The sequence below is a fragment of the Callospermophilus lateralis genome, chromosome 3 (assembly GCF_048772815.1).
Source record: "Callospermophilus lateralis isolate mCalLat2 chromosome 3, mCalLat2.hap1, whole genome shotgun sequence".
NCBI classification, from domain to species: Eukaryota; Metazoa; Chordata; class Mammalia; order Rodentia; family Sciuridae; genus Callospermophilus; species Callospermophilus lateralis.
Window position 1 is genome coordinate 93,434,195 of NC_135307.1, and position 144,179 is coordinate 93,578,373.

At 39.0% G+C, this 144,179-nt stretch overlaps 1 protein-coding gene and 1 pseudogene across 13 annotated transcripts; both read left to right on the forward strand.

Moving 5' to 3' along the window:
* Window positions 1-33,565: 33,565 nt before the first annotated feature.
* On the forward strand, window positions 33,566-88,699 carry Sema6d (semaphorin 6D). 13 transcript variants are annotated; one of them, XM_076850751.2, is made up of 20 exons: window positions 34,047-34,794; window positions 74,158-74,321; window positions 74,709-74,820; window positions 75,379-75,439; window positions 75,556-75,618; window positions 75,720-75,821; window positions 76,054-76,144; window positions 76,587-76,706; window positions 77,406-77,494; window positions 78,228-78,445; window positions 78,567-78,698; window positions 79,028-79,183; window positions 79,276-79,449; window positions 80,279-80,419; window positions 80,515-80,592; window positions 81,018-81,118; window positions 81,486-81,542; window positions 83,056-83,223; window positions 84,989-85,648; window positions 86,028-86,140. In XM_076850751.2, the coding sequence occupies exons 2-20, from the start codon at window positions 74,213-74,215 to the stop codon at window positions 86,039-86,041; spliced, it is 2,646 nt and encodes an 881-aa protein (XP_076706866.2). In that variant the 5' UTR covers window positions 34,047-34,794; window positions 74,158-74,212; the 3' UTR covers window positions 86,042-86,140. The 13 variants fall into 13 exon arrangements, with proteins under 13 accessions (XP_076965283.1, XP_076706866.2, XP_076706853.2 ...); XM_077109168.1 differs by lacking the exon at window positions 34,047-34,794 and adding an exon at window positions 33,566-33,713 and having other exon boundaries at window positions 84,989-88,699; XM_076850738.2 differs by having other exon boundaries at window positions 84,989-88,699.
* Window positions 68,280-68,378, forward strand: LOC143396008 (U6 spliceosomal RNA; annotated as a pseudogene).
* Window positions 88,700-144,179: the final 55,480 nt, after the last annotated feature.

Consider the following 144,179-nt stretch of genomic DNA (forward strand, 5'->3'; position numbering starts at 1 on the left):
CCTTTGCCCTGCTGCTCCTCATGCTAAAATTAATGTAACCACAGAACCATTATCTGAATCTGGAAATTAACATTGATATGATACTATTCATTAATCTTCAGAGTACATTTCAATTTTACCACTGACCCCTGATGTACTTCTGTTCAGGATTGAGCCCAGGATCCACCTTGCATTAGGTTATCACCTCTTCTTAGACTCTGATCTGAGACTGCTCCTTATAGTCACCACACATAGAAGAATGCTGGCTAGTTACTTTTGGAAGATGCCTCAAGATTTGGGGTTGTCTATGACTCATAATTAAATTAGGTCATACATTTTTGTCCAGAATACCAAAGAAGCAATATTGAGCCCATATCAGATCATTGATATAAATATGTCTATTATTAGTAATGTTAATCTTCACTTGGGTAAAGGGGTAATCTTCTAGGTTTATCTATTGTACAGTTATTATTTCTCTTTTAAACATGAGTTTTAAAACTAATGTTCCAGGATGAGACTGAAACCCATCGTAGTAATCACTGTGCACTTCTGGGTATTTGAAAAGAAGGGAAGACAGGAAAGCAAAAATTAGGTCTTTCTCTTCTGTGTCTGTGTTTGCTAAAGATGGGAGGCAATGTAAATACTCCTTCCATCTCTGCCACTGCCAATGCTGCTTTAGACACAGGGGAACACAGTGGCTGAAGGGACAGTTGTTAATCTTTTGATAACATGGGAATAGCATGAGTAAGATCATCCTAGGTCAGTGGTCTTGGACAAGTCATTAACCTTCTCTTCTACAAAATAGCAATAATACTATCTATCTTGCAGGATTGACATGAATGTTAAGAGGTTATAAGATTTCCATGTAAGGTCAAACCTATATTAGGTACTTAATTTTAAAAGTATTAGCCATGTCTGATGGAAGATGAGATAGATGAACAGCAATCCATAGTTATGAAACTTTTGCTAGCCTGGTTCATTCATTCATTCATTCATTCATTCAAAAAAATTATGTAGTGAGTGCCAGGTGCTAGTTGTGTAGTACCCCGCCTTCAGAGAACCAATACTTTAAATGAAAGAAAAAAATCAATAAACAAATGAAAAATACAGAAAATGTAAAGTATTTATAAAATAAAAATAGGACAGAGAACGTATTTTTATGGAGTGATAGAAGAAACTGCACTTCAGAAGCAACATTTGCAATGAAACCACAAGGATGGCAAAGATTGCACTGTGTAAAGCGCCAGAGGAAAAGCAGTTGTAGCAGGAGAACAAATGCATAGACCCTAAAATGGGAAAGAGGCCAGGATGTCTAAGAAATGGAAGATGAGCGGGCTAGGGATGTGGCTCAAGCGGTAGCGCGCTCGCCTGGCATGCGTGCGGCCCGAGTTCGATCCTCAGCACCACATACAAAGATGTTGTGTCCGCCAAATACTAAAAAATAAATATTGGAATTCTCTCTCTCTCCCTCTTTCTCACTCTTTCTCACTCTCTCTCACTCTTAAAAAAAGAAAAGAAAAGAAATGGAAGATGAGCCAGACATGGTAGCACACCTGTAGTCTCTGCTGCTTAGGAGCCCAAGGCAGGAAATCACTTGAGCCTTTATGTCCAAATCAGTCTGGACAACATAGCAAGACCTCGTCTCTAAAACGAAACAACAAAAAAAGAAATGTAGATGGCCCAAGTGGCTGGAGCACAGGGAACAACTTAAGAGTCACTCGTACTCAATAGTCAAAACTATTCTGAAGGCTCATTTGCATTTATTTGCTGTTAGCTAATAACTCTCTAAACTTCTCAATTTTAGACATTTCTATAAGTCATTGAGGTGTGTACCCCATGTCAGCCCTTAACTTTAATTCTATTCAAAATTAAAAGTGTTGTTTATTCCACAGACTTATCCTTCTCCCCACTGTGAGCAGATCAGAATATTGAATGTGCACACATTTATGGTCTTCCCATATCTTCTATGCCAATGATGTTCTGTCAGCCTAGTAACAATCTCTCTAAGGTCCACTTGCTGATTACACAATTTTCTCCGCTTAAGAAAATCCCTAAGCATGCTGCAAACATGGTATTCCTTCATCACAGAGAGTTAAGCTGTGAAAACAAGGTTGTCTAGCACCTTAAATATTGTCGCGTTACATTAAAAACACATTATACCTGATTCTCCAATGCTCAGAGCAAAGCAGTTATATAAACCTGTTGGAGAATTTTTGCCAACTAAATTGGAAAGGATGTCCAGGTTTTCTTAGGGTCTAGTGACAGAAGTGATCCCTGGTGTCACTTGGATGGGCCTATTCCCCTGTGTGCCAATGACTATTTTGGGTTGTGTAGCAATGACCTGGAGGCTGCATTTTGGATTCAACTATATAGAAGCTCTACCTTACAAACCTTGCAGGAAAGGGTTGGAGTCTGAAATTGTATGCTGAAAAAAAACATGGTTAAAAAGATTGGTTTTCTATGATTAAGAAAAGCTTAAGTGGAAAATCTGCCTAAAAGAATAGAGGGTCTCCTCTCTTACCCCAGAGATTTTCAGCATACAATTTCAGACAGTGGAGCATCATCGGTAGGGATTGAGCTGCACTCCACCTTACCCTCCACCCTACAAACCATTTGTTGAAATCCTAACAAATGGGATCCTAACAGGACCTCAGATTGTGACCTTGTTTGGAATTAGGATCTTTACAGTGGTAAACAAGTTAAACTGAAGCTATTAGGGTGGTCTAAAATCCAGTATGATGGTTGTCCAGGTAAAAGAAGAAAATGATAACACAGAGACACACACATAGATGAGACAATATGAAGAGACAGAAAGAAAAGACCAGCTTCTACAAGCCAAAGCCAGAGACCCACAGCAGGTCTTTCCCTCACAATACTCAGAAGGAACCAACCCTGCACACACTTTGGTTTTGGACTCCTGACCTCTGGTAGGTACTAAGAGATAGTACATTGCTGTTGTTCAAGCCACCTACTTCATGCTACTTCATTATGCCTGCCCCAGCAAGCAAATGCAACTGTTTATAATTTGAGGTATAAGGAAAAATCAGCTGGCCAGACAATTGAAGGGAAAGGGTCTTCTGTTGGAATCCATCCCCTTCCTCCTTATCACTATGAACTCCCTAAAGGTTCGGAGGCAGTGATTCTCAGTCCTGCCTGCACGTTGTTAGGGTTGCCTGGAAAAGTTTCCAAAACAAATTTGAATACCTGGGCACCCACATCAACTTAGAATTTATGGGAGTAGAGCCCATGATCTGATTTTTTCTCAAAGCATTCCAAGTAATCCTAATGTGCAGATAAGTTTGGAATCCTGGTATTAGTTTAATGCAGTGCCTTAAATTGCACCCACCACTCCCTTCCCCAACCTAGCTGTATTAGAGTCACCTTTGACCTTGTTAGAAATGCAAATTCTTGGGCCCCACACCAGAACTACTGAATCAGAAGCTCTTGAAGTGGGATACAAGAATTAGTGGTTTTAAAAGTCCTGCAAATGATGTTGATGCATGCTCACATTTGATAAGCTTTGGCCTAATGCTCTGATGCTTATATATTGTAAGGACTAGAGAATATGAAAAGGCACAACCCCATGCCATACCCACACCCCCCAAAAAAAATCTGCACAAAAATTTGAATTTAATATCAGAGAATTCACTAGTGACCCTCTGTCTGGTCTTCACTTTTTAAGTACCCCACACTAAGAACTTGAAACAATAGACCCAAATAGACATTTAAGAGAAGATACACAAATGACAAACAGGTATATGAAAAAATACTTATTACTACTCATTGAGGAAATATAAATCAAAACCACAACAGTACATTACCTCAGAATGCCTGTTATCAAAAATACAAAAGATAACCCATGCTTGCTGGAGAGGATGTAAAAGAAAGGCAACCCTTGAAAACCATTGTTGGAAATGTAAACCACTACAGCTATTATGGAAGAAAATATGGAGGTTCCTCAAAAAATTAAAAATAGAATGACCATATGATCCAGCAATCCCACTACTGGGTATACATCCAAAGGAAATGAAATCATGTGTGGAGGAGGCATCTGCACTTCCAGGTTCACTGCAGCACTACTCATAACAGTAAAGAAACAGAAGCAACCTAGGGGCCCATCAGTGGATGAATGGATAAAGAGAATGTAATACATACATGGTAGAATACTATTCAGCCATAAAAGTTAATCAAATTCTGTCAACATGGATGGAACTGGAGAACATGATGTGAAATAAGCCAACCACAGAAACCAAGTACCACATAATTTCACTCATGTATGGAACATAAAAACATTAATCTAATAGATGTTCAGGTAAAATGGTGGTTACCAGAAGTTGGGGGTACAAGGGGAGAGGGAGGCATGAGGAAAGGTTGACCCACGGGCACTAGTTATGTGGAGATAGGAGTTAAGTTCTGGTGTGCTATTGCATAGTAGAGTAAATATAGATAGTAGTAATGTAGTGTATATTTCAAAAAGCTACACAAAAGAATTTTTAAGGTTTACACTATAAAGAAATGGTATTTCAGGAGAGAGTTATGTTTAATAGAATGTTACACAATATATACATGCACTGATATATTTCCTAATGTCCCCTAAATATGTGAAATTTTTACATTTTATATATCATTAAAATAATTTTTAATTTTATAAAAGAACTTAAAATTTTCCTCCCTCTACCTCTAACACACCAAAGCACTCTTTTCGAAAAGGGCTTCTTGCCCCTCATTAATGCACAATAAACTTTGTGACCCCTCATTGGCCCTTCTGCAGCTAACCCAAGGGCTGCTTGAGTGAAACCTGTGCTTCCTGCGTGTGGTCATCAATCTCCATGCTGCGGTTTATAGGCCTGTGGCTGAGCTGTGTGTTCACTCACCTGATACAAATGGTAATATTTTTCCTAGGCTCACATGAATACAAACAACCCAGCTGTGAAAAGATCAACGCATGTGTCTGTCGTGGCCAGTCAAGTGCAAGTTATTTTTTAGCAGGGTGCAGGAAGAATAGGGAAGCTTTTCTCAAATCAGAATCATTTTTATATGAAAGTGACAAAGATGAAAAGTCATGGCAGAGAAGATCTGTAATTAAAATTCATCTGTGTCCAATTAGAGTACGTGTTATCATTACTGAGATAGTAGTGATGTATGCCAGTACCAAGGAGAGAAGCCAGAGCCCCAGACATGATAGACTTTTGAGCAGGGCAATGCTCTAGGCAAAAATTAAAGTGAATATTGATAGAGATTATTTATTCATTGAATGACAGTCCTGTGCCTGGTATATGCCTCCAGGGCTTAAAGACCTAAGTGCCACAGACAGGCAGATTGCCTAACCACTAGGTGGTCAGTGCTTATTTGGTGGGCACACTTAATGAAGTTCCTCATCTGTGTCCAAATGTAAATCAAACTTCTGTGGACTCAAGCTGCTTTGTAATGCCAATGCCAAATTTGAATCCTACTTTTTCAAATGCATAAATGAAAAAGAAAAAAATGCTTTTGTTCACCTTTAAGAGGTTTGATAGAATAGTGATATCAATTCTGCTCCTTTCAATGAAGCTGTATTTCAGGCCCTGATAGATTTGGGGGGTAAACAGTGTTAGAGACAGTTTGGGCATCTTCATTCCCTTACATTGTGCCAAGAGAGGTCTTATCTAAAATAAGCTGGCAGAGATTTAATGTTCCTGCTTGAGCTTTTCTAATTTGAAGTATGGAAGCCCTGAAAACTTCTACCTAAGAAAGAAGGAGGTTTTGAGTTCATGCATGCATGTGCACACACACAGAAATCTGTTTTATTACGTGAAGTTCTTAATTCTTACCATCATCTGATACCTTCCCCTTTGACTCTAAAATCTTCCAAATGAAAAAGAAACATAATATTTGTTAATTTTTTATCTCACAAAATGTAAAATGCAAATCTCCAAAGCTAGTACAGGAAAGAAAAACAAAAAGTCACATGATTGAAAGTCCAAATTATGGTGTGAGAGTCAAATGCCTGGATGTGACAGCAAGTTGATTCATATTGGATTTTTGTATATTCTGGAGCATGTAATGAGTTATTGATCTGTGATAAACTAAACTGACACTTCTGTAACCAGTAAACCCTCAGTATATCCAGTAAACATGGGTTTCATTAATGTACTGTTATGAGCAGGTCCCAGATAGTTTTCCTACAAAGTTGCTAACAGCTGTTGCAAAAAAGAGCATACATACACATATTTACAACTATGGATGCTACTTATACTGTTTAATCCTCTCTTCCAGCCAGTGAGACATATGTTTTTCCTTAAAACGAAAGAAGTCTCTTCACTTACTTCTAATATGCTTCCTTCACTTATATTGATGTTGACTTACAGGGGTTATCTGAACTCCACTTTTTCCATCTGTTTGTCAAGAACTTAAAAACTTGTTTTTGATCCAATGTTTCCTTAGATGATCCAGACTTCAAGCCCCTGAGATTATATTATCTACCCCACATGTTGGTTGGAAGTTCTGCCATTCCTACCTATACACAGAAATTAGTGGGGTCTCACACTGACATTCTGAGGGACTCCTGATCAGTGGCTCTCTTGCTAAGTTCAACCAGGATTCAAGACTTCTGGGTTTTTTTCTCAGCCTTCATACAGTTCAGGCTCTGCTCTTAGAGGTAGCAACTCTAATCAGTTATTTCCAGGACTAAAGGCTAGGGTGGGTTGGGACGGTTTCTCTGTGGTGATATCTGTGCTTGGCAAATGTTCCTAGAGTCTCCCTTGCTGCCAAAGATGGAGAAAAAATGTGGGGCATGGTAGGACCTGACATCTCTACACAGGTCTTGGTAGCCAAGTGCTGTGAAGGGCCCCTTGCCAGCAGCCTTGTTCTGTGAAAATTATTATTTGCATTTTGTAGATAGGAAACTGAGGCTCCAAGAGTTTAGTTCTATAAGGGCATGGTGGTGCATGCCTGTAATCCCGGGTTCTCAAGAGGCTGAGACAGAAGGATCACAAGTTTCAGGCCAGCCTGAGCAACTTAGCAAGACCCTGTCTCAAAAAAAAAAAAAAAAAAAAACAAGAGCTCAGTTCTTCTAAGTCACATAGGTAGGTAGTGATAGAGCTGGCATCTGAAACTCTGCTCTGGGTGCTGGATACGCATGTCACAAACACAATACTGGTGATAATAGTACCTTTCTCATACACTTGTTATAAAGTATGCAATTGAGTATTTCAATCAATAGGAACTGAATACATGGAAATGATCACCATTGTCATCTTTGTCATCGTTACCTTCATTGTAACCATCATCAACACTTTGTGATTCCTGCACAGACCCATACCCTGTGATGTATGAAAGACCAGGATAGGTGTCAGTAAGTTTCTTTTTAATGGTGGAATAGGGGAAAGGATGTATTTACTGCTTTTCTCGCCATCTATCTAGGTAGGTACCAGTTTCAAAGAGCATATTAGGATGTGTCAGCTGTATTTTTCCTGCTCAGGAAGGGCAAGGGTCATGCCATCTGTGAATTTGTAGGAAGCAAGGACCTAGGGACCTGAAGATCTCTCCTCACTGCCAGAGCCTGGGAGCACAGGAGGGCTGGGTCTGTTCACAGAGATATCCCAACACGCATTCTGAGGTTTAGCAGCTGCTCAACTTTTCAGGAAAGTGAAATCTCTGCCTTGCAGTCCTCTCTGAACTCCCATGTGAGCTTCTCAGGACACCCAGAGGGCTCAAAATAATGGCAAATGCTCTAGTTTATGTGTGGCCTCTTCCACTCTCCCACTAACAAACATTGTGACATTTTTTTCCTGTACTGTTTTATTATTGGCTTTTTGAATTTTATGTTTTACCTTATTTTTATTCTAATTCAAATTATATTGAGATAATAATCCAACAAACTCTATTTGTTAGAATTCAACACATTGCTTGGTTTTCAATTGTCCTTTGTTGTCTGCTTCAAAGTCTTTCTTCCTGTATGGAGAAGCCCCAATGATTTGAAATTAATTTGAATCAATGTGATTCCATCACTGATGAAACCTGTCTAATCCTTCCATCTCCACCTACTTGCACTCTCCCCTTAGGCAAGTATCCTCATCAGTCCGTTTATGACTCAGCTCTCCTGAGGCACAGTAATATTTGGTGGAAAGTACTCTTGAGTGTCAAGAGATTTGATTTCTCTTCTCACCTAGTGCTTACCTAATTTACTAAGGCCAAAGGATCGATAACTTTTCAGTGTCTCAGTTTCCCCATCAATAAAATAGGAGAATTGGCTATAGATGATTATTGAGTCCATTCCATTTTAAGTCTGTTGTGTCAGAAGTCGCATGATCTTTAAAGTATGCTTGTAAGAAATGTGTTGTAGGGGACTGGGACTGGGGCTCAGTGGTAGCACACTTGCCTGGCATGTGTGAGGTACTGGGTTCAATTCTCAGCACTGTATATAAATAAATAAACTAAAAGTTTGTGGACAACTAAAAATTATTTGAATTATTTTTTATTTATATATGACAGCAGAATGCATTACAATTCTTATTACACATATAGAGCACAATTTTTTATATCTCTGGTTGTATACAAAGTATGTTCACACCAATTCGTGTCTTCATACATATATTTTGGATAATAATGTCCATCACATTCCACCATCATTTCTAACCCCATGCCCCCTCCCTTCCTTTCCCACCCCTCTGCCCTATCTAGAGTTTGTCTATTCCTCCAATGTTCCCACTCCCTACCTCACCATGAATCAGCTTCCTTATATCAGAGAAAACATTCTGCATTTGGTTTTTTGGGATTGGCTAACTTTACTTAGCATTATCTTCTTTAACTCCATCCATTTACCTGCAAATGCCATGATTTTATTTTCTTTTATTGCTGAGTAATATTCCATTGTGTATATATGCCACAGTTTTTTTTATCCATTCATCTATTGAAGGGCTTCCACAGTTTAGCTATTGTGAATTGTGCTGCTATAAACATTGATGTGGCTGTGTCCCTGTAGTATGCTGTTTTTAAGTTCTTTGGGTATAGACCAAGGAGAGGATACCTGGGTCAAATGGTGGTTCCATTCCCAATTTTTCAAGAAATCTCCATACTGCTTTTGGCTGCACCAATTTGCAGCCCCACTAGCAGTGTATGAGTGTACCTTTTCCCCCACATCCTCACCAATACTTATTTTAGTTTGTATTCATAACAGCTGCCATTCTGACTGGAGTGAGATGAAATCTTAGAGAAGTTTTGATTTGCATTTCTCTAATTGCTAACGGTGATGGACATCTTTTCATATATTTGTTGTTTGATATATCCTCTTCTGAGAAGTATCTGTTCAGGTCCTTGGCCCATTTATTGATTGGGTTATTTGGGGTTTTTTGGTGCTTAGCATTTTGAGTTCTTTATATACCCTAGTAATTAGTGTTCTATCTGATGTGTGAGGAGTAAAGATTTGCTACCGAGATGTAGGCTCTCTATTCACTTCACAGTCTGTTTCTTTTGCTGAGAAGAAACTTTTTAGTTTGTGTCCATCCCTATTAATGATTCTTGATTTTAATTTTTACACCAAAGGAATCTTACTAAGGAAGTTGGGGCCTAATCCCACATGATGAAGATTAGGGCCTACTTTTCTTCCATTAGACACAGGGTCTCTAGTTTTATTCCTAGGTCCTTGATCCATTTTGAGTTGAATTTTGTGCATGGTGAGAGATAGGGGTTTAATGTCATTTTATTGCATATAGATTTCCAGTTTTCCAAGCACTATTTGTTGAAGAGGCTATCTTTTCTCCAGTGCATGTTTTTGGCACCTTTGTCTAATATAAGATAATTGTAATTTTGTGGATTAGTCTCTGTGTCCTCTATTCTATACCATTGGTCTGCTTTGGTGCCAATACCATGCTGTTTTTGTTACTATTGCTCTGTAGTATAGTTTAAGGTCTGGTATAGTGATGCTACCTGCTTCACTCTTCCTGCTAAGGATTGCTTTAGCTATTCTGGGTCTCTTATTTTTCCAGATGAATTTCATGACTGCTTTTTCTATTCCTATGAGGAATGTCAATGGGATTTTGATTGGAATTACATTAAGTCTGTATAGTGCTTTTGGAAGTATGGTTATTATGATAATATTAATTCTGCCTATCCAAGAGCAACGTAGATGTTTCCGTCTTCAAAAGTCTTCTTTGACTTCTTTCTTTAGGTTTCTGTAATTTTCATTATATAGATCTTTCACCTCTTTCATTAAGTTGATTCCCAAGTATTTTATTTTTTTATTTTTTTTTTATTTATTGAGGCTATTGTAAATGGGGTAGTTTTCCTCATTTTCCTCTCAGAGGATTTATCACTGATATACAGAAATGCCTTTGATTTATGGGGATTGATTTTATATCTTGCTACTTTGCTGAATTCATCGACTTATTCTAGAAGTTTTCTGGTGGAACTTTTAGGGTCTTCTAGGTATAAAATCGTGTCATTAACAAATAGTGCCAATTTGAGTTCTTCTTTTCCTATGTGTATCCTTTAATTTCTTTCGTCTGTCTAATTGCTCTTGCCAGTGTTTCAAGAACTAACAACTAAAAAACATTTAAAAGAAAAGAAAGGTGTTGTAGGATTTATCATTCACTTTTTCATTTCTTCTCAAGATGACTATTTCTTATTTTTATTATTTGGGTTTAGTGAGATTCCTTGGGTTATATATTTTTTGCATAATCCATGGAATTTAGTATTTGAACAGTACTCACAGTGAAGTTGAGAAGGTCAGTAAACAGTGAAATGCAAGCCATTTTAGATGTTATATCACTATTGTTAAGTAACGGAGAGACGAGATGAGAAAATTAGAAAAAGATGGCTAGTATAAGCTAAGGTATTATTTAACAGGACAAAATGATCAAACTTTCCAATGGCAAGAACAAAATCTTATAAATGCTTTTTTCAGCTACTACAAAACCTCTAGCAATAAAAATAAAACTCTCTAAAGACTTCTTTAAGGCATGGCTACTAAAATCTTCCTACCAGGAAAACTTCTCAGGAGGGAAATGAAAAGTTTTTTGATATAGATGGGACCTAAAATTGTGGATCCACTAAATGAGAAACATTTATAAACTTGATTATTTCCTTCCTGTCTGGAAATTACCTGTTACTTTTTTCCTTCTCTCATTTTTTGTTTGGTCTAGCTAACACACATATATGAAACAAAAGTACAGGGTACACAGGCATCCAGTCCCTCTTGTCATATCAATGGTAGGCATAAATAATTTCCATCTTGCTACTCTTTCCCCATGAGGCCTGCTGCAACCACAGCATCTTTTCTCAATGCAGCGTCTTATGCAGTCACTATCTGAGTTGACACAATACACTACACTTACTTGCCTCCCATAAACTAAAGATGACCTATGTCCCTAGTTGGCATGCTTTTCTGAGCACTGCCGTAACTCTCTACCACCACCCCCAAGTAGTTGCTGTAACATTCTCTATTGTATTATTCAATAAGCTCAAATGCAATAGAGCTGTCAGAGCAGAGGCAAGGAAAAGGGAAGTAACTGACTACAAAAGATGGAGGAGATTTTTTTTAAAAAAGTGTTATCCACAAGTTGCTTTTTATCCTAATTATCAACACAGTTTATTGATACCTACTCTGTGTAAAGTCCAGTGAAGATGAGAAGAGCAAGCCAGTACCAATCTTTCAAAGACTTATTTCACTTATTTTATTGAACATTGTTTAATGAGCACCTGTATTTCACCTCTGAAACTAACCCCTTTATAATCATAGGAACTACATAAAAGAGCAGAAGAACTAACATTTGTTGTAAGCCTACCATGCACCAAGCACTGTGCTGTGTTTTGCTCATGCTACCTCACTGCAAACTTAACCAACCCTTGGAGGATTGATATCCTCATTTTATATATGAGGAAATTAAAACTTAACAAGTTAAAGGAACTTTTCCGAAGTCAAATAACTATTCATGGAGTGGAGTTGGGATATAAACCCATTCTTTGCCTATAGGCGGTGCTCTTTCCTCTGTGCCAAATTGCTTTTTAAAAATACTTTAGACATTTGGCAATCTGTTTAACCGATCCGCAAACTGAATCCTAGAAACATGAGCTACCAGCAATAAGCACAGGTTAGACATGAATGTTGTCCCTTCACATCAATGTCTACATGTTTACATTAAAACATCCACTTGCATTTAGTATCAATTCAGTAGCAAAGGAAAGGAAATGTTTTGGGAGAAATGAAAACAAAGGAAAAGCAAGAAAATTTAGTTCAATATCCCACTTTCCTCACTAATATTTAGAATATAGAAAGGATGTCCCTTTTCCCTCTTACTTTTTGACACATTCTAGGAGTTCTAGCTAATTCAAGATGACAAAAGAAAAAAAAACTGTCTTTGTTCAAAAATGTTATGATTATGCAGAAATCTGAAAAAAAAATAATGAAAAAACTCTAGAAATTATAAGCAAGGTTTCTGAATACAAGTTTAATAAACAAAAGTCCATCACTAAAAGCCAGCAATGACCAAATGGAATTTAAATTTCCAATTATTCTAGCACCCCCAAAATAAAATACTTAGATATAAATACACAATGTACATATAAGACCTATAGAAGAAACCATAGAAGTATAGTGAAAGGAGTCAAACAAGAAATAAGTAAATGAAGGGATATTCCATGTTCATGAATAAGAAGACTCAATATTGTCAAGCCATCAGTTCCTGCCAAATGAATCTACAGATTCAATGCAAATAAAATTGTGACAAGCTATCCTATGGATATTGACAGACTGATTCTAAAGTTTTTATGAAGAGGCAAAAGACTCAGGATAGACAACCCTTTATTAAAGAAGAAGAACAAAGTTGGAGGACTGACATCAAGACATACTACTCTAAGGCTACAGTCATCAAGACAATGTATTCTTGGCAAAGCAATAGACAGATAGATTAATGGAACAGAATGAAGAGCCCAAAAATAGACCATATAAATATAGTCAACTGATCTTTGAAAAAGGAGCAAGATAATACAATGGAAAAAGATACAAATGGTGTTGGAAGAACTGGATATCCACAAGCAAAATTAGAAAAATAAAAAAAGACATGAATCTAAATACAGATCTTACACCTTTGATAAAAATTAACTCAAAGTGAATCATGAACCTAAATATAAAATGCAAAATCATGAAACTCCTAGAATATAAAATAGGAAAAAAATATTCATGACCTTGGTTTTGCAATGATATTTTAGACTCAGCACCAAGGGTACCTTGCCAAAAATAAATAATTGATAAAATGGGCTTTATTAAAATTAAAAATTCCTACTCTGCAAAAGGCATTGCAAAAGAATGAAAACTCAAGTCACAGATAGGGAGAAAATATTTGCAAAAGATTTATCTGATAAAAAATTATTATTCCCAATATATTAAGGTCTCTTAAAATTCATTATATGTCATCACAGAAATGTGAATTAAAATTAGAAGGTACAACTACATATCTGTTGGAATGACCAAAATTCAGAACATTAATAACACCAAACGTTGGTGAGGATGTGGAGCAACTGGAGCTTTCATTCACTGCTGGCCGTATGGCAAAACTGAGAGCCACTTTGGAAATCATTTTGGTGATTTCTTATTAAACTAAACGTACTGTTACTATATAATCCAGCAGTCACACTCCTTTGTGTTTATCCAAAGGAGCTGAAAATTTATATCTATACAGCAACATGCATGTGATATGTTTACAGCTTTATTCATAATTGCCAAAACTTAGAAGCAACCAGGATGTTTTCCAGCAGATGAATGGATAAACTAGGATAAGTCCAGACAATGAAATATTATTCATTACCAGAATTAAATTAGCTATTAAGCCATGAAATGACATGAAGGAATCTCAAATGCATATTACTAAATGAAACAAGCCAGTTTGAAAAGGCTACATACTGTGTGATTCCAACTATACAACATTTTGTGAGAGCAAAAGCTATTGAGACAGTAAAAAAGATCAGTGCCATAACTTTCTTATGTTTATATATGAATACATGACCAGTGTAACACCACATCATGTACAACTGCAAAAATGGGAAATTATGTTCCATGTATATATGATATGTCAAAATACATTCTACTTTCATGTGTAACTAAAAAGAAGAAATTTTTAAAAATTTAAAAAGATTAGTGATTGTCACAGGTTAGCAGGGAGAATGAGAAGCACAAATAAGTGGAGTATTGAGGACTTTTTAAGACAGTGAAAATACAGATACATACCAACATGAATTTGTCAAAACCCATAGTGAACATTAATGTACATGAGTGCACAGTGGACATTAATGTAATGTATATGTGTGTTTAAAGAGGAAGATAGATGAAAAGATTTTGAATATAGTTTTATGTGCAAACAAATTTATTTAGATCAAAAATACTTTTACTTCCAATTTTTATAAACAACCTTAAAAAAATAGTCTATTGAAATAATCCTCCAAAAGAATTTCTAAATTCTAAACCAGATTGTTAATCAAGTGCTTAATGTTTACTCTAGTTAGCCCATTAACTTTAGATAGCTATAACTTATGGCATGGTAGAATTGTATTTTTATAGGCTATACATTCATTTCATGGTACTTCAGAGCCTTTTGTATAATCAATAAGAATATTTTCATACTTTTTATAGCACATGAAATATAATTTTGCTATTTAAAGTAAATATAAAGGTGCAAATTTGCTTATTTAAATTGACAACACAGTCTATAACTGTGATTTATGTCATAATATCAATAACATAACACATTTTTGTCAGATGTGCAACTTCCATGTATATCAATATTCCTGCAGAAAAAGATACCATGATGTAGCTACCTAATTTATCAAAATTTCTAGAAATTCCTACAGGAAAAAACGATGCCTATGAAAAATGATTCCTATCTTTCAACTTACATTTCCTTAAAGGAAAGTAGAAAAATCAATGCAGTAATCTAGATAATTCTAGCAAAAGAAAACACACAGAGAGACACAACTCCCCAAGCACTGGGGATGTAGCACAGTGGTAGAGCACTTGAGAGCACAGGGCCCTGGGTTCAGTCTTTATATGGAAAAACAAAAACAACCCCCTTCCCCCAAGCTGGGAATGGTGGCACATGACTGTAATCCCAGTGGTTTGGGAAGTGAAGCAGGAAGAATGTAAGTTCAAAGCCAGCCTCAGCAACTCAGCGAGTCAGGGTTGGCACTAGGGCTCAGTGGTTAAGTGCCCCTGGGTTCAATCCCTTACCTAAAAAACAAACAAACAAACAAGACCCACACACCTCCCTCGACTGCTGGTTCAAATCAATAACAGATTAAAATCATGTCTGGGTTCAGTGCTAAATAATGACCCACTTTCTTCTCTTTTCAGGGGAAGGGGAGATTGAAAGTTTATGTATATATGTACATCATATTAGAATATTCTGAAAATCTTTATAAGATTTTAGGTTTTCTTAATAAGGATTAAGTTTTTCCATTAATAGACTTAATTGTTACTCCATGAAAGAAGAAAATCTTCTCATAGTACATAGAGTGCACAGAAGGAAGAAATTTTAACATTTTGATTTATCCCCTTGCACACACACACACACACCTCATTTTTTTCTCAAAAATGAAAGCTTATAAAATAATGCCTTCTGTAGCTTATCTTTATCTCTTAGTATACAGTTAATTTCTTTTTATGCACAAATGTTAATATATACTATTATTTAAATAGTTTAAATATATAGCATCACTGTAACAATTATTGAGTTTTTTGCTGGCCATTTTATTAAATATAAATGATAATTCATTGTTTTAATTTGCATTTTGATTACTATTATAGTTGATATATTTTTACAGGTCAGTTGGTTGAATTACCTGTTATACAAAATTTGTCAAATTTATTTACTAAAATGTCTGTAATTTTTCTTATTGACATCCACTGTATATATTAAGAGAATTCATCATTTCACATGCAAGAGAAGGAACCTAGGCCTTTATCTCACATCACATAAAAATTTAATTCAAAATGGATCACAAACCCATATGTAAAAGCTGAAACTATAATATTCTTAGAATAGAAAATAGTAGTTAAGCTTCATGATGCTGGGTTAGGCAGTGACTTCTTAGATAGGCCATCAAAAGTGCAAACAACAAACTACAAACTAGATATATTGGACTTCAGATGAAAAGATTTGGTGCTTGAAAGACCACCATCAAGAAATGCAAAGAACAGACTCCATTTTACAATGGTGCTGACTGATACCCAAGTTGAGGATCAGAATTCCAATCCTGACTTACCCAGTTCCAGCCAATGTTGCTGGGCAGATCCACAAACTCCTCGAAAGTATAAAGTGAAAGATTTGTGAAAGTTGTGGGCACTCAGGGCAAATGGTGTTAGTGAGAGGTTTGGATTTAATTACAAAATAATAATAAAAAAACCAGCCCATTTATAGAACTTTAAATTTTAAAACTCTCTCTATATATACATATGTATATGCATATACATATATATAGTTTTTATTTGTGAATAATTTTTAAGATGTAATATAGTCACATGGTTCAAAAAATCAAGAATCTATAAGGAGAAACACACTGAGAGGTATGGCTCCCACATCCTGTCCCACCTTCCACCAGGTCCCTCTCCATCATCAATTGTCATTTTTTTGGTTCTTTGTGCATCTCTTAATGCATTTACAAATAAATATAAATACATATTCTTATTTTTCTTGCCCTTTCTTACACAAAATGTGCATAAGATCTATATTATACTATGCCTTACTTTTTTCTCTAAACAGTGCAGATTGGAGATCTTTCAAATAAGAAAAGAAAAGATTGAAAAAAAGAAAAGGAAAGGAAAAAAGGTAAAATGCAAAAAAAAAAAAAAACAAAAAAAAAACAAAAAAACCCCACAGAGAAAGTTCTCGGGAAAAAAATATATCTTATGAATCACTTGTATACATAATATATAAAGACCTCATGAGATTCAATAAAATTACAAAGAATCCATGTATAAAATACAATCTGAACAGACATTTCTTCAAAGAAGATATACAAAAGACCAATAAACTCATGAAAAGATGATCAACATGTTTGGTCACTAGGAAAATGCAAATCTCCACCACAATATGATACCACATATCATATCCAATAAGATGGCCATAATAAAAAAAGATAATGATAATAAGTGTTGGTGAGGGTGTGGAGTAATTAGGATCTTCATACATTTAACAGTTCTTTAAAAAGTTAAAAAATATAGGGCTATCACAGAAATTCCACTCACAGGTATGTAGCTAGAAAACATAAAAACCTATTCATTCAAATGCTTGTCTATAAATACTCAGACTAGCTTTATTTCTAATAACCAAAAATGGGAAACAATTCAAGGGTCTATCAACTGATGAATGAATAACAAAATATGATATGTCCATTCAAAGCAATGTTATTTAACCATAAAAAGACTGAAGTGGCTGGGGATATAGTTCAGTGGTGGAGTGCTTGGCTGGCATGCATAGGGCCATGGGTTTAATCGCCAGTACTGAAAATAAAAAAAGAAAAAAGAAAGAAAGAACTTATACAAGATACAACATGGATGGACCTTAACAATATTATGTTGTGTGGAAGGAGCCAGACAGAAAAGACAGCATATTATATGATGTTGTTTATATGAAATGTCTAGAATAGGCAACTCTATTAAGATAGAAAATAGATTAGAGGTTGCCAGGGGCAGGGGAAAGGAGGAATGAGAAGCAATTGCTAATGGATATGGTGTTTCTTTTGGGGAGAGGGTGATTAAAAAAAAAAAAAAAAAGTTTTGCAGTTAGACATGGTGATGGATGTCAACTCTATATATACCAAAATACATTGAACTGTATTTTAAAAGAGTTAAATGTTGGTTCAATGAGTTAATCTCAGTATAGCAGTTATGGTGAAAAAAATATTAGTTTTTGTTTTTATGTTGTAAATAGCTTCTAGTTGGTGATTTAACACTCATTTATTGTGGTTTTTAATTACATATAAATTTTTATAATTGATAGTAAAATATCAGGGTTTTTCTCTATGATTTTTATTTTGTTTCCTATGTAGGAAGTCCCTCTTTCCTCTAGGTTTGTGAAAATACTCATTTGCATTTTCTTATAATATCTTTTTAAAATTTAGATATTTGATTCATTAGAAACTTTTTTAGTGAGCAATGAAGTGTGAACTAGAATTTCAGCTTTTTTTCCTCAGACAGACAGTTGTCTCAACTTAGTCACTTAATAATTTATCCTTTTCCTGTTGGTTGAAGTGCTATCATAATTATATTTTAATTCACACATATACCTGTGTCTATCTGTGCATTTTTTTCTGTTCCACTCACTTGGATGCTTTCTCCTGAATTACCACAGCACATTTTTAATTGCTGTAGCTTGAAAATACATATAATTACATGGAATAGGAAAAAATTACTTTCTTTGTCCAGAACTTTTCCAACTAGTGCTACATTAAAATTCTAAATGTTATTCAAGGCAGTCTTTTATATTCCCACCAAAAAAAAAAAACTGGGAATTTAATTATAGTTACACTGAATTTAGAGATTAATTTGGAGATCATGAACATATTTATTACACTGAAACTTTATAAAAATAAAATCTCACTCTTCATTTAGTCAACTCTTGTTTTACATTTTTCTAAAGAATACTATAGTTTTTTCATATACATCCAGCATATTTTATGTTTATCCTCAGGTAATTTATGTTTAATTTACTTTCATGAATAGAATAGCTTTCCTATTACATGTTGCAAAAATATTTGTGTGTATAGTAGGCCTATAAGAAAGATAGTGAATTTTGCATTATTTTGTAAACTGCTAACATTGCTAAATCCTAATGCTGTTTCTTTCAAAAAATTGTATGTTTGCCTCTTCCTTCTAATACGTATGACCACACTTCACTTTCTTGTCTTAGTGTATTAGCTAAGATCATGATAAAGAATAGTAATCATTGATGACTAATACCCATGACTTATTTTTCTCCTTTAAAAGGAATTCTTACAGTATGCCATTTTAAAACTATGTTAAATTTTGATATGAGGAGTTTACCTGTTGGTCATGTTAAAGAATTATACTATTCTAGTTTTATTTTCATGGCTATAATCAAGATGTATTAAAAGTTTTAAAAAAAAATCTCTTGATGGTGAATACCTTGCTGGTCATCACTTCTGTGTTATGGCTTAAACTATCCATTCAATAAATATGTACTTAGGTACTACCCTGAGCTACCAGTAAGGTCCATGCTATCTACTCACTATTAAAGGCAGTTATTTTAACCCATTTTTATTTGAAGAAGCTATGGAATATAACACAACATTGAACCACAAAAACAATGGTACTCATTGGGAAAGAACAGAAGAAGGAACCCGTGAGGGGCTTGTCACATGGGAAGGAGAGGCGGCAGGTGTGGCACATATCATTTAACAGAGCTTCCCGGGGGATTAAATGGCCACTAGGTTGTACACTGGACTTTACTAATATCTAACTTTAATATAAAGTTTTACAGGTTTTTCCATATAAAACTTAGATAATGTTTTCTCAAACCTAATTTACTTTGCTCTTAACAATAACCATGTTAAGCAAGAACGCAGCACTAAAGGAGAGGAAACTGAAACTCAAAATTGCCAAGATCCTAAAGCTAAGTTATAAAAAATCAAAACCTGTGCTCTTTGCACTTACCTTAGTAAAACAATTAAATAACATCTGATTTAAAACTATTCATAATTTTTCTCTGAAAGATCAAAAATTCTTGTCCTCCTGGTTTTTTACGCAATCCTTTCCATTTTCTATTCATCCAGGACACTGACCTGTTAACCACCACAGCAGCCCTTCCCAACCACTACTTTCGCATCCTCTTAAGTGCAGGGTTACCTAAGACCAGTCTTGCAGGAGAGCCCAGTTCTGTCTCACACTGACTTGTGATCATCAAGGGGCAAGGGAGAAAGTGCTCAGTCAAGGGCCCAAGTCTGTGCAAAGTTTGGAAAATGTTGACTTTCTATCCATTTCTCAGGCCTTCAGCTTTTGCTGGGGAGTCGGAAACCTTGGCCAACTTTGAAGATAGCTGTCATCTGTAGCCTCGTAAACCAAGGGCAGCCTGCTCCTCTGGAGTGGGGGTTGCTTCCCTCCCAGAGTCCCTTTCCTTCACTAACACAGCACACGTAGGAGACCTTTTGAGTAAAGGATGTTATATTTTTCTGCCTGCCTCTTTGTAACTTAAGAAATACCAAAAGAAGGAAAGTGGTAGAACGAACTCAGGAGGCTGGATTGGCAATGCAGTCTCTTCTGAAAACCACCCCAGCTCTCAGTGCTAAAATGGAATCTTGAGATCTCTCCAGCATATTAAATATTCATCAAAAGCCAAACACTACTTTTTCAACATTTGACTAAATAATAAAAGTATAGATCTGTCCCATCTCTACTCTTGAATTGCTCGGCTATCCATAGCACTAAATTATAGGTCTAATGAAGTCAGTTTAAAACATGAGGAAAGACTCCTTTGTAGTTTATCCCTGCTTTTCATTTCCTCTTAATTTAGCCATAAACTAAACGGATTCATAAAATGTTTATAGAGGGTAATAAAGTGATGTTTTTAATACAAAGGTTGCTTATGTAATTAAGCATACATTCTGTGACATTCTGTGTAATTTGAAATGGTTTCTATGAAATGAACAAATACTTATCTCTATCTTATTTCTCCTTCCGTTAGTGACAAATTATAAAACAAAAAGAAAAAGAAAGAGTAAGTGTCTGCCAATGTGAGTACCTACAATTCAGAAATCGAAACTGCCGATGTGGCTAAAGACTTTATCTTTTTCTTGGAAATGTGCCATTAAAGTTAATTAGATTTATCATTTGCCTTCCGTTTCACTTTGTCTCTCTACTTCCCCTCCACTCCCCATCCTACAAAAAGGAGACACAATTGTTTTAAAATAAGTCTACATAACACAAATGGTCTACATAACACTAATCATAAGAAAAAAGAAGCAAGGCTCTGCACACTCCTGGGTGTATAGTCCCAGCTATTGGGAGGCTGAGGCAGGCAAGAGGACCATTTGAGCCCAGGATCCTGGGGTCAGCCTAGGTGGCAGAGCTGAGACCCTGTCTCAAAAGAAAAAAAAAAAAGGGAAGGAAGGATAGAAGGAGAAAAAGAATAATGAAGTGGGCATTCTTATGACCCTATGGCTATTTCATTATAAATTGTCTTAAAATGACCACTGCTTCAAAGCTCATCCTGATCATAAATAATACCCCAATTCTCATGATCCCCTCCTCCATTTTTTATCACCTAGCTGTCAAGATGTGATCCCTCATTCTGAATGAGCCACTCTCTTTTATATTTCCTGTTAACCTTACAAATCGAATAAAATGGCAGTGCTCATGTTGTCCAAGAGTATTGAGAGAAGAAGCCACTAAACTGTATTTTCCCAAGTTCATTGAGGTCTTAGAAGCAAATATTGATGATAAGAACCTAAGATCACCTAATTTTTCATGGATGATAATGGCTGCGTAAATTAATTGTGTACATATTTTTCCTTAACTGCACCACATTAGGAAAGGCCAAAGTTCCCTAAGCATTTCTAAAATAATGGTTTTGAACAATTTCACCAAAAGTTTCTTAGTATCCATCAGCCTTTTCTGTATAAATGTCAGGCTGAAAAGATATCACTGAACAGTTGTCTCAAAAAAAGATTTTAGATGAAATATGATGAGTTTCCAGGTCTGTTTTTCTTACAGGTATAAGCAGTGGTCAATGAATGGGAATAACTCCATAATTCTCCACTACATGATTTCTGTGCTGGAGGACAGTCGGAGGTGTGAGGGAGGAAAGGCCACTCACCTAGGCACGCATGCAACTCTAGGAGGCAGAATGGCTAGCCTGCATCACTAGATAAAAACTGGATTTCCTCTTACTTCCTCATCTATATTTGGCTCATTGAGATTTTGTTATTCCTCTGGAAAATAGAAATTTCCCTTGTCTATGGATGTAATCATAATAATAATTTCCATTTTCTGCTGGGCATCCCCTTATGGTCACCATGCCAGCACTTTAAACTCCAGTTACTCAGAAACAAACTCAATTATCCCCCTTCTGCAAATATGTTTCACCTCCTGTGTCACCATCTCTTATAATAACTTTTCTTAAATTCAATAGGACTGAGAAACTTGAAAGAATTTCCCACACTGCCCTACCTAATGACTCAGCTGTATCCCCTGGTATACATTCCTACTTTTCTGTGGGCTCCACCTCCCCTGAAATCATTGTCTGTCCTCACCTGTACACTAGCCCCCTTCCTTCTGAGACCTCTTTCTGTTCCAAGTTTTTCCTTCCTCTGGCTTTAGAGCTATTTCGCTCTCAAAAGCATTTTGATAATCCTTTCCTCAAAAATCTATGTTTCAAGAGCCTTATTATAATCTGTACCCTCAACAATATATCTTCTAAACACCCAAGAAAAACATTTAGACTTAGCACATGCCAATTAAGAAACTCCATACAGGGGCTGGGGATGTGGCTCAGTGGTAGAGCACTCGCCTCGCATGTGTGCGGCCCTGGGTTCGATCCTCAGCAGCACACAAAAATAAATAAATAAAATGAAGGTATTGTGTCCAACTACAACTAATAAAACAAATATTTTAAAAAAAATAAATAAACTCCAAACAATGATCCTATCCGATCTTTTCAGTCACATCTCTTATTACTTTCTTCCAAGAACACTAATCAGCCCCAAATATTCCATGGCCTTGCATCCTCCTTTGCCTTGGTTGGACCCTATAACCAGACTTTTGCAATAGTCTCCACCTTCAGCCACTTGTCTTTCAATGTGCTTCACCTAGCATATAGGGCCACCAGTCAGAATCTTTTAGGACCTTCACTCTTACTCTTAGCTCTTGTTCTATACATCTGCAGATTTTTTTCCCTCTACCTATGGAGTTGGTATTGATAGCATTCTGCCACGTGTGAAGCTAGTTCCTTGTACATCTGTCCCTCCACCTAGGTTGCTCACACTCTAATTATTCCATCATTCAAAAGACTCCAGGTTTCCTGTGCCAGCCACTATTCTAGACAGTAATCACACAAAGACCTAGTTCTGTCTTCTAAGAAGCTCAGTCCATGGAAGCGATAAAACATAAATAAAAGTATGTGGTGAAATACGTGTAATAAGGAAGTTCAAAGGGCAGAGAACAGCGAAACAGTGTGATAAGCTCCAGAATGAGATTCAGAAGAGCAGGCTCAAGGTCTGACCCTGCTATGTAACTGAGTTATAATAAGCAAATCCCCCAGTGGAAGTTTTCTCATTTGCAAAAGGAAGATCTTTACTACATAGTATTCTATACAGACCAAAGTAAAATAAAATAATTCCCTTCTCCCCACATGGTTTCCCCAGAGGTTGAGGTCTAAGAACTGTATCCTTGGGCCCTTTACCTTTTGGCTTCCAGTGAGGCTGAACCCTTAAAAGGCACCAACAGGAAGTCAGAGAGAGGCAAGAGGGTACATTGTGATATTTATTTTCTTAGTCCCTCCCTTCCCTGCACTTCACCTCAGGCCAACAGAGTCCCTTGGCTGAAGAACATGCCAGAGGGTCACTTTAGCTTGTCTCTTGTCTCCGGGTTCTGCTAACTGTTCCCTCCTCTGGCTCCTTGGACCGCGGGGGCAATTGACCCCTCATGGTCTTCTTGCACCCTACCCATTCCTCCACAAACAGTCCCTTTATTTGTTCCCCAAATTACCCAAGTCAAGCATGCCATCTGTTCCCTGCCAGAATTCTGAATGATAAAACTGCTTTTCAAATTTTAAGTTGCTGTCTAAATGCAAGGTATTTCTCATTTATCTCTGCATAGTGCTTTACACAAAGCAGATTGATGCTATTAATAACAAACGGTGAAACGAATGTATGCAAGGATGAACAAGTGAATGATCCTGCCCCCTCTAACTGTAGTGACAGTCTTATCTTGGGGATATATCTTTGTCACCTTGATTAGATTTTGTAATGTCCTGATTTGATTTGGGAGGTCCCCTGTTCCCTGGGAACTCACTGACTCTTAAGACTATCTGCAGAAATCTAGGCCTTTGTGTTTCGGGTGGTTTGAGTTGAAAGGGTTAGCTTTGTTTCCAGGTTATAAGAAGCCCACATCTTTCTTTTACAGCCTGTACCCTTACCTCATATCAAAAATGGATTCCTTTTTGTGCTTATTTATATCTTTGTTCTTCAACATAAAAGCTGGCAAATAAATCAAAAGCAAACTGTTTCCTTACTATGTGAACTAAGAGCATATTTAAGGAATCAGCAGTCAAGACCAGGCTAGTTTTTTCTGAAGCACAATAAATAAACATGGGGCAAATAAGTTCTTCCCCTGCCTGCTTCTATAGGAAGAAGACCAGCCAATGAACAAGCAAATAACCTAAACACAAATAAATCACAAAATGCAGGAGCTCAGAATTTACAAAGAGCTGAAATCATGACTGATTAGTTTTTATTATTTATTCATTTCCAGCAATTATAAACTATTCCTGTCTCCTGAATCCCCACCTATCTTAATAATATAGGAAATAAGGATTTTCCTTTTATTTTAATATGTCAGTTACTGAGGTTGATAGCTTATAAATGAGAAACTGACCCATGGAAATTGTCTTTAAAAAACATACTTTTGAGTAAACATATTTAATAGTATGCCTTGGTATTGCGTAGCTATTATTCATTAGCAAATAATTACATAACTGGAATTCTTAATTAAAATTTGTGATGAGAAATGAATTTGTTTATTTTGTAATTATGACCCAGAAATTCAGAGCATATTGCAGTAGTTTATGAGCATAATTCCAAAGATTTTAATGTAGGAAAAGAACTCATAAAGCCTTTAAACATAAACTCTTGGAGGAAACACACACACACACACACAATGTGTGCATGGATCCAGAAACAACAAGATTTGAAAAATCAACCATTGAATACAAACTTTAACATGGTAATATTCAAATTTAATGGTTGTGTGATACTGTTAAAAACCTCTGATCGATCCTCATGAACCTCTGGATTTTTCAGGAAAGCTCTCAGCCAAATACTTTCTTCTTTCAGCTTTGTAATTGAAACACAAAGTCAATGGCAAATTCTCTTAGGCTCCTTTTTTAGGCTTTCCTTAAAAATATAAGTTTGAGGTGATCTTTTCAACATACACCATAATTCAAGCTTCTAGAAGACAGCCACTGAAGAGCTCATCCTGGGTGGCAGTAAAAGGAAGCAGATGATGTTTAAATCTACCTCGGTTTCTGTGACCAACCTGCTGAGAAAGTTTGTCATAAAAATGTATAGGTGTGAATTGTTTGTACTTGCTAACTGGCAATTGATGATATGCTCCTATGCCAGAGGGACTTGGGGACAAGTAAAACTCGGATAGAACATTTTATAGTACCTAACAAAGGTTAGACAAACTCAAAGTCTCTCCTGAAACTTAGGACATACAAAAAACCATTGCAACTGCAACTAGTGGAGAGATTGCACCTGCTGTCATCTTGTTTGTGTCATGGCTGACTCAGTGGTACCATATCACTGTTATCATTGTGAGACCCAGATTTAAACATCTGTTAGCCAAATTTAGTTCCCATGTGCTGCTGGGCCTTGCTGAGACATCATAGTTCAGTAGGCATTTGGGACTTAAAAAAAAAACCTATTATTACAGCTGAATGCTCATAGTGTTTACTATTGATTTTTATCCCAGGATATCAACTTATTCCTGTCCCCCATATACATATCACCTTTTATTCCCTTGCCTATTAGCAATGTATGTTTTTTGATAATTCCAATATATCCAATGTTAATAAAGTGCCCCTGATAGGGAACATCTTATCTGAGAAGGCAAAAAGGAAAGAAAAACCTGTATGCTTTGAGTACATCACTTTGGAAAGACAGAAATTACCCAGAATTCTATTTTGTTTTGTCTTGTTTTTTAAACCAGTAGATGACTCTAAGTGGCTCCAAGCAATGAATCCACTCTTCCTGCATCTAGTGTTTAGAGGTTCTGTATATAGAATATGCAATGTTAAGATTTTGGGGAGAGGTATGATCATATGGTCCCAACATTAGTGGAAGCATTTGTAACTTACGTATCTAGATTTATTTCCATATAGATTTGCATGGGGTAAAACAGATCTAATTATAATTCATAAGTGACTCAGAGCAGTTTATGGCTAATAGGATGAATGCAATGTAAAGAAGTTTAAGCTATGCAGAGGTTCTGACACTAGATTTTATGTCACAAGCAAAAATTACCAAAGAATTAGAAACTGAATTTGAAGCTTATCTTTGAATATCTAATTGTACATCTTAAGTGGTATTATTTTTATGTTATCTAAGACATACAGGTTGAGTATCCCTAATCTGAAACTCTTAAATCAGAGATGCTTCCAGATCTGAAACTTAAAACTGGAAAGTTTAGAATTTCAGATTTTCAGATTAGGGATATTTAACTGGTATAGTCTCTGCAAATATTTCAAAATATGAAAACTCCAAAATTTGAAGTTTTTTGGTCCCAAGAAGTTCAGATAAGGGATACCTCAACCTGCATCATTTTTTAAAACTGTGATTTTTTTTTTTTTTTTTTTTTTTTTTTTTTTTTTTTTGCTTATGGCATGATATACTAGAAAGAAAATTAGGCTTAAGAGCCAACCACATCTGAATTAGAATCTAGGCTTCCCCACTTAACTAGGGACAGAAAACACTTTCAAGATAATGAACTTATTCAGGCCTGGGTTCTTTTGTTCATAAATGATGTCTGTCTCAAAGAACTGTGGTGAGAATTAAATGATGCTCTCGTGTCTAGCTGGTCCATAAGAAGTATCCAGCTAGTTCCTTCCCATTCATTGGTTTGAATTTTAATGTTAGCTGAAGTAACAATAATAATGAAATAATAATAATAATAATATAATAATAAAGATTATGTACAGTTTTTTAAAAATATTCGTTTCATTACAATAATTAAAATTGACTAAGGATTTAACATAAATTATCATATAACATTATAATATATTGGCAAGATGAGAAGAAGAGAGGGATGAAAAATCAGTTAAAATACTGTTTTACAATAATATGAATGAATAGATAATGCTAAGAATGATGAGGACAGACCAATGGCTGAATGTGTTATTTAGAAATATGGAATTATAGAAATAGCTAAAATGGTTGAAAGTGTAGGAATGGTATGAGGAAGGGTGGCAGGGAGCCAGGAAACTTTGTTGTTCTATTGTTTTGTTTTTTTTTTTAATTAAAATCTTTGTGGCACTACTTGCATTTTTTATAGATTTTTTTTTTTATTGTTGCATAATAATTGTACAGAAGAGTGGATTTTATTGTGGCATGTTCATAGGGGATATTTATTTTTTAAAACAAATTTTAAACAGTATTTTTTTAAGAGAGAGAGAGAGGGAGGTAGAGAGAGAGAGAATTTTAATATTTATTTTTTAGTTATCGGCAGGCACAACATCTTTGTTTGTATGTGGTGCTGAGGATCAAACCCGGGCCGCACGCATTCCAGGCGAGCGCGCTACCGCTTGAGCCACATCCCCAGCCCTAAACAGTATTTTTTTAAAAAATAGGGCCAGTGAAGCAGCTTAGTGGTAGAGCACTTGCTTAATATATATGCAGGAGACCCTGGAGTTCTGTCCCAGCACTGCAAAAATAAAGCAAGACAAAATATTTTAATTCTCAGTCACTTTGGATTAAATTCATTATCTTTCTCCTTTGTTAATACATTCTAACGTTCAATAGATATTATTTAGCTCCAATTCTTAAGGTCAGGGACTTGGCTATCATCAATTGATGGAGAAAAATCTGTCAGAAATTTAGATTCAGCCTCATTTTTGGTGGCATTCTTGAATCCTAAGTTTTCCCTTCCAAAGTACACAGAAGCACAATTAAACCAACTCTGAATTACCAGGAGCCTTCTTATCTGATCCTACCTCCAAAAGTTTATTTTGCTTCTGTTTTTTTCAAAAGATCTTTGTAAAATGGTGATAATATTCATATCTCTTCTCTCTTTTCAAAAGCTAATATTATTAAAAGCTATATGCTATTCATGTTTCTGTTCGAAATACCAAGATGTTTTTAAAAGCTTGATTCTTTTTATTTGGGCTTGAGCACTCACTGTCCACCCTGTGCTACCTGCAGAGTCATCAGCAAAATTAGATAAATTACTAATCTATCATTTCCATAAATGCATGGTTCACTCCCTTTCCTTAGAGTGAACAGCAAAATTTATTCATGCTAAGGCAGAGTAATCAAAATGACTTTAAAAAGCACATTTTTATCATTCCAAACATAAGCATAGTATGGTGGTACACTATCATAGTACATAATAATAGAAATGAATTATGTCAGTAAAATCTTGAGGTTCAAGATTTACCATGATAAATATTTTTCATTAAAGTGAAATATCTTGGCAGAGTCACTTTCATATGCAGACGGTTGACACAAGGAGGCCAGCTGTGTCTATGCAGATTCAAGATTCAGTCTATATTATTAATGATTTATCATGTCATGGGGAGCTCAGATTAGTTTTGAAAGCAATCCCTTGCCACAAAAGCACTTTCTATAATGTGCGAACGCCAGGAATGCTGTATGTGCATTCCAAATTAAAGTAATCACGGAAGCTGCAGCTACCTTTGAAATTTCAATACCTTCATCTTTTTATTTTGAAATATGAAATTTTACATCCTAAACTTTATGATTCATTAAAATTCATACAAAATGTTTTTTCTTATCTACTGGATAGTAAGTAGTGTGTATACCTGATTTAATAGACATATACCCATAGATGAGGGGGAAAAGGAGATGGTAGGGAACAAATATTTATTGCAAACCTATTGTGTACCATGTATGACTGCTCTAAGTCTCACATTTTAATGTGAGTTTGGATTAAAGTTTCTAAACCACTTCTGTGGAATTCCAAGACTACACTGCGTTCATAGCATCTGTAAAAACTTTCTAGTATTTATTCATTGCTTACTGTTTTCCAGGCATTTGCTAAACACTTAACATGTGTTATCACATTTATTTTTCATAAAATTCTTTCCAAGTATTATCATTATCCCTGTTTCACAAATGAGAAGAATGAAGCTCAGTGCGGCTCAATAAATTATCCCAAGTCATATGTATAGTGAGAGGAGGAACCTGCATTGGAATCCAGTCTACATAGACTCCAAAGAGTTTGCTATTAAATATTTCTATTAACAGTGACCTCTCTATTATCTATTATAACTAAGTAAGAGGTAGGATACAAATGGCTAGTTACTACCCATGAAACATTTGCCAAGTCACTTAAATTTCTCTAAGCCTCAGTTTCCTCAACTTTAAAATGATAATAATATTACTTACTTCATAGAATTATTGCAAGTTGGTAGTTATAAGCTGCTTAGAAAAGAACTTGTTACATATTAAGTATTAATGTTCTGTTTAACAATTGTAATAATTAAAGAGTTGTACTTTCTGGCAATTGATAAATGTTTATTGACAATTAGACACAAATATCTTTAATTTTCAGATAGCTTTTATGCTTAAAATTAGATTCTAAATTAAATTACTACTTATCACCAATGGGAGACATGTATAGACAATACTGAAGTATATTCACTAATCATACAGAGTCAAGCCTTTAAAGTTTTCTTTCTTATTGTGAAAAGAGCCAAATATTTCTGTTCATTCATTTATTCATTCACTCCATTTAACAAACATTCTCAAGTCAGGAGTGTGCTGAGCCCTGGGGTCACAATGAGTAAATCTTTGCTCTGAAGGAGCATCCATACTTTCTGGTTTAGTACATAATGGTATAAGAAAGTTGTAGATTTCAATATAAGACCTGATTAATAGGGTTTGTTTTGTTTTGTTTTGTTTTTTGAGTGCCCATCACTGTGCTAAGCACTGGGGTTGTCCATGTAGGGAAAATAAGAATCCTGCTGTTAAGAAGTATCCAACAAATAAAAAATTAAATTTTTTTTTTAAAATGATGAAGCTTAAAGAGCATCTAGGTTGGTTAAATAGTTTAGCTATTGTGACTTGAGTTGCTATAAACATTAATGTGGCTGTGTATTAATGTAGAATGCAGCATTAATGTAGAATGCTGATTTTAATTCATTTGCATATAAACCTGGGATCCCTGAGTCAAATGGTGATTCCATTCCAAGTTTTCTGAGGAATCTCCATATTGCTTTCCATAGTGGTTGCACCAATTTGCAGTTCTACCAGCAAGGTATGAGTGTATCTTTTGCCCTACAATAGCTACACTATGGAACTAACCTAGATGCCTTTAACAGATGAATGGATAAAGAAAATTTGGTACATATACACAATGGAATATTACATAGCCTTAAAAAATAATAAAATTATGGCATTTGCAGGTAAATGGATGGAGCTGGAGAATATCATGGTAAAATAAAATAAACCAAACCCCAAAAACCAAAGACCAAATGTTTTGTCTGTTAAGTAGATGCTAATCCATAATAGGGGTGGGGGTAGGGAAGAATGAAAGAACTTTGGGTTGTGCAGAGGGGACTGAGGGGAGGGGAGGGAATGGGAGGATGGAAAGGATGGTGGGATGAGGTGGACATTATTACCCTTTGTACATGTGTGATTACACTACCAGTGTGACCGCATGTGTGCAGCCAAAGGAGAAGTTGTGCTCCATTTGTGCACAATATGTCAAAATGCATTCTACTGTCATGGAGAACTAATTAGAACAAAATTTAAAAAAAAAAAAAAAAAGATGACACTTAAAAAAAAATCAAGTGAGATGACATCTCAAGCTGAAAATGGTCTTTTAGTTTGATAAATTACATATTTGTTAGAGGAGTACAGAAGAGGCAGTTAGACCCATACAATGGGTAAGTGGAATGAGGGAAATTTTGGAAACTAAACATTTTTGTTGTTGTTGTTAAGTCAAGAAAAACAAGGGGGGAAAAAAAAAAGGAGCTACATGACAATATGGGGAAAGTGCAGCACAGAAGAGAAGAGAAGAGAAATATCATGTCACAATGAGAGCTGCAAGTATTTGCCTAAAGCACAAGATGTGGAGAGAAGGGTGTTGGGCAGGAGAAGTAAACAGAATCAAGGGTTGAAAGACTCTAAAATGAACTGATAGGACCAAACACTAATAAACCACAATAGTAGTAGCTGAATAGTAGACTGAACCATTTCCCTGAATTTCTTTCTACTAAAGTTTTTTTTTTTTTTTTTTTTAAGTGCAATTTTCTTGACTATCAGATTCTCAGAACCAAGAGTTGCAGTGTTTTGGTCTTGAGCCAAAGGTAAAGGATACATTTTTTCCATGCCAGTGGATTGCCTGCTTCCCTACCTCTTTTCCTCCATCAGACCAAATACAAGGATTGACTCTGAGGTCCCAAGGATACTTAGACTGAAAACATGTAATCTGTTGAGGGCTACAGCCAAGTCGGGCTGGCACTTTTGCCAGAGGGAGTGGCCATCGAACCATTGATATGATGAAGGTTAAGTTAAGCTGTGTATTCAACTGTATATAGACCCCTGCTGTCCGACTCAGGGCGCCAGCTACTTTGGAGTTCTCGCAGGGATTCCTGGGGAGTTCGCGTTGGTGAAATAAAGTTTGTCCCTGCTTGAGTGGCTCATGATTTGTGCCCAGCCAGACTGAGACAGTAATCCATGGCTATGAAATGACCTATCCGCATATCCTTCTGCAATCTACAAGTTTTTTATTCCTAGATTTAAGGTTAAACTGTACTTTCTGGTGTTTTGCTCTGTAACTTTGACTGCTGAGGAATTTCAGCAAAGAATTCAGTAATCTAGAGAACAAACTTTTTCCCCTTGCTGCCACTGCAGGCAGAGGACAACTGGAAAGCTCTGTCTCCAGGTGAATGGTGATTTGATTCCTCATCAAGCCAATGATCACCCCCTTTCATCTTCATGCAATGCACAGTGTCCTCTGTCTGCAGTGGGGCTTGTGCCCTTGATGGAGAAAATACTGAATGACTGGATGCCAGGAAACAGGCAAGCTTTCTGGGTCAGAAGTTGGCTGGGGAAGGGCCCTGACTGCCAAGTAACTTGCAATGATGTCAGAGCCCAGCACAACCAGAAAACACCAGCCAGGCAAGCAACAAAAGACTTAACAACAGAAAAATCACAGAGCTGTGCTGCCAAAGCTGTTCTTTCCGCCCCCTACCCTTTTCTTGTAATAGGAAGAACAGCAGGAAGAGAGTTTATATTTTAAAAGACTTCTAGTTCCTCTCCCTTTCTTCTTTTTGGTTACAAAGTGTTAACTAGGGAGGAAACAGTTCTCCGGATGAGTCCTGCAGTAGTTTCTTGGGGTGTCTTTTTTTTTTTAGTTGCTTTTCAATGCTGTCAGTGGAAGTTTCAGAAAAAGGAGGAACAGGGCATTCTTCCTAAATGTAAAGTAACTTAACTTTGTGTTTGGGAGAAAGCAGGAAGCATTGAGAAAAGGAAAATCTTGTCTCTCTGCTCACCACCCCCCCTTCTTTCTTTTACAGTAATTAACCATGCTCAAAAGAAAATTAAAAGTTTAGAGGAAAATCTGTCTTTTGTTGTTGTTGTTGTTGTTAAACAGGGACATCATGGTTCATTCCTGCCATTTAAAGCCTCATAGTAATACATTATTCAACTAGAAATTAATAAACACAGCCTGTTCTTGGAAACATCGTTTGGATTAAAATCCTCTTGTTTTGGAATATATGACTTTTTCCCCCTTTTATTTGTGACAGTTTTAAATGATGTCACTTCAAGGACATTTTCATTTCTCCCACAACGTATTTTACACGAAACACTTGCCTGTAAAACCGGCTCATTAGCCTGCAAAATTATACTGTACTGAATGGCTTTCATTCAAAGTAGAAATGGGATTTTTAGTAGGCAATTTCTGTATTTTATAAAGATAAAGCAATGTTTGATTGCTTCTTCCCAGCTGTTTTGCTTAGTGGTTATAAAGAGAAATGGGAGGGGGGAGTAACTGGGGGGCGGGTTTGTAAGGATGTTGCTTAAAAGATAAATCTTAGAACTATGGCAGAACTTCAGGGAACAACTGCGCCCACAGCTCTACTGGGCTGCAATGATTTGTCCTCTGGATGTCTGGAGGAAAGCTCTCAAAGAAGTGAGGGAGCGTTAAAAAAAAAAAAAAAAAAAAAGGAAACAGGGAGGGAAGTGAAAAGGCTGTTCCTAGGGCTGCAGCAGCCACAGTGAGCTGGATGAGTGAGGCGCTGGGAGTTGCTGGAAGGAACAGCTCCTCAAAGGTGGGGAGAGAGAAGGCGCACAGCCTAGCGCCGAAGAGAAGGGACGCGGAGGCCACCGCGGGGTCAGCTGCGCCGCGGCGCCAGGGTGGGGGCCTCCAGGCGGCGCTGGCCGCGGTGTTCCTGCGAGGGCGAGGGTGAGCGCGCCGGGCCGCCCGCGCCTCCTGCTGTCCGCGCCCGGGGGTGGGACCCAAGCCGCGAGCTGCGGAGTGCGCGGAGGGAACCAGGCTCGGGCTCGCCTGATGGATTGACTTGGAGATGGATCGAATTACACCATTTGCCGTGCATCAGTTTGTTTTGCTCTTGCTCTGTCCCGCTGCTGCTGCTGCTGCTGCTGCTGCTGCTGCTGCTGCTGCTGCTGCTGCTGCTGCAAGGACTGGTAGCAGCGAGTTTCGTGATATATCGAGGAAGCCAAGACCTAAGGAGACAGAGGGATATCTATTTTTGAATACTGTCATTATTTTCTCTTTACCTTGATCGTGACAAGCTGCTTTTTTTTTTTTATCACCCTCCCTCCATGAGGTAAGACCGTCTTTTAAAAATGTTCTAATGCTCTGGCTGCATAATGGGGGTCGGACCCAGAACCTGAGAGCCTGAGTCGCACAGTGTGTGTGTGTGCCTGTGTTTGTGTGCTCAGTGTCGTTTGTGTGTGCAGTGTCACCGGGGAGTTGATTTCTTTTCTGAGAAGCTCTTTCTCCAGCCGTGCCAGGGTCGCGCAGAGAGGTTTGGCGGACCCGTCAAAACTGGCAAAGCTGGCTGCTTGTGGGGGAGGGGCGCGCAGACTTGGAGGCCCTCCTACACTGCACACACCCCTCCTCCGAAGGGGAAAGAAGCGGAGTGGGGGAGCAAGTAAAAGTTTCTAGCCAGGCACGGCCAGCGCTCCCCTTCGCATTGTCAGGGGGAGCGAGGGCTGCTTGGGTACTGGGCACGGCAGCTCCAGCCCCCGGAAGAGAGCCGAGCTAAGGTCTCAGGAGCCGGCCACAGCTCGGCCGCCCCATCCAGCCTGCCCGCCCTGGAACGGACGCTAGGACAACCAGGGATCTGACATCGCGGGGCCGACTGGGAGCAGGCGGCGGAGCCCCTGGCGCCTAAGGCTACCTGTCCGTGCGCTCTCCGGTGGGACGGTCGGGTGGAGAGAGCTTGCTGGCCGACAGCGGAGGCTCCGGCCAGAAGACCACCCCAACCCCGGGGGCCGATCACCAGCTCCTGCCCCGAGGGCGGCCACTTCCCACCCTCCCTGCCCCTCTACTGGCTGAGCGCGCTGCGGCCGGGCTCCGCCGCCCCGAGCTCCCTGCAGCCCACCCCGCTTCCCACCCGGCGCCCGGGTTTCTGCTCCCGGCCACTCTCCAGGCAACTTTCCGTGCTTTGTTCTTCGACTGGAAATGCTTTACGGAAGCGTCTTAGACAGGGTCTCCGCCAGGCGGCAAGAGCTCCGCGCTGAGATGTGTTACCTTCTCATCTCCCCATCAATTATGGATGGAAACAAATAAGGAAGAGTCAATTTTGCATGAGCCCCTTCTCCGGCGGCGAGAGGCGTCCTGCAGCCGGGAGGGAGCCGCCGCTCGCCTCTGCAGCCACTAGCGGGGGCATGGTGAAGAGGAAGGTAGGGAAACTTTTCTCTTCGTCTTGACGACAGTGATGTTTGTCCGTGGTCTGCAGAAATTGATACAGCAGCATGCCCTGAGTAATTTGGAAGGGATTAAAGCGTCCTTTTGTCGTGTATAACTCCTGGATTTAAATGAAAGGTCATGAAGGACTTGGAGATGTGAAGGAGAGCTGGGTTTGAATTTTTTCTGCTCAATCCGCCATCAGGACCATTGCGGTCAGGTGATTGTTTAAATCCCGAACTTGTAAAAAGCTAAATGTCATTGAGCTAGGGGCAATTGAAGTATAGTGTGAATTACAGCGCTAGAGGAACCTGGGGCAGTACACCCTGCTCAGAGGCGACCAGTCAGTAACTAACTGGTATTCCAGCCTCCCAAACCCTCTCCACTCTCGCAGAGGGGACAACAGATCATTATTATTATAGATGCCACATAGTAATTGGACCTTGTGTCCACCAGCACAGTGGCTCCTTTGCTTAAAAGAAAATTGTATTGTTTCCGGTTATTTGGGGAAAAAAAAAAAATGTGTAGGGCAATTCCCCCACCCCCAAACTTCTGGCTACTATGAATTCTAAGTCTGCAGTACAAAATTGTGTGTGTGTGTGTGTGTGCGTGTGTCTTCTTACAGTTGTACTTCCCTCTACTTGATATACTTGATATTTAGGATAACAAAGTGGATTTTTTTTCTTTCTAAATTTCAAGGCTGAAGTCCCATAGAAAGGTTTTAACATTTTTTAAAACTAATTTCTTCTGTGTCACCTCAGAATAAGAAAAATACTGTTTGAAGAAATTTTACAAGATTTCTTTCTTGTAGTATTGATAAATCTTACCTTGAACATCACAGGGGGAGGATTTTGCTTTCCTTTTGGTGGTTTAAAACAATAGGTTTGATGCTGGTTTATTCATCCTGTTAAAAACAAATCCCTTCACTGTCTTAGGTATCTAACTCAGGAAATTAAGTTGTGTGTAGTCATGTTTAATGTAGTGAGTGACAGGCATATTCTGTCAAGCTGGCAGATATTACACAAACATTTACTCTGGCTTAGATAAATAGAAATTGCCAGATAAGCTCTGAGATTCGGGTCTATACTGCCATGAACTTAAATATCTTAAGATAAATAAACTATAGCTCTGTGTTGTTTTTTTACAATTAGTGTCTGTGCTTTTGTTTAGGTCTCTAGAATATTCTTACAGAAAGACATATAAATAGATAATGCTAAGATTTCCAAAATGTGTGGTTTATCGGACCATTTTCTTCCATAGGAACTTTTAGTTAGTGTAAAAATCCACTACCCTTTCTTACTGGATCCTACAGAAAGTTGCTACCTGCCCTCATTTCTACTAGGGATGTGACATAGATAACCTTTTTTGAGGCACATTTCTGTTATGCAGGAGAGTGTGCCAGGAATATTGTGACTTCCCTATTACCAGACAGCTGGTTAACTTGAGTTTGATTTAGATTTGTGGGCATTCTGCCTTTTTTTTTTTTTTTTTTTTTTTTTTTGGTGCCCTCTAATAGCACCATCTGGTCTTGTCTCCCCTGGTTTGATGGATTTGAAAGATGGCTGTGACGTAAACCTGGTAGAGTAAGGGCAACTTAGAAATCCAAAGGACTTCAGTCTACTTGTTTGCTACACAGGAAGACTCTATCCAGTAACTGTAATTTGGGTAAGTGGGCTTTTGCCTCATGTGTGGTGGTTTCTATTGCTTGAAAAGCCATAAACAAGTAAACAGGAATCAGAGCTTTGATTCACAATGATACCCATAATTGTTAAGGACTTATTGAAATTGGATAAGTTCTTCACTTCTTGCTGCTCTATCTAATGAACCATGGTAATTAGCTTAGTCATTGTTCTTGCATGTGAGTTTCACTAAGATACAAAGAATGAAAAATGCATCTGAAAAAGGATCATTTTTCACTCTTCTGATGCATTTTATGCAGAGCTAAGAGCCTGGCTGAATGCCTAACCATTATTAGTGTAACCATAGGAGGTGAACTCTTTCCTTAGCATATTGCAGGATAAAATATTGTCTTTTATTTCAATTAATAGACCTTACGCCTGCGTGTTCTAAATTTATTTCTAGAGGAAACAGGAGGCAGTTAGGGTATGTCAGCCAGTTAGTGTTTATTGAGTACCTGTCCTTTGCAAGGAGTTATGTTAGCTAGTGATCCAACATCAGGTGGGCCGGTCATGTTTACCTATGTTCAACTTGAGCAAGTATAAAGAGAAATAAAGAATGGCAAGGGAGGTCTTCTGGCAAGAAATGTAAATATGCACCTTTCTTTTGAAGCATATTATTTTATCCTAGAGAGTTTAAATCAAGACTGTCCACACCAAATATTTACAGTGGTCAAATCTTTATCACTAATGAATGATAAAATGCATTGTGAGTATAACTCACATAGAGTTATACTCTCCTACTAGAGTGGGAGATGACACTTTCTGTGCCTTATGTGAATGGAGACTTAGCCTTAAGATCTGCCAAAGCCAGTATCTTAGGATGTGATTATTTTATGAACAGCTGCCAACTTCATTGGGGGAAAAAAAAAAGTGTGTTTTGATTTATTCCCATGCCACATTGGGACAATAAAAAACACATAACTATATTAAGCACACCCTAACACTTTTCAGTTGAGCTGGCTATTGTTGGGCTGAGTTATCCTTCTTAGACCTCCCTTCCTCCAGTGGCAGTGCAGCTAATCAATGTCACTGCTTCTAGTTCTCCCAACAGGAAAACTACTAAACCTTCTTACTTCGAAAAACAACCATAAAATAACCAAAGACGATGAAATCAGTGGTCTTCACAGATTACCACATGAGGTATACTTATTTCTCAAACTTTTCTTCTCTATTAAGGCTTTTGTTAAGTCACCCAGATTAGCATTTTAACAACCCTGAAGTGAACTTCCGCCATTCTCTCTACTTGGAAACAGTATGTAGATCATCCATCATTCTGTCCTTGGCTACAACAGGCTGCTGGCTCCATCACCATTTGGAGCTACACAGAATCCATCCGACTGTGAACAGCACAGCTGGCTACAGCAATTTTTTCTTCCACACCACTGGCAACATTGTCTGGCTGTGGTAACTAAAGTTAACACCCAGAACGGGACGTTTCCATTATTTTTCAACCTGTGCCAGACCCCTTATCCAGTTCTAGAAGCACACCTGCTGCAGTCCCTGCTGGCTTACAAGGATGGGTTCCACTTAAGAGGGAGCTTGCCCCAACTTAAGTGACCACAGCAAAGATTCTTTGGGCTTGGTAAGATTAAACCGCTAGAATTAGAGAATTAGAAGGAGTCATTCAGATCCTACTTATCTTACACCATCAGAATTCATTCATTTGTCTCTGTTTGAAAAGGTGAAGAAATGAATGAGGTAGGCTTTTGCCTGTGATCCCAAATGACTGAAGACAGAAAAGGACCTGTCTAGAGGGGTGAGCTGAGCATGCTATTCCTTCATCCCTTTTCACAGAGAACATCTGATATACCTAAAAATGGGTCTATGCCTAATAGAACCTGGTGCTTTCTACCGCATTTTTTTGTTTGTTTCATTTTCTTCTTTTTACTTAATGAGGTACCTGTTCGAGTAGCCATTGCTTGTTAAAGTCAAAATAACATGAATTAGGTCTGTGTATTTGCTAGGTGATATCACCAAGCCTTTCATTTGTTTGTTTAAACTTTTATAATTAGGAATATTATTCTTAGAGTTCCATGTGCCAAGAGGAGACTGTTTCATATTTTGGTGTGAGTTAGCTAGTATCTTCTCTTCTCTACTTGACACTGATGAATGAAATCCACCATGAAACAGCTGGGAGGGGAAGAGGAAGGAGGAAATGGAAAGGAAAACAGGAGCCAACATAATACACAGTACTGAATGTGAGTCTGCTTATTAAATTCTGAACACCACAATATGATCTTTATCTTTATTACATCATGTCACCCTCAAACAACTGCAGTAGGTAGGTGTGTTATCACTGCTTTATCAAGGAAGAAATTGAAGTACCAAAAGTTAAACCATTGTTCTAAGGTCACACATAGGGAGGTAGAGAACTCAGGATTTGAATTCAGATCTTCATGCTTCTCAGCCCGTGTTTTCATCACACATAACAGGGAATTGTGTCTGGGAACACAGAGCACCTGCAATTTTTTATCCTCCTGATATTTCTGAAAAATTCTTTCAGCATTTTTATTCCTGTTGACCAAATGATTATGACAGGTACTTCTTTTCAAGTGTCCCAGAACAGTGTCTTCTCCCACTTTTTTTCTCTGCTTTGGACTTTCCCGTTCAGGATTACAGTGGCATTAGAACAAATGGTAATATTCATCACTCTCCACCAAAAAATGATTCTGCGTCAGGGTGCGATTGACATTCATTTCCCTGATCTTGGCAGGTGAAGATCCATTACATATCTTTGTCCCGTTTCCCAGGAGTATTTATGGACCCCATCAGCAAAGATAGTAAGAGCTGCAGCTGTTCAAGCATTGGTAGCCCCAGGATGGAAAGTGTATTACTGAAGTTTGACTATATCATGTTGTACCATACATTCTCCTTAGTTATAACAGAGCAATGGTCCTTTGACCTGTATGATGTTGTCCCCAGTGCATTAGCATTTTGTTATTGATGTTGTCATTGTGTTTTTTTAATCCAGGACTCCTATGAGAGGAAAACAACAACAAATGCATATTACCACTACACATAATGCTGAAATTTAAGGTTTTCAACTTATATTTATGGGAAGGAAACATAGGTTTTTAAAGTTCAATCTGTTGGTACATGTATAATAAGGCCTCAGGCAAATCTGCAATTACTTAGCCTATTATTGGAGTCTGTACTTAAAAATAAAGTGAGGAGTTTCTACTCAGCTGAGGAACTGGCACATCAGAGCCAGAGCAGATGAAGCTCCTTGAGAAAATAACACTTGCATTCCCCAGGAGGAGGCTGTCAGCAAACCAGGGACTGGGACGCTCCCCATGTTTCCCACACCGCACTTGTTCCTAGAAGGGTCTTTGGAAGCATTTTGGTCTTGAGAGTTTTCTACATATATCATTAAGTTTCCAAATGTTCCCTGGGTCATTAGTAGGTCAAGTTAAGGTTTATTTTGCTTTTTTTTTAAGCTACAAAGAAGAAATAGAGGCATAAGAAAGGAAAAAAAAATGTTGCAGGTTTTGTTTTCATAATTTGTTGGCACAAATATTTGCTCATTCAATTGACTTCTACCAAGTGTCCACTCTGTACTAGTAGGTGCCAAGGGAAGAGGGTTCAAAGAAGGGCATGATGCAGTTCAGAGCTCAGGGACCTAACCTAGTGCCATAGGAAAGATGAAGTAAATAAAGTCAAAAACAAAATGAGGTATGTTTTTAGTGCCAGAGGAGATAAACACTGACCAGTGGAAACTGAGAAGAGTGAGAGGTTATTTCTGGGCAGGGTGGTCAGAGAAGGCTTTGTGAAGCCACTGACATTTGAGCTGGACCTTGAACTAGGTAGGATTTGGACAGGTGGACAGTGAGGGGTTTGGGGGGAGGGCATTCCAGGCATAGAGAACAGCTTAGGCAGATGCCCTGGGGTGGGGCAGGAGTCGGGGTCTAGAGCAGTTGTCCACATTTGAGTCCTTACCTACAACAGAGTTTCATTTCAGGTGTATACAGGCAGTTTGCCATGCAATTCCAAAAGATTTATTGAATGTCTTTGGGCTACTGTACTTAGCTATTCAGCAGATGGGCCCGCAACTGAAGACATCAGAATGAATGGGATCAATCCTGTGGCAATTCAGTAGATTGCTCTGTGATCAGAACTTAAAAAAAAAAAAAAAAAAAAAAAAAAAGAATACTCTGTCAGTTGCCAACTGGATCAGTAGTACACATAAACATTGCAAGGGAGAACATGATTTGCCTCAAATTACCCAGCAAGATGATTTTCCTCACAGAATTGTTTAGCAGAACCAGATTGGAAGGTTGTTGCTTCATCAGCTTTATCTTTATTTTTTTTTTTAACTTGAAAGGAGTCTAGATATGGACTCTGTAATATATGGGCATTTGGAGAGGGGAGAGAAGAGGATGTGGAGATAAAAAGTGGAAAAGACAGTAAAATCATATTGAAACCGTGATAGTAAATTAAGTTGGAGTCTAGGTGCTACTTGGACTGTTTTCTGGTCACTACTGCAAGTTAGCAAAGTAGATATGCTGCAAATATTTTAATAAACGTGATAATTGAGTAACTGTTTACTACATTGCAGATGCTGGCCATCATGACTGGTATATTGCAAGCAGTGGGTGGGGGCTCTGACAGTCTTTATTCACAGAGGATAAATGACTTGGAAAGTTATCAATGAATTCTTTTGGAAAACTGAGTAGGTCCCTGAGGATTCAGCATCCCTTTTGTGTTTCTGAGTTTTCAGCATAAACCTACCTGCCATCAGTAACCCACCATGTCACCTACGACTTTCGCTCTCACCCTTTATGCCAAAACTTCCACCCAGCTAGGCTGTTTGAGCATGTGGTTTCTAAGCCATCATTAGCTCCTTGGTTAACATAAATTATAAGCAACACACAGTTACGTTTAATAGTGAATAGAATAAGCTTCAAGGGAGGGAAGACCAGAAGTTCCATCATATAAGTATGCTTATTAGAACACATAATAAAGGAAAAATAAAGTGAAAACAGTTGCATTAGGGAATGATCAAACCAATTGCTTTGCCAAGAATTGCTCCAGTGTTTCAGTTTTCCATGGTATATGTAAGTCTTTGACAAGTTATAGTTACATGACGGGCCGTCTTGGAGAAGAGTCTTCAAGTCTGAATCATTGCTGCCAATTAAAGATCAATCAGAAATTATAACATAGGTCAATAGGGAAAAGGGATTAAGCGCAAACAAATTCAATATGAGAACTTTTCAGGAATATTCCAGTGACATAAAACAGAGAACCTGTTTAGTCTAATAATTGTATTGGCTCCTACCCAGTTGCTTGTTGAAGTGAAGGGCAAGCTGCCTCCGCCTGCTCAGAGCACAGTTGCCTCCAGACAGGATCTAAAATAAACTGGGCTGGCTAGCTAGACTAATAATAACAGCTAGCACTTACTGTGTGCTCACCGAGAGCCATGGCACTGTGCCTGGCACTTTAAATATGTTATCTAATTTAATCCTCATGCCACCCCTGAGAATGTAAGACTAATAGCTGAGCGCTAACACAATCTGGGTACTTTACTATGTGCCTGATACTCTTATATGTAAATATGTTAAAACTTTGGATCAGTGTTCCTTGAGATGGATACTGTTATTAAAAATATACTTATTTTTAAATGGAAAGAAACTGAGACATGGGAGAGTAATTTTCCCAGGGTCAAACAGCTAGTGAACAGTGGAACCAGAGGCCTGGGATCCATGAGAGGCAGTGTAATATGGTAGTTCATAACATGAACTCAACCAGACTTTTGGGGTTGTGTGTCCTAGCTTATGTGACTAATAAGTTGCATGATCTTGGACAAAATACTTAACCTCTCTGAGCCTCTGTTTCACCTTCACAAAAGGTGAACACTGATGGTAGTACCCACCTCCAAGGGTTGCTGTGAGACATAAACAAATTAATATTTGAAGAGCACTTATAATAGTGTTTGGCGTATAGTGAGTGCTATAAATATATCAGTGTCTTTTAAATAAAAATAAATTCAGTCTGGCTCCAGAGCCTATGCTTTTAGATCTTCTCCTGTGCTGTCTGTCCACATGTGTTTTTATCATTTCTCTTGAACTGACATAGACCTTGAAGCCAGTTCAACAACAGTTACCCTCTACTCTAACCCACAACTCTGGCCACAGACCAGCCAGAATGGAGAGGGGAATGCGGCAGCAGGTGCCCCATGGCCTGGATTTACCTTAGACCTTGATGGTAGTTGACGATCCTTAATCCAGATGTCAGATCTGTCAGCATCATGTTGTCAGGAATCTGGTGTCCACTGTTGATTGCGTCAAAGGACAAATGTAGATAACTGGTATGTGTTCCATGCTGGTGGCCCCTGGGCTGATGAAACTTGAACAGTGCCATGAAAATTCAGGCACTCTCAAACCGTTCCTATCATCACCCTCGTCTCCCATGTCTCTCTGTGGACTTTGCACTTCAAAATGCCTCAGATCACACAGCAGTGAAATGCAGAGTTGCAGAACCCTGGCACCCGGGGTCGGTCTGTCTCGGTGTGGAGTGGAGCCCAGGAGCCTGCCTTCTTAACAGACACCCCAGACAACTCAGGCCGACCCCTTCACCACACTTTGGGAGAAGGTGTCCCAGTGCAGCCAGAGCGTCTCAAGCATCAATGTGACTGCACATCACCTGGCATCTTGTTAAAACACAGATTCCCATCCAAGCACAGTGTGATTCATCAAGACTACCTGTAGCGGGCCACGAGGTAAATCTGAGACCTCTTGCCTAAAGCACAAGGAGAATGTGTATGAGCCAAAGACATCTCAGCAAGCTCCCAAAAGAGTGAAAAAGAAGTAAAATCTGATCACAACGAAAGAGGTTTTGTTTCGTTTTTTTTCCTTACTAGTTTGCAAAAGAGCTTCATAGTGAGCTGAAATTATGAAAGAAAAAGGGCACTCACTTATTTCTGCTGACTGACCTATATCATTTCATAAATGGAGTCCTGGTCTAGTATTTATATCACCAGTTTTTGATTTAATGATAAACTGAGATAAGGGTAATCAAACTTCATGCTTCAGGGCATAAGGTGATTGCCTGCTGCGGTCAGGATGGGATTTTTTCCCTTGTGCCTTGCACAATTGACTCGATGCATTAGAAAGTGTATCTGGCTACGTATGGAAGAGAGGGGGCTGGAGGCCCTGGCAGAAAACTCCACTGGCTGAGATCGTATGTGAAATGGTCTGTTTTGCAGTGAACAACCCCATCATCGTTTGGCTTTATCGTTTTTGTTTCATATTAAGATTCTATGCACCATGTATATATATTTCTGTAAGCCACATGATGAGGCTGGAAGCCTGTTTAATTTGGAAGAAGATGCCCTGTGCTCCAGCCATGGCCAACAGACTGGCCTTTTAGTGGCCTGGGGGAGGCACCTCCCCTTGGACACCCAGTTTCCTCATCCACTGATGTCCTGCTGTCCCACACAATTAGACAAGCATCAGATAAAGCAGCATGGATGGAAATGCTGGGTGAAAACCAGATAAGTGCTCCTCAAATATAAGGTATTATTCTAATGCAATGAAATATTCTTCATGGAAATCACTGTTTACTATAATTGATGATATACAAATTTATATGTGGTAATAGCATATGCATCATGACCAAACACTTCTTGAGTTTTTAATCTGTGCCAAGCACTGAAGTGTTTTGTTTACATTCTCTCTTCAATGCTCATATCAGTCTTTGGGAACACATTTTTTTTTTTTTTTTTAATTTCAATTTTGTAGAAGACGACACACAAGCTCAAAGAACGTCAGTTTCCAATTGCTGTTGTAACAGATTACTACAAATTTAATGGCCTAAACCAATACAGATTTATTATTTTATAGTTCTGGAGGTTGGGAGTGTAACCTGGGCTTCACTGGACTAAAATCAAGGTGTCAGTTCCAGGAAGAATCTCTGTTCTTGGTTTTCCAGCTTCTTGAGGCTATCTTCATTCCTTCACTTGGGACCTCTTCCTCTGATTTCAAAGCCAGAAATCTCATGACTCCAGCTTCTGCTTCCATAACTGTGTCTTCTTTGAATCTTCTGTCTCCCTCTCTCTTTAAGGACTCTTGTGATTACATTGGGCCCACTCAGATAACCCAGACTTATCTCCCTCTTTTAAGATCCTTAACAATCTCATATGCAAAGTCCCTCTTGCCATGTAAACTAGCATATTCCCAGTCTCTGTGATTGGGACATGGCCATCTCTGATATACAAATTTATATGTGGCAATAGCATATGCCTAAACATGGGTGTGTATCCAGCCAGGAGCATACAATGGCAGAGTCAGATTTCATGCCCAAGTCTGACTTCAAAGCCCATGATCTCAACCACTCACCATAAACCTCCTCAATTTAATCAGTGAAGGAAATAATTAAGTCATAGCACATAAGTGATGAGAGAGCTCTGTTGCTTTCAGAATAATCAATTAGGGGCTTTTTAAATATAATCATCATAGTAACAATATAAACATTAACTTTATTGATCTTTACATCCTACTTTGTACTAAGCATTCTACAGTCATTCATGATTTCTAAGGGTGGATATTATTTACCTGATTGACAGAATGTAAAGGGATCCCTAAATCCATTCATCTGTCCCTGGGTAACTGTGTGAGCAAGCATTTTGAAGGCTGGGGAATTATTTTAGAGGTCTGGGGTCTGTAGGAAAGTGTTTTAGTGGAGCTCCCAGTTCAGCAAAGAATGATTAAAGAAACATGACAGAATCACTCTGTTGATTGCTGGTTTTGGCATCATCTCTTATCCCATTGGATGGGGTTCCTCAGGTGAGACTATTGCACCCCATCATGCATGGCTGAAACCATCTCCAGCCTGTGAGGCCTGATGTCCTGAGAGGTCAACCATTAAATTAGGAGCCTGTGTTCTGCTAGATTTCCAAAGAATAGAAGAAAGTTATCAGAAATCTCCCTCTTTATTTCTCTCCCCCCGACACCCTCTCCCTCTCTTTCTCTCCTTCTCTTTTCTCTACCACACACTTAGCTAATATATGAGGTTTAATAAAATTTTGAAGTGTAAAATGTATAACCATCACTGAAAAGGCTGTCGGAGCTATCTGAAAAAGGAATGAGTGCAGAACTGGGAGTCTGAAACCCAGCCTCACTCAGTTGTGAGCCAGCCAGATGTTTGAGGAGGAGACCTTGGCCCTCTGGCCTTTGTTTTCTCCTTAGAACAAAGTGAGCTGGGGATGGGCAGCAGAGAGTACAGATAATTGCCAAGGCTCTAGTAATAGGATTCTTTAATGCTTTATTTATCTACATGCTTTAACTACCTATAAGTAGGATCAAATATAATGATGATTTTAAAAACCATGAACCCATTTCATGAATGTGGATGTAGCTATCTGTATAAAGAGACAGACACATGGATAGTCCAACTTTTCAAATTTATTATTGCCATTTACATTTTACAACACTTTGCCCTTTTCTTTCGGGATCACTTAAACTTCATTGCGGCTAATACAGTTTTTAGACTCAATTTTGAGAAATACATAGATAATATTTTCAGTTAGCAGCAATTGCACCTCATTCGGCTCTCAGGTTCATACTTTACCATTGCACAATTTCTCTGTAATTTTTGGTTATGTCCCTGAAGAGCCATCCCCCAATGAACAGGTAGAACCAGTGGGGCAGATGGGGTTCAAAATGCAAAGCTAAACCTGACTGATTGGTGTGGCTGTTTGCAGCTTGTGTTGCAGAAATTTGCAGGATTGCATTCAAGGTCAGGGAGAAAAATAATGCCTTTATTGATTAGCAAAGTCTTATATGAAAAAGGAGGTGTGTGGTAGGCCAACAAAATGAATTTTCCATCCTTGAGTGAATATTGTAGTCCCTCCTTATCTACAGGGGATACATTTCAGAACCCCCAGTGGATGCCTGTAACCTCAAATGGTACTGTATCTTGCATGTTTTGTTTTTATTTCTGCATACATACCTATGATAATGTTTAATTTACAAATTAGATACAGTAAGAAATTAACAATAATAATAAAACAGAACCATTATAACAGTCATGAAAGTTATGTGAACGTGGTCTCTCTTAAAATATCTTCTTGTACTTTTACTGTTTCACTTCAACATAGCACTTTATTGCTTCTCTTTGGCATACTTGAATTACCAACACCACTATCGTTGTGTTTTGGGATCCTTGGACACAAGCACTGTGATACTGCAACTGTCTCTTTGATAACTGGGACAGCTACTAAGTGAGTAGATGTCATTTGAAGTCTCAGCTAGCTGAAAGAACAGAACTTGAGTTATGGCTCATGAGAAGAAAGATAAGTAACTCCCATGCAGAAGGAAAAATTGTAAGGATTACTTTACCTAGTTCTCGCCACTTGATTTATTTTGTTGTGTAATCCTCAATTATTCCCACTACCTTTAGCAATTTATCAAAAACATAATAAATGATTATGCTACTAGATTTCACCTCCCCTATATATTGGCATACATAAGTATATTCATATATAAAATTATAATACTACCACATACACATATGCACGAATGCGTGTGTGCACATACCCATATAGAGGTTGTATATGATAGCCTTCAAAGTTAGATTTAGATTGAAATCCTAAAATCTCTTCTTTACATGAGAGTAATTGAGTATATCAATTGTTTCTCCGAGTCTTAATTTGCTTTTCTGTAAAATGGAGAAAATATTCTTAAAGACTTGTCAAATTAATTAGAGATAATGCATGGAAATTGGCCTTCACTCTAAGGTATTCAGTCATATTGGGGTTTCCATTATTAGAATGTTTTGTACTACAAAGAACAGAAAGCCCAATTCAAATTTGTCTAAATAATTAAGACCTTATTAAGTCAAATTATAAGAAGTCTAAGATGTAGTGGCTTTAAGGTTGATTAGTTGTTTGGCTAAACAAGGCGTCTGAGACGCAGGTGCTTTCTATGGGCTTCTCTGCCCTTCTCTGCCTATCGGCCTTCTCCTGAAATAGCTCTTTTCAGTTCCCGATAAGACTGGTACATTTCAACAGATCAAAAGGCCAGCTCTTCCCAGAAAACCTTTCCCAGTGACAGACTTCTCGTTCTCCTAGGATAGAATTGCTCAAGCCAGAAGTCTAAAGCAATCTTGGGCAGCGGGGCAGGCACCAGAGTTGACCTAGATATGGGGAGAATTGCTTTCCCGTGGATACAGGAGCAAAGTCAGTACTTTGTTACAAAGCATTTCTGTCTGCACATTGTTACATTTTGCATATTATGTACACACATTGTGCACTACCTTAATACATTTGTAAGAGTACCCAAACTATAAAAGTTTGATATTTTGCCCTGTTTTTTTCTGCCATTATTTTAAAAATTTGCACACCTGGAAGAGAATTTGCATATAATTAAGCAAATAAAAAATAGAAACAATATGACATTGGAGGAAAACGCTACCAACAAGTGGACAGAATATAGAAAATGAGATTGCTTCCACCAAGCTTCCTTTTTCCACCCCCATGGCTTGTTTTAAAGGAGAAATAAGATACTCCTGCCAGATTAACACTTGGAAACATCACAGTAAATATAAGCCATAATTATGAAGGCGCTTTTATCTCTTGAGAGGTAGAGACAGAAACACTAACTCGATTCTCTTGAACTCTGTAAGACATTTCATGATTATAAATTCACATTTTCTGTGGTTCCTACTTCAAAAAAAAACCCAATAACCCTTGAAGCTCCGAAGTTAAAGTTTCATGTGTTTCGGTTACATATGATAAATCCTGTATCTCCTGAGGAAAGTTACCACTTTTTAATTTTTCTTGTCACCTCATAGCATATATGCAGGATACCTGAGTTGAAATCCTATCCTGGCTGTGTCTTCCTTCTGTTCTGCACTGTTGAACCTCTTTTCCTAATGCAGCAACACAATAAATCAGTCCTAAGGCACCATAAAACATGAGGGAGGAGCCCCTCCTGTACGGCTCTTTGTACAGCTGATCTGCCTTTTCATGAAGCTATAAAAATTAACTGCCTAGATTTTCCATATCTGAAATTTCTGCTTTTAGTATTTTATAAGTTGTGTTTTTGTTCACAAAGTGAAACTTCACTCTGGCTTTATCAAGAAAGTCTTGCTCCTTAAAGGAAAACAATAGCCTTTGCTCCACTGTTGTTTGCATACTTGACCTCCTCCGTTATTTGCTTTCCCCACTGTTATGGGTCTGAACGGTCCTGAGTTCACATTCTGATTCTGCCACTCAGTGTCTTGGAGCCTTGTTCTACTCACTGGGAAATTGGGATAACGTTTCTGCTTCATAGGGAGGTCTTAAGGTCTTTGGGAAGAATATACACAAAGCCCTGAGCATAGAATCTGACATAATAAAATTCAGTAAATTGTAGTGGTTTTGTTATTACTATTACTATTGTTTTCAAATCAAGGATGTTTGACAATATATGAAATATTCATATATGAATCTAGATTTTGTACATGGATTGGTTTTAAAAAACATTCAGGTGGCTACTTTAAAATGCATAAACAGTCAGAAAATAGCCAAAAACAATTCCAGTAAGAACTCTGCATTTCTTAAGCACACCAGAGCTCAACAGCACTACCACATGCCCAGTTGCCCTTCCCTTCTTAGACATGGTTCAGGCAGTGTATTTGTGATGGCACTTGGAAGGTTATTATGCTATGAATGTTTTCAAATTATTTGTGTGACATTTAAATGGACAAGAACTCAAGATGGTTTAATGTATACCTCAACCTGCTTCTAAATCATAATAGTAATTTTCTAAGTACTTCTAGGCCTTTTACTCCTGCACTTATTCATTCATTCACTTGTCTGTGCACCAGATAGTCTGCATACAGGATCAGTTTCATGGATATGTGACCTATGAGTGGTACTTAACCTTGTGCTAAAAATTTTTTGCTGCCACCATCTTGAAATTCTTATTACTCTTTGATCAAAGATTCATTTTGCATTAGGTCCTGCCAATCACATGGCTTGTCTAAATGGCTTCTTTTCACCAAACCATTTTTGTTTAGTATTGTTTGCAGTAGGCAGCCATGAGTTGGAAAAAGTCATCAGCTCTGAGTCTGAGTTCCTACTGTGTCACATAATTTCCTGGGGCCTTAGTTTCCTTAGTTGTGAACTAAGACAGAATTGACATGATCCCCAGGGTCTTAGCTGATTATCTTCACATCTCTGAAGAGCTCAGATGTGATCACCATGTTTTCTGAAATAGAAATTAGGACATGGAGATTACAGGACCAAAAGAAAAAAATATTAAAATTAGCACTCTTGAGAAAGTTGAGCTATATAGTCACGACCTTTGACTTCTAGCCTGGGCCTACATGCTATTTGGTTGTTTTACAACATAAAATCAAATTGATTGAGCATTGGCATTATTCTGCTCATTTCATTTGGATCTGTCCTTTCCTCTCTATAGATTTTATGCTAATTTCCCAGAGGAGAACTAACTCATTCCTGTACTTTTGCCACACTTTTAAAAAAGAAAAGAAAAGAAAAATCTATATTCCAGACCTTAAAACTCAAGTATACAAATATACAAATGTTGGCATACCTGAGAATTTTCTGATTTTCAGCCCAAGAACTTTTGTGTATTGCAAAGCAGTGATAAAAACATTTAGTCAGGTCTTTGGCATGGGCACTAACCAAGCAAAACAGATCCCACAGTGTGGTTGCACATGAACATCAGCTCTGGGTATATTCTCTGTAGTGTTAAACCTCAGTGTTAACTTTTGGAAAAGATACTGTTATGGCCATCATGGCCCAAATTCATAAAGATCCAGTCTCCAAGTTTCAAGAAAGAACTACCACCACTGAGTCTTAAATATTACTCAGTGTGGAAACAGAGATCTTGCTGGGTCAAGTTAATCTGGCCAAACACTGCTATAAATTCTGCATTAAAACTTCTAGCTGTTTAATGGCAGGCACATACATCAAGTACACTCGTTTTCCCATCGAGTTGAGGTCACTGGAAAATTGCAACAATAAGACATTTCAAAGAAAACAACAACTACTAAATTCACTGAGATTCAGCAGTCATTTTCAGATAAACCTTCAGTTCTGCCTAAAATCCCCTTTTACTTGAGCAGATTTGAGATCACAAGAGAATTCAGTGCTCACAGTGTCTAATCACCCACCTAAGCATTTGCATCATTAAACTCTGCTTCACAAGGATTCAGTCCTGTTGCAGCAGAGTAGAGGTAGGGGGGAGGGGTGGTTCTATCATGTTAAAAGCCACAAACAACTTCGTGTAAGTCACAGTATCAGAAGCCAATTAAGATCAAAGCCACCACTCTTAGTACTACGAATTTCATCACTTAAATATTAAGCAATTTTTACTTTGACACTGATCAAGAGGTGTTAATGTAGATTCTTTTAAACAACTCAAATAATTTAGGCTGAGAAAGAAAAAAGGAATGATAATCTTTTCTACTTTCAAGGGCTGTAGATTGGATCTTCTAAAAGTTATCCAGTTTGTGGGGTTTATTTATTTATTTATTTATTCATTTATTTATTTACCTTACTTCATTCCATTTGACTGGAGAACATTTTTGACTTCTGGTTGTTTCTGTGGTGTTACAGTAGGAGGCTTAGCTTAGAAGCCTTGGAACCAAATGGGGTTTACATTTCAGCTCCCAAGATATTCCACAGCCCCTAATCACAGGATGTGATTGCTGTGTTTACATTTATATTAGCACTAAAGGGGCTGATTTGCAAAGGACCTCAGATAGTTGAAGTCCAACTTATTGCTCTAACTAAAGGCAGAATTATAGAATTACCCTTATCTACTATAGTATTTATTTTGTGACTACAAAAAATAGTTTGGTGTGACAAAACTCTGAAAGAGATTCAGTATTCCAGCAGTCATTTATCTTCACAGCAAAGTGTAAACAGTTCAGCTGTACAAATTAGCTTATGAAAACATGCATTTAATGTTTTGTTACACATTCAGATAGAAGTTTTTTTAATGCTTAGATTGTCACTTATCTGGGTCACAGTGATATAGGGTGATGGTCCCAGTGAACAGCAAGAAGACTGGCAGAGAAAAACAGCCTTTCTTCCTGCTACCATACTCCTAAGACTTTCCAGGGAGGTTTGGGACTTGATTGTGAAGGTTTTATTCTCGATTTTCTTGTGCATTGCTTCAGAGTAGAGAAAGGAGATCTTAATGCCAATATTTGAACAACTGGGATACAAATGTTTTTGGCTTTCAATGTCCAAGTATACAATGGCAGTCAGTTTTCCATTTGCTTTTTTGCTGGTGTGGATTGGACCACTGTCTAAGCCAGGTTTTCTTTCTCCTATGTGACAGTAATTCTTAATTTTTAATGCAAAAGACCATCCTGGTATTACTGGCACTGAGAGAACAGCAGTGGTTTTTGAATTGGCATGAATCTTTGTGAAAATCGGATTAAAGTTCACTTTAAAAATAGAAACTGTTGTTGCTGCTTTTATTTTAGCACTTTATATTTGGAAGCTGAGGAAGGAAAAAGTAGGAGGTAGAAAAGGGAAATGAGCAAAGCCAAAATTGCAATATGCTAATTTAAATGAATTATCCAAATTGCCTGCCTTCCCTCTTACTACACATCCATAGTATAAATGTGACACAGACAATGAAAGAGGACTTGTTCTCGAGGAAGTTATCATCAAAAATAAGTTACATGTTTCAAGAAAATACCCTACAGGGTCCAAGTATTAAATCTTGGTTTATTCAACAGCCAGCCAATAACTGTCCTTGCCAGGAAGTGCTCAGCTTATTTAGGTAGAAGGTGACTGGACTTGTTTTATTTATTTATCAGGGGAGCATCTCTTCTTCTATTTTGAAATGTTCAAAAAAATTACAAAGTATTATTTTTAAAGAGGAACAAAGCCCTAAAATAACTTCTTCTATTTTTATCTATTTCTTACATATCTTTGTTATTATAAGTTTGTGATCAGAAAACATAGAATTTTATATTCTGATATTTCATGATATTTAATGTTTATATTGCATTAAAAACTGAGGGTTGTTGGTCTTCAATATTATTTCCATGGTTGCATAGTATTTCATGAGGCTGGTATAATATACCTTTATTTTAACTACCCTTTTTGTTTGAAAATTTAAGTTGTCTCCAGTTTTGTTTTGTTTTCACTCACATAAATAAGCACATACCTATAATGTTTCTTTTTTTTTTTCTTCCTACTTTATATTGTTTAGGATAAATTATCAGAAATAAAATTTAGCCAAACATTGGTAGTGTTGTCACGGGAGAAGAGGTGCCTTCACAGTAGGGTCTGAGGAACTCCTGGAGAGAAGGGGGAACTCTCCTTACAACCAGCTGGGTTCTTGACCTACATGAGGGAAAAGAATTTCAGCACACACCAGTCAGAGGCATAGACAGAGGTTTATTTAGGAAAGTAGATACATATTCAAGGGAGAATGAGGGCAATCTCAAGGAGAGATACCTTTAGGGATTAAGCAATCAATACACATTCAAGGAGTTTGTGGGCCATCTTGAGAGTGAGAGACAGTGTTTGGGGGTCCCCAGCTCATCTTTTAAAGGAAACTTGGTGAAGAGTGGGGCTTGGAAAGATATAGGAATGATATGAGTCTGGTGACCCCAAGACAGTTTCTGGTAGGTCTGGTCAGTCTCAGTATCCTCTGATCTTTGTAATAATTATTATAATTTAGAAAGTCCCCCAAATTATAGGTTCCTCATATCTATTTTCTCTCTCTTTGTCTAATCTATTTATTGGGGAAAGGGAGGTATAGTAATAGTGTACTGGTAGATTTACAGATTTCCCAGGAATTTGGGAATGACAGGCCTGGGGAAAAAACTGGCTTGGGAGTAACAGGCCTGGACAAGTATAAGGACCTTTCAAAATAAAATCTTTTTTTCTGTGACCTTCCTTTATGTCTCCTTTCTATCTATGTCTTATTTCTTCTATTCTGCCTCAATGTTAACATGCATGTGTGTGCATTACGCATTGCCAAATCATTTTTTTAAATGGTTGTGCTGATTTACATTGCCATGTGCAATATATTGATTTCATCCCAATTTCACTAGTATCTATCCTTTAAAAAAAAAAGAGAGAGACTTATTTCACCAGTGTAAAATTTTACTTCCTTTAATTAATTTGCATTTCTATGATTGCTAACAAGAACTTTGATTTTTTAAGAGACTGAGACAAGACATTTTAGGGCCAAGTTTTGTACTGCTTGACACAGAGAAGGGCAATTTGAAGACTGTTGCTGGGGAATTGTCATAACATCTGCACTCTAAGTAGAGGTTCCCTGTGTCTCTGCAGAATATCTAGCTCTGACAGCTTATTTCAATCTTTAGTTCAACTGAAATAAAAGGATAGAGCAAAGGAAGTAGTATTTCATAATAGAGATAATGCTTGAGAGGATCCAGGAGAGAAGTCTCCTCCTGAACATGGAGTATGTCACCATTCCAAAACCCAAAGTTAAAACTACCACAATTATTTATTTAGCTCATGCATCTACAATTCAGGCAGAGCTTAGCAGAGCCTCATCTGTGTTCCAAGTAGTATCAACCAGAGTGACTCAAGTGAAGCTGGAAGATCTGATTCTAAGCTGGCTCACTCACAGGGCCATCGGTGCTTCGTGTCAGCTCAAGCAGAGTGAAGGCTGAGAGCAATGGTCCTAGTTCATTCATGTGGGCCTCTTCATGAAGGCTGCTCTATAAGCAGTTTGGGCTTCCTTATGCTATGGTGGCTGAGTTCCAGCAACAGATGTCAGGAGAAAAAAAAAGCGGAAGCTGCTCATGTATTAAGTCCTGGACCCAGAACTGGCACAACATATTCTTTTACTTAAACAGTTGTAGCCCGGATTCATAGGGAAGGTTCAGACACCAACTTCTAAATGAAAACAATATAAAAACACTTGGAGATCACCTTTCTAAACTACCACCCAGCATTTCTAGCCCTTTGAGAAGCTGAACAACTAGGTACTTAGAACATTAGGGCCTGGGAGGCATTGATCAATAGCCTCCATTCCTTTCCAGAGAGTTCCCCAGGCAGGTTCTCCTTATACCTGATTCGTCTTTTCCACAGCAAGGAGTTCAGTATAGCATCTCTTAAACTGAATTATGCATTGTGGAGAATCTAGAAGAATTCCATTTACCCCCAACCCTCCCAAAGAAACCAGGTCTTGGAACTTTTAAACATCTCTGTCATTGATCTTTTCTGTTAAGATAGATTTAGGAGGTGGGCCTGAGTGTGTGCAGCATCTCAAGAAGAATAATGGCATTAAGTATATTTGGTGCATTTACACTGGCAAAACACGTAAGTCCTAATGCACTGACAGCCATATTTATGAGAATCCCGCTTGAATGATGAGTAGGTGATTTAGGTGTTTCTGTTACTGGTGCCAGGAAAAGGGAAATTATTTTTGAACTGAAGTCTCTTGATCCTGCCTTCCAGTGATTATTCCAAGAGAGAATTTGGAAACTAGAAGAAAACACTGAAATCATCAGAGGTGGTCTTCAGTAAAATTTAGAAATAAAGCAAGAGACCCCACAAAGAAGAAGTATATTGATACTAACAAGACCACAGGTGATGGCCACAGTGATTGCTATCCCTTCTACTTATTTATACTGTTTTAAAGGTTTTCTGTGTATTAAGTCTGTAAACCTACATAAAAACTGTATAAGATAAGTCAAATTATTTTCCACTTTATCCGCTATTTCTGAGTATGGAAGGTGAAGTTGTTTTTCCAAGGTCGCACAGCTAATAGGAGGTGGAGCCAACATATTTTTAAAGTGAAGCTCATTTCCTTACTGGGTTTTGTAGAGATGTTTATGCTTACAGTTGGTGAGAACATGGGCTATTATCCATAGACTGTCATTTTTGAGGATTTCATGCATTTACACTTCTTTTTAAGCCATTCCATGGGGGTGGAGTGGAAATGAGAACTTTGCCCTTTGCTGTGTTTTTATTGGTTGTTGAAAATAGTAAGTTTAAAACGTACACAAGCCTTTCAGTGGTGGAGATGTATTTCTCATGTGCTTCCCTCCCTACATCTACTCTGCCAGACCAGCTAAACACCGAAGGGAGACTTTCTTTACCTTTGAAAGACCTGGGGAGAGAGGGAGCCCATAGCGCCTTTGACCCTCCAGTTGTCTCCAGGCAATAGCCCCTGAACAAGGAGGTACCCAGTGCACTGTGGTTCCTGCCACACCGCTGCACTCTCTTCCCTAGAAACCACTTAAAGCTCTGATGTTGGGTCAGTGAGAGAAAAAGCCTTTAGCCACTGCTGGCCCCTAACTTTATAGGTGCAGGTAAGAGGAAGAGGTGGAGACCAACTCCCAAAATTTAGAAAAACAAGATCTTGGCTTGCTTCTTGCATGAATCTTCACTTATTATTTTTTCATAGAAACTTCTATTTTCTTATTTTTCTGATACTTTTAACTGCTACATTATTAGACCAGAGGAAAGAATTTGAGGGAAATAGTGCCATTCATATCTTAAAATAACAGTAATAAAATTGAGCTAAAGAATAAGACAGTATTATCTTAATAATTGCAAATGCTTCTTTCTCTTTTCCTTTTCTTCTGCATTAACTTTTTCTGGTGCAGTGATTAAGACCTCAGACACTGGAGTCAAATTGACTTAAACCCTGCCATTTAGTTTTCTGATGAAAAGCATATTACCTCTGCAGATCTTCATCTGCAAATTTAGAAAAGTACCCACTTTCTAATGGGACTGAGCAAAATGCAGAGTACTTTTTTAGCCTTTAGCCTTGGCTTCTTGTGGTCTTTATTGTGTCTATTTCTTCTGACTCCAGCATCTGCCTCTTACACACAACTCCAGGTATGTCACATGCAAACAAATGAGAATGTTATCAGACAAATTCTCTCTTTGAGGAGAGGCACAGGCAGAGGAAATACTTCATATATTGGTCAGTGCACTTGATCTCCCTAATAAGTGGTAGGCCCTGCCTTCTAGGAACTCTCAATCCCATCTGAAAGTCAGACAAGTACATGGACAGTGTTGCCATCTTGGCAAATTCCACTGTAGAAATGGATGGAGTGTTGTGAAAAGGAGACCAGGAAACTGAGGGGAAGGATGAGAAAGGTGTCAAACTGGTGACAGGTCCTAGTGGATAACAGGGAAATCACCAGTTACAGTAGCTACTGAAGACTTTCCAAGTCCAAATAACAGCAGGAATAAAAGTCAGGAAGCCCCAACAGGGCTGGTGACTTATAGAGGAGCTGTCCCTGGAAATAGGAATGTTACTATTGAGGAAAAGCGATGTCAGTCTACTAGGCTGATGCAAACTGCGACTAAATAAAGCACTGATAATAATACTACTTCTTCACACCCAGATAACACCTTTACAATTTATGAAGTATTTTTACTCACATTATCTCACTCGTTCCCTAAAAAAAAAAAAAACATGTTGAGGTAGTCAGCAGAGTTGCTCCTTTATCCTACCTCAGAGGTGGTGAGACAGGAGGGGGCTGGGGGCTACATGCCTGGGATCCTCCCTCCTCACAGAAGGAAGCCTGTTTCTGCCTCTCCCTTGGGCAGCTTGGATGCCGTGGAAGGACAAAGTGAGCAGAGAAGATGTCACAGATGCCCTCGAGGGAGGGAGAGCTCAGGGCCTAGGAACTGGGCTTAGAACCTCTCACCAGAGCACTGGGTACTGGGAGTACTGGGTACAGAGTACTGGGCTGAAGTTGCCTTTCAGTTCCTTTGCCTCTTGTTGAGTTCACATTCATCCAAAGGCTCTCTGGGACCCTCTGCATGATGATAGGAAAGAGGCAGCTCTGCTTCCACCCAGCTGCAAGTGATAACAACCATTAAAGAAGCAGCACAGGGCCTCCTGGCTTTGTTCCTGCAGGAGCTGCACCTTGCCCCTGTGACCATTTTGCGAAAGACTGCACATCCTCTGCCTCCCCTAGTTTTATAAATCCTTTCTCTTTATCTGAAAGCTGTAAGTCTATTGTAAGGATAAGAGGGGAAAACCAAAGCCAACCACACTTGTCCCTCCAAGGGTAATTAGACCAATTTCTCTCAATGCTTTCCCAATCTTTCAGCGCGTTTGCATGTCTATGACAGCCATCTTGCCTACAAGTCCCTACCCCAGGATATTCCTATGATGAGGATAGAGTTTGGAGCCCCAGAAACAGGTCATTGGTCATTGTAGAGAATGCGCCAGTCTTATCATTGTAGTATTGCCAGTCCTACATGTCCATCCTAGCAATTGCAAAATCGGTAGCAGCCCAAATCTTCCTAGGGTCAGATCTGCAGCTGTAAAGAAGAAAGCATCCAACACATACACAGCATGAAGTGTTGGTGTGTTAATGTGTCAATGTGCTGGTGTGTGTCTATGTTAAGAAACAAAAGTTGTGGGTAGGTAACCTATCAATAATAGTTCACTGTCAATGACAAAAATGCTCTTTAGAGATTTTTCAGCTTTTTCTTTTCTTGATAAGGTATTAGGGTTACTCAAAAATTAATTCAATAAACTGTTAAACCCCCTGTGATGAGCAATTAGGAATTTATTTATGGACATAAAAGAGACAGCCCCTGAATTTAAGGAACTCACAGTAGGGTCGGTGGGAGAGGGAGAAATGGAGAAAATAAGGAAGTGTCATCATATTGTATGGTTTACTATGATAAAAGTGAGACCAGATATTAGTAGTTTTTTAGAAAGAAAAGTGGGAGAATCCTGGTGGGAAGTGATTTCTCATTAGGAAATGAGCCATGGAAAGGGAAAGGAAAGGACAAGAATGTTTCAGGTGACAAGAGCAGAATGTGCAAGGGCAGAGAGGTAGGAGAAGCTGAGATTGATGTTGGAATTCGGTGACTCCTTCCACATCCAGAACATAGGATGTTAAGAGAGTGGGCCTGTCCCATCATTGGAAGACTGAATGTTATTGTGGAACCTCGTTCTTATTTTTGTCTACACAGATCCATTTGAGACTCTCTGAGATTAGCCATTGAGGTGATATAAAGAGCAGTGGACTTGGAGACAAGTGATCAAGAAGCCTCTTATTTGCTGTGTGACCTTGCCTGTAAAGGGGAGATTCATTCATTCATTTATTCAGCAAACACTCACCAGGTAGATATGGGGTGCCAGACACTATGGTGGGTTATGAAGATAAAACAGAGAACAGGACAAACATGACTTCTGTCTTCGTGGAGCTGACGTGGAGTTCAGTGGTGATAACTCCTGCCCTAAACCTTTAAGGGCAGCTTGAAGGATGAAAAACTAGATAAGACAGACATGTACACTTTGAAAAGCATAAGCTTCTATAAAAGTGAGCAGCTCATTCCCTTGTCCCTAATCTAGACTGAATATTCCTGGGAGCTGGGTCCCCTGACCCCTACCCTCATACACAGAAGGCGTTTATGAAATACTTCCATCGGCTACAAAGTACAGTTGGTGACCCTGAGGGGACTTAGAAAGCCAAAGCAAAGTCCTGAGTGCTTGAAAACTGAGCTTCCCACACACTATACAATTTAAAGAAGAAAGCGCTTCCTTGTAGGAAGTTGCAACAGAGCCTGCAGCTCTTCACCTCTGGGTTCAGAAAAGGTAGAAGTGACACCAAAGGCCATGTTTCCCAAGTCCACATTGTTAGAGGAGGAAAAATGCACCTCTGCATTCCATCTGGGACTCCATCAGGGTGCCGAGTCCCCATTCCTAACTGCCAGCAGAGACCGGTTTGCACTACAGAACTCATTTCTGGTTTGTCCTCACAGATCAGAGACAGCAATTGCAGAGGTCTCCTGTCTCAGGGTTTCCGAGGGAGCATATGCGCTCTGTATCCTAGGCAACGCTGATACTGTACAAGAAATTTAGAAATGTGAATTGGGAATCATTTTTACTTGAGGTTAAAAGCCTTCATCAACTCAGATACAAGACTCAGAATCATAAAAATCTCACAACTTTGTGGCAGCTCTAGCAATTGCCTACATCCTGGCCCAGCCTCTGATTATAGAGATGAGGAAACAGAAGCTGAAGAAGGTAAATTGGCTTTCCCATGGTCCCTCAGTCGCTTAAAGGCTGAGTTGAGAGTAGAATCCAGACTCCCCCAACTCCCTATTTTCTCTAGGTGTCTTTGTTTTCTAGGGTAATATTAATATCCCCTAAGGTGACTCATAAGGGAAGCCAGAATAAATGTAGATAAGGGCAATATAAATTTCAAAGAATAATTATCTCCACACACCCTTCCTCAAGGTTGTGACGTTGGCCTTGAACAGACTTCCTGATAGTCTCCCTGCCTAACAACATTGATGGTACTTACCATGTGCCAGGAACTTGGATAAGAGTTTTAAAAAACTCATTTAGTTGGCACAGCAACTCTGTAAGGTAGCAGCTCCTACCAGCCCAGTTTATAGGGTAACAGAGGTACAGAGTGGCTGACTATCTTGTCCAAGGTCAGATAGTTGGTTATATAGCAAAGCTGGGACTCCTACCCGGGCAGAAGGCTCCAGAGCCCTTCATCCTGTACTCCACTGCTCAACCCTCCAGTCAGCCTCCACCCCTGACAGTAGGAAGAGCAGAGCTGTGCTCACATCCTCCTCCTCTTGACTTGACTTAGTAAAAACTAGCAACTGAGATTGTGAAGACTTGTGCAGATTTACACAAACTCCCATCTTGACTCTGTGAGTCCAAAGTTGTCAAATGTTCCTAGTCTCTCAGATTCAGAGCCCAAAGTGCTACAGATGAGTCCAACTGGGCCCTCCCAGAAATTTGCTGGCCATAGCATTCAATTGATCTTCATTTTTGGTCACAACTTCATTTTTAGTCCAGAACTATCAGGCTGAACCTAACTGATTAGGGACTTCATTTCCCTCAATAGGACAGAATACCCTTTTTTTAAAAAAATAATATTTTGCAATAATTTTAAACTTGCAGGAAGTTGCAACAGAATTACAAGAGTCCTGTGTCCCTTTGACCCAGAAGGTACATTTTTAAAGACAAGTCAGAACTGACTCATGGAATGCTGATAAAGGCGATGTTTTCAGTCCCTCTAAATAATTCGTAGTCCTTCTTGATATCTGCCAGAGACAAGCAACTGTTACTATATTATCAAATACCGAGGGCATATACAAAGGCCATACTTCTGACAACTGAAAAATTAAAAGACTTGGATCAGGAATTCTTGGCTTTTCAAATTAAAAGAAGAATTTTTGTTTTGTTTGTTTGTTTTTCCTGTGGATTGTTAGAGTTTTGTCCCTTCTATAAACCTTTCGACGGCTGTTCTCAAGCATGACATCACCTGGGAACCTCTAATAGGTATTTGTAGAATACGGAGCAGGAAGACATGAGCTCCTTAAAACAGAGCAGATTCCTGCTGTTGTTGTTGGCAGTGGCCATAAACATAGATCATTGGACTCTCTGGTGACAACCTGGTTGTGCACTGGCTTTACCATCCTTGGATCCTAAGTCCCTTAATTTATTTGCTTTTCCTCTCCCCTTTTCAGACAGAGACAGTACAGAAGCCCCTCCCCAGTCCTTGCCTAAGTATTGTGTTCCTATTCTTTGCAAACCTGAAAGGGCACCATGGACCACAATGAAAGCTATGGCTTGAGAGCTGTTGCTTCAGACAAGTCCACAGAATCAGAACAAACATGCTCTACTTCTCTACTTCTGTCATCCCGGCCTAGAGGGCAGAACCAGGCATAGACCCAGGCCCCATTATCCTGAACAGAATGTCACAGGCAGGCCATATGGCAGCCCTCGCAGGTCATCTGGTGGAATAAGCCAGTGTTCCAAAGATGGGCTGAGTCCTTGGCACCCCAGCCATCCCTTGGAGCCCTGGGCCCTTCCTCTGTCTACAAAAGCTCCTTTTCCTGGAGGCCAAGGGGAGCAGTCCAACCTGGCTGGAACTGTGTGTAGAAGCGATAACAAAGGAAAAGGCTGTGGATTTCTCTTCCCACTAGGTAGCCTTGAAAACCCTTTGGTCCTCCCTGAAAAGAGGAGATGCCATTGTTCATTTCTGCCCCACTCTCCTGCCGAGTATCCTTTTTTTTTTTTTTTTTTTTTTTGTCACTGAAGGTTCGGGTTCTTTACATCTTCACAAAGCTAGGCCCCATCTTGATCTTCTTAAGGAGCTGATTTGTTTAGTCATCTTCCTGCTTAGATATGGAACTTGTTCTCTCATTGACTTCTTGGGTTATTTTCACCTTAAATGAAGATTTTTTTTTTTTTTTTTTTAGGACAATTTAGCCTCAAAAATGCTGTCTGATTTGTTAGGGCCAACGGGCAAAAACTGGGAGGCAAGTTGTCACTGGAATTCTGCTTCTTAGAGCAGTGGTTCTGATCAGAGGTCAAATTCTGGAATCCCTGTTCAGGTTTGCTTAGAATTTGGCAAAGACAGGTTGGATCTTGTTTTCTTTCCCTTCCTGCCCAGTTTGTTTAAAGTTCAATTTCTTTTTGAATTATTAATATGTGACCAGAAACATTACTGATTCAGATATTGGTATGCTTTGCTTTTAGAAAACCCAGACTTACAGTGAAAACCTTCCCTAATTGCTACTTCAATTTTCAGAAAACTTCCTTAAGTTGTCAGCCTTCTCATGCACATAAAATATAATTAAAATCAACTTGACCCAAATTTTAGAAAGACAATTGACTTCTTTTTTTTTTTTTTTTTTTTTTGGTGCTAGGGATTGAACTCAGGCCCTGTGCATGTGAGGCAAACATTCTACCAACTGAGCTATATACCCAGCCCAAGTCATTGATTTTTAAAAGCAAGGTGTTACTCATGAACACAACAGGCTTCCGTACTTCTTCCCTGCCCTTTACTCCCTTCAATGGTATCTATTGCTGCCCATCTTTCTTGGTAAGAATCTACTTCTAAGAAAAGATCTTATAAATGTATTCATGCTAATTTCAGCCATACTTTTTTACAGGGGAAAAAAAATGCCATCCACCAAAGGAAAGAATTTCCCATTGTGGAATTTCAGTCATAAGCCAGCCATAGACAGGCTGATTTCCATTATGTTTGTTTGCTGGTAATGGGGTGTCAAGTAGGCTTCTTGTCTGCTACTCCCATGCACACTGCTCTCTACTCTCAGGAACACTTTTGCTTTCCTCCCCTTTGTTCTGGAAAAGGTGCAGAGTAACAGAAATTTCAATGGCAGGAGTGAGGAGAGCATGTAATAGAAATAACTTAGCTCTTTGTCCTATGTTGCATGTGCCTCCTGAACCAAAGAGCAATTTGCCAGTGATGGAGAGGTATAAAAAAAGGCATCTGTTGCCATTTGTGGAGAGCCTCTTGGTTTTGCAGCACCTGAAACTCAGAGCCTAGCAGTTCATACAGACTGTGTGCCAAAGTTGTTGGAGGACAGTAGACTCACCACTAGGTGTTTGGGGTCATAGCGGGAAGATGCCTGGGCTGATGTGAAACTCCTGAGTTCTATTGCATATTTATGTACTTATTTTCTCTCACACATATTTATTTTTCCCTCTGGTACAATTATCCATCCTGAGTGGGGCTCTGTGGCAGGTAGAGAAGACCCTGGGGTGAGGGGAGAAATGGAAAAGGGAAGAAGATCAAGGAAGTTCTGAGTTGATTAGTAGATAATTTGGGGGAAGGACAGGGAGAATAATGTGTGCGGAAGACACTGTTTTGAGATCTAGGTGGGGAGGGATCGTGGGTGAAAAGGAGAAGCTGCCAAAAATCAGATTGTAGAGACCTTGTAAATCTTGGAAATGAATTCGGACTCTACATATAGGCCTTTGGGAACCATTAACATGCTTTTAGACAGGAAAGTAATGTGATGCTATTTGTGTTTTGGAACGATTCTGTTGTCTTTGAGGAGAATGAACTACAAGTCTAGGAGAGCAGAAATCTGTTAAGAGTGTATTCTAGAACAATGAAGAACAACATCAATAGTATGCGCTGACAGGTTCTAAAGAGAGGATGATAAGAGATGCAGCAATCAAGGTTGACCTCCAAGTTTAAGACTCAAGTGATATGAAAACTATCAATAGTAACAATTGTAATCATTGGATTCTTATTGGATAGAAGGGATTTGCCTTTATAGTTATGTAGAGCATCTCACTGAATCATCATAGTGATATTCTGAGAGGGGAATACTGGGGATTAAACCCAAGGGCACTTTTACCACTGAGCTAACACAGGGGAAAAAAAGGTCAGAGTCTTGCTGAGTTGCTGAGGCTGGCCTTGAACTTTCAATCCTCCTGTCTCAGCCTCCCAGGTCACTGGGATTACCAATGGGCACCACCACATGCAACCATCATAATATTAATGCTATTAATATCCTCATTTTAGACAGGAAAACTTCAGACTTTGAGGAGTTAAGTAACATGCCCAAGATCACGTGGCTAATAAGTGATAGTGCCTAAATCCAAACTCTTGAGTTCCAAGCCTGTGCTCTTCAGGGAAATTAGAATGGTCAAGTTTAAATTGCATCTAGCAGAAAGTTAGATAGCTAGGCTTTGGAGCTGAGGAACACGGTCTGGGCTGGGCATGTGAATTTGAGATTCAGAGAATGGACGGTAGTGAAGAAGTCAGGTGTAATGGGAGTGAATCTCCAGGGACCCAGGCTGGAACCATGAAAAAATCACATCTCAGGGGTGAACGTATTGGATGATTTGGGGAAGGTTGCTGAAAAGAAGTAGCTAGAGAGGTAGAGAAATAGGGAAGTCGGTGATGGAGTCTCAAGATCAGTGGAGTGACCAACATGACTTAATGCTTCAGGGAGACGAAAGAAGATTTCTAATGAGGATCGCCTTGGATTTGGCAGCTGAGTGGTTGATAGGCAGGAGCTAAGTTAGGATGAAATAAGTTAGAAATACACTGAAGAGTGAGAAAATGGAAACAATGGGCTCAGACTTCCTTTCAAAGAAGCCTGGCTAGGAGGTGGAGAAGGGGAGATGGCAGTAGGCAGCCTCAAGGACGGGGAAACGCTGTTTGTGATGAGAGCCACTTGGATGTTTGTACACTGAGGAAAAAGAACGGTGGCCTCACATCAGGGTAATCTGAGTATGGTAGGTCAGCTTTTTGCTGTAGTGACAAAATACCTGAGAAGATCAGCTTAAAGGAAGAAGGATCTATTAAAGTTTAAGAGGTCCAGGGCATGATCACCTGGACCCATTGCTCTGGACCTTTGGCAAAACATAACATCATGGTGGGGAGCGTGTGTTGGAGTAGCGGTGCCCATCTCATGGTGGCTGGGAAGGAAAGAGAGAGAAGAACATGGGCCTGGTGACAAGAATAGATCCCCAAGGGCCTACTTCCTCCAATTTTAAGCCCCACCTTCTAAGTTCCCACCACTTCCCAATAGTGCCACCAGCTGGGGACCAAGCCTTCAACACGTGAGCCTTTGGGGGACATTCAAATCCAAACTATAGTAGTAAGGGGATGTAGGAACATTTCCTCCAGGCCTCAGGAGATCATAGAGTTTTGGAGAAAAATAAAAAATGTTCCCAATGCTTTTAACTTATCTCTCATCTTTATTTATTTATCACATGAATGAACTCAGGCCAGAGAGGTGAAGGGACTTGTCTGTGGTCACACAGCAAACCTGTGATCCCAGATCTCTGGGTTTCTGGTCTCTGACCAATTCTGCTGCCTGTGTCTGTGGGAGAAGAAGGGTCCCTGCTTTGTTCCTTATGGTACTGAGTCTGCAGTCCTCCACAGTGGCTGGTCCCTGCTCCTGGAGAAGGCATGTCCTCACAGATTCTGCTGTGTCAGGAGAGCTGCAGCTGTGAGGAAGGTGAGTCAGAGATCTGCTTTGTCACACTTCCTCAACATGCCAGGGGGCAAGGTTTTAGATGGTTGATGATGGAGTGTCATTAATACAACAGTGCTGGCGGCTTCTAACCCAAGCTCTCAGAGGGAGGAGGGGTCTCTGTCAAGGACCTTTCAGCCATCTCTTCCTGGCCTGGGAAGGGAAGATGGATATGCGACCTGGTTCCCAAGTCTTTGTGCTGGAGACACCGGGTGAGGTCCCAGGAGAGATTCCTTCAGTGCAAGAGCTGATGCCCCTCCAGGACACCCCATCAGCCAAAAGTCCCTTGGTGAACTCAGATGCAAGTTGCTACCCACACTGTTCAGAAGGGCTCAGAGGACCCTGCCCCAACTCTACTTAGGGGTCTTCAGAATCTGAATGTATCTACTCCCCTCATCTCACCACACATGGAAGGTGAAAGAAGGCCTTAATTTCAATGTACACCGCCTTCTTGTACTCCAAAGGTTATGCTGTAAGCCTAGTGTTCAGACCATTCTAAATAAACACTGATATCAATCACCGATTAAAATCCAAAAGTCCTACATAGAACATACTGCTTGGAATCCAGACAAGTGAATGAATGCCGTATAAACCTAGCCCTCTTTTTTGTAACTGACCTTCAGTTAACAACCCTCTGTTAATTGATAGGCTCTAAAGCATATCAATTAACCTGCTTCTCTTTGCTGTCTTGCAATCTTCCCGAGCCCTTGGCTCCTTTTTCCTTTTGTCATGTGAGGATGCCAAGCAGTATAATTCCTATAATTCCAAGACCATCATTCTCATCAACTCCAGTGTGGACAGTGCCCCTAGAATTGTACAGACTCTGGGGTATCTGTGCTCCTATGCTGCAACTGAAGGTCCACACCTACCCTCCCTTTAGTGCCCAACATTCTCAACATAGAATGCTGGTTAAGAGTGGGACTCATGATGCCCGTTCTCTTGGGGTTTGCTGCTCTGTCTTGTTTGTTTAATAGTTCTATTTAAAACTAAGTTAGACAGGAGTCCAAAATGCCAATCTAATCCTGAGAGATTCCACAAAACTGTGCAGGGCAGGATATAGGACTCATTCTTTTGTTTATCCTTTTACCCCTAGTTCTTATATAGTTGTCTCAAGCATTGACAATTATGAGACATATTTGTCCCCAGGAACTGAGAAGAAATTCCCAGGGTTCTGAAAACAGGAGTACTGCTAGGCAGAATGGTGTATCTCTGTAATCCCTGTGGGTTGGTAAGGCTGAGGCAGGAGGATCACAATTCAAAGCCAGCCTCAGCAATTTAGTGAGGCCCTGAGCAACTTAGACCCTGTCACAAAATTTAAAAAAAAAAAAAAAAAAGGAGGTCTGGGATGTAGCTCAGTGGTTAAGGGCCCCTGGGTTCAATCCCTGGAAGCAAAAAAAAAAAAAAAAAAATCCAGGAGGACTAATGGGGCCAAGGAATTCAAGGAGGTCTATCCACAGGGCAAGCAGGAGCCAGGTATGCTGGTAATCAGTGGTATGAAATATTCTAGAACCAAAAATGGAGTCAGAGTGGTAGAAGCACAAGTAAAGAGAAACAGAGGCTCCAGATGGGACTGGCAAGGGAGGCAGGGCTCAAACCATGAAAAGCCTTAAAGGCCACATTCAAAATATGGGGCTTTGGGCTGGGGATGTGGCTCAAGCGGTAGCACGCTTGCCTGGTATGCGTGCTGCCCAGGTTCAATCCTCAGCACCACATACAAACAAAGATATTGTGTCCACCGAAAACTAAAAAAAAAATCTCTCTCTCTCTCTCTCTCTCTCTCTCTCTCTCTCTCTCTCTCTCTCTCTCTCTTTTTTAAAATATATATATATATATGGCTTTATACTGGGAACAATATAAAGCTGTTAGAGGCCTCTGAGATTATGTGACCAGGTTTCCCACAACCGGTTTACCTCATGAAAATTTAATTGTTGTATCTAGAACAATGTTGTATCTAGAAAATGAATGAGAGACAAACAAGGTGCAGACAGACTGGAGAGTAAATGGTCAGGCGAATGTGGGCTAAGGGGTAGCGAGGAAAGGGAATGTTTAAAAACCTGCGAACCATCAACTGTGTGTAAAGCTACTCAACAAGCAAATGAAATAGAACTGGAAAATATCCAGTGCACTTGGGCACCTGGAGGTCATCAGTGTCTTTCAGAGAGGCATTGTTAAGAGAGGAGCCAGCATTCAGGAAGTGGAAGAAAGAGTGAGAGGTGAGGAAGTGAGGCCAGTGAGAATAGCCTTCAATGTCTGCGAGTGGAAGAAAAAAGGGAGACAGGAGGATCTGGGGTCATAGGAGCTTTATCCCCCCCTCTTTTTTTTTTTTTTTTTTTTTTTTTTGACACGAGAGAGGCATGCATGAATACTAATGAACAGTATTCAATCAATTAGAGAGAAATATAAGTAACGTCTTTCTATTCCAGAAAAGAATGAAGAAGTTGGGTTTAAAGAACATACAAACAGTTGATGTACTTTGTAACAGGAAGAAAGGGAAACTAAGGAATTTCTTGTCTTCTGACTTTTATTATCTATGTGCAGTGACTATGGGGCAGAAGAGAAGATTGTGTGGAGAGAAAGCAACCCTGTAATCCCAGCTACTTGGGAGGCTGAGGCAGGAGGATTAGCAAATTCAGGAACATCCTCATCAACTTAGTGAGACCCTGTCTCAAAAATAAAAAGGGCTGGGAGTATAGCCCAGTGGTAGAGTGCTTGCCTGGCATAGGCAAGGCCCTGAGTTTAATCTCCAGTACCTGCCCCCGAAAAAAGTGTGAGCAGAAAGCAAGTATATTCCTGGGCAGATGTGGCTGCAAAGTACAGGACTTCTCTGGAGTTTTATGGTGCTATTTGTAATTCCTGATCAAGGATTCTGTTACATTACTACCCAATTTTCTCACAGTGTGGTTGTCTTCACCAGCGCTCAGTGCTCTGGAGGAGATGCAGACGTGAATGGCTGTGTTCATCCAAGGCAAGGACTTTATAAGAAAATCTGACAGGCAGACAGAGGATGAGGGAGTCTGGAGCATAAGCAAGTATTGTGGAAATGTGTGAGCACTGACTGTTATATCTAAGATAAATGAAGAGGGGTGTCAAGGTTGGAGAAGAAGAGCAATGCACATATACTAAAATTGGGGTGACACAGAGAAGACTAGCATGGCCTGTGTGCAAGGATGACATACGGATTCATGAAGCATTCCATATTTTTGAGAGCAGACGTCCTCATCCAGATGTGTCAGTATCTGACCCCCATCACTGCATTCCTGTTTTGCTACCCTTTATACCACATTCATCCAACCATTTACTCTATGGCCTGTCTGCACCTTGTTTGTCTCCCATTCATTTTCTGAGTACAAGAAGAATTAAATTTTCAGGAGGTAAACTTGATCATGTAATCCCCAAGCAAGCAAGCTGGAACGTCAGCAGATTAGTATCAGAGCATGCAATACTCGACCTTATGATTCTTAAGGTGGCCTTCCGGGGTGGAACCATGCACTGGGACTTACAAAATCTTTGGAAAGCTGGAGAAAGTATGAAAAGTTACCAGATAAAAGAGAGAGGAGGGGCAGAACCTTGAGTAAGCAGAGACTTTTTGTAAGATCACAGAGGCCCAAGGTTCAAAAGAGTCATTGGGAAACCAGAGGGAATCAACTCCATTTCCAGACCCTGAGGTAAGTGGAATACGGAGCTAAGCAGCTCCTCTTTGAGAAGTGGCATCTCCAAAAGAGAGCTTGGAGAAAGCTTTAAAATCACCCTGTTATCTCTGGGTTCTCTGGGCTAGGGATAAAGTAGATCTCATTTCCTTTGCACTAATATAACTTTTAAAGGGCCAGAGACTACATGCCAGTTAGTGGGGATTATTAATTTCAATGTGGCAACATAAGAAGTTGCATTAATCTCCCATATAAATTTTCCTGCCTAAAGAACTCCTTTTCAGTTCAGACCTTCTAGCAACAAATCTTTAAGTTTTTATTTGTCTAAAGCACCCTTATTTTTGTTTTTTTTTCCTTTTAAAAATTTTTACTGGTTATAAAATTCTAGGCTATAAATTTATTTTCTTTTGGCACTTTAAAAATCTTATTCTATATTCTACTGCTTTCCGTTGTTTCTATTGATAAGTCAGCTGTCAGGATTATTCTTGCTTTTCTGAAGGTAATGTATCTTTTAACTTTTTAAAAATTTATCACTGTTTTCACCATTTTGATGATTATGATGTTTCTTTTTTTTCTTTTCCTTTTTTTTTTTTTTTTTTGGTATGGGGTATTAAACTCAGAGGAGGTTATCTACTGAGCCTCATCCCCCATCCTTTTTATTTTTTATTTTGAAACAGGGTCTTGCTAAATTGCTTACAGTCTTACTAAGTTGCTGAGGCTGGCCTTGAATTTGTGGTACTCCAGACTCAGCCTCCAGAGTCACTGAGATTATAGGCGTGTACCACCACACCTGGCTGATTACGATATTTCTAAGTGATTTTCTTGGTATTTAGAAGTTCTTGGCTTGTGGACCTTTGTCAATTTTTTAAAAAGAAAGCGGCTGTTAATCTTGTCAAATATTGCTCCTATTTATTTCTGTCTCTTCACTCTCAGCAACTCCAGTGTTAAATAGTTGCACAAGATTATGCGTATCTCTTATTTTGTGATTTGTTTTTTCTAGGCTTTTGGTTTTGTGTGATATTTCTATCAACCAACTTTCCAGTTTATTAATCTTCTCTTCAGCTAAACACATCTATTAGGAAGTTTTCATTATTGTTGTTTTTAGTCATAGAGTTTCCATTTGGTTCTTCTTAGTGGATTCCAATTCTCTGGTGAAATTCTACATCTCATTATATTTATTCTTTGATAAAATAAGTACAGTTATTTTTTAAACATATGTCTGATAACTGTAATATCTGAGTTATCTTTGGGCCTACTTCTGTTGTTTTATTTTATTTTTCTCTTAGTATTGGAATGAATATTGAACATTGCATGTTTAAAAAAAAAAAAAAAAGCTATTCTCTGGATGATGTTATCTATCTCTAGAAAAATTTCACCTTATCTTTTCAGGCAAGCCATAGATTGAGAGATTATACACTCCCAACTTGGAATTTAAATTGTTGGAGATTGGGGTGGAATTCTTATAAAGCTTAGTCCTCACTGCCTCCCTTCTTGTTTTTCTTGTAGAACAGCTTTTCAGAGAACCCTTGGATGTTTGCTTGTAGTTTTTTCCTAAGCTCAAGACTCCAAAAATATGATGCTCATTTTTAGCTACACTCACATTTGTATAGACCTTAAGGATGAGTAAATCCCCCAGAGTAAAATCAAGTGCTGAGTGTGGTTCCTTGCACCTCTCTTCTCTGGAGAATCATGCCACTCAAACACAAGATGTCTTGGCTGCTCAGAATTCCTTTTAAGAGCTTTCCTCATTGTATTTGGGATTCAACATTAGGAATTTGTGGGAGAATGTAATGCCAAAAAAAATTGACAAAACATGCTTACTTGGGTACCTTGCTCTCTGACTAAAAACAATAACCTATCTTCAATATCAGTTTACACAGGAGAAGAGTAATTCCCTCCTTGTATTAGTGGGCATCTAGATTTAAGAAGAAGTACCTTATCCTCTAGGAAAACCTCTGTCATTGTTACAAGGACATACATAAATTTTCAAATAGCTATACAAGATAAACAAATGAAAATTGCTTTTTAAAATTCTTTCTGTCCAATGAGATGTTAACAATAATAGTCATAACGTTTACTGAATTTTACTAGAAATTTACTTCAAACCAAGTTCTGTGTTAGATGCTTTATATAGATTATCTCATTTAACCCTAAGAAGATCTGATGAGGTAGTAAAGATAATTACTCTCATTTTGAGGAAACTGAGTCCTAGAGTAAGTCAACTTAAATAAGGTTGAGAGCCAGGAAGTAAATGGTATAAATAGGTTTGAACTCAGGCTTTTGTAATCTCAAGGACCATGTTCTTGTCTAATAATTTGTCTTGCCTCTGGGCTTGTCCTCATTCAACATAACTAGTTTTCTGATTTTACTGAGCCCTGAAATCCTGGGGTTCTTCCTTAAATAGTGAGAACTAAGTAGTCTGAAGGATTCACTTACATAAAATTCTCCTTCTTGGGACATTCTTCTCATATATTTCCAGATTCTTCCTGTTCTCACCTAGCCTTATTTGAATATATGTAGAACATTAAATATTTCCGTTTATAACTTCTACAGCAAATCTGTAAGTATTTTTTAAATAAAGCTTTATGTAGGGACAGGAAGCAGTTAGTGGCACAGCTTTATTTTTGGAGGGTTAGGTTGGTAAGAGGTGGGGTGTGGGGAGAAAGTGCTTTCTGCAATGTCAGATGAATGAGTTACAGGAAATGATAGTTCAGCAGGCAGCTCTGTGCTTGCCAGTGAGTCAGCAGGGAGTCCATCTCAGCTTCAGTCCTGGGTCACAGCTGAGAGACCTGCTCTCTGCGACTTGCCTACTTGATAGGAGCCATTCACTCACCTGTCATGGAGGAGGAATATTCACAGAACTATTTTGTTGTTTTCATGCAGATATTTCCACATTTCCTTAGGAATCGTGGTGGTTGTTTTTTTCCTGAGACCCAGTAGAAGGATCCAGTGACTTTCCACCTAGAGGGCGAAGTTTGGAATGGGTGCCATAGCAGAATCCACTTCTGAGGGCAGCATTTTTTCATTTTATTTTATGCTTCAACTCTCTAGAGCCTTTGTAAGTGGTAAAATACTTTGGAAAAGCAAGACGGGGAAATGCTGCTTCTGGAGACGTAGGAGATAGAAAAAAAAGCCATCTTGTCATAACAATTGAAAACATATGCATATGGCAAAAAAAAAAAAAAAAAACACGAGAACCAGCTGGGTGCAGTGGCGCTTGCCTGTAATCTCAGCTACTCAGGAGGCTGAGACTGGAGGATCCCAAGTTTGAGGCCAGTCTTGGAAGCTGAGCATGATCCCATCTCAAAATAAAAAAATAAAATAAAAGGCTGTGGTTATAGTTCAGTAGTAGAGTGCGCCTAAGTTCAATCCCCCATACTACCCACCCCAATAAAAGAACCAAATTAGCCTAGCTATTGAGTTTGGACTATAGAATAGTGGTATCTTTTTTTTTTTTTTTTTTAACTTCATCTTCTAGGCATGATAAATAGGCACAAGTTGTAAAGAATTTGTAGAATAACTATTCATTTGTGGGGGTGGGAAGTGACAGCAGATCACCTTAATATTTAAGATATCTTTTTCCCAAATCTTGTTCAGACTCTTAACATCAGCCTGGTTATATGTAGGTATAACTTTGCTCAGAATCTGCTTTGTAGCCAGATGACTTCAAAAGCCATGCTTTTTGTCAGCCTTTTTTGTGAGGCATTTTAAAAATACTAATTTGTTGCTGGATTAACCATCTATTAAGAAAAATTTTACTAGACTAGTATTCTCTCCTTGCAAAACTAGATTTATAATATTCACATATACTTGATTTTTATTTTAATCACAGAAATATTGCACAGCATTTATGTGCACACACCTGTATATTTGATATTAAATAGGTAAAACAGGCAGTACTTGGTTGAGTGATTGGATTACACAGAATTTGAAGTGGTTCTTTGTACTCACCTTAAAACTTCCTAGGTATATAGGACTGAGGATAAAGCTAAATGTTTTATGCTCAATATAGTAGCCGGAAGTGACAATTTTGGTTCCAGAAGAGAGAGTATTGTTGCAAAATAGATCATTTACAGTTTCATAGAAATGCCCTTCCCATGGGCTCATAGGGTCCTAATTTATTTTTTAATAAGTAATAAGTTGACAACATTTAAAGATCTTTTAAATTTTTACTGCAATTATTGTACAATTTAATGTTCTGCTTTTATAGCTATATTGAAGTATTGATATACAGTAAACTATATATATTTAATGTACAATTTAACCACCTGTGAAACAATACTTCAATAAAGATGATGAATATATCCATGCCCCTCCTTCTGCCAAAGTCCTTTTGTGATGCTATGTTTTTGAAGTAAAAAATCCAGTCATTTATCTTCTCCACCTACCCTGGAGAAAAAAAAAAAACCTAGACAGGGACCCAGCTGATCCGAGTCCTGTCCTGATTAGCTCCATGCAATTCACTGAGTCCCTTTATTTTCCCTTAGTTTTCTCATCTGAAAAACGAGGGGGTTGTACTTGATGGTCCCTAAGGCCCCTTATAGCTCTCAAGTCCAATAAAGCTAAGAGGACAGGCATACTTAGGGTATTGGTTTGTGTCCAAATGGTTTTATGTAAAAATGTAGATGTCCCTAGTGGCCGGGTGTCAGCTGTGCTGCTTCATCCCTCCCCGCTTTGCTTGATTGGTTGTCATGAAATCACTTCATTTCTTTCCCTTTCACCCTGACTCAAGGTCACTCATGGCATCGTGTCCATGTTAGTCTTAAGCTTCAGCAGCTACTCTACTCAAGAATGTAGGCAAAGGCTTGGTGATGCTGGGAACTCAGCAACACCTTAAGCCGAATGCCAGTGAGGGATGACAGTGTCTCAGCTCTCTGGATATTTCTGAGGCAGCTTGGGCATTTTAGACAACCTGTGTTGGATCTATTTCACGACTGGGGGAAGGGGTGCAGATTGGAATTTAATTAAAAGACTGATCCCAACTATGGCCGTCTCCTTGCCAGGTTAGGAGCCAGCATTTCTGTTTGGGTGTCTAGTGATTTCTGCTGTGATGATATACATAGTTACCTCAAAACTTCTGGTCAGTTTGCCTAAAGTAGCAATATGCTCACCAGACGCTGTAACCAAATCTGGCACACTGCCATCTTTTGCCTGTGTTTTTGGAAATACCTGATCCACCACCACCAGCATCCCGGATGGAAGGGGTACCTTGGAAGGAGTTGAGGGTGAAAATAGATCTAATTACAAATGAGAAAGCAGTTTCATGAGAGTGTAGCCATCTTTCCAAATTTTTTGGAAATTTTTCCCAATTTTTTACCTGCTTCTGTTTTCCAGGTAGCTAAGTGGGATTTCTGAGGAGGGGGCTGCCCTGACTTCCTTGTGGCCCACCATGAGGTTCTTCCTGCTTTGTGTCTACATGCTGCTCCTAATGATTCCTCAGTTGAGGGCCGTCAGCTTTCCTGAAGACGATGAGCCCCTCAATAGTGTCGACTATCACTGTAAGTCATCCACAGCAGCTCCTTTTCTGGAAAGGATTTTTTTTTTTTTTTAATTTTCCAAGTATATCTATTTTCAGAGAGAGTTTCATGTCTTTACAATGTTTTGCATATTAATTTATCTATAATCATTTCCTAGTGTTTGGAGACAATGGGGCAGTTTGGGGTACTTTTCTGCAGCAATCCATGTATATAGGTTGTTTATTTTCAGTAAAAAGAAAAAAGCCATTTGCTGACATTCATCGTCTTTTATTCATTTATATTCAAGACCTTAAGAGAGGAATTTAGTTAAAACCCTTCTACAACTAGTATATACAGCTAATCAATGCTGTATATTGATTCTTCAGCTCCATAATCCTGACTGATGATTTAGCCCATTTTTACTTGCAGATTCAAGGCAATATCCGGTTTTTAGAGGACGCCCTTCAGGCAATGAATCGCAGCACAGGCTGGACTTTCAGCTGATGTTGAAAATTCGAGACACACTTTATATTGCTGGCAGGTAATTTTCCTCTCGTTGGTTTATTAGATTAAAATTCTTTTCTCTTGTGGTGCTTGCATTAATGTGTCTAGTTCATGAAAAACTAATATGTGATTGTGATCAAGAATTGCAAGTAGCCAAAAATATTCACCGAGAAGAGTCAGTGTTGTATACCAGGAACAAAATACAGAGCTAAAGCCTTCGGCAGTGCTATTTTATTATTGCCATCAAGAAATCACTCACCATTCTTTTTTCCTAAAGCAGCAGGGGAAAAAAATCTCTCTTTATTCTTTTTTAACTTAGAATTATTCAAGCAAATATTAGAAATATGTCTATGCTAATATCAAGTAGCAGATTGACCCATGCCTAGAGAGAAGAGCTTTCTTAGCTCCTTGACTATGATGATATATAAAAGCATCTCACTAATGAAAAAGTACTCTTTGTTGACTTTGTTTGAGATATCGAAAATCCAGCTGATCTCCAAAACATAATAAAGGCAGATCTGTAAAAATAAAATAAGAAGCAGCTTAACATTTTTATACATTCACATGATATGACTTATTGCCTTGTTTCCAACAGGGATCAAGTTTATACAGTAAACTTAAATGAAATCCCCAAAACAGAAGTAATACCAAGCAAGGTGAGCAACTATGGCAAATTTATTTTCTTTCTCTCAGAATTTGAATAATGCCCCCCCTTCCTTGCCAAAAATGATCTGTTAAAAATTGAACTTTTGATTTTGCTTGATTAATACAGAAACTGACATGGAGGTCAAGACAACAGGACAGAGAAAACTGTGCTATGAAAGGCAAACATAAAGTGAGTTAACAGGGCCTGCCCCACTCAGTCTTTTTGTGGGCTTTGTGATACCACAATGTCAGCATGTGAAATATCTAATATTAATTATTATCTTTTCTTAGGATGAATGCCACAACTTTATCAAAGTATTTGTTCCAAGAAATGATGAGATGGTTTTTGTTTGTGGTACCAACGCATTCAATCCTATGTGTAGATACTATAGGGTAAGTATATTTTATATGGTGTGCTTCTTTTGATCACTGTTTTTTCCCTCACTGGTATGCTGTTAGAGTTGGATCCTTTCCGCTATAACTCAGTAATTTGTTTTATCGCTAATGCTAGAAAAGAATAAAAACAGAATTCTTCAAATAGAATTTCAATGCAAATAAAGCAATATTGCCTTCAAACAGGTACATTGAACAGATGTGACACCAGCTATTTATTTTGCTTTTGTAGTTGAATACCTTAGAGTACGATGGAGAAGAAATTAGTGGCCTGGCACGATGCCCATTTGATGCCAGACAAACCAATGTTGCCCTCTTTGCTGGTAAGAACCTTTAGTGTAATGAATATAGATGATCCATGGTGCAGAGGGTGCAAAAGAATTTAAAGGAAGAAAAAATGCTCATAGACACCTTGACACCAGCATTTCAAAGGCTGAAATCTATGAACAAAATTTTTAAAAAGAGGAAATTAAAAGCAAGGATATTGTGGTGCACAGGTATTCTGAACACGCGGCTCTGTTGTCAACTAAGCCAGTGACCCTGAATAAGTTGCTTAGCTTTTGATATTTAGATCCCTAATCTATAAAATTAAGTAATGCCCTGGGCCAAATAGTTAGAGGTTGATTGTGAGCATCAGGTGCAGGTTTGTCGTGTAGATAACGGTAACACAGGTGAAAGACCACAGAGGGTACAGCACGCTCTAGGTAGGCTGACACACTGCAGGATAATTATGGTTATTTTACCAAATTATAACTTCGGTTTCAGATGGGAAGCTGTATTCTGCCACAGTGGCTGACTTCTTGGCCAGTGATGCTGTAATTTATCGAAGCATGGGCGATGGATCTGCCCTTCGCACAATAAAATATGATTCCAAATGGATAAAAGGTACCTTTGAAGAGCAGTGGCGTGGGGTCACCGAGAATAGTGGGATAACTCATGTGGGAAGAGTAGCCAAGGCCATCAGGAAGCTCAGTGCATGACTTTATATTGCTCATCTGGAATAAGGACACCTGCTTTGGTGAATGAGAGCCTCTGTGAGGACTGAGGAGACTAGTAGGCATGTCAGGAGGGTTAGTTCATCCAGGCCTTTATCCAAAGATGACCTCAAAGCAAAACAAAATGAGACCCATCTTCTTTTCATGTACTGATTTGTCTAACTCTAAATGCACATGATACTATGTGCTCACTCCTTTTTACCTGTCTTGGAAAGTTAATTGATTAGTCTTTATCTGTAGTCGTTTTGTTCTTTAGATTTTAGAAGTTGAGTTTTTTGGTTTTTTTTTTTTTTTATTCTCAGTGTAAGAGATTTTTTTTTTTTTTCCCTAGTTAAATAGGTTAATGAATAAATCTGTTGAAACAAAGACCTTTGCTGAGGTTCAGTTCCCTGCAGGCCTTTTTACAGTCCATTAGCTGACTTTGAAGACGGTGGGTTCCCTGAAGCTTGAACGCATCCATATTGGGACTCCTCTAAATCATGGCCTTGAATGTAACTATGCAACATCTGTCAGTCATACCTAGCAGTCGGGGTCATATGCTAATTAAATTATCCTTTAGGAACCAGTTCGTTTTCCATTTTTCTTTCAGAGCCACACTTTCTTCATGCCATAGAATACGGAAACTATGTCTATTTCTTCTTTCGAGAAATTGCTGTAGAACATAATAATTTAGGCAAGGCAAGTATATGTACTTGATTTGTATTGTGGACCTATACTGCATGGAATTGAGACCACTTTGGTAATTATGGATGCTCTCTTAGCATGTTTCCCAGCACTCAGTTCAATGCATGTAAGGCCAAGTTCAGAGCCGGGTTGCTTATGGTGAGAATAATTGCTAGAAAACACCTGAACAATGGCCAGAGTGGGAACAGCAGTCTTGGGCCTTGAGACGTTTTCATTTCTTTTCTGTCACCATAGACAATGTTCTACAGGTACCCTTGAGCTATGGAGGCTCCTTTTACTCTCTTGAAATCCATTCACTGTGGAGACTTTTTTTTCAGTGTCAAAAGGCAGTATAGAAAGTAGAGGCTCCTGTTCAATTTAAAGTGTTTCAGTAAAAAAAAAAAAAACAACACATGTGATCTCAAAGCATTGCAGTCCCTTCTATGCCACATTTCATTAACAGTATGAGAAGCAAAGTTAGAAAAGAGTAAGAATGATTTTCATTCAGCAGGCAGACAGATAGCTCAGGTCTGGGGAGCAATTTTGGCAGAATAAGAAATTGGTCCTCTTTACTTGCAGGTAAATCTAGTTTACATTCTTACCATACAGACCCCTAGAGAGAAGGCTGCTAGATTCTTTTGAACCAGATATCTTTAGCATTTTCTGCCCCTCCCTGAAATAGCAGCATTTTGTCTCCATTCCTCTTCCTTGTTCCTAACCCCCTTGCTTCGCTTTTGTCCCTGGGCAGGCTGTCTATTCCCGTGTGGCCCGCATATGTAAAAACGACATGGGTGGCTCCCAGCGGGTACTGGAGAAACACTGGACATCATTTCTGAAGGCACGGCTTAACTGTTCTGTCCCTGGAGATTCGTTTTTCTACTTTGATGTTCTGCAGTCTATTACAGACATAATACAAATCAATGGCATCCCCACTGTGGTAGGGGTGTTTACCACTCAGCTCAACAGGTAAGAACAGATCCCTGGCACTTCAAACGATATTCTGAGCTTGCTTGTCAGAACCAAGCATGGGCCCGTTGTCACCAGCCTCTTCTTGATGGCTTTCTTTCTTTCTCTCTCTCTCTTTTAGCATTCCTGGTTCTGCAGTCTGTGCATTTAGCATGGATGACATTGAAAAAGTATTCAAAGGTCGGTTCAAAGAACAGAAAACACCAGATTCTGTTTGGACAGCAGTCCCTGAAGATAAAGTTCCAAAACCAAGGTAAAGAAAAGCGTTGAAAAGGATTTTTTGTCTTGAACAAAACCCTGTAGACATTGGTAGCCTCATCCATCCATCCTCAGAGAACAGCTAGGCCAACCTCCCATACCAGGAAGGGGTCCTATGCAATTCTCTGACAAAGTCAGTAAACATGACCCTGTAACCTGCCACCCCAAGAATGTGAATGTGAAGAACCATTGAATTCAGGGTAATAGATTGCTTCTCTGGTTTTGCTGACTCTCTTTGCTTTCTTGACCTCTTCTTTCAAAATGTGCACTTACTCTATGTAGTTGGGGTGGGGTGGTGATAAATGAATACTGTTTTCCTTTCAGGCCTGGCTGTTGTGCAAAACATGGCCTTGCCGAAGCTTACAAAACCTCCATCGATTTCCCGGATGAAACCTTGTCCTTCATCAAATCCCACCCCCTGATGGACTCTGCTGTTCCACCTATTGCTGACGAGCCCTGGTTCACAAAGACACGGGTCAGGTGAGATTGCATGGGCAACAGGGACCCATTGGCATATTGCCTGTTCTCTTGCTGTTGGCATCCAGCTCTGACTTCCACACCTTCTCTGACAGGTACAGATTGACAGCCATTGCCGTGGACCATTCTGCGGGGCCCCACCAGAACTACACAGTCATCTTTGTTGGCTCTGAAGCCGGTGTGGTACTTAAAGTTTTGGCAAAGACCAATCCTTTCTCTTTGAATGACAGCGTATTACTGGAAGAGATTGAAGCTTACAACCATGCAAAGTACGTATATTTTACGAGAACGCTCTTCAGCACTATCCAAAAATTTCCTGAATATTTCAGCTAGTCATTTCCTTTCAGCTCTCTGAATTAGTGGTGGTTTGGCATATTAGTGATTTTTTTTTTTCCCTCACTGAAATAAGTACTGGACTTCTTTAGTTTTTTGTTGTTGTAGTTGTTGTTTGTTTGTTTGTTTTTTGTTCCTTAGCTCACTAGGGCAAGGAAGATGAATAGTTGATAAGTTTAAAAATAATTCAGCCCTGTTTTTCACCTGTGGAAAATGAGAACATTTTAGCAGTACCCCTCTTACCTTGTAGATATATTTCAGGATGCTACATGTGGCAGACAGTTGGTTGCAAGCACACACATGCACAGAATATATTTATAGTTTTGTATTTTCTTCCAACCAGTAAAATATAAGAGATTATTTGGAAAATTAAAACAAACGTAACATGAAGCAAAGGAGACTTAGGAGAGATCCAGAAACATGTTGCATGGAAGGATTTAAATTCATGAATCATTATCCTTTGAATTCCTTAGGGTCCAACATGTCCTTCACGTATGCAATTCCCTTTGACCATCCTAACAGGAAAGCAATCTTTATAAACCCATGTCCAGCCTGAAACTTAACCATCCATGCAAAGACATAGCAGATGAATCACATAAATTATTAATTCCCAAACTGTGTCCTTGCCTGGTTTGTTACCAAGACTATTCCTTAGGATTTCCCCAGTTCTCTGGAATTGCAAAACCAAACCACGCCTGCCTTGTATAGTTTGTGTAGTTTTTGATTGACTAAACCTATGACTTCAACATGTATCCCATAAAATAGATGCAATGCTGAGAACGAAGAAGACAAAAAGGTCATCTCATTACAGCTGGATAAAGACCACCACGCATTGTATGTGGCATTCTCCAGCTGCGTTATCCGCATCCCCCTGAGCCGCTGCGAGCGGTATGGATCATGTAAAAAGTAAGATCATGTTTCTTTAGGTACACAGGGGTTTAAAGTCTCAAAACTTTGGATGATGAGAAAATTCACGCCACATTCTGTTTGGTTTCATACAGGTCTTGCATTGCATCCCGTGACCCGTACTGTGGCTGGTTAAGCCAGGGAGCCTGTGGGAGAGTGACCCCAGGGATGCTGTAAGTACACTCTGCCATATTAACTATGAACTGTCTCCTCCAGGTCTCTAAAGCTGGAAATCTTAAAAAACTTAACTGTTACACTACTTTTCTCTTTTCTTTTGCTCTCTTGTTTGTTTGTTCGTTGTTGTTGTTATTGTTTTGCTCTTTCTTTCTTTTTTTTTTTTTTTTTTTTGATATCGGGGAAAGATAAAAGAAAACCTGAAATGTAAGAGGGTTGGGAAATTGTAGACATAGTAATATTTATGGAAAAGGGAAGCAGAAAAAAATACACTTCTATTCTGTTACACGTTCTCCTAAAATTTTAACAGAAATAGCCATTTTAGCAAGCTATGTTGAAATGTGGATTGGTTGTCTCTGCCCGTTCTTACTAATCAGTCTGTGTTCTTGGTTCTGCTCTGGATGTCACTTGTGTTCCTATGAAGGCCGCTAACTGAAGACTTCTTTGCTTTCCATAACCACAGCGTTGGAGGATATGAACAAGACACAGAATATGGCAACACGGCCCATCTAGGGGATTGCCATGGTAAGACGGACTCTTCCAATCCTTCCTGCCTCTTCTTTTGACATTTGCACGTGAACATTATTTTACAATCAGCCTTTTAATGACTTGGGACACATACCACCTAGCATTTAACTTGAACTTCGCAAAAGCTGAGCCGTTTGGTCATGGGGATACATTAGAAAAGAATCTTACTTTTTTTTTTTTTAATTTTTATTTTTCTTCACCATTTACAATTTTGTAGAAGGTCTAGAGAAGAGTAGTCTAACCAGTAGGTTAATCTTTTAGTTTGTAGTCTTTTCTTTTGACTTTTTTAGTTAATTGGAATTCATAAATTTTTGCTTTCTTTTGGTTACTTTTTACTGATTACTTGTTCCTTTAATTCTTTTAGAAATTTTGCCTACTTCAACTACACCAGATTACAAAATATTTGGCGGTCCAACATCTGGTTAGTTTTTTTTCATTTTTTTGAATTAACAACCTTTTCTTTCCTTCAGTTCAGCATTTTCAGCCCCTTCTCCCCTCCTTTTGCGCAGTTTGGCAGCCCTTCATTTTTCTGCTTTGACTCATAATCCCACTGACGGCACCAGAAGACTGTTTCTCACTCAGCACTTCCCCCTGTGTAGCATGTTAACAGTCATCATTGACAAGGCACACCCCTTAAGAAAAGTCAAGTGGGTTGACATGAACTGCATTCCAGCTGCACGCACGCCCACCCCAGCTTCCTTCTTTCTCACCTTTGCATCATGAATGTTCCCTGTGGCCATCTGTGTTGAATGGATGGCAGGATCTCATAATTTTCCCCTTCTCACCTTCCCTAAGACCTAGTAAACAAATACACATTTCCCTCCAAAAAAAATGTGTATTTATGAGTTTTAAAGACCTTTTTTGAATGTTTTGTGGGAATCCTGGGATCTCTGAATGTCATGGAGTCAGTGCTGTGAAAAAGGCTTCTGCTGGGTTTTGATGTACTACGATGTCCATGGGCTCTCCACATGCTCTGTCTATATCTGTTGAAGAGCCTCAGTTTGTGACTAGGGCACCATTCCTAGTTGGGGTCTCAGTTTTAGCCTGAAAGCTTTGGCCTACATTTGGAGGAAATCTACTGGGTAGAAATCAGTAACAGGCCTGCTGAAAGGTTAAGTTATTCTCAGTTCTATTGCTTCTTCTGGGACACACTGTGATTTCATTTCTCAGGAGGGAGAAAAGGATAACAGATCTTATGTATCAGAACACCCTTATTCTGTTTGTAGATACCATTTATTTTTGCGTGAGTTGATGCTAACTCTTAGGAAGAAATCCCCCAGGCATTTTGGAGAACGTGGTACCTTACTGTGGACAGGAGGCCCTCAGTGCAGTTGAGAAGTCTACAGATAGACAGGAGGCCAGTGAAAAAGCAGAACAATCTCTCAGGCAGGGCTGGTTTATCAGGTCCAAAATCAAGTGTTTACTCGGACTTAACCATTTATTTTATGGTGAAATTACATTGTAGCTTCCCCAGCAAAGGAAATAAAGTTTCCAACCATCTAGGAAAGTACTGTTTAAAATACACACACACACACACACACACACACACACATACACACAGAGAGAGAGAGAGAGAGAGAGAGAGAGAGGGAGGAAATGATGTTGTCACACAAGAGAATGAGAAAATGGCAAATAATCTGCACTGGGATTTCTATTAGCTTTTCCATAGGCAGCATTAATACCACACAGACTTCAGTAGAATGGCTTAATGTCTTTTGAAATCTGCTTAAAGTGTCTTTATTGTTAAATTTGAGATTCTATTCGTCCCCTTGAAAGAAAGGGATTTGGTGTGGTTTCCTCAGGTGTGTTTGTACAAAATCTTAGAACAAGCTTTCTCATTACATTAACTTAAAGTTTACTTAAAAATGCAACAGACCAATCAGAAAAGCCTTCTGATATTACCCATGTTAATGAACATCTGTTTGCCACCACAGACATGGAGGTATCTTCATCTTCTGTTATCACAGTGGCAAGTATCCCAGAAATTACACCCAAAGTGATTGATACCTGGAGACCTAAACTGACGAGCTCCCGGAAATTTGTAGTTCAAGATGACCCAAACACTTCTGATTTTACTGATCCTTTATCGGGTATCCCAAAGGGTAAGGCCGCATCAGGGAACTCATCTCTAACTGTGCAGAAACCTGATTCCAAACATCTCCAAGGAGGGTGCTCTTCTGAGGTGGATCCAAGTGGAGCTGCTCTTACTGCCCCTCCAGTTCCACTGGCCACAGGGACTCGGGCATTCTGTGGTTATATCTGAGTGCATTTGTGCAGAGATGAAAGGGGCAGAAAGCTGTTGAAGACATGGCTCGTGAAACAGCCACTCAGACAATCTAATCTGTGTTGATTTCTGTCTGGGGAAGCTGAGAGGCTGTTGAATATCAGAAAATTTCGAGGGTTGCCCTTGCAACATCAAAAAACAAAACTCACTAATTGCAAATATCCTCATATCAGATGTTTTGTCTAGGAGTCTTTCCCAGCCTCTCATTTAGTTTCAATCCAAAGTGCAATATTAAAAGGATATGTGAGGTGACAAGTTGCTTGAATGCCACAAGCAATAAAGCATAACAGAGCACTTGTCCGTAACTATCACTTTCAGTCCATAACAGCAACAGTTATAAAATAGCTGCCTATTGCCTTTGCTTATTAGATATATTACTCCAGAAAAAAAAAAATCTATTCCTTAGTGCTTACTAAACCATGGTATCAGGTTTCCAATCAGTTTTTATGCACTGTTTTGTCGATTATGATTTACTTCTGTTGATTTTGGTTTTATATATTTTCATTGTAAACAATTTTATAATCATTCTTCTCTCTGCTTTGTTTTCTTTACTAATATCATTTCTTTTTGCTTTTCTTTCTTAGTCTCTCACTATGCCACTGAATTCCATAACCCTGAACATAACCCCGAACAACTAATGTTCAAAGGCCTTAATACTAACCTAATACAACACAATCTTCAAAATTCCTCTTACTTACTTATTCTGGGACAACTGTGTGTATAGCGTGTAACAGACTTGGATACCTCTTAAACTAACATTTCTTTGATTGACTGTTAGATGTCTGTGGTTGCATTACAAATTACAATAATTAAAAACTATTTCAATCTTCTCCTTCTAGGTCTAATTTAAATATTTCTCAATTACCTCCAAATAATTTAATGATATTACTTAACTAATGCATAATATATTTCCTTACACTGTCTGGATTTCTTACAGAGCAGGTTATTCAAGAGTGCTTCACCCAACACAGAATGAAAAAAAAAAAAAAAAAGCAAACATAAAAGTATATTTAGCTATATGTAGCTAACAATGACCAAGTAGATGCTTTAAGTTTGTGATCAATTTATGTGTTTTTATCCAGTTAATTTAGCATAATTGTATAACCATAATTATTTTAACATAATATATCTTCATGCTAACTCATACATTTCCCTAATCACAGCAGCTGCCTTTAATCCTGACTTATGAATTAGGAGAAAATCATGAGACAAAATATTTTATGGGATTAAAATTAGCTGTTTAGAAAAATACATAACTTGTAACTCTATTTTTAAGGCAGAAATTGTTAACATTTCTAACAACTATTTAAGAAGAGGGATTGGAGGGGGAAAGAACAGAAAAATATAGATTAATGGGAGATTAGAGTTATTCTGGTATCTGCAGCAATCATATGTGGTTCTGGGGCTCCTATTGTGATTAAAGAAAAATATATAACATATGTGGAATTTTGGAGTCTAACTGACCCTCCAAGCTAAGCACATGGACAGTGTCAAAGGTAGTGTTATCTCAGTGGAAGCCATTTGCTGTTTAATGTTGTTGTTAAAAGCACTTCATTCAAACCTGTCCTGTGTGTCTGTTGCAGGTGTGCGATGGGAAGTCCAATCTGGAGAGTCCAACCAGATGGTCCATATGAACGTCCTCATCACCTGTGTCTTTGCTGCTTTTGTTTTGGGGGCGTTCATTGCAGGGGTAGCAGTATACTGCTATCGTGATATGTTTGTCCGGAAGAACAGAAAGATCCATAAAGATGCAGAATCCGCCCAGTCATGCACAGATTCCAGTGGAAGTTTTGCAAAACTGAATGGTCTCTTTGACAGCCCCGTCAAGGAATACCAACAGAATATTGATTCTCCTAAACTCTATAGTAACCTGCTGACCAGTCGAAAAGAGCTGCCACCCAGTGGAGATACAAAATCCATGGTGATGGACCATCGAGGCCAACCTCCAGAGCTGGCCGCTCTCCCCACACCAGAGTCTACTCCTGTGCTTCACCAGAAGACCCTGCAGGCCATGAAGGGTCATTCAGACAAGGCCCACGGCCATGCAGCTTCAAGGAAAGAAACCCCCCAGTTTTTTCCTTCTAGTCCTCCACCCCACTCCCCACTAAGTCATGGGCATATCCCCAGTGCCATTGTTCTTCCCAATGCTACCCATGACTACAATACATCTTTCTCAAACTCCAATGCTCATAAAGCTGAAAAGAAGCTTCAAAGTATTGATCACCCTCTTACAAAGTCATCAGGTAAGAGAGATCACCGGCGTTCTGTGGATTCCAGAAATACCCTCAATGATCTCCTGAAACATCTGAATGACCCAAACAGTAACCCCAAAGCCATCATGGGAGACATCCAAATGGCCCACCAGACACTAATGCTGGATCCCGTGGGACCTATGTCTGAGGTCCCACCCAAGGTCCCCAACCGGGAGGCGTCACTCTATTCACCTCCTTCAACACTCCCCAGGAATAGTCCAACCAAGCGAGTGGACGTCCCCACCACTCCTGGGGTCCCAATGACTTCTCTGGAAAGACAAAGGGGTTATCACAAAAATTCTTCCCAGAGGCACTCTATATCTGCTATGCCTAAAAACTTAAACTCACCAAATGGTGTTTTGTTATCTAGACAGCCTACCATGAACCGTGGAGGATACATGCCCACCCCCACGGGGGCGAAGGTGGACTACATTCAGGGGACACCCGTGAGTGTTCATCTGCAGCCTTCCCTTTCCAGACAGAGCAGCTACACCAGTAATGGTACCCTTCCCAGGACGGGACTAAAGAGGACACCGTCCTTAAAACCTGATGTGCCACCAAAGCCTTCCTTTGTTCCTCAAACCACATCTGTCAGACCACTGAATAAATACACTTACTAGGCATCGAGTGTGCTATTCCTGTGTGGCTTTATCCTGTCCGTGTTGTTGAGAGGATGATGTTGTAAGGGTACCTTAGGACAAGAGACTTGCTTGTATTTTAAAAGAACCAAGTGGCCAAAGAGACTGTCACTTTGGCAACATCAGAACTTGCCACATGTAGCGGCGGCAGCGAGGCTTCTGTGTATTGGCCTGAAAAACAAAAGAAGGTGCTGGTCATTCCATTTCTTTTATTGGAAGCTAAAGTGATGTGTAGCTCCCAAGGGCTACCTTACCAGTATCAAGAGCTGATACAGTACTCAGAAGAATCCGTGAACAAATACTTGAAAATGGGTTCAATTTAGACTGCCCTTGTGTGTGGTCTTCCCATTAAATGTGAACATTTTAATATGTATGCATTCACCTTGCCTCTTGCACAAATGTCAAAAAAAAAAAAAATGATGGTAATGTCTCAAAGAAACAAACTCGTAGGTTACCAAGCAGTTTGCTAAAAATTCAGTCTTTGACCCAAACTGTAGCATTTTTTTCATGTGTGGCATTTTTTTTTTCATGCCACCAACAAACTGTGTTGCAAGTATGTGTGTGCATGTGTGTATGTGTGTGTGTGTGAGAGAGAGAGAGAGAGAGAGAGAGAAAGTTCTGCACCCACTAGGATGTGTTTAGGTGCCCATTGTGTCTTTTTGTGCTATGGAGTTGTTTACATTGAGCATGACTGAACGAGACACCAACTTCTTCCTACAGCCCATTGGGTTCAGCTTTGAGAAAGGAACACAATCGAGGCCCCTTTGGCTGTCAAAATGATGAACTTAATTTATGTGGTACCCAATGCCAGAATGTAAGAGTTCCAAGTAATTTTGTGCTGCTATTCATTAAAACTTCTATTCCAGTCTTGCCACCTTAAGAAGCTAGAGATATTATGAGGTGTCTTTGATTTATCCACCAGTATTCGGTAGTAAAATTTGCCCGTCCACTGTGAATCAAAGCCTGAGTCACGCTATTTAACCTCGGACACACCATGAAGAGTTTATTTTGATTGTGTTTGGTTGTTTCCCATATATTAATTTTTTCCTCCTTGACCTCCTCCCACCCCCAAGGCAAAAGAAAAATACAAAAATAAAAGACAAAAGAAAGGCATATGAGGACATTGTAATTGGCTTAGCAGGAAGGGTCATATGACCCACCCGTGGTGCAATCATGTTGTCTATGTTGTGTTATGTGAGAATTTTCTCCTAAGTCATGCAGGTAATGACAATATACTGTAAATACCACATGTGAGTTTACCTGAATCTGTGCATTTTGTGCCTTATTCATGAGAATGATAGAAGTACTAAAATATGTCAAGTGTTTTCAATATAGCACATCATTTACTGAGTGCCAGTTGTAAATGTTTTCCAACCAGCACCTGAAAAGACTTTTCAAAAACCATAAAAGCAACCTAGAACAATTAATTGTTAAACAATCCATCTGAATAGCAGCATTACCTCCTTTGCCATGATAAACATTCCACTCCTGCTTTCCTAAGGATGAGACGGTGATAATGTGAAGTCAAATGAGGTTTCCCAGGGAATGTGACACCTGCGGAAACCATCTAGAGTCATTTGTGCATAGTTTGGCAGAAACCACTTACAGTTGATGATGTGCAACCCCAATGACTATTTCAGTTAATATGCTGCACACCACCCAATTGTTTATTGAACCTAATCTAGAAAGGAACGCGGCAGAGGAAGGCTCCTGACCTAGTCAGACAAATAAGTTCAACTGATTTCGTGTGATCATGCTGATGTTACTTGGGGGAGGATGGGATGCAGACGACCAGATCATTTTTATACAGAATGTAGAATACTGATGCAGTTATTCTTTTCCTTTGAGAACATTGTTTTTATAAAGAACATGATTTCCTGTGATCTCTGGAAGCTCAAAAGCTAAAATGTCTGTTCTTGAAACACTTCTGCTTTGCAACTAAAAATATTACAGATTAATAATAAATTAAACCAACCAATGATAAACACTACTCAGTCCACCAACAACAAACGTGTTTGAATTTACCTTACCAATATTAATCCCAGCGTGGTAACTCTGTGTGACCCCAGATAACATTTTGTAACATTGTGCTGCCTTGTAGTTTGTAATGTGAGTTCTATCAGTATTTATGTTGGAATTTCTAACATTGAATCTAGTCTCTATCCTGTTAATTTAATTTTTAAATGCTTTATCCATTTGTGCAAAGGTAAACACAGATTGTATCTTTTTTAATGGTACGGCATAAAAAAAAAGTAACCCTAAAGTGAAGTGGCTCTATACTGTTTTATAGAGTACTTTAACATGTATAGATATCTTGTAAACTTGTATTGTGGATGTGTAAATAATATGTACTTTGGGTTTTTAACACCGCATGTAAAGTCAAAATAAAATATACAAATCATCATATCCTGCCTCTTGATATTGAAGAGGTTTATAATGTATCATATTTTCTAAGTCAGTGGACAGCAGTGAGAGTTTCTTTTAAAATCTACCAAAATATTCCTATCTGGAGTGTTTGCTCCCTGGTCACAGTTGCACTACTGTGCTCTCCTTGGAAGGCTGATATTGAAGGCCAACACCTCTGAAAAATGAGAGAGAGGGAGAGAATTCAGAGAACCAGATGAAATATGGCACAGCATCAGTCATCAAATGCTGTAGGCACACACTCAAGTGGCTCACAATGCTCATATATCTGGTTCAACAGACATTTTTAAAATTCATGATTTGTATCCCTATGTGAAATTATAAAAGTAATTTTAGTTCAAAGTTATAACTAACAAATTGGGCTTTGGGGTGTATGGAATTTCTCCATTTCATTGTTGTAGTTGAGTAGAATATATTAGAAGATACATTCCCTAAATATTGACATGGAAGGTAAAAATATGAATCCGTGATTCCTCCCTCAGCAGGTGACGGCTGGTGGCTGCTACTGCCCTTGTGGGATGTTGAGGGTGGGAACCATTTCTGAGAGGTGATAGGATGGTTGCAGCGATACCTGTCTTCTTGGTTCTTCTATCTGCTTCTTCTGGCCAAAACCCAGCTATACCTCTAGGACCATGTTTTCCCAAGGAGCCCAGCAGCTTTTTGCAAAAAAGGAAACATTGCCATATTCCTGTCTTGGGTCTTGCTCTCTCTTTCTCCCAGAGCCATCTAATTAGCAGTGTTGCATTTTGGGGTCACTGCAGTGGCACAAGGTCCTTTTTCATTGCTGTGGTGGAATGCCAACCAGAGACAGATGATGATGAGTTTGCAAGAATCCTTTTGTGAGAGAAATAGATTGGTGGAAGGCCTGTTTGCTGCTTTTCATAGCTACAAGCTCTACAGCAGGGTGTTCAGCCAGGCAGTGTGGGGGCCATAGCATCCAAAGCCCACCCATGACCTGAAGGAAGTCTCTGACTTGAGCCCACTGTGGTGCTGGAGACAGAGGGCGGAAGTGCCCCACCATGTGCAAAATTAATTTGTAACTCTAAAGAGTTTGGATGAATGGATGAAAGAAGAGAGAATTCAAGGGAATGTATCTTCAACCTGTTTCTTTCTGGTCTTTTTTAGCAATGTGTTATCTTCCTTTACATTGCCCATTTCTATTAAAATGATATTTATTATTACCTACAGCTATTATACCAGTTTTTCTGGGTTCAGTTTATTTCTTCCTTCTAAGAAGAACATCTTTCCTCTTTTTTATAAAAGTTCTTAGTCTTTTTTAAAAATTCTTTGATGGTTTAATAAAGGCTACGGACTGAAAGATGACTTTCATTTTTTCTTTATAGGAAATTTACAGTCCCCTAAAACCACATCTCTGAATCCTCATGATAAATGCTCAGAGAAGTAGGATGAGAGAACTTGGAGCTTTTCATGGGAAACACATGACAAAACTGGACAGTAAAGGCACAAATAAAATGAATTAACCAGAACAGGACTTTCATGCTCTGGTTCCAGAAATCCCATTAGCTGGGTATATAGGTTCCTCTAGGAAGTGGCACCTTTGAAGCCAGGTGGAGCACATGAAGTGCTGATAAGGCTAAGAAGAAAAGTTGTCTCTCATGCCACACTGTGACATCATGGCCTAGATGCTGGCCTGGCACCAGGAGGTCTCACCCTTCTGACATCTGAGAGAGGCCAACTTTCTCTCGTCTTCTCCCCACTCCTCGCCCTTATCCTTGTCAGACTAGGGAAAAGAACAAGGATCCAAAACAGCCCTCTGGAGATGTGGCTCATTGGCAGAGCACTTGCCTGGCATGCATGGTTCCATCCTGGGCACTGCATAAAAATAGAAATATAAAATAATGAATAAGACAGCACCCTCAGTTCTGGTCTGGGAAGCTGGGGTCTAATTCTGACTCCACTCATCAAGTGACTAAGGCACTCCTTCTCTTGGAATTTGAATTCACTCATTTTTGAAAAAAGATGGTTCGACATCCATTTCTCTGACAGTTCTATGGTCTCTGTCAATTCTGTAATTCTATTACTTATTTTATGAATGCTATGTTTAAATATTGCTCATTCAGTTGCTCAGTTTGTAGGCTATTTATGGACGTGTGAGGCCTGTTCCCTGTTAGATGTGCGATATATGTGAGATTAGCAATAAAGTAAGGCATGATAAACAATGCACTGTAAGCTATTTAGCTTGGATCTATATCTGATGTTTACTCTTTTTGCATATATAACATGTTAAACACTTAAATCCCTGCCAGTGTTGCATTCTTTATCAAATAGATGTGATACCATAAACAGAGAGGAATGGACTTATAATAAAATCAATCTAATTCTTGGGGGATGTAAGAAAAAGGATGAAGGGGGAGGTGAGCGATGTCGTGAACATTCAGACCGTGAATCAACTAGAATTCACATTTAAAGGAAAACAGCATATTTCTAGCCCTTGTCTTTTGATATAATTCTTTTTAAAATTAGGTATTGATCACAGACTGATAAATCTCTAGAACATTCACTTGAGTGTATCTTAGACTCTTATACTGGGTTTCGGTGAAGGAAAGTATAAAAACATAGCATGCTTTATATATGCACTACTACTTATGAGTGCTCTTCATTTTATGAGATGGTCCTGATCAGTGCTGCTTCGAGCCAGGTAGAGAAGGGATGAGGGAGAAGTTTTGTCAGGATCCAATAGCCCTGTCCATTGGAACTCTTTGTACTGATGGGAATGTCCTGTATCTGTTCCATACAATATGGTAGCCCAGCATATGGCTACTGAGCACCTCAAGTATGGCTAGCACCTATGAGGCACTTACTATATTAAATGGCACCTGTGTAGAGAGCAACCACTGCAACTGGCACAACAGTTATGGGATATTTAAATCTGATCAAAAAAATGAAACACACCTTGTATATGTTTATGTATCTACCCTTGGACCTCACAAAGATCTGGCCTTGCATTTTATCACCCAGTCAATCACAGTCAAGTTTGTGGTGTGTTTCCTTACTTAGAAACTAAATATGCACATTCATTGGCCCCCAAGAGAGCATCAGCATTTGGCTTGTTTTCTTTTCCTGAAAAGAAACCAAGAAAACCCAGAATTTCTTGGTTTCTCTTAGGTTTTCCCAGTGCTCTTGAGTTAATCCCCAATAAGCATTTTTTTTTTCTAAAGGGATGCAATTTATCAGGTAAAGAAATTAAGGTCAATGGTTCTGAAACAACTATGCATATACTATAAAAATAAATGACAACCAGTTCACAAACCGGGCCTAATTCACATATTCTCACACTCATGTCTGGTGTGCCAACTCCCTGAAAGGGATGAGAAAGGAGTATCTGTGTTCAACCAGAAAAAATGACCTCTCTCCAATACTTCATGCATAATGAGGAAGAATAAAGAAGGTAAAATAACTGTAGAATTCACAGGTATGTGTGAAAACTCCAGCGAAAAATGAAATCCTGAGTAAAATCAGGGACAAGCTGAGCCATTCTACTATACATTTCAGAACAATTATTTGAAAAAAAGAATCCATGCTTTGAGTTAGCACCGCTATCTAGGCTGAAAGCAACCAAAGAGGATGAATTCAGAGATGTTACAGGAACTAACTTGATGTGTCCAAATTGTACCATCTAAGTTTCTGGGCATCCTGCCAGATTGACATCTGTGGACTGTCAGAGAATCTCTGGAGAGAATTCACTTATTTCTTATTTTGGAATTTTTTCATATTGAGCTGGGGTTGCATATTGGGATTTAAACATGGTTGTAATCTTTCCACTGCTCCCTAGATAGAGGGAGGCATAGGAGTCACACTTGATCTTCAGGAAAATGTTTTCTGATCATTTAAGGCTGGCTAGCTTTCTGTGAGGCAGAAGCATGCACACAGAAAAGACCTGTTAAAGAAACAAATTTGATGTCAGGCTTTGAATCTTATCCTCACTCAGTTGGCAGGGCCTGGCCAGACATTTGTACCCCTTAGTGCTAATAAGCATGTATTGAAGAAGCATACACCCTTTCCTGGCATTTGCAATTCAGGTTCCCAAAATAAAAGGATTGTAGCACTCTTTAACCATTTCAAAGGAGCATCCCACTGGCTTTGGGGACAGCTTCAGAAAGTACAAAAAGGAAAGGTAAGCCTTGAAATACATGAATTTGAAAATCTTGAGTGGTAGTGAACATTCAGTAAATTAGTTCAATGATGTCTGGGACTGAGAGACAGAGCTATCCACTGGTTCAACAATCTGAATTTTTGTTGTTCAGTAGGTACCTGGGTGATTCATAAAGACCCAAACAAGATTCCCTATGACTTGACAATAGCCTCTTCAGGCTATGGATAATCTCATCAGATTCCCAGGATTTAGAAACTATTTTTTTCCACTACATATGGAACCCACCTCTGCCAAGTTGGAAATGATTGAACTCATGATATTTGCTAATTTACTTAAGCTATATCATAAGTGAATGGAAATGGCCAAATACTAAAACAGGAATGTGGCAGAATTCAAATGATTTATGTGTGTGTATATACATGTACACAAGTGTAAAAGACTGGAAAGAAACATACAAAGATAATAAAAACTGGTTATTCTCATTAAAACTGACATATCAGTTTGAAATAGGCTCATTCAAGCATATTTCTGAAAACTATTTATAAGTTTTTACTCTGTTTGAATTTAGAACGAAAAAGAGAAATCCTGGAAACAGCCCCTGACTTTTTGTTGTTGTTGTTGTTATTAACTGGGTCTCAAGAAAAGACGGTCCCTGTTCACCGCTAAAAAGAAACTCCTGAATGGTTTGATTTAGCCACAAGGGAGATGCCAATGACTATGATCAACCTTAACATCCTTTGGTTTCTAAAGTGTCTAGACAAAGTTTTTCTTTCTCAGTAAAAGAAGTTGGAACTCTAAAATAGGAAAATTGTGAAGCTACCATAAGGCAGAAAAGACATTTTGTCGGGAAAACCCAGGAGTATGGTGGTAGCTGGGCTGGGTGTGAGCAAAAGGCTGGGAGTCCAGAGGAAAGGCAGGATAAGAAGCTGCTGGCCTCTTCTTCTATCTGTTCCAGAGGACAATGACTCAGAAAGCTGGACAGCCTCTTTTTTTCCTTTGTCTTCTCTCTTTCACATTCAAGAACACAGAAAGAAAGGCAGAGGATGAATAAAAGAACAGGCAGCTTTGAGGACAATGAGATGATTTTGGTAATGACAACTTGCAAAAATACAAAATAATTAGGAAAGTCAAATCCTTTCCTGTGTGACAGCACCCAGTTGAGGATGTCAGGGAACCACACCCCTTTACAAAATTCCCTGCCACTCCTCCCACACTTTTAAAACATTGAATTTTCTCGATTTAACAAGTCCTCCCTTGGAAGAAGTGACTGTGCTCCTCCTGCTATTAAGGGAATCTATAATGTACTTTACGTGAATAAGGAGATTTTCATCTGAACCAGTATAGCTGGTCAAAGTGGAATTGGCATTTCAAGGCCTAGCTACATGTCCTGTTCTTTGTTGGTGCTTCTGCAGTTCCATTGTACCTTGTAACTGTCAATTACCAAGGCGATTCAATAGGACGATCTTGCTCCCTGAAAGTGAGCCTATGATATAAAAGGGATAAACACACTACACAGAACAGAGGGTGTACCTCAATAGTAGTGCAGCTCCAAATGCTCAAGTCCCTGGATTCCGTCCCCAGCAACACATACACACACACACACACTCAAAGCCACTATAGAGAAATTACCTCCCATTGTTAAAAAAGTGTTCATCATCACATATCTGGATGTATGTCTTTTGGTTTTAGATTGGTCTCATAGCACCAGGGAATAACAGATCTCTCTGGAGGAAGAGTACTTTTGTCAACTTTACATATGAAATCTCCCCTGTTGAATAACATTAATATCTCAATCTCCAGTACCTAAAATGGGTAGCTTGGCGCACTGAAAACACATTGATTATGCCCAGCATAGTGGTGGTGCACACCTGTAAACCCAGTGATTCCAGAGGCTGAGGCCTCGGAGGCTCATACGTTCAAAGCCAGCCTCAGCAATTTAATGGGAACCTCAGCAACTTAGCAAGACGGTCTCTAAAAAAAATAAAATAAAAAATGGAAAGGGCTGGGGATGTGGCTCAGTGGTAAAGTACCACTGGGTTAAATCCCCAGTAACAGGAGAAAAAAATAAACAATGAAAACATGTAGGTTACAACTTTGTGAACCCCTGCTGCTCTGGGCCCTACACACATTTGGTGAGCATCCAGCAGCCCCTGGTCTAGCATAGTTGCTGCCCTATGCCTGTTGGGATAGTGACTATCAGCCACAATTATTATTATTATTATTATTATTATTATTATTATTATTATTTTGCATTCCTTTTTGAATGGTCTTATGGCTTATGATCTTATTTTTTGCATCTTTTCTTCTCTCCCTTATTCAGACATCTGTATATTTAGGGAACTATTTAGAAGAAATACAAGACTCTGATTAACCACATTTGACAGAAATCTATAGGGTCATCCCTGTAGAAATGTATCTAACAACTATTGGGTTTTGTTCACATCTGATTAAAATATAAGAGTAAATGTCGTAGTTCCTAAAAACAAACAACAGCATAACACAGCACAATAAGCATCCTTGGTAGAATAGTTGAATTTTAGAGTTTTGTGGAAAAACAACTCCCTTTGCTGTTGAATAAATCTTGAAAAAGGAGAGGAGTGTTCAAAGGATAAATTCCTCTCCATTCTGCAACTCCAAACAGTCCACTATTTGGGGGGCAAAAGTCATGGGGAAACATGGGATGTTTAGAAATGCAGAACATCATTCCAAGGACCTGTGGTTCTCTCAGGGGACAGAGGGCAGCTTTGAGAAGCTTAGGAAGGACAAAATTAACTACAGGCTTGCACTGGAAAAGTAGAAGGGAATGAAGGGTCTTAAAAACTAAACAGAAACATCAAGAGGCCCAGAAAATTTCTCTACATGCAAGCAATTAAATGAAAGACAGAAAAGTATTTAGAGAACATTTTGTTTCATAATTCTGATACCCTGGTGTCCCCAACAACAAAGTATTAAGTAGACCAGGAAGTTCTGTACTTACTTTTAATTTGATTCTTTGATAAATGTGTAAGGAATTAGAAAAGGATGTTGAATGATAATGAAAACAGAGAGAAGTTGGGCAGCCATGGGTAACACTTAAAGATTTATAAGTGAGCCAGGCATGGTGGCACATGCCTGTAATCCTAGTGGCTCAGGAGGCTGAGGCAGGGGATCACAAGTTCAAAGCCAGCCTCAGCAACTCAGTGAGACCCTGTCTCCAAATAAAATATAAGAAAAGAGTTGGGAATATAACTGAATAATTAAGTTCATAACCCACTTGAATCAAAGTGTGAAATATGATATATCAAGAACTATGTAATGTTTTGAACAGCCAACAGTAAAAAATAAAAAAAAAAAAAGAAATGTGCAACACCCATGTTCCTAACAGCAAAAAAAAAAAAAAAAAAAAAAAGAATCCCCAAGTTCAATCCCAGTACCAAAAAAAAAAAAAAAAAAAAAAAAAAAAAAAAATATATATATATATAAGCAAGGTAACTGGATGTTTGTATGTACTTGAATTTCAAAAATTTAGTGCAGAATCCTATTTTGGTAAATAAATAGTGGTATACCCCATCACATAAGTGTATACATATTTTATGAGTTAAATAAATATTGAGAAAGTTATTGAAGGATAAACACCAGGTGTTAACATATGTTACTTGGTAAGATATAGTAAGCCAAAAACTATAGTAACAATAATGACAGAATGTGAGAGGGAGAATGACCATAGTAAAGAGCAGATAGGTTATAGTTAATTCAGGTGTGAATTTACATGGGGAGAAACAAATACATGGAAGATCAACATTGTAGGTAGTCTACCCAGTCATCATCTGTCCTAACTTGTTCTAACTACCAGTCACCACCATCTAACTTCTAACTTGTTCAAAGAGATTGCCTCCTTCCCGAGGCTGAGGCAGGAGGATCACAAGTTCAAAGCCAGCCACAGGAAAAGCAAGGTGCTAAGCAACTCAGGAAGACCCTGTCTCTAAATAAAATACAAAATAGGGCTGGGAACGTGGCTCAGTGGGCAAGTGCCCCTGAGTTTAATCCCAAGTAGTCAAAAAAAAAAAAAAAATTGCCTCCTACTGCAGAGGCTGAAAATGCAAAGTACTTCCTCTTCTGATTTCTCACAAGGTAAAGACGTGGAACTATGACCCAATTCTAGCTAGTAGACTCTGAGCAAAAGACTGAGAGCTTGGGGGAAGTTTTTCTGCCCTAATAAAAAGGTAATACTTAGGAGAAACTCCTTAGTATGAAATGTAGCAAGAGACATATGGTGCATGGATCTGCAGCCACCATCTTGGTACCATGAAAGCAGACTAGAAGGAAGGCACACATGATCCTGACAGCAGAGCAAAGAGATGCAAAGCCCTCAAGACTTTGATGAATATACAGTGTTGCTGAACTATCCAACATTGCAGACTCACATGCCTAGATTTCTTATCAAGAGGAAGATCATTATTTTTCTGTCCCTTTGTTGGTCAGATACTTTTTCTTCCAGATGAGAGCCCCCAAAACTAATGGTCTCCAACATGGTCAAAGTGGTCTCAAGAGTTGATGGGTTATGGAAACAGATGGCATGGAAATCCACCCACATCTATATCTCTGTTCACATATAATTTGCTTTATATTAATGATTTTCAGTCTTGACTACATATTGGAATCACCTGGGAGGTTTTTGGGTTTTTTTGTTTGTTTTTTGTTTTTAATATAAATGTCTGGGCTACATCTCAGAACCATTAAATCAGCATCTCTGAGGTGGGTCCAGGCATTGGTATTTTAAAGTGTTCTCCACAATATTCTCATGAGCTGTCAGGGTTGGAATCCTTTACTTTCCTATATATTTTAAAAACCCGTGTACATATTGGTCAACTGTTGCTATAAAATTATCTTGTTTTAGTGTTGTATTCTCATATAACACATTAGTATAAACTTCCACACTCATTTATCAGCTCACACTTCTGAAGATCCATAATAATGGGCAAGCTGACTAAGTTGTCTGTTAGTGAAGAAGAGATATCTCCTGAAGAGGGTTGGAAGGAGTTCCCAGAGGCTGGGTGGGGGGACTCAACTCAGAACCAATGGGGACCCTTGGCATATACGACAGAATAGAATTTCAGCATGTGTCAGTAAAGGTACAGAGATTTATTTAGAAAAGCAAGTACTACACATTCAGGGAGAATGGGGGCTATCGCAACAGGGAAAGATGAGTGTTGGGAGTTCCTGGCTGCTCTCTTAAAGAAAACTTGGTAAGGGATGGGCATGGGACGGTATGGGGGGATGACATCAGGTGATCACAAGGTTGTGTCTGATCATTCTGAGGACCCTTAGGATATGGCCTCCTTTATCTGATTAATAGATGAAGCTGGAAGGTTTCCTGTAATATAAATTTCTTAAAATATATCTTTCTTTGCTTAACCTATTTATTGATGGACAAATTTGCAGTGTACCATGTGATTGTCATAGCGAGTGAATTCACAGTTAACTTTAAGATTCATAGATTTCCCAGAAATTTTGGAGTGACAGGCCTGTAAAAGTATAAGGAATCTCACATTAAAATGATATTTCCTGTCCTTTCTATATGCCTTCTTCTTCCCCTCCTCTTCCTCCTTCTCCTCCTCCTTCTTTTTCTTCTTCATTTCTTCTATTCTACATCATCTTCTGGGTCTCTCACAGTTATAATGATAATGTAATATGGACTATGCTCTGATCTTGAAGCTCTGGGCAAGAATCTGCTTCCAACCTTTTAGGCCATTGGTGGAATTTACAGTCTTGTGGTAGTAGGACTGAGGTCCCAGTTCTGTGGCTGTCAGCCGAGTCTGCTCTTTTTTAAAAATATTTTTTATTGAATTTTTTAAAATAAATGTCAGCAGAATGCATTACAATTCTTATTACACATATAGAGAACGATTTTTTATATCTCCGGTTGTATATAAAGTATGTTCACACCAATTCATGTCATCATACATGTACTTTGGATAATGATGTACATCACATTCCACCATCCTAGCTGACCCCCTGCCCCCTCTCTTCCCCATCTACCCCTCTGCCCTGTCTAGAGTCCGTCTGTTCCTCCCATGCTCCCCCACCTTACCCCACCATGAGTCAGTCACCTTATATCAGAGAAAACATTTGGCATTTGTTTTTTGGGGATTGGCTAACTTCACTTCACATTATCTTCTCTAACTCCATCCATTTATCTGCAAATACCATAATTTTATACTCTTTTAATATTGAGTAATATTCCATTGTTTATATATGCCACATTTTAAAAATATTTTTTTAGATGTTGAGGGACCTTTATTTTATTCATTTATTTATATGTGGAGCTGAGAATTGAACCCAGGACTTCTCACATACTAAGCAAGTGCTCTACACTGAGCCACAACTCCAGCCCTTTTAATCCATTCATCTACTGAAGATCATCTAGGTTGGTTCCACAGTTTAGCTATTATAAATTGTGATGCTATTAACATTGATGTGGCTGTGTCCCCACAGAATGCTGTTTTTAGGTCCTTTGGGTATAGACCGAGGAGGAGGATAGCTGGGTCAAATGGTGGTTCCATTCCCAATTTTTCAAGGAATCTTCATACTGCTTTCCATATTGGCTGCACAATTTGCAGTCCCACCAGCAGTGTATAAGTGTACCTTTTACCCTACATCCTCGCCAACACTTATTTCTGTTTGTTTTCACAATAGCTGCTATTCTGACTGGAGTGAGATGATATCTTAGAGTAGTTTTGATTTGCTTCTTTCTAATTGCTAGAGATGATGAACATTTCTTCATATATTTGTTGATTGATTGTATATCCTCTTCTGAGAATTGTCTGTTCAGGTCTTTGGCCCATTTATTGATTGGGTTATTTGTTTTTTGGTGTTTAGCTTTTTGAGTTCTTTATATACCCTAGAGATTAGTGCTCTATCTGATGTTTGAGGAGTAAAAATTTGCTCCCAAAATGTAGGCTCTCTATTCTCCTCACACATTGTTTCTTTTGCTGAGAAGAAACTTTTTAGTTTTAATCCATCACATTTATTGATTCTTGGTTTGAATTCTTGTGCTATAAGAATCTTATTAAGGAAGGTGGGGCCTAATCCCACATGATGAAGATTAGGGCCTACTTTTTCTTCTATTAGATGCAGGGTCTCTGGTTTAATTCCTTAAGTCCTTAATCAACTTTCAGTTGAGTTTTTTTTCATGGTGAGAGATAAGGGTTTAATTTCATTTTGTTGCATATGGATTTCCAGTTTTCCCAGCACCATTTGTTGAAGAGGCTATCTATTCTCCAATGCATGTTTTTGGCACCTTTGTCTAATATAAAATAATTGTAATTTTATGGATTAGTCTCTGTGTCCTCTATTCTGTACCATTCGTCCACCAGTCTGTTTTGGTGCCAATACCATGCTGTGTTTGTTACTTTTGCTCTGTAGTATAGTTTAAGGTCTGGTATACCTACTTCACTCTTCCTGCTAAGGATTTCTTTAGCTATTCTGGATCTCTTATTTTTCCAGATGAATTTCATGACTGCTTTTTCTATTTCTATGAGGAATGTCAATGGGATTTTGATCAGAATTGAATTAAATCTGTATAGTGCTTTTGGTAGTATGGTCATTTTGATAATATTAATTCTGCCTATCCAAGAGCAAGGTAGATCTTTCACATCTTTTAAGGTCTTCTTTGATTTCTTTCTTTAGGGTTCTGTAGTTTTCATTGTATAGATCTTTCACCTCTTTCATTAAGTTGATTCCCAAGTACTTTATTTTTATTTTTATTTTTTGAAGCTATTGTAAATGGAGTAGTTTTCCTCATTTCCTTCTCAGAGGATTTGTCACTGATATACAGAAATGCCTTTGATTTATGGGTGTTGATTTTATATCCTGCTACTTTGCTGAATTCATTTAATAGTTCTAGAAGTTTTCTGGTGGAGCTTTTTGGGTCTTCTAGGTATAGAATCATATCCTCAGCAAATAGTGCTAATTGAAGTTCTTCTTTTCCTATACATATCCCTTTAATTTCTTTCATCTGTTTAATTGCTCTGGCCACTGTTTCAAGAACTATGTGAAATAGAAATGGTGAAAGATGACATCCTTGTCTTGTTCTAGTTTTTAGAGGAAATGCCTTCAATTTTTTTTCATTTAGAATGATGTTGGCCTGGGACTTACAGTAGATAGCCTTTACGATGTTGAGATATGTTTCCGTTATCCCTAGTTTTTCTAGTGTTTTGAACACAAAGGGGTGTTATATTTTGTCAAATGCTTTTTCTGCATCTCAAAAAAAATTTCATCATCTCAAAAAAAGTTTGAGATGATCATATGATTCTTATCTTTGAATCTATTGATGTGATGAATTACATTTATTGATTTCTGCATGTTGAACCAAACTTGCATCCCTGGGACGAATCCCACTTGATTGTGGTACATGAACTTTTAGATATGTTTTTGTATTCAATTTGCCAGAATTTTATTGAGAATTTTTGCATCTGTGTTCATTAGAAACATCAGTCTGAAGTTTTCTTTCTTTGATGTGACTTTGCCTGGTTTTGGAATCAGGGTGATATTGGCCTCATAGAATGAGTTTGGAAGTACTGCCTCTTTTTCTATTACCTGAAATAAATTGAAGAGTATTGGTATTAGTTCTTATTTAAAGATCTTGTAGAACTTGGCTGTGTATCCATCTGGTCCTGGGCTTTCTTGGTTGGTAGGCTTCTGATGGTGTCTAGTGTTTCAACACTTGATATTGGTCTGTGTAAATTGTGTATATCATCCTGATTCAATCTGGGCAAATTGTATGACTTAAGAAATTTGAGAAAATAAAAAATAAAAATTACTCCAACACCTGGAAACTAAAAAATATGCTAGTTAATGAGAAATGGGTTGAAGAAGACATCAAGGAGGAGATTAGAAAAATTTATTCATTTATTTATATGTGGTACTGAGACTTAAACCCATAAATTTGTCGATGCCTTTAATATCTTCTATTTTATTAGAGTATAATAAATTTGAATTTTCTCTCTTTTTCTCTTTGTTAGTGTACCTAAGAGTCTATCAATTTTAGTTATTTTTTCAAAGAACCAACTTTTTGTTTTGTCATTTTTCTCAATTGTTTCTATTTCCTTGATTTTAGCACTAATTTTAATTCTTTCTTGCCTTCTACTGCTTTTGGTGTTGACTTGTTCTTCTTTTTCTAGGGCTTTAAGATGTGTAATGTTAGGTCATTTATTTGGTGACTTTTTTTTTTCTTTTAAGGAATAAACTCTATGCAGTGAACTTTCCTCTTAGTACTCCTTTCATAGTCTCCCAGAGATTTCTATATGTTGTGTCTATGTTCTCATTTACCTCTAGGAATTTTTTAATCTCCTTCTTGATGTCTTCTTCAACCCATTGCTCATTCAGTAGCATATTTTTCTAGTTTCCAGTTGTTGGAGTAATTGTTATGTTTTAGTTTCTCATTGATTTTCAATTTCATTCCATTATGATCTGACAAAATGCATGGTAATATCTCTGCTTTTTTGTATTTGTTAAGAGTTGCTTTGTAGCATATTATATGGTCTATTTGCTGTGAAGAAAGTGTACCCTCTTTATACAGGTTGAAATATTCTATATATGTCAGTTAAGTCAAAGTTATTAATTGTATTATTGAGATCTATAGTTTCTTTATTCAACTTTTGTTTGGAATATCTATCCAGTGGTGAGACAGGTATGTTAAAGTCACTCAAGATTATTGTGTTGTGGGAAAATTGACTCTTGAACTTGAGAAGAATTTGTTCAATGAACATAGCTGCTTCATTGTTTGGGGCAATATATTTATGATTGTATGTCTTGTTGGTGTATGGTTCCCTTGAGCAGTATTTAATGTCCATCTTTATCCCTTTTGATTAACTTTGTCTTGAAGTCTACTTTATTTGATATAAGAAGAGAAACCCCTGCTTGCTTCTACAGTCCATGTGAGTGGTATGATTTTCCCCAACCCTTCACCTTAAGTTTGTGTATGTCTTTTCCTATCAGATAAGTCTCCTGGAGGCAGCATTTCGGATCTTTTTTTTAAAAATCCAATCTGCTAGTCTATGTCTTTTGATTGGTGAGTTTAAGCCATTAATATTTAGGGTTATTATTGAGACATGGTTTGTATTACCAGCCATATTTGTTTATTTTTATTATTTAACTTGACTTGATTTTCTTCTTTGATTGGTTTTTCCTTTAGGGTACTACCTCCCTCTGCTAATTTTTATTGTTGTTTGTTTCCTCTTCATGGAATATTTTTCCAAGGATGTATTGTAGTGTTGGTTTTCTAGCTATAAATTCTTTTAACTTTTGTTTATCATGGAAGGTTTTTATTTCATCATCAAATCTAAAGCTTAATTTTGCTGGATACAAGATTCTTGGTTAGCACCCATTTTCTTTCAGAGCTTGATATATATTGTTCCAGGATCTTCTAGCTTTCAGGGTCTGTGTTAAAAAATCTGCTGTTAACCTAATTGGTTTTCCCCTATATGCAGTCTGATACTTTTCTCTGGTGGCTTTTAAAATTCTCTCCTTATTCTGTATGTTGGGCATTTCTATTATAATGTGGCTTGTTGTGGATCTGTTGTGATTTTGTATATTTGGCATCCTGTAGGCTTCTTGGATTTGGATTTCCAATTCGTTCTTCATGTTTGGAAATTTTTCTATTATTATTTCATTGAATAGACTGTTCATTCCTTTGGTTTGGACCTCTATGCCTCTATCCCAAGAAACCCTATCGTGGTTTCTTAACATTATCATTGTATGATCTACGTTTTTTTTAAGATTGTATTCATTATGTCTTATCTTCCAAGTGGTCTACTTTGCTGGTGATGCTTTCATTTGAACTATTAATTTGGTTTGTTGTTTCTTTCACTTCAAGGATTTCTGTTTGGGTTTTTTTTAGAACCTCTATCTCCATGTTGAGGTGATCTTTTGCTTCCTGTATTTGTTTATGTAGCTCCTTGTTGAAGAGATTTTTTTACTGCCTGGATTTGCTCTCATATCTTCCTTGAGTTCACAGAACATTTTAACCATGAACATCCTGAACTTCATCTCTCTCATTTCTTCTGCTGTAGCTTCCAATGATTCTAATAATGTGGTATCTTAATTTGTTTGGGGGCACTTTCTTCCCTTGTCTTTTCATGTTGTTCATGTGTCTTCCTTTCCAGCTCTGTGAGTCTGGGGTGTTATTGTTTTTACCCTATAGGTTTGTAGTGCTTTTTTAGGGTTCCAAGACCTCTCCTTTGTTGGGAAGGACAATGTTAACAAATTCCAATATCAACAATATACCACCTAAGAACAATTTTGTTATTAAGATGTTTACAGTTTAGTCAATGTACAGAAATATTGGATTAAATTATTGTCTATAATATAATCAGTAGTTTTGTAAAAGTGTTTATAGTTTCTGACAGTGGACCATGAACTTGGAGTAGGGTTTAGGACTATATACTGAGAAGGTAGGATGTGAGGATATAGAGTTAATATATCTTAGGAAGTATGAATGAGAAATCTAATGAAGAAGGTTAGTAGCAAGAGAATAGACAGGAAGTAATTCAGGGTAGACAAGTACATAGGAAGATAGTATAGTACAGACAACAAACACACATATGTATTTAGAAAAATACAGGATGTTAAAATAGTAAAATTAGAAAGGGGAAAGGAAGGGACACATCGTCCCAATTGGAAGAGGGGCGGAGCAAAGCCGCTGCCCGCTCCTGCAAGAAGGGCAGACCTGCGACCCACCGGCGGAGCAGGCCCAGCGGTTCGCAGGCGTGATAGACACATCACCCCAATTGGAGGTGGGGCGGAGCAGAGCCGCCGCCAGCGCCTGCAAGGTGGGCAGACCTGGGACCTACAGGCGGAGCAGGCCTAGTGGCCTGCTGGCGTGGTAGACACATCGCCCCAATTGGAGGAGGAGTACAGCCGCCGCCCGCCCCTGCAAGGGAGACTTTGCAACTATACAAGAGCAATATAAATATATAGGGGGAAAATTCAATAACACAACAGTTTCACCACGCACAAAGAAACACGAGCAGTATGAAAAGACAAGGAAAGAAAGGACCACAAGCAATGCAGGTCAACTCAACTTTAGAAGAGGTAATAGCTGCAGCAGATGGAATGTCAGATAAAGAATTCAGGATTTACATGCTTCAGATGATCTGGAGTCTTAAGGAAGACATTAGACAGCAAAATCAGACAATGAAAGATCACTTCGACAATGAATTACATAAACAAATCCAAGAAGCAAAAGATCAACTATATAGGGAGATAGAGGTTATAAAAAACAAACAAACAGAAATTATAGAAATATAGGAAGCAATTAACCAACTTAAAAACTCAAATGAGAATACTACTTCTATCTTAGAAGATAGAACATCATACAATGAAGACAAAGTATTTCAACTTGAAAAGAACATAGACAGCTCAGCGAGACTGTTAAGAAACCATGAGCAGAACATCCAAGAAATTTGGGATGACATAAAGAGACCAAACTTAAGAGTCATTGGGATACAGGAAGGTATAGAGGTCCAAACCAAAGGAATGAGCATTCTGTTCAATGAAATAATATGAGAAAACTTCCCAGACTTGAAGAATGAGACAGAATCCCAAATCCTAGAAGCCTACATGACGCCAAATGTGCAAAATCATAAGAGACCCACACCTAGACACATTATAATGAAGATGCCCAACATACAGAATAAGGAGAGTATTCTAAAAGCTTCAAGAGAAAGGAAGAAGATTACATTTAGGGGTAAACCTATCAGGATAACAGCTGATCTTTCAACACAGACTCTGAAAGCTAGAAGATCCTGGAACAACATATTTCAAATGCTGAAAGAAAATGGGTTCCAACCAAGAATTGTGTATCCAGCGAAATTAAGCTTCAGGATGGAAGATAAAATCAAAACCTTTCACAATAAACAAAAGTTAAAAGAATTTGCAGCTAGAAAACCATCTCTTCAAAACATCCTCGGCAAAACATTACAGGAAGAGGAAATGGAAAATAACAATGAAAACCAACAGTGGGAGGTAGTACAGTAAAGGGTAAAAATAATCAAAGAGGAAAAGCAAACCATGTTAAGTAACATAAATAAACAAATATGGCTGGAATAACAATCCATATCTCAATAATAACCCTAAATGTTAATGGCTTAAACTCACCAATTAAGAGACACAGGCTAGTAGAATGGATCAAAAAAAAAAAAAAAAAAAAAAAAAAAAAAAAAGGTCCAACAATATGCTACCTACAGGAGACACATTTGATAGAAAAAGACATACATAGACTAAATGTGAAAGGTTGGGAAAAATCATATCACTCATATGGACTTCGGAAACAAGCAGGAGTGTCCATACTCATATCAAATAAAATAGATTTCAAGCCAAAGTTAATCAAAAGGGATAAAGAGGGACACTACATACTGCTCAAGGGAACCATACACCAACAAGACATAACAATCATAAATATATATGCTCCAAACAATGGTGCAGCTATGTTCATCAAACAAACTCTTCACAAGTTCAAGAGTCTAATAGACCACCATACAATAATTATGGGAGACTTCAGCACACCTCTCTCACCACTGGACAGATCTTCTAAATAAAAGTTGAATAAAGAAACTATAGAACTCAATAATACAATTAATAACCTAGACTTAATTGACATATATAGAATATACCACCCAACATCAAGCAGTTACACTTTTTTCTCAGAAGCACATGGATCCTTCTCAAAAATAGATCATATATTATGTCACAGGGCAACTCTTAGACATTATAAAGGAGAAGAGATAATACCATGCATCTTATCTGATCATAATGGAATGAAACTGGAAATCAATGATAAAAGAAGGAAGGAAAAATCATGCATCACTTGGAGAATGAACAATAGGTTACTGAATGATCAATGGGTTACAGAAGAACATCGAGGAGGAAATTAAAAAATTCTTAGAGATAAATGAAAACACAGACACAGCATATCAGAATCTATGGGACACAATGAAAGCAGTTTTAAGAGGGAAATTCATTGCCTGGAGTTCATTCCTTAAAAAAAGAAAAAAACAATAAATAAATGATCTCAACTTCATCTCAAAATCCTAGAAAAAGAAGAGCAAAACAACAGCAAAAGAAGTAGAAGGTGCCGCAGTCTCTGGCTGGGCACAAATCACGAGTCTCCACACAGCTTGTAGATTCAAACAGCAATTCTTTATTCCCGAACTCACACCAGCTGTCTACAAACACGCTCTGGGGGAATCCACGTTCTCTGCCCAAATCCACTTCTCCCTAATCCACTCTCTGCCCAAATCCTCTCCACATGGGCTTCTGTCTCCCAAAATATACTGTCTGACCCTAAGCACTCAAGAGGAACTCAGCAGCAGGATACGCCCTATTCTAAAGGGGGAACACCCTAATCTCCTATTATGCTAAACCGCCCTATTCTAAAGGGGGAACACCCTAAACACGGATCCTGCCCTGGTCCTTGAGCAAGGTCACCTTTCAGAAGTCCTTCCACTAGACAGCATGGGAGTAAGCTGGCAAGGAATTTGTCATACCTACTTGGCTGATGGCTCCCAGCAAGAAGGCAAGAAATAATTAAAATCAGAGCTGAAATTAATGAAATTGAAACAAAAGAAACAATTGAAAAAATTGACAAAACTAAAAGTTGGTTCTTAGAAAAAATAAATAAGATCGACAGACCCTTATCCATGCTAACGAAGAGAAGAAGAGAGAGAACTCAAATTACTAGCATACGGGATGAAAAAGGCAATATCACAACAGACACTTCAGAAATATAGAAGATAATTAGAAATTATTATGAATCCTTATACTCCAATAAAATAGAATATAGTGAAGGCATCGATAAATTTCTTAAGTCATATGATCTACCCAGATTGAGTCAGGAGGATATAGACAACCTAAACAGACCAATATCAATTGAGGAAATAGAAGAAGCCATCAAAAGACCACCAACTAAGAAAAGCCCAGGACCTGATGGGTATACAGCAGAGTTTCACAAAACCTTTAAAGAAGAACTAATACCAGTACTTTTCAAGCTATTCCAGGAAATAGAGAAAGAGGGAAAACTTCCAAATTCATTCTATGAGGCCAACATCACCCTGATTCCTAAACCAGACAAAGACACTTCAAAGAAAGAAAACTACAGACCAATATCTCTAATGAATCTAGATGCAAAAATCCTCAATAAAATTCTGGTGAATCAGATACAAAAACATATCAAAAAAATTGTGCATCATGATCAAGCAGGATTCATCCCTGGGATGCAAGCCTGGTTCAATATACAGAAATCAATAAGTGTTATTCACCACATCAATAGACTTAAAGATAAGAACCATATGATCATCTCAATAGATGCAGAAAAAGCATTCAAAAAAGTACAGCATCCCTTCATGTTCAAAACTCTAGAAAAACTAGGGATAACAGGAACATACCTCAATATTGTAAAAGCTATCTATGCTAAGTCTCAGGCTAGCATCATTCTGAATGGAGAAAAATTGAAGGCATTCCCTCTAAAATCTGGAACAAGACAGGGATGCCCTCTCTCACCACTTCTGTTCAACATAGTTCTCGAAACACTGGCCAGAGCAATTAGACAGATGAAAGAAATTAAAGGCATAAAAATAGGAAAAGAAGAACTTAAATTATCACTATTTGCAGACGACATGATCCTATACCTAGCAGACCCAAAAGGGTCTACAAAAAAACTACTAGAACTAATAAATGAATTCAGCAAAGTGGCAGGATATAAAATCAACATGCATAAATCAAAGGCATTCCTGTATATCAGCAACAAATCCTCTGAAATGGAAATGAGGACAACCACTCCATTCACAATATCCTCAATAAAATAAAATAAAATAAAATACTTGGGAAGCAACCTAAGAAAAGAAGTGAAAGATTTATACAATGAAAACTACAGAACCCTAAAGAGAGAAATAGAAGAAGATCTTAGAAGATGGAAAAATATACCCTGTTCATGGATAGGCAGAACTAGCATCATCAAAATGGCGATATTACCAAAAGTTCGCTATAGGTTTAATGCAATGCCATTCAGAATTCCAACGGCATTTCTTGTAGAAATAGAGAAAGCAATCATGAAATTCATATGGAAAAATAAAAGACCCAGAATAGCAAAAACAACTCTAAGCAGGAAGTATGAACCAGGCAGTATAGCGATACCAGATTTCAAACTATACTACACAGCAATAGTAACAAAAACAGCATAGTACTGGTACCAAAACAGGCGGGTGGACCAATGGTACAGAACAGAGGTCACAGAAACCAAGCCACAAAATTACAACTATCTTATATTTGATAAAGGGGCTAAAAGCATGCAATGGAGGAAGGATAGCATCTTCAACAAATGGTGCTGGGAAAACTGGAAATCCATATGCAACAAAATGAAACTGAATCCCTTTCTCTCGCCATGCACAAAAGTTAACTCAAAATGGATCAAGGAGCTTGATATCAAATCAGAGATGCGGTGTCTGATAGAAGAAAAAGTTGGCTACGATCTACATACTGTGGGGTCGGGCTCCAAGTTCCTCAATAGGACACCCATAGCACAAGAGTTATTAACTAGAATCAACAAATGGGACTTACTCAAACTAAAAAGTTTTTTCCTCAGCAAAAGAAACAATAAGAGAGATAAATAGGGAGCCTACATCCTGGGAACCAATCTTTACTCCTCACAATTCAGATAGAGCCCTAATATCCAGAATATACAAAGAACTCAAAAAATTAAACAATAAGAAAACAAATCACCCAATCAACAAATGGACCAAGGACCTGAACAGACACTTCTCAGAGGAGGACATACAATCAATCACCAAGTACATGATAAAATGCTCACCATCTCTAGCAGTCAGAGAAATGCAAATCAAAAACACCCTAAGATACTATCTCACTCCAGTAAGATTGGCAGCCATTAGGAAGTCAAACAACAACAAGTGCTGGCGAGGATGTGGGGAAAAGGGTTCACTTGTACTTTGCTGGTGGGACTGCAAATTGGTGCGGCCAATTTGGAAAGCAGTATGGAGATTTCTTGGAAAGCTGGGAATGGAACCACCATTTGACCCAGCTATTCCCCTTCTCGGTCTATTCCCTAAAGACCTAAAAAGAGCATACTACAGGGACACTGCTACATCGATGTTCACAGCAGCACAATTCACAATAGCAAGACTGTGGAACCAACCTAGATGTCCTTCAATAGACGAATGGATAAAAAAAATGTGGCATTTATACACAATGGAGTATTACTCTGCATTAAAAAATGACAAAAATATAGAATTTGCAGGGAAATGGATGGCATTAGAGCAGATTATGCTAAGTGAAGCTAGCCAATCCCTAAAAAACAAATGCCAAATGTCTTCTTTGATATAAGGAGAGTAACTAAGAACAGAGTAGGGACGAAGAGCATGAGAAGAAGATTAACATTAAACAGGGATGAGAGGTGGGAGGGAAAGGGAGAGAGAAGGGAAATTGCATGGAAATGGAAGGAGACCCTCAGGGTTATACAAAATTACATACAAGAGGAAGTGAGGGGAAAGGAAAAAAAAACAAGGGGGAGAAATGAATTACAGTAGATGGGGTAGAGAGAGAAGAGGGGAGAGGAGGGGAGGGGGGATAGTAGAGGATAGGAAAGGCAACAGAATATAACAGACACTAGTATAGCAATATGTAAAACAGTGGATGTGTAACCTTTGTGATTCTGCAATCTGTATATGGGGTAAAAATGGGAGTTCATAACCCACTTGAATCAAAGTGTGAAATATGATATATCAAGAACTATGTAATGTTTTGAACAACCAACAATAAAAATTTAAAAAAAAAAGAAAGGGGAAAGGAAAATGAAAGAAGAAAAAAAGGGGCATATACAACACTTCTGTCTTATATTATTCAGATGACTCAGTCTTCAAATCCTATTTCATGCAAAGTTCCTTGTTTCACCTATGTTGGGGATGTGAGGGCAGGAGGATAGAGGGTAGAAGAAAAAGAGAGAAGAAAAAAAACTTGAAGGAAGAAACCTGGATTGATGGTAGTTTTAGAGATCTGTTTATTTCCTGCTTCTCTTCTCATCCAATAGGTGGGGTTGTCTATTGTAAGCTGGTGTCTCTGCCCTTCAGATGGTGGAGGTAGCCAGGGTGGGAAGACTAGTCCTGGTGTAGGGTGCCTGGAAGTGGTGAGTGGCACCCGCCAGTCCCTGCAGGGAGACTGCACCTCGCAGGTCTCTTTTTGGGACTGCTCATATGACTTGAGCACCCCATACTAGCTCCATATCTTGCCTGGAGACTTTCCAGTTCCTGGTCTCTCTGTTAGTCTCCAAACTTTAGCCCATCTCCCTGTCCCTTAACACTTCCCAACTGAGGAAACTCTCACCCTGGGGCTCCCATGGACAGCACCCTAGTCACACTGCACACCTGTCCAACTGAGAGTTGTTTTGTATTGGGAAGCTACTGTGTTGGGTTATTGCCACTGGGGAACGGGGAGTGTTAAATACCTGGTATCTGGCCAACTGGGGATCTGATCTGGGAGCTGCCACCACCAAATATGCTGAGGAAGTTGAGCCAAGATGGAGGCACTCTGCTCCCAGCACCAGCGTGTCTGGTGAGGTGGGGGGAGCCAGGCAACGGTGTAGGGGGTAGGTAGCAACTGAGTGACCTGTGTGGGAGTCGAGTGAAGTCTGGGGGTTCTGATAGGTGAGTCTGCTAAGGCGCTCATGAGCCCTGAATTGGCTAGAACTTCAGGCTTTGGGTGTTAGGAGCCAGGGGTCCAAAGTCCTACTCAAATGCTGAGGCTCAGAGCCTTGCACGGGGTCACAGCGCTGGTAATTTCTGTGGAGAGCAGCTGTATAGGGGTCCTCTAACACTCTCCGAGATGCAGTGTTCCAGCTAGGTGAGATCTGGATCACGGAGCGACACAGACTGCTGCCTCCCTCTGGCCCGCCGTCTCCCTGCTCCCTGAGTCTGCTCTTTGCTTATAAAGGCTGCCCATTTTTCTTCTCATGAGGCTCTCTCCATCTTTTTTTGTTTTCTATTTTTGTTGTTTTGTTTTTTGATGGTACTGTGCATTGAATCCAGGGCATGTTAGGAAAGTGTTCTTTCCCCGAACCACATCCTTTTTTTTGAATTGTATTTTGAGACAGGGTCTCACTAATTTGCTTAGGCTGATCTCAAACTTTCAATCTTCCTGCTTTGGTCTCCAAAGAAGCTACAGTTAAAAGCATGTGCCACCATGCGGGCCAGTCCTTTCCATCTTTAAACCAAAAAAGGTACATCAAAGCTTGCCTATTGCTTGACTCTCTAGGACTTTACCTTCTACTGTAGCCTGAGAAAACTCACTATTTTAAACATTTTCACTTGAGCACTTTTAAAAAATCACATAAGGAACATATTTAAGGTCAACAGACTTGGAGATTTCATTCTTTTTGAACATTTCCATCATAGATGTACTAGATTAGTACTTGCCTAAATAACCAGGGAATGGGAATCTTAATAGGGTCATATCTAGGATTATCCTCAGTGTCTCCAAATTTAATGGCTACCAACAATAACCCATTATTTCTCACAATTATGTAGGTTGGCAATCTAAGCAGGACTCAGTTGGGACAGTCACCTCTGATTCGAGCATTGACTGGCTCACATGTGCATTTGCAGTCTGTCAGTTGCAGAGTTGTCTATAAGGCTGGCTGGTTGCTGATGACTTGATGTATCTTCTAGGATGTCTGGGACAGTGGGACCTCTATGGTCGCATGAGATCTCTCATCTTTTTCATAAGATCTCACATTGTCTAGAAGGTGGTGCAGACCAAGCATTGCAAGAGAAAGAATGGAAGCTCCAAGGACTCTTTAAACAAGGACTTGGAAATCACACAAAATCTAATCTGTTGCTTCCTTTGGTCAAAGGCAGTCAGCCTTAAGGAATAAAGGAAACAGAGACCACTGCTTTGTAGAAGAGTTGTAGGGAATCTAGAGCCATATATAATACATCACAGGAGATAATCAATATTTATATTATAAACATAAATATATAATAATATGTAATTTATATTATATCAATATGTTAACAAAGAGGTGTTTGGATGGCTTTACAGGTACAAAAACAAATAGATGGGCCTAAGTCACCCCAGCTACAGCCCAACCCATTTCAGTTAGTGCTGACCAAGCAAATCCTGAGTGATTGACCCAAAGAGCATGCTGAAGTGTTACTGTTAGGTACCAGCTCCTCACAGAGAAGCAGCAAACAACATCTTCTAAAACACTTTTCAAATGTTAGAGTAGCTTCAAAGTCATACAATTGGATGTCCAAGAATTTAATGGACAAATAATATTTTTTTCCTTGGAGGGATATTAAAAAATGGAAATGGAAACATTAGTTGAAAATAGTTTTGTAAGTTCCTGATGAGTTTTTACTTCATGAAAATGATAAATAATGGAATATGTTCAGCTTATACTAGTCTCATGAGGACACTTTGTTTTCTGCTATGTGCACCCTTGGATCATGTAAAATGGGTAAAGTATATTTATTTTCCATTAGTGAACAATAGAATTAAGACAGCTGCACCTATGTTTGAATTTCAAAGACTTTTGTTCAGCAAAGTTTCCATTGTCACTTTTAGAAAACAACAAAGGCTTAGACATACACGAGATTTATCACTACAGTAATCGATCTTCTACACAACTATCAGAATGATCTTACTAAAATAGCCTTGAACACTAAATCACTCCCTGATTGCTTAAAATGCTTCTGTCATTCCCTGAAGCAAAAAGAATAAATAATGGGGGAAAAAAAAAACCCAGCCTCCTCATTCTTGTACACAGCCCTTCCCAACTTGGCTTTAAAGATGGAACCTCATTTTCCTCCATTGTTTCTCTAAATCATGGTTAGAAGACAGGAATGTTTATTCAGTGATTTAACCATTCATTTATTCAAACAACTATATATGGGAGGGGCATTTTATGGGCCATATCTAGTCTTCTAGTAGATGAAGATGCAAAAATTCAAAGTATTATTTCTCTCTACAATGGGCAGAGGAATGGAGGTAATAAGGCTTGCTGGAGGAAGGAAGAAAGATACTGACTGGCAATTAAAGCACATTTAGTGTGGTAACTATGATGATTCCCCAACCCAGAGACTCTTTCACAACTTTCATGCATTCCACGTGCTTTTGTTGAGTGTTTACTGCAGTTTCATGAGAACATAGAGTCCTATGTGAGAGGCAGTGCACTGAATTTTTTTACTTCAAGGCTTTGATGGTGAATGAAAAAACAAAAATCAAAACCAAAGGTGATTTCAGTACACATCATAAAGCTTTCTTAAACCTTCATCCCAAGCCAGGCTTGGTGGCCCACCACTGTAATCCCAGTGGCTCAGGGGACTGAGGCAGTAGAATCACAGGTTGAAAGCCAACCTCAGCAATGTAGGGAGGCCCTAGGCAACTTGGTGAGACCCTGTATCAAAATAAAACATGAAAAGGGATGGGGATGTGGCTCAGTAGGTTAAGCAACACTGGGTTCAATCCCCAGTACCAAAAATTAAAAAATTAGACTCACTGGGGAGTTTTCAAGGTGGTGGAATAGGGGAGGTCTCTTTCCTCAGTATTCCATGAAGTGAAGAAAGCAATCAGGCAGCTTCTCAGAAAGTGAGGTACTAGAAAGCTCCAGGGATACAATGAGACCATATGATAGAAAGTCTACTGCCAATTGTATCAATCTTTAAGACTGATACTCTTAGATGGGTATACACATACACACACACACACACACAAAAAAAAAAAATCCATAAAAAAGTAGGGGAAGAATTGCCCCAAACAAACCAAGGTACTTCAATAACAGAAGCCATCAACACCACAGTGGAAGAAATATCAGAGAAAGGGCTTGGAATGCACATAGTTAAAATGATATGAGAATTAAAGGATGGTATAAGGAGTGAAATCAGAGAAAAAATACAGGAAATGAAAGAACATTTCAATAAAGAGAGATTCTGGGGAAAAAAAAAAACAAACAGAAATCCTTGAAATAAAGGGATCAATAAACCAAATTAAAAATTCAATTGAAAGAATCATCAACAGACTAGATCACTAGGATGATAGAGCTTCAGGCCATGAAGACAAAATATATAATCTTGAAAACAAATTTGACCATGGAGAAAAGATAAGAGACCTTGAAAGGAACTTCCACAAAATACAGGATAACCTGAAAAGGCCAAATTTAAGATTTATTGGGTAGATGAAGGTTCCAAGATACAAACGAAAGGAATGCACAATCTTTTCAGTAAAATAATATCAGAAAATTTCCCAAAACTAAAGAATGAAATGGAAAATCAAACAAAGGAGGACCCCAAATATACAAAATTCCAACAGACCCACACCAAGGCACATTATTATGAAAATGCCTAACAAACACAAGAATATTATACACAGGAAAATTCAGCTTCAGAATTGATGATAAAATAAAAAGTTCCCATGATAAACAAAAGTTAAAAGAATCCATAACCAGAAAGCCTGTACTACAAACACACTCAATGAGATATTTCATGAAGAAGAAATAAAAATAAGAGTAAAAACCAGCAAAGGGAGGAGCTACACTAAAAGAACAGTGAAAATGGAGAAATTAATCAAAATTGAAATATATGCCAGAGACAGGCACAGTTGTATATACCTGTGATTCTAGCAGCTCAGGAAGGTGAGGTAGGAGGACTCCAAGTTCAAAGCCAGCAATGACGAGGTCCTTAGCAACTTAGTGAGACTCTGTCTTTAAATAAAATACAAAATAGGGCTGGGGATGTGGCTCACTGGTTAAGTGCCCTTGGCTTCAATCCTTGGTACCAAATAAACAAACACCCAAATAAAGCAAAATAACAGAGAATTTTAAAAAAATCATATCTCAATAATAAAAAACGGCCTAAACTCATCAATAAAAAGACATAGACTGGAAGATTATATAAAAAAACAAGATCCAACAATGTGCTGTCTCCAAGAGACTTACCTCATAGGCAAAGATATCCACAGACTGAAAGTAAAAGGATGAAAAGAAACACATCATTTACATGGATCTTGTAAGTAAGCAGGGTTTGTTATCCTCATATCAGAGAAAGTGGATTTCAAGCAAAGTTAACTAGAAGAGACAAAGAAAGACATTTCATACTGCTTAAGGAAATTATTCATCAACAAGATGTAAAATTATAAATATTTTTACCCCTGACAAACCCTTCTTAATTTCAAGAAGCAACTAGACCACAACACAACACAACTTTCTCACCACAGGATAGATCCTCCAAAAAAGCTATAGAACTAAAAAATACAATTAATAATTTAGACTTAACAGATAGATATAGATATACACATATGTGTGTGTGTGTGTGTGTGTATACTATTTCATCCATCAATGACTGAATACATTTTCTTCTCAGCAGCACATAGATTCTTCTCTAAAATAAAACATATCTTAGGCCACAAGCAACTCTTAAAAATTACAAAAAAAGAGCGAGCGAGAGAGAAAATACCTTGTATCCTATCTGATCACAATACAATGAAATTGGAATTCAATGACAAAATAAAAAATAGAAGCTACTCTAACATCTGAATATGAAATAATATGCTATTGAATGACCAAAGGATAGCAGAAGAAATCAGGAATGAAATTTAAAAAATACTTAGAGGTAAATGAGGATACCAATAAAAAAATATTAAAATCTCTCAACACTATAAAGGCAGTGCTAAGAGAAAAGTTCATTGCATTGAGCTCACTCATTAAAAGAATAGAAGTTGCCAAATAAATCACCAAATATTTAGATCTCAAAGCCCTAGGAAAAGAAGAACAAACCAACACCAAAAGCAGTAGAAGACAGGAAATAATTAAAATCAGAGCTGAAATCAATAAAATTGAAACAAAAGACACTATTAAAAAAACCTGACAAAACAAAAAGTTGATACATTGAAAAAAATCAATAAAATTGATAAATCCTTATCCAAGCTAACAAATAGAAAGAAAACTCAAATTACTAAAATTCATGATGAAAAAGGAAATAGACACAACTGAAATACCGATGATAATCAGAACATATTTTGAAAATTTATACTCGAGTAAAATAAAAAAAATCTTGAAGACATTGACAAATTTCTAGAGACATAGGACCTACACAAATTGAATCAGGAGGACACACAAAATTTAAACAGATCAATTTCAAGCAATGCAATTGAAGATACCTTCAAAAAAGAAAAGCCCAGGAGCAGATGAATTCTCAGCTGAGTTCTACCAGACTTTCAAGAAGAACAATCCCCTTCAAATCATTCCATGAAATAGAAAAGAAGAGAACTCATCCAAACACATTCTATGAACCTAATATCACTCTGATGCCAAAACCACACAATGACACATCAAGGAAAGAAAACTTCAGCCCAATATCCCTGATGAACATGGATTTGCAAATATTTATATAAAATGCTAGCAAATTACATACAAAAACATATTTAAAAGATAGTGCACCACGATCAAGTGGGGTTCATCTTGGGGTGCAATGTTGTTTCAACATATGGAAATCAATAAATATGATTCATCACCAATAGACTTAAAGACAACATCACATGATTATCTGAAGAGTTGCAGAAAAAAAAATTGACAAAATATAACATCCATTTATGTTAAAAACACTAGAAAAACTAGGGATAGTTGAAACATACCTCAATATTGTAAAAGCTGTCTATGCTAAACCCAAGGCCAACATCATTCTAAATGGAGAAAAAAATTGGAAGTATTCCTCTAAAAACTTGAACAAGACAAGGATGCCCTCTTTCATCACTTCTATTCAACATAGACCTGGAAACTCTAGCCATAGTATTAAACAAAAGAAAGAAATTAAAGGGATACAAGGAAAAGAAGAACTTAAACTATCCCTATTTGCTGGAAACGTGATTCTATATTTAGAAAAAACTCCACCAGAAAACTTCGAGAACTCATAAATGAATTCAGGAAAGTAACAGGATATAAAATTAACACACATAAATCAATTTCATTCCTATACAGCAGTGATGAATCAACTGTAAGAGAAAGTAGGAAAACTATACCATTCACAATAAACTCAAAGAAAATACAGTATTTGGGAGTCAATCTAACAAAACAGGTAAAATACCTCTAAATGAAAACTACAGAACACTAAAGAAAGAAATTGAAGGAGAACCTTAGAAAATGGAACATTCTCCCATGTTCTTGGATAAGCAGAATTAATATTATCAAAATGGCCATACTACCAAAAGCACTATCCAGGTTTAATGAAATTCCTATTAAGTTTCTGATGACATTCTTCATAGAAATAGAAAAAACAGTCATGGAATTCATTTGGAAAAATAAGAGGTCCAGAATAGCCAAAGCAATCCTCAGCAAGAAAAGTAACATAAAAGACATCACAGTACCAGACCTTAAATTATACTACAGAGCTATAGTGACAAAAAATGGCATGGTATTGGCATCAAAATAGACACAAAGACCTAGTGATTCAGAATAGAAGATACAAAGACAAACCCACATAAGTACAGTTATCTCATAGTAGACAAAGGTGCCAAAAACTTTCACTGGAGAAAAGATAGCCTGTTCAACAAATTGTGCTGGGAAAACTTTAAATCCATATGTAATAAAATGAAATTAGACTCCTAGCTCTCTCCCTACACAAAACTCAACTCTATGTGGTTCAAGGAGTAGGCATTGGAACAGAGACCCTGCGCCTACTAGAAGAAAAAGTAGTCCCAACTCTCAATCATGTTTGCTTAGGAACAAAATTCCTCAAGAAGACTACTAAAGTGCAAGAAGTAAAATCAAGAATCAATAAATGGGATGGTATCAAACTAAAAAGCTTTTTCACAGCAAAGGAAATAATCAAGAATGTGGAGTGAGCCTATAGAATGGGAAAAAAATCTTTGCCAACTGCACCTAAGATAGAACATTAATCTCCAAGATATATAAAGAACTCAAAAACTTAATACCAAAAAACTCAAATAGCCCAATTAATAAGTGGACAAATGAACTGAACCGAACTTTACAGAAGAAGAAATATGAATGGTTAACAAATACACGAAAAAATGTTCAACATCACTAGCAATTAGAGAAATGCAAATTAAAACTATACTGGGAATTCATCTCACTCCAGTCAAAATGGCAATTATCAAGAATACAAGTAACAATATATGTTGGCAAGGGTGTCAGGGAAAAGGTACCCATACATTTCTGGTGGACTGCAAATCGGTGCAATCACTCTGGAAAGCAATATGGAGATTCCTCAAAAAATTTGGAATGGAACCATCATTGACCCGATTATCTCACTCCTTGGCATATATCCAAAGGACTATAGTCATACTATAGTGACATGGCCACAGCAATGTTAATAGCAACTCAGTTCACAATAGCAAAGCTATGGAACCACCTAGGTTACTTCAATAGATGAATGGATAAAGAAAATGTGGTTCGTTTATGCAATGAAATATTACTCAGTCATTAAGAAGAATTAAATCATGGCATTTGCCAGTAAATGGATGGAACTTGAAAATATCATGCTAAGTGAAATAAGCCAATTCCAAAAAACCATAGGCTGAATGTTCTCTGTGATATGCAGATGCTTACTCACAATAGGCAGGGGGAGAGAGTATTGGAGGTTCAATGGATTGGATGGTTGGCGGAGAATGGGGAAAAGGGAAGAGGAACTGGGATAGTAAAGACGGTAGAATGATACAGGAATACACAAGCAGATTAAGTCTACATCATGCACAACCACAAGAATGGAAAGTTATACTCCATGTATATATGATATTTCAAAATACATTCTACTCTCAAGTATAACTAAAAATAAACAAACAAACAAAATAAACCTTAACCTCATGGGGAGGAAGGACTCTAGTCTGGGTCACTGTTTGTGTATTGGGCAGTATTGCTGTCCTGTAGCCAATGAGAAAGCAGGTGGTGTACACTGGTGCAGTTATGAAATGAATCAGTTGTTCCCTGAAACTGGTAGTGGCAGACATGACTTCCGGTCCTTGAAAGACAAAGGCCAAGCTAACGTTCTCTAAAGTCTATCTTCTGTTTTCTCATGTTAGTTAGTTTGTTTTCCTCTGGGTTTCTGGAAAACAGAGAAAATAGCAGGAGACATGGGCTATAGGGATGCAGTGAATAAATAGTCTTTGCTCTGAGGTCCTTTTGTTTCTTTTCCCCAAGATTTCCCATTCTGCTGGGTGATCCCAGGGAGAGGACTGAGTTAGGAAAATCTAGGTTCAGCTTGCTTTTCCGACATTCTGCAGCACCCAACCTCTCTCATTTGCCCTTGCACCCAATGTTTTTCTCATTAAAGAGAGAAAGTCAACAAAAGAGAGAGTGAGAAAGTATAGGTATGAAGAGGAAAGGTGATCAGCCACAGGGTAAAGACTGGACAGTCAGAGAGACAGTAAAAGCTAAGTCTTTTCATGTGTCAGAGGCCCTGTCAAACTGCACTTCCTATCTGCCGCCTATGAAAATAGAGCTTTCCCATCAACAGACGCTTGCTTCTCCCCTCCCATTCCCTCCATTAAAATGTTCCTCTGCCTCTTGCTGCTGCATGTCTTAATCCTTGCTTTTCTTTAGGGTCTTGGGCAAACACTCCACCTCCTATATAGCAATCTCTCTGACCTGTTATGTTGGAAAGTTTTAAAATTTCTCTTTTCTTTCGGAACTTTTGATAATGTTTGTCTATAAAATGAACTGGCAATAGATTAACCAAAGAAAAACCAAACAAAATTCATTACATGCCTATGCACACAGGCCATGTGCAAAGGATAAGACTTACAGAAAGGGCCAAATGGTTGAAGTTTATAAGATATCTTGTATAACACCCAGCAATTGGGCTCAGGCTGCCAGAGCAGGGAGGTGGCCACAGTAATGAAAAAGATTAAGAGAGGAGCTTTATGGTGAGCAGGGGCTGTCTTAGGATGCAAAGTTTCACAGGTGGCAACCCTCCAAAGACCACCTATGGCAACCTCTGGCTGGGCCAGGTAATAGGCCCAATCTCTTCTTCATGTGAAAAGAGCTTTTCTCTGCCCCTAAGGAGATTCTGCCCAAAGCCTCTGCTGCCTACTTTACTGATGTAAATAAATGTGAATTTCTTTTTACAAAAGGACATTTTTTTTTTCAGAGCCACTCCAGTGTCAGCAGAGATCTGCAGTCTCTCTGAAAAACAAACTTGAAGTATGCCAAAGTAGTGTGTTTGGTTGGGATAATTTACTCTCCCACAGTTGGCTAGAAGTAACCTGCCACTCCCTGCAAAACTCCTCAGTCTTTATCTGAACATCTCCTACAATCCTTATCACTTTCTATATTGCCGTCAAATTATGTGTGTACATGTTATTGCTCATAGGCAATTGCAGGAGGCTGCAAGCCTCCTGGTGGCAGATTCCATCTCTAGCCCATCTTTGTAGTTCCCCATAGTGCCTAATCCAGTCCTGCACAAAATGGACCCTCCAAGTTCTCAAGGCTAAGACTGAAGGTGTGAGCTTGGTCTAGCTGCTCAATGCAGCTTTCTTGATCTCCACAGACTAACAGCCACATCCTCCTCTCCCTTCTGGTCATGGTTCTCTGCTTTTACTAGACTCCAGTTACTGCTCGTCCCTTCCTGTTTCCCTACAGTCTGCCCACAGTTGTATAAATTCTCTTTTAAACTTGACTCAGATTATCCCACTGTGAGTGTGTCCTCAGCTTCGCACATGAATCCTAAAGGGGCACAGTATTTTGCCAATGACAGCAGTAACAGCTACCATCTGTTGAAACGCTCCACATATATTGTCCTCTCCTTTGTTCTTATAATAAACTCAGATCCGAGTACTTTTTCCTGAATTTTACCCTCGAGAAAATCAGTAAGGTTGAGTAATTTATCTAAAATTTGTAAAGTCTCAAATAAAATGGTACCTTCTCTCAGACACCCTTTCTTACTTAAAATGATTGTATACTCCCAAGCCATGCCGTCACATTTTGTCCCTTTTGTAATACTCACCACTATCAAGTAGTCTTTTATTTGTTGGTGTATTATTTACTTGTTCTCTCCAATCAGAATATGTGTTCTGCAGAGGGAGGGCTTTGTTTCATGCCTGGTTTTATCCTCTGGAAATACATGTTGTATAAACAAAGATCCTTCCCTGCGGTCCTCTGAGCCTCCCTGTACACTCTGTCCTCTTTCATAATAACCAGGGATTATTTCTTTTTTTTTTTTTTTAATATTTTTTTTATTGGTTGTTCAAAACATTACAAAGCTCATGGCATATCATCTTCCATACATTTGATTCAAATGGGTTATCAGCTCCCATTTTTACCCCAATTACAAGTTGCAGAATGACATCGGTTACACATCCACATTTTTACATAATACCATATTAATGACTGTTGTATTCTGCTACCTTTCCTATCCCCTACTATCCCCCCAGGGATTATTTCTTTTACTTTCAAGATCTTCAAATCAAAAGTGTGTGGATTCAGCTCCATCCAAATCAACTGTTTGGAGCAAATGCTGGAAGTCTCAAGGTTGATTTTGATTTTTAAAAGGAAAATTCAAGAGAGAAGGAGGGGGTAGCGGTGGCTATGGACAGGAGGGAAGAGAATGGGACAAGACAAAGTGAAATTCCCCAGGACTGAGGCAGCCCTTGAGTGGCCTGTGGTCCTCTCTGATAAAGGAGCACCAAACCTGCGGCAGACACAAATACATAAAGCCAGGTGAATCACTCTCTGATTTGCATTTAAGACTAGAGCATTCTGGTTACTCATAAAGTAAGGCAAACACCTCAAAGGTTGTTCATATCCTGCACCTGAAGAAACAAAAATAAACTTGGCACGGTGGTTCATGACTGTCATCCCAGCTACTTCCTTACAGAAGAACCAAACAAAGGAATGAAGGAAGTAAATAGGGAAAGAGGAGAGGCCGCTCAACAGTAACACAGGTTTGTTAGGGACAATAAACCTGCAGAGGGGAGGCCCTATGGGACTGGAGCCAATTTCCATTTACAGCCTAGAGAAGTTATAGGGGAGTGAAGGGGTGGGGATTTTTAGTGGCTTGGCTCTTGCTAGGGGATTGTCAGGGAAGGGTTCTTGTGGCCATCACTGTTCCATGTAAAACAGGGTGTTTCTCAAGACTCCAGTCACAGATAACCAGACTCCTGAAAGGGTATTTATTGTCTGGGTTTTATGTCAGGCTGGCTGTTGTTCCGGATCAGAGTGTCTGTGAAGTGACAGTTGTTCTAAGGTGGAGGATAACTTTCAAAATGGTGTTGCCTAAGTCCAGTTCTAACATTCCTGCCTTAAAAAAAAAAAAAAAAATGATAGAGGGGCGGTGGAATGAGAGAAGGGGCTTTGGTGTCTCCTAAGCTACTCTCTGCTGGGAGAGGAGGGTGTTGACAGAGTACTCTTGTAGGTGTTGGTATTGAGCAGCTCTAATGGAATGAAGCAGGAGGATGTTTTGGCCCTTCTCATCAGTAGTGGCATTGAGGGTCTTCTGTAAAAAATAAGTGAATAGCCAAAACAGGGAGGCTTTAAGGGCAAGGCCAATAATTATAAATAGAATTGGGAAGAAGCAAAGGGCTAACCAAGAGAAAACAGTCAAGGAAGAAAAGCATCCCGTATTTCATGAGGACAAGTATCGATGGACTTTGGTAGCTTGGTCACTTAATTTTTTTATGCCATTCTTCACCAGGTCAGACCCATTAGTGTAAAGCAGCAGGCCGCTTGTAGCAAGGTACAGATGCCTCCTTTTTCTGTGTTTAAGAGATCTAGTCCTAATCTGTTATGGAGGATGACCACTGCCAATGAAATCTATTTGGTCTTAAAGGATAAATAGTTGGGTTGAAATTTCTCGAAGGCTATGTGCCACTTCTCTGGACAGTACTCCTACTCCTGCCACTCCTATGCCCACTGCTGTAAGATATGCCCAGATCTACCAGGAGAGGGACAGCAGGAATCGGCCATTTTGGTCTGAGTAGAGCATATACAGGTCCCTCCACAGTGGAATATAGGATAGGTAGTGCGAGGAAGGCCAACCCACAAGTTCCTGTTCAGCCAGTGGATAAACAGATGTAGGTATTATTTCCACAAAAGATTCCTTGCTCATCGTCAAGGCAGCCATAGTGATAGGAGACAACTCACTTTAGCTGGAGGTGGCTGCCGTAACCACCATGTTTGCTGGAGGGTATCCATCCCTGATAAAAAGAAAGGTGGTAGTCATAGGTGCAGCTCTGTGGGGCTGGAGATCAATATGGGCATCAGAAGATTGAGGCTTTGCAATTGGAATTTGGTAGGTGTGAAGGTTTAAGAATTTACATCCAGGCTAAGGGGAGGAGTCAGAAATGATCCGGATTATATTGCTTAGAGGTATTAACTCAGCTTGTTGAGAGGTGGTTTGGAGAGTTAGGGTCTCCGATTGTATAATCTGATCATTGCTTACTATGGAAAGGGCTGTTTTGATTTTTAGAAAAGTGTCTTAATAGGAAGAGAAGTGTCAAGGGATTTGGAAATGTTGTCATGAGAAGCAGAGTAGAGAAGCTACTAGAGAAGAACAAGGAGACTAAAGTTAGGGACCCAGAGGCAGAAATAATCCACCAGTCCCAGAATAGAGAGAAGATCCCATTTGGTAGTGGGGACTATGAGGTCCTGAATGAGTTGTTTACCAGTAATGGGAATTGGGAGGTGAGAGTGAGCCCTAAATATGTATCTTGGGTTTGAGCCACTTGTACCTTATGAGGAGGATATGTGTGATATCCTAATGTATTGAGAAAATGCCAAAGGAGTAGTGTGTTTGACAGAAAGGTCATGGGACTGCAGAGGAGCAGAGAATCTACACAGTACAGGAGATTAGGGGACAGAGATTGAGATCAGCTAAGTCATGCAACAGGGCTTAGCTGAAAAAATGAGGGCTATCTCTAAAGCCCTGAGGAAGGACTGCCCAGGTTAGCTAGGTGGAGAAATTGGTATTGGGGTTTGTCCAGGTGATTTTGAGAAGCGAGGTCCAATCAGTCATCCTTGGGGTCAAGGACTGAGAAGTGAGTTTCAGTGGGGGAGCATGAGAGAGCAAGGTATAAAGTTTAGGGACTATAGGTGAATTGGGGCAATAGCCTGATTAGTCAGGCAAAGGTCCTGTACTAGTTGAAAAGCAGCATCAGGTGTTTTAATGGCCAGGAGTGGGGTTTTATGAGGGAAGTCAGTAGATCAAAGGGTGTTAGCCTCCAGAAGATGCATAATAATGGGTTTGAGGCCTCTGAGGCCCTGGGGACTGGTGGGTGTTGGGATTGTTGAAAGGAGGAGGCAAGATTTTGCAGGGAAATTTTAATGGGAGTGTTACAATTTCTCAGCGAGGAGCGCTAACAGGATGTTGGAGGGGGAAGAAAAGCATCCAATCGGCATAAGAGGGTAAAGGAAGCAGAGAAATGTGGGCTACACTGAAAGCTAAAATGAATGAAAGCATTGAATTTGGTTAGGGTGTCCCTACCGAGAACAGGAGGTGGGCATTGGGGTATGACTGGGAAGGAGCGTGATAACAGAATGTTAAGTAGGTTACAGAGTAAAGGACACATTTGTTTAGAGGTAGAGGGAGCTTGGAGGGGACCAAAATATTCTGGAAAATACTGAAAAACTTGCTCCAGTTTCCATTTAAAAAAAGAGAGGGAGGTTTACCGGATGTTATCCTGGCTCAGGTAGAGAGAAGATGGTAGGGGCCATGAGCCCAGGGGCTGTCAGTCCTCCATTGACAAACTGTACATCGCCTAGCCAGGGATGTTTACCAGTCTGTTGTTGTGTCCATCCGTGGACCTGTAGGAATTGGAAGCCATTGTCAGAGGACAGCCTTACTGTGCACATTCCCATTTCTAGTGTCTCCTTTGGTTACAGAGGGGACATGGCCTAGGGGGAGGTTTAGGGCTAGAGCAGACATTTGCCCAATGTCCCTGTTGGCCACACTTGAAGCAGGCACCTGGAGGTGTGGAGTGGGACTTGGAGGACCCCTGTTTATGGGATCTTTGGGGCCCTTGTCTGAGTATGGCTGCCAACATCTGGAATTTAGCCTGATTTCATATGAGTTGTGTTTTTTGTCCCTCTTCTCTATTGTCATAGATCTTGAAGGCCAGTTTTACAAGTTTGTGCTGAGGGTTCTGTGGTCCATCTTCCAGCTTTTAGGGGTTTATTTCTGACATCTGAGGCAAATTGAGAGATGAAATGTAAATGAAGATAAAGTCTGCCTTTGTTTGATTCAGGGTTAAGGTTGGTATATTAGTCATAGCCTCTGAAAGGAGGGAGAGAAAGAGGGCAACATTTTTAATCACGGCCTTGGTTAATTTCTTTACTCTTTTCATAGTTGACTGTATTTAAGGCAGACTTTTCCATTCCTGCCAGGAGGTAGGAAATCAGGGTCTGGCTTGATTCTGTCAGTAGAAGTGGCCTAAGAGTTCCAACTGGGTCAGGAGGAAGGACAGCTTGGTTCTGATGGGATTATTGCAGGCAGGATTTTGGTGGTGGAGGGAGTCTACTTGAGCGCTGACTGCTGACCTGATATAATTCCTATCCTCAGAGGAGAGACAGGAGGAAAAGATGCCAGGGAAGGTCATAGGACTGGATGTAGGAATGTGTAGAAATTCTTTGTGGAAAGTGGGGTCTAAGGCTAAAGTGTCTAAACATCTTTCTATCTCTGAGAGTTCACTTAGGGAAAATTAGATGTGGACACATATAATGCCTTCAGCACCTGCCACCTCACAGAGGGCAAGACCTTGGAGCAAGCAGAGGGCTCCATGGGAGGAAGGGCATGGGAGTAAGTGGGTGTCAAGAGAGAAGGGGTGAAGTGGAGTGAAGATAGGAATAAAGAAGAGCTTGATTGTGAGGCTGAGAGGGAGAAGGTTCATCTGCAGAGTCAAAATCAGAAGTAAAGCAGGCAGAAGGAGAGTAGATACAATAGCCTGAGGAGTTATGTGAAAAGTTGAGCAGTTTTGGCAGAGAAAAGGCCTGGAGTAGAGGTAACAGAAGACCTGAACACATGGGACCTCAGACTATTTGCCATTGTGTTGGAGAAAGTGCAAGACCTAGGAGAATCTGCAAGTCAAGTGCCATTCTTGGGTGGATGACTATCATTGTCCAGCTTGTATTGGGCCAGGCAGTGTTCCAGAAGAGCACCAGTCTCTTAGATTTGACTGTTTTGGAGACCTAGTGTCTGAATGTTTGAGGAGACACCCCAAGGGAGTGTCCTGTGGGGGTTTTGAAGGACCTGGCTCATGCTGGACAAAATGATTAAGGGGAACACCAAGGACTTTGACAGAGCAAAGTCGAAATCAAGAAGCATGTCTCCAAGAATTTTGGCTTCTCTTAGGTCATTCCAGGAATGAAGGATGGAAATGACAGGTGATCATGTCATTGTCACCTAGGGTGATGGGGGTTTCTCTCACTCAGTGCTAGGATTTATCAGAGGAAGAGTATCCATAGAGAGAGAAACAGAGGCAGAGATTCCAAGAATCCAGAGTAGTAGAAGAATCAGAAGAAGTCACTCACCCAATAGGCAGTGGCCGTGACAGACGAGAAGTCCAGTAATATAAGTGGCCCTTACTCGAACCACCAGAGGGAGAATATGGAGAATGAGAGGGAAAGAAAAACCAAGTCCAGGTTAAGGGGTGGCCAGAAGGGGCTGCCCATGGTGGGAACCTTGAATACCAGTCCCAGGTAGCAAAATGTAAGGAAAGAACAAAATGAAGGAAATAAAGAGGGAGACAGGATAGGTGGCTCAACAGTACACAGGTTTGTTCAGGAGAAACCTGAGGAGAGGAGGCCCAGTGAGACTGAAGGCTGCCTTCCACTTACAGCCTAGAGAAGTTATGGGGGAGCGAAGGGTGGGGAATTTTTGTGGCTTGGCTGTTGCTAGGGGATTGCCTGGGAAGAGCTCTTGTGGTTCTCACCCACAGTCATTCTTTGTGGTCATTACTATTCCATGTCAAACAGGGTGTTTCTCAAGATTTCAGTTCCAGATAACCAAGCTCCTTAAAGGGTACTGTCTGGATTTAGGTCAAGTTGACCGTTGTTCTGGATCAGAGTGACTGTGGAATGACAGTTTTTCTAAGATAGAAGATAAGTTTCAAAATAGTATTGCCTAAGTGACATTCTCCCTAACACTTGAGAGCCTGAGGCAGGATTATCACAAGTTCAAGGTCAGCCTGGGCAACTTAGAGAAACCCTGAGTCAAAATATAAAATAAAAAGAGATGAGGATATAGCTCTGAGGTCAAGTGTTCCTAAGTTCCCTCGTACCAAAAGGGAAAAGTAAAACAAAAGAAAAAGAAACATAGTCATGATTTAATGAATAAATAATTTTTGCAAAAGTTCGAGAGAAACTACCCATCATTTTGGAAAAAAAAATCCAATAAGAATATTACATATAGTATATGTTTTATAAATGCTATATAACCTATTCCCTTTTGGAAAAAAATTCCACATACTTTATTAAACTTACTGCTTATAACTATAGGATATACTTACTTACACAATTTTCACTTTAATTTTTTTTTAATTTCAAATTTATGTGATTCTCCTATACATTTAAGTAGTGATTTTTTAAAAATCAATTTGAGACTTAAAGGCTCTTGTCAATTTTTATTTTTGTTCTATAAACCACTCTGTCTGCATGGAATCTGTCCCTGCCTTCTGGATGCCTTTAGGAACCCTGTGCTGAACGGTTGCTGTTTAGAAAGGATTAAGCAACTCTTATTTCTCCATTGTGTGTTTCCAACTTCCACTTCAAATTCTTCACATCTTTATAAGGGCATTTCTGGGAGTTTTCAAGAAACGATAGGCTGCATTTCTCTAGGCTGCAAGTCCTTGAGGCAGGGAACTCAGTTCAGTGATTGGAACACTCAAGGAACTCAAAAATCTATTGAACACTCATGGAACTCAAAAATCTATTGACTTGACTGGCTGCAGACTCAGGGATTCTCAGGAGGATAAAGAACTCACTTCTATTCTGTTGTTTTCTTTCCATAGAAAAGTCGTGTAGACCATTAGCAGTTTGGCAATTTTGGTACTGTGTTAAGTGGTAAATACAAGAACAACTGCTCCTTAGATACTGTTTTTGAGTAAATGCACCTGAACCTAGACATAACATCAGAGATGCCACAGTTTCAAATGAAAAGAGTGTAGCTCAGATGACAGCATGAAGCAGGAATAAGCCTGGCTGTTCAGAGCAATGAAATCAGCCTCTGTTGAGATGACCAATGGCTAGGAACAAGGCCACACAGGTATAAGTCAGAAGGTGATTCTTTGACATGCCTTGGTAATTTGTATGAAGTGTTGTTTCTATTCTTGTCAGTTCATTTCTTTTCATCTGAAATCCTTATGAATTCCACAGAGAGAGCGCTCATTAGGCATCCTCCAAATCACCTGAGTGTCATCTGACCTCATCACCATCATGGTTTTTGGAGGGAAAGAACATCCATACCATGTGTATCCCAAATGTGGACCTGGCATTTGGCCATCGTCATAACGATGAGGAAACAATTGGAGAAGGATCACATCCTTCTTAGCTCATCTGTGTCAGCTGTTTTGTGACCAGAGTGATTTTTAAAAGTGATTTTACATACTAAATATGCATAAAATTTGTGCATTATCAAAGTGCTTTGCCCTTCCTTGAATCAACTCCATTTTTATGTTGGAGCCAATAAAGTTTTTAATTTCTTCTTTAAGAAAATAAACAGCACCCATTTTGAGCTGCCATCCTATATATTCTTTCAAGCAAATGATCTCTTGACCTTTAGATGAATGAGTTTTACGACCCAGTTGTTGATCCAAACAAGAGTTATAAAAGGGTTAGGATGGGGAGAGTATTGCAGAATGCTCTTGCTCAAGGGGTTTTGATGTTTTGTTTGCTCTGCAAATCTGAAGCCTCAATTCTCAAGTAATAAGAAATTGCATCAACTAAACACTAACATTCCTTTCACGACTTGGCTTTTGCGATAGTTTATATACCTAGAAGTAGGCTTGAGAGCCAGCTGGCCTATGGCATCATGATCTCTGTCATGTATTAATATAATTTATCTGAATTTGCTCTTCTCTAAAAAATAAATAATATTGTTTCCAAATCTGTTAAATGGGAACATAATGCATACCTATCTTAGGGAGTTTGTGAAGAATAAAATAATGGCTACCAGTAAACACCCTATGCATATGGGTGTTTTATTAATTATTATTTTGTGTTCATTAAAGAAAGTTAAACAGAGGCTTCTCATTTTGAGTGGAAAATGCAGGTGGACCAATTGCCTGGGAGTTTGTGTTGGCATGTGCTAGAGTAGCAAGGTCATAGGGAAGGGCTTAGGTTTTGTGATACATAGATGCCTTTGAAATTCTGCCTGGCTTTTAAAAATGTGACCATCTTCCAAGTGAAGTCCCTTCCTTCTGTATAAACAAGTCAGGCCCCATTCAGTAGAAGCACTCCAAGTAAAGCCTCTTTTTTGGTGTGATAGGAGTCTGAAATAAGCATTTCAATTAGATTCATTAAGACAGTTATTACTTGGTAATTGAATAGCAACAGATTGCAAAGGAACACTTATTGAGGTCTAATAAGTATGTAGGAGAGAAATCTTCTCCTTCTGTAATTCCATCAGCTATAAACCAGTGTAATTAGATTCTTACTAACACATTCAAATTGAAGGGAATGTTGAGGCATATAATTGGCACTCAGAAAGATACCTGTATTACGTTAGGGTGCTTTCCATTTACATACTTATTAAGTGTCAGTTTAAGCTGTTAAATAATTGAGACTAGCGGACAGTAATAGGTCAAGTAGTTAAGCAAGAATTAAATTCTTAAACCTGTTAATAAATTAGGGGAAGATAGAGTTTAAAATACAAAATGTAACTTCATAGTGTCTATAACTTTACAGTAATGTACATAATATTTCAGTGCTACTTATGAACAAACTTGGGTCTCAAGGAAAATGGATTCATTCATTCATTTTCAATTATATTTTGAACAATTACTATTGAAAAAAAAAAGCATGTTATTTGCCATTATTTGGATAATGGAGATAAGACAGTGTATTGGGAGAGCAAATTCACAAGAAAAAAATACAAATTCTTTTCATCTTCTTTTTGGTGGAATACAGTCCTTTTTAGGATTTTAATTTTATACCAAAGATACAGCTAGATATGTGTACCTCCAAGATTAAAGTGCAAACTTCAGAGGCAAACGCTTATTTTGTGTTATTTTCCAAGCAAAAAGATTACCAAGTATTTTGTGTATAGTGAGCAAAATTAAGTACTTATAAAACCTCAGATAGCTGGGTGTGGTGATGCATGCCAGTCATGCCAGGTACTATATATTCTTATATATTTACATCTTCATGTGTGTATATATAAATATAAGAGTCTACCCAAATCTACTTCTGTGGAAAAATCATACAGGAAGAGAAAAAAGCAAAAACTAAACTCACGGTGCCTATGTGATGGTTGTGAATGGTTTAGATGCATTTATAAGGCAGAAGGCTCATTTCAATGATGGCAGAAGCAAAGAAACTCCACTTCTGTTACAAAAGCCCCTGACAAGCAAAGAACAGCCAATCACCACCTACCACGCCCCCTCCCATAGTTGCACCAAAGAGTAGGACTAGATACTCTCCCTGTTTTTATGTTTGTAATGAGTAAACTTTCCAGAATGTGTTCAGGTTGCCAGAAATTAATGCAACATTCTCCTGTCTTCTCTCTTTTTAGCTTCCTACTTATCTATGAGAGGACAGAGAAGAGAAAATGTCTTCTTTTCTGTTCTGGCACCATTTTGATTTTATTCTCAAAGCTCTGGTAATGCTACCACCTTATATTTATAAATCCAACTCCTTATCTAACAGACCAACCTCTCCCTTCTCCCTCTCTGTCAGAGATACCATTGTCTCCCTCGTCTTTCATGCGCACTATCACAGGCCTGCATCTGACACTACCCTTTTCTCCTGTCACTAAGAAATGGATGTCACTAAGCCTTGTCACTTTTCCTCTGCAGCATCTCTAAAGCTCCATCTTCGCTTTCCATGTCTCTAAAACCTTTACCCATGTTTTATCCTGTGTGAAGACATAAAACGGGCTTATGTGACAACCATAGGGATTTATCTTGAATATAAGGGAGAATTTCTTGACCATGAAACATTGAAAAAGTCTCCTAAGTTTAAGAATGACAGACTCACCTTGGATGGAAACTATTAAATTTTCTGAGACTCGACTCATCTCTTATTTGGGAACATTCTTCTCTCCCTGATAGAGTCCTTACCCAGGATCTTCCTCCAGCTCCTGTCTTCATCATTTCTTTCTCAACCAACTAAATGAATTTCCTTGCTGCTGATAACTTATTATTTTTAAACAAATTTCCTTGAACATCCTGTGTATTAGGGGGGAAAAAACAGTCTGCTTTTTATTCTGCTCTCTCATAGAAGATTCTGTGACCTCAAAAGTTGTGAGGATTTCTCCTCACCAGCAAGCAAACAATTCTATAGTGGACCCCAACTGAGCATCCTCTAACTTGATTCAGTTTTGACACTGTCTACCTGGAGATAGCATGTCATATTCCACAAGCTCAGTCCTTCATATTGTACCCACTTCAGCTTCAGGCACAAATCTAGGGCTCTGGAACTTCTGACCCACTAGTTACAAACTGGGGTTCCCATGAACCCTCCTCAGGTTCTGTTAATTCGCTAAAGTAGTTCTCGGAACTCAGGAAAGTGTACTTAATCTACCAGTTAGTTATAAAAAAAAATATCTTAAAAGACGAGAATAAGCAGCCAGAAGAAGAGGTACCCAAGGTGAAGTTTCAAGGGACCCAGGAGCTTCCATTCTGTGGAGCTGGGGTGTACACCCTCTCAGCACGTGGATTTCTTATTTTTCTTCCTGTGAGCCTCCCTGTGTTCAGCCATCAAGAGCTTCTGGAATCCCATTCTTTTGGGTTTTTATAGACTTTATTTCATATCTACTGCTAATAGACCCAGTGGGGAACCCAGCAAGGCCTGTCTATTCAGATTCTTCTTCATCTCTCTGTGTAGCAGTCCTCCCACCAGGGCAGGAAACAGGACCCTTCTGGAATGAGGAGGGTCTTATGACCTACCATCAGATAAGGGAAGTCAGAGAACTCCTTTATGACCACCTCCAAGACAATAGGTGGGAAAGATTAGAGTTTCTGTGACTTCCCTTGGAGAAGAAAAACTCTAGTTTATATGGCTGCCTTGGAGGGGGTTATAAGCCAGGTGCCATGGAAAAAAATTTAGACATTATGATATCACAATCCTCCTAAGAAATTATCTTCATGACCATTACAATAGAGTCTGACCTTTATTAAGCATTTATTATGTACCAAACACTGTCATAAACACATTACACATAGTATCTCATGTAACCTTATAACAACCCTATAAGGCAGTTCCTATTATTATGCCGCAGTCTGGCTGGGCACAATTCAGGAGCCACTTGTCAAAAGAAACTAACTTTATTTTTAGAACCACACACGCCAAACAAAACAGCTCCTCAGGAAAAACCCTCAGAGCCCAACTGCCACCACCGGCTTCCCACAAGCCACACTCCCCCAACCACCAGCCTCTCCACCTCCCACAATCCTCCTGCTCTTGAGGCCGATTGGCTGGGTCGTGTGGGCGGAGCCAAAAAAGTCCCCCAATGAGCAGCTCCGTGGCCTGAAAGGGCAGGGAAACAGCCCAATGAGCATCACCGCAGAGGAGCCAATCAGCTAGATGTTGCTGGGGCCGCTGTGAGCCAATCATCAGCTGGTAGTCTGAAAGTTTGCTGGGGCCCCTTCGGCTATGGCTCTCAACAATTAAGCATTTATTATGTACCAAACACTGTCATAAACACATTACACATAGTATCTCATGTAACCTTATAACAACCCTATAAGGCAGTTCCTATTATTATCCTCATTTCCCAGACTGGGAAAGTAGGACTTAGGTTAAACAGTTTGTCTGAGATGAAAACCTCTATTTACACATAGGAAATTTTACACCAGAGTCCCCCTCTTAACTACTACAACATAAAGGAAGTCATTTTATTAAATTTAAGGTTTGTTTTGATAGGTCAGACCTTTGTTGATTATCTACCAAGTCTTAACACAGCCTCCCCCTCCTTTTTTTTTTTCTTTCTTTTTAACATTACCTATATTGTAATGGGAAAAAAAGCCACTCATCTCCAAATCGTGTGAAACTGACCCCACTCATAGCTTCAACAGGGGTCCTTAAGGGTGGAAACCAATCAAGGCATTTCATTTCCTTGGCTGTGTCAGTTACATAACAGTGGGCATGTAACCTAAGTGTCTGAGCCCAGCAAATCTTGCTTGGAATGCTGGGACAGAGGGTTCTTCCTGTTGCTGAATGAAAAAGGAATCCAGTTGCTACTGCCAACTATCCTACAATCACAAGATGAGGCAGACTTAGGATGAAGTGACCACCTGGAAGGCAGAGTGAAGACATTAGAAGACACCTGTTGAGCCTGTTTCAAGGCCTGCCTAGCCTCTGGGCTTTTTGTTCTGTGGACCCACAGTGAATCTCCTTCATAGCTTAAGTCAGTTTGAGGTGGGATACAAGGGTGGAAACATACCTGTTTGGCCAGGACTATTCAAGTTTATTCCCATTGCCCTAATGTGGCTATTAGAGGCACCCTTCTTTCACTCTCAAAGTGTTCAGTTTGGAGTATAAACCATAAGGCAATCCTAATTTTTCTATTCCTTAAAACAAATCCTAACTAATCTATCCAATTTTTCCTCAGTCCAGTTTGCTATCTTTTTGGTTTGTTGGCAAATATCTTACAATTTGATGTGAGACAATAAGAAAATAATGAATGACTTCTTGCTAAATGGAAAATAGTAACCTTGACACATTAAATTCCTAAACCCTTCTTGTTTTTACCCAGCTAAGAAAAATTCTCTTTTTTGTGCTTGTATCAAATAAAAAGGGCATCTCGGGATCTGAGATCCAGTAAGCTCCTGCTTGCTGCAAGCCACACTTAAACTCAGCTGATCACTGCTCACAAACGTCAGTGCCGTGAATCTGAAAGCATCTCACCCACATTCATTTTGTCAGCAGGTGAAGATTGGGCTGTTTCTTGCCGCTCTATAAACAGTCAAACGTATCCCTTAGAATAGAAACAACTATGCTTCACTGAACATCATATTGATGCCCCCAGCATAGTACATCAATGTACTCCCTGGGAACCAGTCTGAAAAGGTGTTCTTGGCATCTAACTTAGAGCTGGAGCCCTGAACTGAGTTAACTACAGATCCCAGCTAGGAATGCTAATTTTAGCAGGGTAAAAGAAAGAGAAAATAGCTCTAACTGACACTAATAATGGGAACTTTTGAATTTGTAGTCTCAAAAATGCAGCACGGTGTTTAGGGCATGGTCACTGGGGAAGAGAAAGCAATGAACAAAGAAAAAAAAAATAAGGAAGAATTAAAGTACCATAATTATCCATGCACTATGCCTTGAGTTTATCTTTCCTCTCTAATTGTAAGAAGAAATTTTTTGAATAGGTTTACTTTTTCCTCCTGCTTAGTCCTTATCTGTAACCTTTTTTTTTTTTTAACTTTAAAATAACAGCCATAGCAACTAGTAAATTTCATGTTATAGTGTGTCCTGGATGGGCAGAGAATGGTGTTCCATTATTTCAATGTATCCCTTCCTGGATAGTGATTGTATCTAATAGAGAAAACTCAGGTAATAAGCCTAGTTCGTCCCATGGAAACTATACTCCCCAGGTTCCAGATGATCTGAACAGAAGGGGAAGGAGTCCAGTGAGGAGGGCCAGACAAGGAGAAGGGCTGAGGTCCTGAAAGAGAACAGGAATTCCTAACACAGCCTGGAGGCTGCTGTAGAATTTGTTCTTACTCAGGCTTCAAGAATCTGTTGCTATACAACTGGTAAACCATAGTGAAGTCAAACAACAATAAAACACTTTGTACAGAATAAGAACTGATTCTACTACTTCATGTAGAACCAACAGGTCACTCAGAGGTATGAAGCTGGTGGCTGGGCTGGGCTGCAGGCTCCAAAGGACCTGGGAACCTTGGCAGGGATGGCCAGAAGGCTGGACTCAGCTGGGGCCTCTTCCTCAGCACGTAGTTTCAAGCCTCTCTGTATGGTTTCTCCAGCAGGACAGTGGCCAGGCTTCTCATGCAGCAGTGCAGCGCTTCTAGAAGCCAAGTAGTGGCTACCAGTCCTCTTGAAGGTCAGGCCCAAGTGCTACCTAAATTCACTTGCATCACTCTGTATTGGTTCAGTGCTCACAGGCCAGTCTGGCTCCAATTTGCAGGGAAGTCAGATAGGCACCACGACTCCATGGGAAGCTTGCCAAAGAATTTGCTACCATCTCTGTCCGCCACATGCAGCTACACTGGCATTAAAAGTGTAATCTCTAAACATTTCAGGGCTTCTCAAGCAGTCTTTCTCTGAGAACCATACTCCCTTTCCAAGCTGAAAATGAAAACATTTTCTCCCTTATGCCTCAAAAGTGTTGCCCTAAGCAGGTGGAGGGCAGCATGCTAGGTACACCTCACTTAAGGGTTGCTGATGCACACAGTTGGAGATGAGCAGATTCCTACCTTCAGTGCTGCAGCTCCTGACTCTGAGGAATGGCTAGCCTGTGGGCTACTGATCCTGGCTCACCCCCACTACATGGGCAGGAGGAAAAAGTTGTATCACTTACTGCTGAGGCTTAAATTGAGTTTCTACAGGAAATCCTGCCTTCCACTCTCCACCATACAGACTGCACCCTCTTTTCCTGACTTTGCAAGAATGGTAATAAGGATCCCTGGCATCCAGGCTTGAGGCAGGGTTCCTGTTTCATTGACATCAAGAACAGCTGGCTTTCAATTCCTGCAGGATCCTGGCAACAACCCGTGGACGGGAGCTGCATTCTACAATCAGAACTGCCTCTCCTTGGGAATATCAGGGCGGGGCTGCTGAAGCTCCATGAACTACAGGAGAACAAGAGTGGAAAGCAAAAGAAATGAATCGAAACAAGACCGATTGCCCTGGGGAGTGAAGTGGGGCAGGGTTTGCAGCTAAACAGAAACCGCTGAGATTTGGGCTTCAAAACCCTATCTGTGCTTACTGGCTGGTGAAGCCTGAGATGGGCACATTACACAGACATGATTTCTTTTTTGTTTTAGAGAAGAAACAGTTAAAATATCATCTTCTACTGATACCTGACTAGGCAAAAGGAAAGATGAACACAAGGGGAGAATAATGCAAACTAATCTCCTTTATTCCGCTCCATCTCCTTCCTTCACTTATTCAGCTTGTGTTTCAGTCTGATAGGGGATGGCAGTAAGTGGTCCCCCAGCTACCAGGCTTTTGTAAAGGTCCCTGGGGGCATCCACGAAACAGTCCTGCTTCTTACCGTAAACTGTGGTTGAGCAACCCTAGAATTCTTTTTTCCCCAGGGTTACAAGTGCTTAAGTTGTAAACCTGAAACTTGAAAAGAATGGAAATTCTTAATGGACACATCATTTGCAATCATCTCCTGCTAGTGCCCTCTTTTGGTTTATTTCTCTGAAATAGGAATGTCATATTTCTCTATAAATGGCACTTTCACGAAAGGGAGAAATTACGAAAAAAAGAAAAGCTATCTGAAAGAGAAGCTTGTTTTAAACCTCACTCTGAATTGTGACATAATTCACTATTCCTTAAGGAAGTGAAACTTTTAATAACATTTGTTGTGAATTTCAATGGATTTCAGGCAATGCTGGGTTTTGTTTTTTTTGTTTTTTTTCTCCTCCTTCTTCTCTTTTCTTCCTCCTTTTTAAGATAGGACAAGCTAGAACACACCGATCAGGTATATCTGTTATACTATAGATGTGGCACTGTCAGGTAGCAAGGTCTGTGGGAGATGAGTTTCTTTGGGTGGTAAGAAATGTGGGAAGACATCACAGACCTGCGTAGAGTCTTTTTTTTTTTTTTCTTACAATTGATGAAAGTATAAATCTTTTTTTTTAAATTAATTTTAATTGTTGGTTGTTCAAAACATTACATAGTTCTTGATATATCATATTTCACATGTTGATTCAAGTGGGATATGAACTCCCATTTTTACCCCGTATACAGATTGCAGAATCACATCAGTTGCATATCCATTGATTTACATATTGCCATACTAGTGTCTGTTGTATTCTGCTGCCTTTCCTATCCTCTACTATCCCCCCTCCCCTACCTTCCCCTCTTCTCTCTCTCTCTACCCCCTCTACTGTAATTCATTTCTCCCCCTTATATTTTTCCCCCTTTCCCCTCACTTCCTCTTGTATGTAATTTTGTATACCCCTGAGGGTCTCCTTCCATTTACATGCAATTTCCCTTCTCTCTCCCTTTCCCTCCCACCTCTCATCCCTGTTTAATGTTAATCTTCTTCTCATGCTCTTCGTCCCTACTCTGTTCTTAGTTACTCTCCTTATATCAAAGAAGACATTTGGCATTTGTTTTTAAGGGATTGGATAGCTTCACTTAGCAAAATCTGCTCTAATGCCAACCATTTCCCTGCAAATTCTATGATTTTGTCATTTTTTAATGCAGAGTAATACTCCATTGTGTATAAATGCCACATTTTTTTTTATCCATTCGTCTATTGAAGGGCATCTAGGTTGGTTCCACAGTCTTGCTATTGTGAATTGTGCTGCTATGAACATGGACGTAGCAGTCCCTATAGTGTGCTTTTTTTAGGTCTTTAGGGAATAGACCGAGCAGGGGAATAGCTGGGTGAAATGGTGGTTCCATTCCGAGCTTTCCAAGAAATCTCCATACTGCTTTCCAAATTGGCCGCACCAATTTGCAGTCCCACCAGCAATGTACAAGTGTACCCTTTTCCCCACATCCTCGCCAGCACTTGTTGTTGTTTGACTTCCTAATGGCTGCCAATCTTACTGGAGTGAGATGGTATCTTAGGGTGGTTTTGATTTGCATTTCTCTGACCGCTAGAGATGGTGAGCATTTTTTCATGTACTTGTTGATTGATTGTATGTCCTCCTCTGAGAAATGTCTGTTCAGGTCCTTGGCCCATTTGTTGATTGGGTTATTTGTTATCTTATTGTCTAATTTTTTTAGTTCTTTGTATATTCTGGATATTAGGGCTCTGTCTGAAGTGTGAGGAGTAAAGATTTGTTCCCAGGACGTAGGCTCCCTATTTACCTCTCTTATTGTTTCTTTTGCTGAGAAAAAACTTTTTAGTTTGAGTAAGTCCCATTTGTTGATTCTAGTTATTAACTGTTGTGCTATGGGTGTCCTATTGAGGAATCTGGAGCCCGACCCCACAGTATGTAGATCATAGCCAACTTTTTCTTCTATCAGACTCCATGTCTCTGATTTGATAGCAAGTTCCTTGATCCACTTTGAGTTAACTTTTGTGCATGGCGAGAGAAAGGGATTCAGTTTCATTTTGTTGCATATGGATTTCCAGTTTTCCCAGCACCATTTGTTGAAGATGCTATCCTTTTTCCATTGCATGCTTTTAGCCCCTTTATCGAATATAAGATAGTTGTAGTTTTGTGGATTGGTTTCTGTGTCCTCTATTCTGTACCATTGGTCCACCCGCCTGTTTTGGTACCAGTACCATGCTGTTTTTGTTACTCTTGCTCTGTAGTATAGTTTGAAGTCTGGTATAGCTATACCGCCTGATTCACACTTCCTGCTTAGCATTGTTTTTGCTATTCTGGGTCTTTTATTTTTCCATATGAATTTCATGATTGCTTTCTCTATTTCTACAAGAAATGCCGTTGGGATTTTGATTGGCATTGCATTAAACCTATAGAGAACTTTTGATAATATCGCCATTTTCATGATGTTAGTTCTACCTATTCATGAACAGGGTATATTTTTCCATCTTCTAAGATCTTCTTCTATTTCTCTCTTTAGGGTTCTGTAGTTTTCATTGTATAAGTCTTTCACCTCTTTTGTTAGGTTGATTCCCAAATATTTTATTTTTTTGAGGATATTGTGAATGGAGTGGTTGTCCTCATTTCCATTTCAGAGGATTTGTCGCTGATATACAGGAATGCCTTTGATTTATGCGTGTTGATTTTATATCCTGCCACTTTGCTGAATTCATTTATTAGCTCTAATAGTTTCTTTGTAGACCCTTTTGGGTCTGCTAGGTATAGAATCATGTCATCTGCAAATAGTGATAATTTGAGTTCTTTTCCTATTTTTATGCCTTTAATTTCTTTCGTCTGCCTAATTGCTCTGGCCAGTGATTCAAGAACTATGTTGAACAGAAGTGGTGAGAGAGGGCATCCTTGTCTTGTTCCAGATTTTAGAGGGAATGCCTTCAGTTTTTCTCCATTCAGAATGATGCTAGCCTGAGGCTTAGCATAGATTGCTTTTACAATATTGAGGTATGTTCCTGTTATCCCTAGTTTTTCTAGAGTTTTGAACATAAAGGGATGCTGTACTTTGTCGAATGCTTTTTCCGCATCTATCAAGATGATCATATGGTTCTTATTTTTAAGCCTATTGATGTGGTGAATAACATTTATTGATTTCCGTATATTGAACCAGCCTTGCATCCCAGGGATAAATCCTACCTGATCATGGTGCACAATTTTTTTGATATGTTTTTGTATCCGGTTCGCCAGAATTTTATTGAGGATTTTTGCATCTAGGTTCATTAGAGATATTGGTCTATAGTTTTCTTTCTTTGAAGTGTCTTTGTCTGGTTTAGGAGTCAGGGTGATGTTGGCCTCATAGAATGAATTTGGAAGAGCTCCCTCTTTCTCTATTTCCTGAAATAGCTTGAGAAGTATTGGTATTAGTTCCTCTTTAAAGGTTTTGTAAAACTCTGCTGTATACCCATCCGGTCCTGGGCTTTTCTTAGTTGGTAGTCTTTTGATGGTTTCTTCTATTTCCTCAATTGATATTGGTCTGTTTAGGTTGTCAATATCCTCCTGACTCAAACTGGGCTGATCATATGACTTAAGAAATTTATCGATGCCTTCACTATCTTCTATTTTATTGGAGTATAAGGATTCAAAATAATTTCTGATAATCTTCTGTATTTCTGAAGTGTCTGTTGTGATATTGCCTTTTTCATCCCGTATGCTAGTAATTTGAGTTCTCTCTCTTCTTCTCTTTGTTAGCGTGGCTAAGGGTCTGTCGATCTTATTTATTTTTTCTAAGAACCAACTTTTAGTTTTGTCAATTTTTTCAATTGTTTCTTTTGTTTCGATTTCATTAATTTCAGCTCTGATTTTAATTATTTCTTGCCTTCTACTTCTTTTGCTGTTGTTTTGCTCTTGTTTTTCTAGGATTTTGAGATGAAGTATTAGATCATTTATTTGTTGGTTTTTTCTTTTTATTAAGGAATGAACTCCAAGCAATAAATTTTCCTCTCAGAACTGCTTTCAATGTGTCCCATAGATTCCGATATGTTGTGTCTGTGCTTTCATTTATCTCTAAGAATTTTTTAATTTCCTCCTTGATGTCTTCTATAACCCATTGATCATTCAGTAACCTATTGTTCATTCTCCAAGTGATGCATGATTTTTCCTTCCTTCTTTTATCATTGATTTTCAGTTTCATTCCATTATGATCAGATAAGATGCATGGTATTATCTCTACTCCTTTATAATGTCTAAGAGTTGCCCTGTGACATAATATATGATCTATTTTTGAGAAGGATCCATGTGCTGCTGAGAAAAAAGTGTAACTGCTTGATGTTGGGTGGTATATTCTATATATGTCAATTAAGTCTAGGTTATTAATTATGTTATTGAGTTCTATAGTTTCCTTATTCAACTTTTGTTTGGAAGATCTGTCCAGTGGTGAGAGAGGTGTGTTGAAGTCTCCCATGATTATTGTATGGTGGTCTATTAGACTCTTGAACTTGAGAAGAATTTGTTTGATGAACATAGCTGCACCATTGTTTGGGGCATATATATTTATGATTGTTATGTCTTGTTGGTGTATGGTTCCCTTGAGCAGTATGTAGTGTCCCTCTTTATCCCTTTTGATTAACTTTGGCTTGAAATCTATTTTATTTGATATGAGTATGGACACTCCTGCTTGTTTCCGAAGTCCATATGAGTGATATGATTTTTCCCAACCTTTCACCTTCAGTCTATGTATGACTTTTCCTATCAAATGCGTCTCCTGAAGGCAGCATATTGTTTGGTCTTGTTTTGTGATCCATTCTACTAGCCTGTGTCTCTTAATTGGTGAGTTTAAGCCATTAACATTTAGGGTTATTATTGATATATGGGTTGTTCTTCCAGCCATATTTGTTTATTTATGTTACTAACATGGTTTGTTTTCCTCTTTGATTATTTCCCCCCCCTTTACTGTACTACCTCCCACTGTTGGTTTTCATTGATATTTTGCATTTCCTCTTCCTGTAATATTTTGCTGAGGATGTTTTGAAGAGATGGTTTTCTAGCTGCAAATTCTTTTAACTTTTGTTTATCATGGAAGGTTTTAATTTCATCTTCCATCCTGAAGCTTAATTTCGCTGGATACACAATTCTTGGTTGGAACCCATTTTTTTTCAGTGTTTGAAATATGTTATTCCAGGATCTTCTAGCTTTCAGAGTCTGTGTTGAAAAATCAGCTGTTATCCTGATTGGTTTACCCCTAAATGTAATCTGCTTCCTTTCTCTTGTAGCTTTTAAAATTCTCTCCTTATTCTGTATGTTGGGCATCTTCATTATAATGTGTCTAGGTGTGGCTCTCTTATGATTTTGTACATTCAGCGTCATGTAGGCTTCTAAGATTTGGGATTCTGTCTCATTCTTCAAGTCTGGGAAGTTTTCTCATATTATTTCATTGATTAGATTGCTCATTTCTTTGGTTTGGACCTCTATACCTTCCTGTATCCCAATGACTCTTAAGTTTGGTCACTTTATGTTATCCTATATATCTTGAATGTTCTGCTCATGGTTTCTTAACAGTTTTGCTGAGCTGTCTATGTTCTTCTCTAGTTGAAATACTTTGTCTTCATTGTCTGATGTTCTATTTTCTAAGTGTTCTACTCTGCTGGTAGTGTTCTCAATTGAGTTTTTAAGTTGGTTTATTGCTTCCTGCATTTCTAGGATTTCTGTTTGTTTGTTTTTTATAACCTCTATCTCCCTGTATAATTGATCTTTTGCTTCTTGGATTTGTTTATGTAATTCATTGTTGAAGTGGTCGAAGTGGTCTTTCATTGTCTGATTTTGCTGTCTAATGTCTTCCTTGAGACTCCAGGTCATCTGAAGCATGTATATCCTGAATTCTTTATCTGACATTCTATCTGCTGCAGATATTACCTCTTCTAAAGTTGAGTTGACCTGCATTGCTTGTGGTCCTTTCTTTCCTTGTCTTTTCATACTGATCGCGTTTCTTTCTGCTTGGTGAAACTGTTGTGTTATTGATTTTTCCCCCTATATATTTATATTGCTCTTGTATAGTTGCAAAGTCTCCCTCGCAGGCCTTGGCGGTGGTTCTGCCCCCCCTCCAATTGGGGCAATGTGCCTACCACGCCGACTGGCCTCTGGGCCTGTACTTTCGGTGGGCCTGTTCTTCCGGTGGGTCGCAGGTCCGCCTACCTTGCAGGCGGGAGCAGTGGCTCTGCCCCTCCGCTGGCCACTAGGCCTGTTCTGTCTGTCGGTTGCAGGTCTGTCTACCTAGCAGGCGCTGGTGGCGGCTCTGCCCCTCCCCCAATTGGGGCGATGTGTCTGGCAGGCCGCTGGGCCTGTTCTGTTGGTGGTCATGGTTCCGCCTACCTTGCAGGCGCGTGGGGCAGCTGTGCCCCTCCGCGGGTTTCTGGGCCTGACCTGCCGGTGGGTCGCAGGTCCGCCTACCTTGCAGGCGCGGGTGGGGGGGTGGCTCTGCCTCTCTGCGGATTGTTGTGCCTGTTCTGCTGGTGGGTCGCAGGTCCGCCTACCTTGCAGGCGCCCGGCAGCTCTGCCCCTCCCCCAACGGGGCGATGTGTCTGGCGGGCCACTGGGCCTGTTCTGTCAGTGGTCACGGTTCCGCCTACCTTGCAGGCGCATGGAGCAGCTGTGCCCCTCCGCGGGTTGCTGGGCCTGACCTGCCAGTGGGTGGCAGGTGCGCCTACCTTGCAGGCGTGGGGGTGGTTCTGCCACTCTGCGGGTGGCTCTGCCGCTCTGCAGGTTGCTGGGCCTGATTTCCTGCGTAGAGTCTTAAGTGTTCAGTCAAGGTATGGAAGAAGAAAGCTGAGGGCAAGAGATTGCAAGGAATCAGTGAGGTTGTAATCACATCCCAGTCTCAGGAAATACACCCTAATGGCTAAAAATAAGAAGAATGACCTTAAAAGTTTGGTAAGGGGGCTGGGGATGTGGCACAAGCAGTATTGCACTCGCTTGTCTTGAATGGGGCCCTGGGTTTGATCCTCAG

Coding starts and splice junctions, on each gene's coding strand:
- Sema6d (XM_077109168.1), top strand. CDS start 74,213: ATGAGGTTCTTCCTGCTTTGTGTCTACATGCTGCTCCTAATGATTCCT. Junction 75,440..75,555: donor CAGAAGTAATACCAAGCAAG/GTGAGCAACTAT, acceptor TGATTAATACAG/AAACTGACATGGAGGTCAAG. Junction 78,699..79,027: donor GATAAAGTTCCAAAACCAAG/GTAAAGAAAAGC, acceptor TTTTCCTTTCAG/GCCTGGCTGTTGTGCAAAAC.